Source organism: Diceros bicornis, chromosome 4, assembly GCF_020826845.1.
Source record: "Diceros bicornis minor isolate mBicDic1 chromosome 4, mDicBic1.mat.cur, whole genome shotgun sequence".
Classification (NCBI taxonomy): domain Eukaryota; kingdom Metazoa; phylum Chordata; class Mammalia; order Perissodactyla; family Rhinocerotidae; genus Diceros; species Diceros bicornis.
In genome coordinates this window covers 54,291,812-54,426,043 of record NC_080743.1, presented here as the reverse complement: position 1 = coordinate 54,426,043, position 134,232 = coordinate 54,291,812, and the positions used below count along the sequence as shown (strand labels likewise).

The window sequence follows — 134,232 nt, the reverse complement described above, 5'->3', positions numbered from 1 at the left end:
AATCAACCTAAACAGCAGCAATAACAAACTCCAAATGTCCTTGGGATTTATGGGCTGACCTATAGGTCTGGGACTGGGACTTCACTAGTACATATTTAATAGAACCATTTTTCCTTTTTCTTATTTATTATTCCTTTTTATGTTCATTCTTTACTCCCTTTCAGACTGTCATTCTAATTTTGCTTCTATGTGTTCTTGAAAAAAGTGTATTGCTTTCTATGCATTACAAATAATTATCCTTACATACTGTATATTGAATTTATATGGCATTCTCGAAATAACAAAACTAGAGAGATGAACAGATTAGTGGTTTCCAGGAGAGGGGAGTGAGGTGGGAGGTGGTTGGGAATACACTAGGGAGTTCTGCTGAGGTGATTGAACAGGTCTGTATCTTGATTGTGGTGGTGGTTACACAAATTTATACATGAAATAAAATTGCATAAAATTACATGAACACACATACATGAACACAGGTTAAAAAAACTGTGAAAAGTAATTAAGGTCTGCAGACTAGTTAACAGTAATGTGCCAATGTCAGTTTCCTGGTTTTGATATTGTACTACAGCTATAAAACATGTCACCATGGGGGAAGGGTCCATGGGATTCTTTGTACTATTTTTGCAACTTCCTGTGAGTCTATTATTATTTCAAAATAAAAAATTAAGAAAGCTGCAGAACATGCTTTACTACTAACTAAATAGATGCAAAGGTAAACTAGAATGGCATATGTATTTTTTTCTATTGTTTATATACTCTTCCTTGGTCTCAGATGATGTTTTAAACACTTTATATGTGTTAACTCATTTTATCCTCACAATAACTCTATCAGGTGGGTAGTATCATTATTTTCATTTTATAGATGTGGAGAGGGAATCACAAAGAGGTTAAACACTGTGCCCACAGTCACACAGTCAGTAAGTGGCCAAGGATTAAAATCCAGAGTCTCTTTTCAGTCACTATACTACACTACTAATGTCAAAGAAGCAAGATGTCGATGCAGCATTTATAGCAGTTAACAATATTAGATATAACCAACAATATAGGAATCCTGAAATAAGTTACACCAACTCTAAGAAAAAAAATCATCTTATCTCAATCAGCCTACGACGACCACTTAGTCTAACAAGCTGGGTTTATTGACTTGTTTTCAATAAACACACACCAAAGAAACTGTGAGATGTCTCACCAAACAAAGGAAAAATAGAGTTATCATAGGTTGTGGGGAAGGTAGAGTATAAAGTTTTGATGGGCTCAAAGCAAAGCAGTGTTGTGTGGAAGGAATGGACATCAGAACTAGGCTTTGAAGTGCATCTTGGGTCCTGTTTCCTTGGAAACTACAAAGTTAAGATAAAGGTGGAACGTTGTGTTTAGAAACCTCTTTTTTGAAGTTTTGTATCTGGGCTGAAAGTCGAGGCCGCTTCTCTGTGTCAGAGCGATTTAGGTCCTCTAGGCAGGAGGGGGATGTTTTATTCTTGCTGTGATTTCAAAACAGCAAAGGTTCTGATAGTCTGTGATTTTTAGAGAACAAAGTTTATCAATGAATAAGAAAGCAGTAGTCATTCAAAGAAGGGGATTATGACTCTTTATAGCTGCAGCATGTCCTTGGGAGATAAACTTTCTGTTTCTTCTTTGCTAGTTCATCTCAGCCTGGTGAATGGCAGAACAGATTTTTACTTTCTCAGTCCTAGCTAATTTCTACTTTCTCACAATGCACTTAAGTGGTATCATGTTTTCTATCTTATTCTAGTTTTTACTTTCTCCTCTCTCTAACCTGTATTTAAAAAATTGGCTTTTCCCCTCTCAGCTCCGACAAAACTCAACCTGCACCTCTCTTTGCTATCCACGTTGTTATGTGAACATTGAATCTCTTGATTGAAGGGCTGCATTAAATTTCATGATGTGCAAACACCACATTTTATGTCCCCACTCACCCAGTGACGGACACCCAGGTTTCCTCCAAATCCTCGTCATCACAAAAAATGCTGCGATGAATATCGTTGTACATTCTCCTTATGGATCTATGTAAGAACATCTTTTGGATAAAAACCCAAGAACAGAACTCCGGTTACTAGGGTCCATTTATTCTTAACTGAACCAAGGAGTACCAGGCTCCCCTACAGAATGGTTGCCCTCATCTTCCAACACCAAGGCATCAGGACTCCTCGGAGCCCACATCCAGGCCAACGCTTGGGTCATCCAACTTTCTAAGTTTTTCCAGACTATCTGGTGTAAAGAGATATTTCGTTGTTTTCATTTTCATTTTTTTGATTATTAAGGAGTTCAAGCATCTCTACACGACTTTGATAGATTTTGTGTTTGCTCTCCTGTGTATTGCCTGTTCATATCCTTTGCTCCAACATTGTTTATGGAGTAAAACCAGCCCCTCCCTAGGTTCGCATTTGAAGCTCCTGAAAGTGGTCCCCAATGTCCCCAGTACTAAAAGCTCACTTCTCATTACTGCCCTTTGCCTATGCTACATGTGGTCCAATAACAATTCTTTGTTTTCGCTGTTCCTTCTGCCTGGATTACACCACCTTCCCCTAGAGCCCGATCTAAACATGTGGCAAATCCTAAATATTTAGAATCCATCTCAAATATCATCTCCTACAGGAAGGGTTCCCTGATTTGCTCAGCTGGAATTGATCTTTCCCTCTCAGCTCCCACAGAGCTCAACCTGCTTTTCTCTTTGTCATCTATCACAACATACCTGCCACCCTAGCTACTCATCTGAGTATCATCATCCCATAAAGACAGGCATCAGGTTGTGTGTGCAAGCACAGAGAGATTCAGAAGGCATGTTCAGAGAGATATTAAGACTTTTAAAGTAAGTAAGATGATTTTTACTGTATCCTTTGTAGTTTCCTATAGCCAGTGTTTTTCTAACTATGGGTGGTAACCCATTAGTGGGTTGTGAAATCAATTTACTTGATAGAGATCACTTTTTATTTCTCCTTTATTTAAGAAGCAGAAGAGAAAATATCAGAATATATCACAAATAATAAGTATCATTTTGTGAAACTTGTTGCAATTTATATTCTTGTGTGAATGGGATTGGGAGGCAGCGTAAAATGTATTTTTTACTGTGGATTGAGGTCAGGAGAGGTTCTGTACTGAAGGATTGTAGAACATGCCGCCCCAAAAGACGCTGCTTTGGCATATTGAGTATTTTGAGCTGTAGGCACTTGAACAGCAAATGCAGGAACAGGCTTTCTTTGAACCCCTCTTTTCTGCCGAAGGACAGATCCTCCCAAAGAAACTCAATTGTCATAAATCCCCTCCCTGGGAGTTTCATCAACCGGCGAAGATTGACTCTTGTCACAGGAGAGGAGACTAGAAGTCCACACCGCACTCAAACTTTGTCACAAACTATCATACCTCCCATCTTTTCTAAGGGCCCAGTTCTCTTTCCTAAAAATCATTTACCCTCCCCTAAAAGGCCTACCTGCTCCCTCCCCATTCTATTAAGATGGTATTTAAGTCTGAATTCTAAGCTACCTTGGGGAGTTATTATTTTTCACTGGGTATCTCCCATGTATACATGAAGTACACATGTTACTAAACTTCTGTTTGTTTTTCTCTTGTTAATCTGTCTTCTATTACAGGGTTCTTAGCTAAGAACTCAGAAGGGTAGAGGGAAAAACTGTTTTTCCTCCCCTACAGTACATATATCATATTATTTGTATCTATTGTGTGTATCACTTTCCCCTGAAACACTGAATCCAATACAAAAGAAAAATAAAACACAGAACTTAGGCTCAAATTTCATCTTGGCCACTTTTTAGTGGAGTGACCCAAGTTCCCAGGTGTCTTATCTTCACCAGAAATTTCCCTATCAGTAAACAAGAATAAAAAGCCCTTTTTCCTTCCCAGGGCTGTTGTGGAATCAAATGAAAGGACATAAGTGAAAGGCTTTGGTGAATCATAAGGCACCCAGGAACTCAAGTAGTCTTACTATCTGGGCCACAGTCTAGAAGGATCTCTAGATGCTAGTCATCTAGAGTTCAGATAATGTATCAACTGTTTCCCGTGTATTAGCCTTTCTTTCCACAACATGATTGTAATATTCCCATGGAAAGATCTAGGACTTGTAACAGTTAGTGTTTATCACGATGTTAATGAAATGGCCAATAATTATTCATTTATTGCCATGCTGAGACTCTGCTCTAAGTACTTTCCATGAAGTGTATTTATCTCATTTTATTCCTATGATAATCCTATGAGGTATGTACATTTACTTTACAGATATTGAAACTGAGACACTGAGCCCCTATTCTAGCTCCACATCTTTTCTCTTCCAGCTTTTCCCAGGCAAGTCTACTGGTTGTCCAGACAGGTCAGGCCTTCTCATGGTTACCAGAGGCATCTAGTGAAGGGCCATACATATCTCCCTGTACTGCTTCTGAATCCTGGAGTTCCCCGAGTGGAGACACAGCTTCCCCTCTAGACCCCACACTCGTGGACACAGGGATCATTAGTAAAAATGCAAAGCTGTCACTCTTAGTTTTATACTGAGGTGTAAGTGACTGACAGAAGGGCTTTTTGGAGGTGGAAAGTGCATGGGCATCTAGAGAGGGAAAACCAGGGTAAGTCTGGGCCTGCTTCCAGAGGGCCCTAAGAGGCTCAGAGCTCAGTATCTGTAGTGGGTTGAATAGTGTTCTCCTGAAATTTATGTCCACCCAGAAGCTCAGAATGTGACCTTATTTGGGAAATAGGGTCTTTGTAGATGTAATTAAGGATCTAGAGATGAAATCATCCTGGATTTAGGGTGGGATGAGAAAAGAGTGGGAGATTTGGACACAAAGGCACAGGGAAGAAGGCTGTGTGAAGACAAGGGCAGAGATTAGAGTTATGCTGCCAGAAGCCAAGGAACGCCAGGAGCCACTAGAAGCTGAAAGAGGCAAGGAAGGATTCTTTCCTAGAAGCTTTGAGGAGAACGTGGCCCTGCTGATACTTTGATTTCAGACTACTGCTTTCTGGAACTGTGAGAGAATAAATTTCTGTTGCTTTAAGCCACCAAGTTTGTGGTAATTTGTTATGGCAGCCCTACGAAACTAACACTGCATCCTAGCAGCAGTGTGGGTGTGAGCTTCCCTCAAGAGCAAGAGCCTGCCACTGCTGCAAGGCAACAACGAAGCCAGTCTGGGTTCCTCCTGCCCTGGCATGGCCTCAGGGAGCCCTCCAGAGGTCCATGGCTGGGAGAGGTCAGCCATTGTCTAGGGGCGCTCAGTGCCACGTGCAAAGGTGGAGATGTACTGAGGAACTCTGGGTTAAGCAGGTCCGGGAAGATGGTCAGGTTCATGAAGGAGCCTGTCAGTTCACTGTGGAGCACCAAGTCTCCCAATCCTGATGCCTTTTTTCTCATTTGCTATCTTCCTTCCCTCCCTCCTGCCTTCCCTCCAAGTCCACTTCATACTCTGCTCCTGATCACATTCAAATCTCTCTCCCTCCAGATAAAAATAATTTAGTATCTTTCATGAATGAAAGGATGGTATTAGTTTCCTATTCCTGCTTTAACAAATTACCACAAATTTAGTGGCTTAAAACAATACAAATTTATTCTCTTATAGTTCTGGAGGTCAGAAGCCCAAAATGTCTTTAGGGGCTAAAATCAAGTGTCAGAAGGACTGATTCCCTCTGGAGGCTCCAGAGGGAGAATCCATTCCTTCTCTCTTCCAGTGTCTAGAGGCTGCTGGCATTTCTCGGCTCCTGGCCTCATCACTCTAATCTCTGCTTCTGTCATTTCATGTCTTCTCCCCATTGAGCCTCTTGCCTCCCTCTAGTAAGGTCTGTTGTGATTACATTTAAGGCCCACTCACATAATCCAGGATAATCTCTCCGCCTCAAGGTTCTTAATTTAATCACATCTGCAAAATCCTTTTTGCCATATAAGGTAACATACTCACAGGTTGCAGGGATCAGGATGTGGACATCTTTGGGGGTGGGCTATTTAGTCTACTACGAATATGCACTGCTCCCTAAAGCATCTCCCTTCATGCACTGATCCCATTGAGGGGTTGATAGTGGTGAACTCTGCCCTCGGCTAAGGTCACCAGAAGCAGGCTAATGGCAGGCTTCAGCCATTTGTGGGGAAGGGTTACAGCCTCTCGCAGCTACCTTCCACCCTCTTCTGGGGCCAACATACAGGAAGTTCCTTCCAGCATCCAGGCTAGACCTGCTCCTAGCCTGCAAACTCCTGAGAGTTCTCTGAGACCTGGGATGGGACTGGGTACCGTGTCCTTCTGAGTGAGGCCAGGTTTTTTAGGCCCCTCTTCAGGTATTTCCTGACCATCTAGGCACTGTCAGGATGCTGACTTACAGAGATGAATAGGACAAAGGCCCACCCTGAAGGAACTCAGAATCTAGCGGGGGACTGGAAGGACAAATTAATCCTGGAGGAACTGCTAAAACAGAGGAGAGGGTATGCTTGCTAGAACCTCAGGAGAATGCTGTCTGGCAGCCTGAGAAGGAGCGGCAGGGGAGGTAGAGGTGGTGATGGTGGTGGTGGGGGAACAGGAGGAGAGCTACACTGGGCTGAATTCTACAGACTAAACAGTAGGCCGCTGCAGGAGGGGCACATATTTGGACAGAAGAAAGCGTTTTGTCAAGTCATGGGAGTAATTGGGAATTGCAGACTTTGGGCAGGGCCAGAACAAACTTGTGCAACTAGGAGAATAGTTAGTGAACAACTAATTAAAAGCCAAGGAAGGTTTATAATTTAGGAATTGTAAGGAGGTTTACCTTTGTAATTTTGTTTTAATTTTTCTGAATAGCTAGTAATAGTATTAAATATTTTCTATTATTTAGTTTTTTTTTTAATGAAATGTATCCACCATTACAGTATCTATTTATTTATTTTTTTCCCCCAAAGCCCCAGTAGACAGTTGTGTGTCATAGCTGCACATCCTTCTAGTTGCTGTATGTGGACGTGGCCTCAGCATGGCCAGAGAAGCGGTGCGTTGGTGCACGCCTGGGATCCAAACCCGCGCCGCCAGCAGCGGAGCATGCGCACTTAACCACTAAGCCACAGGGCCTGCCTCTCTGTTATTTAGTTTTGATCAGACAATGTGCTTGTCACTTTATGGGAATTGTTTCTTTAAATGTCTCCAAACACCACCACCAGGCAGGTACCATTATCCCCATTTTACAGATGAGGAACTGAGGCCTGGTGAGATGAAGCATCTTGCCAAAGTTGTGCAGGTAGTGAGAGGCAGAGCCAGGACTCAAGCTCAAGTCTGCGGCCTTGCACTTAGCCTCTGCTTCTCTGTACTGACCATGATGTGTGGGCGCATCACTTTTTTTTTTTTTAAATTAAAAAAAAAAATTTTTTTTCTTAATTTTATTTATTTGTTTTTCCCCCAAAGCCCCAGTAGATAGTTGTATGTCATAGCTGCACATCCTTCTAGTTGCCGTGTGTGGGACTCGGCCTCAGCATGGCCAGAGAAGCGGTGCGTCGGTGCACACCCGGGATCCAAACCTGGGCAGCCAGCAGCGGAGCACGCGCACTTAACCGCTAAGCCATGGGGCTGGCCCCTAGGGCGTGTCATTCTGAAGGTCATGGGGTGGGGGGCATGGAAAGATTGTAAAGCATAGGAGTGACAAGCTCTACTCTGGCACAGGGTGCAGGTCTTTCTCCACTTGTTGACAGTGGAGACAGGCGGGGAGCAGGTGAGCAGGTAGAGTCCCTTGAAGCAATGTGGCCCTCAACCCTGAGCATCAGGAACCTCCTGTCACTTCCCCTCTCAGTTTCCAGTGTGTGCTCTTCCCTCGGTGTTTTCTGCTTAAGAATATGAACTTTGAGGTCCCAGCACTTTGGTCAGAGTCCCTGGCCCTGGCACTCACTAGCTGTGGAAGCTTGGGCAAAATGCTCAAAGCTTCCTAGTCTGTAAAATGAGGATGATAAAACACCTACCTGCCTTGCAGGGTTGTCATGGTGATTACAAGAGATGTGAAATATAAAGCATAGTCAGAAGTGACTGAGCTTAATGAGCATAAGTTGTTATTGTTATTTCTGAACTTTAGTGTACAATATGGCCCTGTTGATACCACCTCTGCCTCCTTGGGACATTCTCTCTCCTGGTGGTCCTTATCTCTCCAGCTATCCTCTGTCTCTTGGTGTTCTCATCATCTGCCAGCCCCATCACTGTTCCTGCTTGCCCAGGGTGCCTGCCTCAGTCCTCTTCTCCCTGAGCCCTGGGTAGATCTCATCTAATCCCTGCCTTCTGTTCTCCTTATCTGTCTGCTGAGTGCTTCCCCTAACATAGCTCCAGCTGAGCCCCTTTGCTGACTAGATTAATATTGCTAACTCATGGTGAATGTGTCCTTCTAGATGGATAACAGGAATCTCAACTTCAAGATTAAGGTTGGAAGGGGCTTTATGCATCTTCTTGGTACCAAAAGCAATTTCTTCTCCCTAAACTCTCCACTTTAGTGAAACCTACCATCATCTCCCAGCTCCTTAAGCCAAGGAGAAGCTCCTCTCTCTCTTGCATTCTCCAAATGCCTAAATCACCAAATCTTATCAAATTTACGTTCTACAATTCCCTCAAATCCATCACTTCATCTCTGTCTACTTTCAGCCACTGCCTTAGCTGAGGCCACTATCAGCTCTGATTAAAGGACCTGAAGTCCAATTCACAATGCAGTTCCACAGCAGACTTTTCCTGGAACACGGCTGAACATGACAAGACTTTTTAAGAGAATGTGAATAGTCTTTTGCTTGATTTTCTTTTGTTTAAGACTAAACTGAAAGTGAGAAATTATGTAAGTACCTGAAACAATTAGCTTTTGATATTGACATAAAAAAATTGGATACCACTTCACCCTAGTTTCTCAAACCAATAAAGATATTCCAAAAGTTTCCTACTAGGCCTAGAAAGTTTGGCCCTCACAGGTTAGTGGCAGGAATGCCAACTTTGTCCTATTACCAAAAAGGTGTCAAAGCTGTCACTAAAATGCCTGTGGCAGTTTGGGAAGCCCTGAAGGCACTGGAGAATTCCTCATAGTCTTCCCAGAACATGCGCACAGTGAGAACCAGATTCTGAGCCCTAGCCCTGTGGGGCAAATCCCCAAGAGGGCTGCTGATAGGTAAGGCAGCAGTGTCCTGCCAAGGCCTGAGCCTGCGCTGGGTGAGAGGGATTGGCTCAGATGGGCCCCACTTCTGCAGAAAGTTAGTGTGCACACATCTATTGGCACTGCGTGTTGTTTCCTGGCCCTATGTGAGGGCAGGGGGCTCAGTCGGGCGAAGTAGAGAAGCCTTCCATGGTTGAGGCCCAGAGCCTCTGTTGTATAGCAGCCCTGGAAGAGAGATCAATGATGCAGACAAGGCCTTGCCCCTAAGGGACTCTTTACCTTTGACAGGAAACCTGGAAAGAGCAACCAGGGAGGGCCTCCACTGTCCCACACCAGCAAGAAACAGTGCTCCTCTCCCTCTGCTTCCTTTCACCATTCTCCTTCCACACTCTGCAATCTTTGAGTTTGGTGGGTGAGCACTCTACTGTTGTGGCAGGAGGAACAGAGGTGGGTAGACAGGTGAGGAGAGGAGTGAATGCAAGATATAGCCATTCCCACTAAGCTAGGGACCCCTGAACTGCCTTAGCCATGAGAGATGCACAGGCTATCCTCAAATCTCAGGGCCACAGGGAAGTCTTAGATATCTTTGGTATATTTTTATTTTTTTTGTGAGCAAGATCAGCCCTGAGCTAACATCCATGCTAATCCTCCTCTTTTTGCTGAGGAAGACCGGCTCTGAGCTAACATCTATTGCCAATCCTCCTCCTTTTTTCTCCCCAAAGCCCCAGTAGATAGTTGTATGTCATAGTTGCACATCCTTCTAGTTGCTGTATGTGGGACGCGGCCTCAACATGGCCGGAGAAGTGGTGCGTCGGTGCGCGCCCGGGATCCGAACCCGGGCCGCCAGTAGCGGAGCGCGCGCACTTAACCGCTAAGCCACGGGGCCGGCCCCTATCTTTGGTATTTTAAGTTGGTTGGTACTTTACTCTTACACCTGTTGTATATCAGTAAAGGGAGTATGATCCTGGGGAGGAAGGGCCCTGACATAGAAATCTGCATGCTCAGGGGTCTGCTCAGCCACCCATGGCTCTGACACCCTGGAAAGTCACTCACCCTCTGAGAACTTCAGCCTGCACCTTTGAAAACAAACTTCAATGGATGAGATGCTGGGTGCAGAGGTGTCATCCCTGCACAGCCTTAAGTCACTCCTGCTTCTGCTTATAACACAGAGTACAGATCCTGACGATCCCATCATGTATTATTGGTCTGAGCAGGGAATGAGGCCCTGGACAGAGACCATAGGGCCTGTATTAGTTTCCTAGGGCTGCCATAACAAAATACCACAGACTGGGTGGTTTAAACAACTATTTTCTCACAGTTCTAGAGGCTAGAACTCCAAGATGAAATTGTCAGGAGGTTTGGTTTCTTCCGAGGTCTCGCTCCTTGGCTTGCAGATGGCTGCATTCTTACTGTGTCCTCATATGGTTTTCCCTCCATGTTGTCTGTGTCCTGATGTCCTCTTCTTGTAAAGACACCACTCATATTGGATTAGGGCCCATCTTAATGACCCCATTTTAACTTAATTGCCTCTTTAAAGGTCCTATCTCCAAATACAGTCACATTCTGAGGTACGAGGATTTAGGGCTTCAACATATGAATTTGGGGGTAGGGGTACACAATTTAACCCATAATAGGGCCTGTTCTGAAAATCTTTGTGAACCTGGGGCTGAAAACTGGGGACCCCCTGTCAGGAGCAGCTACAGTCCACACTGCTCTCTCTTTTTTCCCCACAGTCTTTGCAAAGTGCAAAAATGTTTTCAAAAGTGTTTCTGCTTCAGGCTCTATTCCCCTCAGTGAATTCTCACCAATCTCTGTAACGCTTTTACCTATTAACTGTGCTGAGACAAAACAAAAACATTAACTCTGGCCTCTTCCAGGTGGAAATAAATGATGATCAAGGTTAAGAAGAGGTGTCACCTAAGACCCACACAGTTGCTCCTGTCTGAGTCTTCTGTAATGCTGGCTCTGCAAGATCATGTCCCACTCCCCCAGCTGCATAGGCTCATTCCTAAAAGAGACTAAGAGGCCTTTGACTTCCACTCTCATCTGGTGCAGGAATCGCCCCTCTGAGACAACCTCAAGTCTCTGCCCTCACATAGGCTGGGGCGGGCAGATGAGGGCAAGGGAGGCAAGGAGCAGGTATGTCCTGCCTACCAGTGGTTCAATGCCGGCCAACAGCTTAAACTCCAAGATCCTTGAGCTGGAAGACTCCTCAAATATCTACACAGAGCTCAGGTCTCTGCAATTCGGGATGTCTTCCAGGAAGAATCATGCGTCTGCTCCTATGGACGTGAACAGGTAATGATACTGACAGGACCGAGCTCCTAGGGAATGGCCTGGGTTATGGCAACCATTGAACCCAGGTCCACCATCCTCCCCGCTGCCACTTCTATGGGCTCAGACCCGAGATACTCACTGGACTGTCGGAACTGAACGCCAAGCGAGAGACACCAGATCCCTCCTTGTTGTCTGGTCCATTCCTGCCCGGAGCTGCCTGTACCACTTGCCTGAGTTTTGGCGGCATTTTGAAAGAAAAGGGGGCAAATTAAAATAAATGTTGCAGAAAGACGGTTTGTCTTGAGTCCTTGACTTCAAGTAACCCCAGCGCTTCAAGGACCTCTCAAGACGAGACTGAATCTTTGGTTTGTGGGTTGGTCAGGCCCTGTGCCTGATTCCCTTTCATGTTGAGTGGGCTGCAGCCCTGGGCCGAATTGAGAAGCCATAGGACTTGAGCTTCTGTCCTTATCCCATTCTGAGACAAACTCATTCCTTCGGCATCCTGCTCATTGGATAAAAAACTTCCCCTTTCTAACTGTCCTGAGCACTACTGCTTGTACTGCACAGCGAAGGGTGGTGTAGGGGAGGAAAAAGTTTTCCTCGACCCTCTTAGGGTCCCTGGCTTGGTCTGAAAATTAAGCTGACAAAGACAGATTAACAGGAGAAAAGCACAGAAATTTATTTAATATAAGTTTTACATGACACAGGAAGCTTCACAAGGAAAGGAAGATCCGAAGAAACAGGTAGACCTGAGTATTTTTATGCTAGGTTTGATGAAGGGTGGCAGTTGTGTAGAAATATGATAGGTGAATGAGTATCAGGTGAGTGTAGCAAACTGGGGGAAGCAGCAAGGCCTGCTTGTTTGGATTCTTCTGGGCCTCCCTCTGTCTTTGGAGATAAGGATGCTCCTTTCCTGCAGGGATAGGGAGGGCACCTCTCCCAAGAGGGTTTTATGACCTGTTTCAGGGGAGAAGGTCCGGGGAAGGTCAGAGTGACCTTCCTGCTTCTGTCCTTTTCTCAAGATTTCTTCAGCTTAAAATATTCAATATGCTAAGGTGCCATATTTTGGGGTAGCGTGTCCTGAACCCCATTAGTGGCAGAATATGCCACCCCTAAAATATGCCACTTTGGCATAAGGATTATTTTGAGCTAAAGGCACTTGAAAAATAGCAGGTGCAAGAAGGGCGCTCTGATCTCCCCTTCTCTTCCTAAAATCAGGAGATAAAACCCCCATATGGAAGATGTCTTCCCTATACTAGGAGGAAAATAACACTCTTATCACCAAGGATGGGGAGTCAACACTGAGAGAAATCTGTAGAAACAAACCTTGTTAATCCAACCCTTATCTTCCTAGTTACCTCTCTACCATTAGCTGCCCCAGCCCAGGTCCTTTCGTCGTCTTACATTGGCGTGATTTACTACTCTTTGTCCAGTTCAGTATGTAAGAGTTCAACTCTAACTGCTTCTTTGGGTCTTCATTTCCTTATGAGGGCTCCCATGTCAAGTAAAACCTATAGTAAATAAATGTGTATGCTTTTCTCTTGCTAATCTGTCTGACATCAATTTAATTCTCAGGCCCGGCCAAAAACCCTAAGAGGGTAGAGGTAAAAATTTGCCTTTCCTACAGCAGCTTAGAGTTTGAAGGGGTTCAGAACACGCCACCCCAAAATGCGCCACTTTGGTATATTGATTATTTTGAACTGAAGGTACTTGAGAAACAGCAGATGCAGGAAGGGCTCTCTGATCTCCTCCTTTCTGCCTAAAAGCAGCTCATAAAATTCCCCACGAGAAAGGTGCCCTCCCAGTACCAGGAGGAGAACATTCTTATCACCGGAGACTGGGAGTTGATACTGAACTGGATCTGTACAAACAAATCTACTGAAATAACCCTTATCTTCCATTAGTTTCCCCCTATATTTCCTAGTCATTGTCCCATAATCTACTGTCCCTACCCAAGCCCCTTTGTCTTGTCATATCCCCAGAATTTATTGTTCTTTGTTTTAAAAGGGATAGATAAGCTTTTGGGCCTAATGGCCTCTTCAGGTCTTCATTTTCCTTCTGAAGACTCTCATGTACACATAAAAATATTAAACGCTTTTTTCTTTTTGCTCAGTCTTATGTCAGTTTAATTCTTAGGCCTAGCCACAGAATCTGAAAGGTAGAAGGAAGTTTTCCCTCCCCTACAAGTTCATACGATTTCTGGCTTTCCAATGTAACATATCCCAGTGGAATGTGGTAGGCTCAAGTAACGCGTTACACACAGTACTTTAAAGCTATACAAATGAGAAGTATTTTTATCCCATTAACCATCCTCATGAGATTTAAGCTACATATTGCAGGAATTTTAAGGGCTATATATTTTTATTTATTAAATAGAAACGACTTGGGCCGGCCCGGTGGCTTAGCAGTTAAAGTGCGCGCGCTCCGCTACTGGCGGCCCGGGGTTCAGATCCCGGGCCCGCACCGACGCACCGCTTCTCCCGCCATGCTGAGGCCACGTCCCACATGCAGCGACTAGAAGGATGTGCAACTATGACATACAACTATCTACGGGGGCTTTGGGGGGGGGGGGAAGAGGAGGATTGGCAATAGATGTTAGCTCAGAGCCGGTCTTCCTCAGCAAAAAGAGGAGGATTAGCACGGATGTTAGCTCAGGGCTGATCTTCCTCACCAAAAAAAAAAAAAAAAAAAAAAAATAGAAACGACTTGGACTTTGTGTGTGTGTGTGTGTGTGTGTGTGTGTGTGTTCAGGCCACAGATGTTAGCATGATGCTTAATACTTCTGGTTTCTGGGGAAAATTAGAACAAAATGCTCACAACTCAACTGATGGATAGCCTTTTTTCCAAAAAAAAAAGAAAAGGGCTATTTTTTTTTAGTGTATCGTCTTCCTCAACATTCCTTTCATTTAATTTTTGTAATCAACAGTATACCTATATTCGTTCATTTCATACTCACAGGCTTGAGAGAAAAGTATTATAAGCCCCATTTTACAGATGAGGAAAGTGGTGGAGAAAGATTCCAGCCCACATCTCTCCCACTCCTTCCCCTGGGGAACTCAGAAACCAACAGTCTTCTCACTGGCAAAGTGAAAGGCAAATATTAGATACCTCATAGGGTTGCTCTGAGAATTAAATAAGACAATCCACGAAAAGTGTTTCATAGAGCCTGGAACAAGGAAGGAATTCATTAAAATATAGCAATTAATAGTATTATTGATAAAAAATATACCCAAAGTATGTATGGGAAGTGGAAGAAGGAAAGAATTTGGAAATTGATATTTAAGCCATGCCTTAAAAAGGAATTTTATCAAACAGAATAAAAAGATAAACTAGACTAAGGAAACAGCATATACGGAGGCAGGAAGCAAAGGTGTGACCCAATAGGGCCTATTGTAGGAAACTCAGAAGGACCGTGACACAAGTCTCAAATTCGTGGATGACTTCTAAGTTAGACTTTTGATATAATCTACAGATGAAATTGTACATTGCCTTGTAATTGTGTGTGTAGAGCATTGATTAATTAAACGTAATTCCTGAAAATATGCTAAAATTTTATAAGCCTATTTTAATTTTTCTCCCCCACGTACCAGCAGCCTCCCAAACCGGACGCTTGAAAAACTTCACATGTAAAAGGCTACGTAAACCATAGTATCCATAGAGCTCAGGATCTATAGAGTAGTTGTTGTGGCTAGAGTGGGTGGGAAGGATGTGGCAACTGGACAGTTCCGGAAAGGCAGGCGGGGACAAGGTTGAAGGAGACTCAATGCACTATTATAGAATCTTATTAGGTTGAGAAGCAATGGTTTTTAAGCAAGATAACTCTGTGACCTGGTGGAGAATCAATCAAAAAGAAATTCTGATCGAGTTTTGCAAAGTAGTTCAGATGAGAGATGTTAAGATTTAACAGGCAGTGCATGGCAGATGTCAGTTCTCCATCAAACTGTTCGGCTGACTCCTGCCCACGGCTAAAAGTGGCTGCCTAGCATGACTTAGAGCAAAGCAGCCGCCTGACTGTCAGAAGAAACCCCAAACCTGTGCTAGCTGTGCTGGGCTAGCACCTGCATTGAGCACTAAGCAAGCTGGGAGCTTCTCACAGTCTTCTATACCACTTTCCCCCCAAACTTCTCTTGGAGAGAATTGCCAATCCTTGTTCTTTTAGGAAGAATGTTTTTAGAGGCTATAGGGAAACGCACTCCCACTCAAAAATAACCACTCTATTAATCCCACCAGTTAGATTCAATCTCCCACTACCACCCCCCATCAGAGTCACATCTTGCTATAAATACCCCAGGTAGTCATTCACACCTGCATGTGAATTGCTTCTTCAGTCTGAGTTTACTTGCAACAGGGAAAGGGAGAGTTTATTCTGGAGATAATTTTGTTTAGGTAATGGGTGATTAGGCCCCTCGGAGGAGGATGCAGTATCGAAAGGGAAGTTTTTAGACTATCTCTGATTGTGCCTAGGGTCCTGTCCTCTCTGACACCAAAATCCATCACTTCTGTCAGCCTTGGCCTGTGGCTGTTTTATCATGTTGCAATTCGGTTGTGCCTTTCTTTCCTACTAGTGTTTAAAACTATTCAGTTGACAAAGAAAAATACACAAAAATCAGTGCCAGACAGTCGAGCGGGCGGAATGTGTAAGAGCAAAAGAGATGTAAAATAAAGCGATCGATTCTGCAAGAGTTGCTAAGGGCTCAGAAAAGAGCAAGTGTGCTTCTCTGCCCTGAAGCAGCCAAGGGAGAGGAAGACATTGTAGGGGAGGAAAATAATTTTCCCTCTACTCTTCTGAGTTCTTAGTTGAGACCCCTGTAATGAAGGACAGACTAACAGGAGGAAAACAAACAGAAGTTTAGTTAACACGTATACCACATTTATACATGGGAGATATCCAGGGAAAAATAAATAACTCCCTGAGGTGGCTTAGAGTTCAGACTTCAATAGAAAGGGGAGGGAGCAGGTAGGCCTCCTAAGGGGGAGTAAATGATTTTTACGAAAGATGAACGGGCCCTTAGAACAGACGGGACGTATGATAGTTGGTGACGAAGTTTGTCTGAGAGTGGTGTGGACTTCTAGTCTTCTCTCCTGCGACAAGAGTCAGTCTCCCCTGGTCGATGAAACTCCCGGGAAGGGGGTTTATGTCAACCGAGTTCCTTTTGGAGGACCTATCTTTAGGCAGATAAGAGGAGTTCAAAGGAAGTCTGTCCCTGCATTTGCTGTTTTTCAAGTGCCTACAGCTCGAAATACTCAATATACCAAAGCAACATATTTTGGGGTGGCATGTCCTGAACTCCTACAGTCATATGTTGGGGTGGCATGGTCTACCACCCTTCGACACCTAGCGTGAATTCCAGGGTGCTGGCTTAGGCACGTGGTGCACGGTGGCACCATTCAATGAGCAGGCACAGAACCCGGTTGATGACGGGGAGAAGGAGCAGAATGAATTCCCTCAGCACCCATGAGAGTCACACCTTGGAGATTTTAAGTTTAAATATTTTGATTTGGGGAGATTTGGGGTTTTAAGTTTAAAACGACTAAAGAACAACCAGGAAGATCTACGTGCCTGGAGCCTAGAAGTCTGGATGCAGATACAGATTTGGGATTCATTACCATATAGAAGGTAGAACCAAAGGAGAGATGCAAAAAGGCACACAAGATTTTTTAAAATAATAAACATTTCTCTGAAAAAGCCAATTCTTTCCGATGCAGAAAGCACAACATCTGTGGATTCTCCCACAGAAGGCCCAGAAAGTAATGAACATGCTAACGGTCAGGACCCCAAACAGTTTCCTAGAGCAGTGTCTGGTGATGACTCTCCCTATGGAGCAGCTGTCCTCTTGCAAAACTCAATTCAGCAAACTTCGCCAGCTCCACGTGGGGCCTCAGTGGGGACACAATTTGGGCATTGAGCCCTGGCTGAAAAGGGTGGATTTTAGAGGATCTGTAGAGACGTAGGTACGGAATATCCTTCAGTCTTCCTTCTGTACACGTTGCTTCTTTCAGCGGAGCGGTGGATTCACTGATCCCCACGAGAAGGCGGTATGGTGAGCCGAGTTTTCCTAGGATCCGATTTCTCCTGGGTGAGGTGAAATCCCATGCCTCAGACCAACAAAACCGAGACTAGACTCAGGAATTAGGGCGACCTCCCCCTCCCCCCACACCCCAGGTGCCCTGCTCCTGCGATCCCCTCATCGGTCTGTCAGTCTGATTCTCGGAACTGCTGCCGTTGCGGTTTTATGGAACACGGTTCGGAAGCCCGGGCTCCTCTGGTCGGGCTCAGACCCGGCGCTGGCGCTCTCTCCTCCTTCCCGTCTCTGGACTCCACGTGCGCCTCTTCTGGTCTCCTCCCACCAGCAAGACCTTTCCTCTTAGCCTAAATTCAGTGCCTTCCGGGAGCCTAGAGACGGAGAGAGAGACAGAGGCGAAAACAGCTGCGGAATCCGGAGGCCTCGCGTTTGGATCTGAATTCTCCCGGGGACGATGGCCAATAGATTTTCAAAAAGGTCAGAGTCCGATAGAGCGGGCGGTGGAGGGCGGAGGAGGGATACGGGGAACCGCAGAAAAGAAATGACGAAATGCCGAGCGGGCGGGGACAATTTAGAACGCTTCCCGCCCGCGCGCTTTCGGTTTTCAATCTGGTCCGATCCTCTCGTATATCAGGGCAGAAGCCGCCCTCAGCCGTTCCAGAGCTTGTGTCTTCAACCTGTGCCAGTCATGTCTGGAAGAGGGAAGGGCGGGAAAGGCTTAGGCAAAGGTGGTGCTAAGCGCCACCGCAAAGTCCTGCGAGACAACATCCAAGGCATCACCAAGCCTGCCATCCGGCGTCTTGCTCGGCGTGGAGGAGTCAAGCGGATTTCGGGCCTCATCTACGAGGAGACCCGGGGTGTGTTGAAGGTGTTCCTGGAGAACGTCATTCGGGACGCGGTCACCTACACGGAGCACGCCAAGCGCAAGACGGTCACCGCCATGGATGTGGTCTACGCCCTCAAGCGCCAGGGACGCACCCTCTACGGCTTCGGAGGCTAAGCTGCCGCTCCAGTTTCACGTGTGATGACCCCAAAGGCCCTTTTTAGGGCCAACCAAACACTCGTCAGAGGAGCTGGACACTTGTGTCAAGTGTAGCGGCCACAAAACGGGAAGGGAAGTTTGCATTTGGGAGCCGGCTGCGGTCAGGTCAGGAATTGGCGAGAGGAAGTGATGCCCAAAACGTTTGCCTAAAGCTGCCTCACTTGTCTGCCTCCCTTTTTGTTGACCAACCGGAGAGGTTGATGTGCTCCAGATGAGACATTCTTTCAGTTTGCTTGGTGCGTGCTATCCTGGTTTGTGGTCCTTGGACTGAGCCGTGAAGAGCAGAAGCCAGCAGAAGGAGGCAAAGGCAGATTTAGATATGTAGTCCACGGATGCCACTTCTGCCGCCTGACGGTGGTTAGCCTTGTCAATTAACCTGGGCCACACTTGACATGATGTGTGTAAGCCTTAAAATGGCTTAAGGGCTGTGTTCACATTGGATAATGTTCTGTGACATATGCTCTGCTCACTGGAAAAGGTGTGAGCATCAGCAGAATCAAGTACAATCATAATCATAAACTATTGAAAAATCCAAAGAAATAATAGGTTATGAAATCAGAGATGGAGCTCTTTACTTTCAAGACAAATCTGCCTGGCAAATTATCTGGCCAGTGTATGGAAAGTACTGTTTCCTTTTTTTCAAGGGACAATTTAGTCAGCCTGTGGGATACGGTCTTTCAGTGACAATATTGCAAAGGTACAAAGGCAGAGGCAATTTAGTAGGATCCTTCTATAAAAGCTGAGCAAACTAAATCTTAATGTCCCGAAAGCAAGTCTGCAAGAAACAGATCATTCAGGTGTGTGACTTCGGGTAGGCCCTCTTGTAGCCCAGAATGGGAGACCCGCCATCGATACAGAAAGCACGCTTTAATTGTTGACGGGGCAAAAGCAAATTATTCCCCGGTATCGGCATGGTAAAGAAAACAGTAAGCCATTCTCGATACTACCACTTCTACATCGCCCGGATCCGGATTGAAATGTGGTAGGTCCACACCTCTAGCCTAATTATAGTTTTGCAACTATTCCATTTATAAGTAAAAGATTTTTTCAGCATTCTAGGCTTATGATTTTATGGCTAACTTTGTTTCTGGGAGTAGTTGAGAGAAGAAATTCTACATCAGCTCCCAAAAAAGAAACCAGCTTTATTGGTCTCCACACTTGGCTGCTCTCATTAGCATCACATACTTGAGGGTGAACTAGGTTTAAAACATGGGGCTTTAGCAATGGAGATGCCAGAAAGTCAAAGGATGGGAGGCTTGCCCATCAGAATGGGGAAGAAAAATAATACATAAAATACACACATACATGCTTACATAAACGGCCCAATAGTACACGGTAGCACATATTCAGTATGATGAGAAGTATAGACAGTAATTAATGGGAGTCCTGATACTACAGAAGGCACTGGCTGCTGGGAAACTGGGGAAAGCTTGGCTATGGAGGTGGGGCTTGTGTGAGGCTTTGAAGAAAGAGCAGAATGCCTGGCTTCCTACCGGGATATATAGTATGGCTGAGGGGGAGGACCAGGGAGGGAGTGATGAGAATAACATTTGTGAAGATGTCCAGGTGAGAAATAAACAAGAGGGTTCAATGTTCAAGATCTTTCATTTTCCCTTTAAATTAAAATGTCACCTGCAGCTGGTGGCATTTCTATTTCAAATATCACTGTGACTTTTTTTTTTTTTTTTTTTTTTTTAACTTTAAAGGCAATGCAGATTGAATATATCTGATCCTCACTGAGATACTCTGGAGAAGGAGATATCAAAAATTTGAAGAGAAATCAAAGAATAATGGAAGGCAAGAGGGAAAAACATGTCCATTGCCTAAACTAGTGGTTCTTAAAGTGTGGTCTCTAATCTCAGATGACCTGGGAACTTGTTAGAAACGCAGAACCTTGGACCCACCCCAGCCCTATTAAATGAGACACTCTGGCGGGTGAGACTTAGCAATTTGTGCTTTAACAAACCCTCCAGGTGATTCTGACACACATTAAAGTTTGAGAACCACCGGTCTAGGACACAGTTTTTCTTGAAATGAAACAAAAGTATTTAGAATCTGAGTATATATTGACCTAATTTGTTTACCATAACGTTAAATTTTGCTTTCTTTGATAGAGAAGAAAAACATGAGGTGAATGACCCTAATAAGTTTTCTCTGGTACAAAACATTACAAGAGGAAAAAGGTAAAACAGCTTATTTCCTCAAAACATTTGGGGCAAATGTAAAAGACGTATGACTAAAAAATGCATTGTGTTACTAGCTTGTGTTACTAACTGTTATTTGGCTTGTATTTTGAATAGTACTGAATTTTATAATCAATGAATATGTTCCTTTTTGTCTTCCTAAATTTCTCCAAGACCTTGTCCTTTAACCATTCATGACACAGCTTCTTTACAGCGATTTTTAACAGTGATCCTTGTTCCCACCTTGTCTACTCCACTGAACACTATCATGATAGCGCATGACTGAACCCTCTGTTAGCTATATCCAGCCCCTAATATTGCCAAATTACAGAATGTGCGTTATGCCTCTTTTTGTGTTAATAAATGACTTTTTTAAAAAGTTCTTAACCATCTATAACAGAAAGGAATATAATGTTATGTCATCTCCTCGATTTGCTAACAAAATAACTTCCTTCTCATGTTCGCCCTGAGTGGCTCAGGTGCTCTCCATAAGCCAGCCCTGGCTGCCATCTCTTCCCGCCCCGGGTGAATTCAGCACTTCCACTAGAATATATATAAATGATTATAGAATCCAGCCTGTGGGTTTACTTCCATCACCATGGTCAAAGAGGCACTTAAGTGTCTCACTGGCTAATCAAACTTCACAATGGATCAGTTTGAGGGCTTCCCTTTCCTTTCCAGGCTCCCTACTTCTCTGAATCGCAGCATTATCCTCCTGGGCACCCAGGCTAGATGCTCCTGAGTCATCTTACACTACATTCTTATTTTCTTCTTTTGAAACCTTGCACTCTGTACCTTATATTCTAGCTATTGAGGTACATGTTATTTCTCTAGTTGAGCCACAAGAAGTGAACTACCATTTATGCAGAATGTTACTAATATATATAAATACGTATGGACGTGTAGAGAATTATCAGGAAGAATGCTGGCTGACAAAAATTTAAGAATGATTTGTAGGTGTTGGTTTTTGTTATATTCATTGAACATTTCTGAATTGTTCAGATGTCTTAGAATATGCATGTATAATTTTCCCCACAAACAATCAGAACATGATGGATGGATGGATAGATAGACAGACAGACAGACAGACAGACAGACAGATAGATAGATAGATAGATAATCTGGGCTGCATGAACCGTGGCAAATCTTAGCTTTGCCAAAGTTCACTTTTCTCATCTTTAGTGTTACTGAGAATTCCTGCCTTTCTCACAGGAATGTTTTAAGGATCAAAGGAGAAGATGTATGTGAAAGAGTGAAGCAGTGAAGTGACACAGAGACCAAAGTTGATGTATTTATTGCCTATTTCACCCAATCTAGTTCTTAAATGTTCTGTAATCACTGGGGAAGGGAGGGAGTCAGTACAGCCAGAATTTAGAGAGGAAGGCAGATAGTGGGTACAGATGAGGTATGAACAGATTGGCAGGGCCAGATTTTTCACGCTTAGACCAGAAAAATGTAAAGTTATCTTAAAGAATCAAACAGACTCCCCAGCTAACTTGACTGTTATAATGTGTTAAATGTATTATTTAAGAATATTTAATTCTTCTGTAGAAAATAAGAGAATGAACAAATAAAGAGAAGAAACTAACTGTAGATAATAAGTTAGCAAAGCTTGTGAGACACGTTAGACACAAAGTAGACCACACGTGGTAAACAGAGAGAGGAAGGGGTGGAAGGACCAAGTAAAGCACCATGTCAAATAGTCACGAGGTACATGAGGTACCCAGGATTCATGCCTTAAATCAGCCATCTACTGGTGACACCCACTGTGGCCTGATATGTCCTCTGCATGCCATACCCAGAGAAATTCATAGCTATTCAGCAGGTTATTGGTGAATTACAACTATGGCCAAGCATACTTGCCCGTGTATCTCACTGATCGAGCAGCATAAATCAACTTCAGGCACCTCCCATGTGCTGAGCCCCCTTGCCTACCTCAACTCCCGTCCTCTTAACTGCAGCATCAATGCGGAAGGCTGACGCAGGAGCAAGACGGGACAGAACATTGTATAACCCAGGGTTTGATGCTGTGTTGGACTTCCCCTTTCATTGCACCCTATTCCAAGCGTGCTAACCTCTCCCATCACTTTCCCTTTTCTCCCTGCTTTACGTTGTTAAATGGATTCGATTAACTGTGTGACTTGAACGTCTTCATTTGGCCTAGGAGCCTTTCTGTGCAGTGAACTCTGGGATTTCTTGTCTGGTGATAGAGTAGAAGGCGACAATTGCAACAAAGTAATTGCTTACTGCAGCAACCATGTTATAGAAGGGGGCTGGCAACAAGGTGGGGGGTGGGGAACAACTACGGGGTCGTGACCATCCAGCTACCCTCCAAGGCAGATGGTACCCTGACTCTCTAGTGAGCACAAGCAGTTTCTGCAAGGGTGAACAGTATCCTGACTGAATAATGGCAGCCACGGAGGTCACCTGCCTCCACGCTCTTCCCGACTTTCTAATGGTAGTTTGGCTTCCCATACAGACTTGCCTGCAGGGAGCTAATGGGCTGATCAGTTACACTTCTCACCAGAAATTAAGAGCCCATGAATTCTGGAATCAGACTTTTCAGGTTAGGATCTTAACTTCACCATTTACTAACAGTGAAACCCTGGGGAACTTCCTTAATCTCTGAGCCTCATTTTCATTATTGGTAGCATTAGGATGAAAAGAGTACCTACTTTTATGTGGATAACGTGTATTAATATTTATAAAGCAGTTAGCACTATGATTGGCATCCAGTAAATGCTAATGCCTATGAATGATAATAATTATTACTAGGGTTTATACATCTGTCTCTTGAGTGTCTGGTCAGTGGGATCTAGTCCTTCGGAGCCTACCACCCCTGGCCTACCAACACAATGGAATTTCTGAGCCTACAGAGCCAAGGACCAGAGGCTGGAACGGGGTGCGTGTGGGCCCAGCAGGCCACGCTGATGACCTGAGTCATCTCAGGTCTGAGTGGCCACTAGCCCTCCATTTCCTTTTCTACCGCTTCACAATGCAATAAGACCAGAGGCGATAACCTCCCAACTGTTAAACACAAAACCCAAGCAGCAAAGGAAGAGAGGAGGGGAAAGATCAACCAAAGAAACATAAGGCTAAAGTCAAAACCTGGTTGAGGAAAATTCAATCACAAGCTCAAAGTGTAGCCCTGAGCAGGGACTCTGATGGGCTGGAGACCGCCGCTGCCTTAAGAAAGATAGTTTGCAAGGAGATCAGGAAACACTTAACTTTTTGCTCGTCCTGATGTCTGAGGGGGACTACGAGATTCAGAACCAAATAACAAACTGGCCAAATTTAAAAGTTTGCTAATGTCCAGGGCCAGTTGCACCAAAACTTTTGGAAGCCAATTTAGCAATACCCATCAAAATTACCCTTCAGATATACTGAAGAGTGTACACTAAGTTATATGCACAAGGCTAATAAGTTGCAACAGTGATTTTAGTAGCAAAAATCTGGGAAATACCTAAATATCCATTAATATGAGTGAATAAATAAACTAAGAACTATCCATTAAATGAAAAACTGTGCATCCTTTAAAAAGAATGAGATAGATTGATGCACACGCGTTTTTATACCCGTTAAGTGTCGATGTAGCCAATCCTGGTGGTCTCGTGGGTAAGATTTGACACTTTCTCTTCTGTGGCCTGGTCGTTTCCCAGTCAGGGAACCACACCACCCATCTGTTGTCTGTCGGTTGTCAGACCGTGGCCGCCGCGTGTTGCTGTGACGCTGAAAGCTATGCCACCGGGATTTCAAATACCAGCAGGGTCACCCATGGTGGAAAGGTTTCAGCAGAGCTTCCAGACTAAGACAGACTAGGAAGAGGGAGCTACCTAGCCACCCACTTCTGAAAAAAACTGGCCATGAAAAACCCTATCAATAGCAGCGGAGCATTGTCTGATATAGCACCGGAAGGTGAGAGGATGGCGAAAAAAGACCAGGCATGGTTCCGCTCTGCCGTACACAGGGTGGCTAGGAGCCAGAATCAGCACCATGGCACTAACGACAAACGGTTGATATAGAAGGACTTCTTAGGTAGATAGATTTTACGCATATATATTTCACTTATACGTAAAGTATATTTTTTTAAGTTAAAAAAGCAAAGGGCAGGCAGGACAGTGTGTTTCTGTGTAAACTGTCTTAAATGGATGTATATGACTATGTGGGTAAATAAATAGAACATTTTTCTGGAAGTACACACAAGAAACCTGTAACTGTTGTCACCATCATGAGGAGCAAACAGGATAGGAGACTGAGGAGAGGAGGACTTTCATTTGATTCCTTTCTGTACAGTTCGATTAGCTCTCAAGTAAAATATCATTTTTGTTTGTGTATGTGCATCAACAGAAGTACGTAATCTAGAGAGTGGGATTATGAGCCACTTTGTTTTTCCTTTTTAAATCTTTGTTTACTATAAAAAATACTTAATGTTACAAACATACAGGGGAGGGGATAAACCATCTCAAAACGCCTAGCGTAGTACCTGGCACATAGTAGACAATAAATATTAGTTAAATCTAAAAAACAACAAAAAAAAAAGTTTTATGAACTGAAAGAAATTCACTAAACACGTGTCTATTTTTCACCAGGCATTCATTCCCCTGGGTGATTCCCTCCCCCCCCCCCCCCCCCCCCGCCCCCGCCAGTCAATTTTTTCTAGTTAACGAGGCCTGGTGATAACGTTTGCTTCTCAGCTGGGCTAACCACACCCCAAAGAGCTGAATCTTGGAGAACCCTGAAACCAGGCAGAGGACATTAGATTCCCCAGAATAAGGCCTGGAGATTTTGCTGATTCTTGAGCAAGTTGACAGTGATGTTTTGGGAAGCTTAGCCTGGCTGTGATGTGCAAACTGCACTGAAGGGGGAAGAGAAAGAGAAACTGAAACCAGTGAGGAGGCTGTTGCAGGCCCTAGAGGGCCCTGGACAAGCATGGTGGCGGCAGGACTGAGGAAGACTGGAAAAAGAGACGGTGATGGGCGGAGGCACAGAAACTTCTGGTTCCCCTAAACTGGAAGTGGTCATTTGGGTTGAATTTAGAAACCTCTTTGATTTGAATTAGTTTTTAAATAAAAGAATAATGAGGAATAGTTCCCGTCTATGGAATCCCTACTCTGTACCATTTCAGATCTTCAGAACAACCCCCAAAGGTAAATATTATCCCCATTTTACAAAGCAAGAAACTGATGCTCATGCAGTTTAAATAACTTGGCATTCTCTGATACACTATGACGCTCCTGAATCTTACTACAATATTTGTCTAAAATTTGATCTGAGGATCTTGAATATATTTGCCAGATACACTTAATAGAACCATGACATACAGCATTGGTGCTGGAAAGGACCCAAGAAATCATCTGTTCCAATTTCCTCATTATATTTTTCCTCTGGTTTCAGGACAAAACTACTCTAGCTTCTCTTCCCCACCAGATGCCCCAGGGGTGTAGATGGTCCTCACAAGCCTGTCCTTTGGGCCATCTCTTGATAAGCTCTTCCCAGGGAATCCCAGGGGCTCCTCCAGCTCCTCTGGGCAGATGAGAGAACCCAGCTGGGTCCTTAGATCTGCCTCCAGATCCCCACGCCCAGCTGCCTCTCAAGAAGGACAAGGCCATTTGCCACTGCCCGTTGAGAGCTGTGACCCGGTGTGGCCTGAAGCAAATTCTTCAGCCTCTCCCCTCTCAGGCTGCCCATGCCTGTGAAGGTGGCATCATCCTCCCAGCCACTCAGGCAGGAAGTTCCCGAGACAGCTTTGATTACTTTTTGCCACAACAACCCCCTCCTGCCCCTTCCCCCATCCAGGCTCAGGCAATCTTCTACGCGCAATAACGTCAAAACTCCGCGTGTGCACCTGCCCCCCCGCCCCGCCCATTGTTGTGGCTGGTCCCCTCGTTCTTCTCATCCTCAGCACCTCTCAATCTGCTGTGTCCCTGAGGCCTGTGACTTGGCCTCCTGCGTCGGGTGCTGCTCACTTCTGACTCCTTTGGCACCCTCTCCCCAGATTAACCCTCTTTACACACAGCTCCGATGTCACCCACCTGCTTACGGCACTCCACCCTCAGGGGTTCCCCCCCTTTTCTTGTTCTCTTTTATCCTCATTTCCTGATCTTTCCCCCATCCCCCATAGAAAACCATTCTACTATGGTTAAGGTATCTTTTGTTTCTATGTATGATTGCAAGATATAGTAATTATTTTTAATTTACATAGTTTTGTTTTAAATCTCATTCCACGTATTACCTTATTTCCCCCAGCACTGTGTTTTAGATCTCTCCTTGTTGTTAGGTATCCATTTAATCCACTGTCTCTTACTGCTGCAGAGTACTCCACGGAGTGAATCGACCACATTTTCTCTATCCGCTCTCACAGTGACGAATGCCCACAGTGTTCCTAATGTCCCATCATCCTTGTCATGTTCCCCGGATAGACCCGTGTGAGAGTGTCTTTTGGATAAACATCCAGAAACAGCGTTGCTGGCTCCTATGATGCGTGTCCTTAATTGGTCTAAGAAGTACCAGGCTGCCCTTCAGAATGGCTGTCCCAGTCCACACCCCCCCAGTGGGGCACCAACCATCTAAGCCCTCCACCCTGGCCAACCGGAGTATCCAGTGTAAATGACATCTCATCATTGCCTTAATTTGCCTTTCTCTGATTGCTAATATTTATGAGCATCTCTACATATGTATGTTAACTTTTTTGCTTCCTCTTCTATAATCCTCTCCCCTACACTGTTTACAGGGTAAAATCCACCCTCTCCCCAGTTTGGCATTCAAGACCCCCAAGTCAGCAGGCCTCAAAGTCCCCACCACTGAAAAGCCATTTCCCATTCCTGGCCTTGGCCCGCCCTGTGGACTGGCCAACACTCCTAAGTCTCCTTGTCTTTTTCTGGTTCCTCTGCCTGGATGAAACTCCCTGCCCCGGTCCCAAGTTCTCCCACAGGAAGAGCTCTGTGATTCCCTCAGTCAGAATTGATCTTTCGCTCTGAACTTCTCTCATCTGCGCCTTTCTCTGCCACCTACCACGGCATGCCCTCCATTTTACTGCATGTCTTCTCCTCACAGAGCCTACAGACCTGGTTCCCATTTCTGCAAACACAGGTACGTGCCTCCAGGTATGAAGAGATGCTGGGATTCCTGTTGAACAAAATAGTAACAATTTTTAATTTGAGTGGTGACTTTACTTTGTTCCTTGTAATTTTCTCTTTTGCAGTGGTTTTCAGTTGCAGGTTGTAACCCATTAGCAGGTGGTGAAATCAATTTAGAAAATAGGAGCCAGTATGTTCTATTAATAAATCGGAATAGGATTGAAAATATCAAGGTGCGTCCCCAGTGGAAAAAAAATATCCTTTTGTACACCTTGTTTCACTTTTTAGACGTGTGTGTGTGTGTGTGTGTGTGTGCAGTTGGTAGTAATATAAAATTATCTTACTGTAGTTTGAAGTCAGCAGGAATCAGAGCTACTGTACATATAGAGTGATACTGTATCTCTATATGTAACTACTGCGTGTATTGTTTCCTTCTGAAACAATAAGTCTAATACAAAAAGAAAAGCCAAACACGAGACCCAGGCTCAAGTTCCACCTCTGCCATCTTCCGGCTGTGTGACCCACCTTCCCAGGTGTCTCTCCCTCACCGGGGTTAGTTTCTTCATCTATTTAACAGGAGGAAAAAAGCCCTTCCTCCCTCCCAGGGTTACTGTGAAACTGAATGAGAGGAGGTGAGTGCAAGATGAGCCATAAGCCATCTAGGAACGTGGGTATTCTTACCGCCTGGGCCCCACGGTCTAGAAGCTGGTCATGTGTTTAAAATTGTTCACCAATTGGTGTGTGTTGTTCTTCTTTTCTACGACACGATTGTAACTGGGAGTTACATCAGTTCATATTAACGTCACTAACGTTGACATCATCGATGTTAATGATGTTATTAATATGGATTTATGACCACCTGTCAGGCTCTGTGCTAAGCACTTTGTGTGAACTGTATTATCTCTTGCCATCCTCACAGCAATCCCGAAGCGGGTGCAATTACGATCCTGCTTTACACATGAGGAAACGGAGATCCCGGTCTCTTCTCTTTGGAGCCTTTTTACTGGTTAGGGGTCAGGAGCCCTGGCCCTACCCTCCAAGGGGCCTCAGGCCTCAGCGCCAGTGTGGACCCTAGACTTCTGTTTCCCATCCCCTTTTCTCTCCTCTTCTTCCTGCCTCTCTCGATGCATGCTTCACTCTCTGCCCCTGCTCGTCCCCCAAACCCCTACCGCATCCCCAAACAATCCTGTCAGCAGGGCTGAATCTGATGTCTTTGGGGCTATAAAAACAGACGCTCCCCGCCGGATCGGCTGCATTCAGGGACAGACTGGGGCCGCCGGCGGGGGCGTAGCTCAGTGAACTCTTGGCTCAGTTACTATCACCAGGAGCGGGCTACATCTGGGACGGTGGCAGTTCATGGGCAAGGGGCACCTGGGCTTTCCAGACGCCCTGCCCATGGTCAGTTTTCTGCTCCCGTGTTCCGGGAACCCCAAGAACCCTGGAAGTTCTTCACAGAGGTCCAGTCCAGGCCTGCTCTTGATCTGTAACTTCAAGGACCCCAACACAAGGACACCTTGTGCCCGACTCCCTCATATAAGGCAAAGAGTCGAAGGGCAGATGAATTAGGCCCCTCGTCAAGCATTTCCTGACCACCCACCGCGTGCCAGGCACCGCTTGGGTGCTGGTGCCACAGAGATGAACAGGGACAAATCCTCACCCCGAGGAATGCTGCCGGCCTAATGCTGAGGGTAGGGAAAAGGAAGGGGTGTCAGGATAGGAAGTGGGAGAGGCAAGGAGAAGGACCCAAAGAGACGACGGCGGAGAGGAGAAAGGGAAGGGAAGGCCACACAGGGCTGAATCTCGAAGAACGAGCAGGGGTTCTCAGGGCTACAGAAAAGCGGGGAACAGTCTAGACAGAAGAAATGGAATGTGTGAAGACATCGTACACTTGGGGACTGCAGGTGTTCTGTGAGGCTAGAACCTACTTGTTGCAGCTGGCAGAGCACCTGAACCCTGGGGAGGCTCTGAGAAATACCAGGAACTAGACGTCCATTAAAATCATTGTGATTGGGATCTTTTAAATTGAATGCTTATTCTGGACCAGACACTGTGCTAGGTACTTTATAGGAATCGTCACTTTTAATATTTCCAGCAACGCTATTAGCAAGACGCTATCGTTCCCGTTTGCAGAGTGAGGCCTAGGGAGATTTACTTGCTGAAGTCACATACCTGTTCTCTGGGAAGACTAGGATTCAAATTCAAGTCTGTCTAACTCCAGAGTCCCTACTAGTTGTTGACCTCCACTGCTCTGAACTGTCATGCAAAAGAAGGTTGACTCCATTCTGAAGGGAATGGGAAGGAGGTGGAAAAGTTTTAAGCATGAGAGTGACAGGCTCAAAAAAATGCATTTTAAAAAAGATAGCTCTCACACAGAGTGGCAGCCTCGTGGCAGGGCAGAGAGTCTAGCCTGAATATTTAATCCTCTAGCTCCGAGCTGGTGAGGGCATCAGTTAAGGCCAGGACCAGGGACGGATGGAGAGAGGGTCATAGATTTGAAAGTCAGAAAGTAGATTTGATAACAGTTGGTGACTCATGAGATTTGGACAAAGGACAAGAGGAAGGGACTTCTGATCTGAACAGATGGGGGATGAAGGTGTCTTTCAGTAAGACGGGGAATATGGAAGGGAAGAAATAGCTCTGGGAAGCAAGATGACGCAGTTTTGGAAATAAGCCGAGTCTGAAGTGCCTATTTTCCACCCAGAAAGACCCGGCCACCAGGCAGTTAGAAATATCGGTGTCGAGCTCCGGACAGGGGTCTCAGCAGAAGATCCCAATTTGGGAACACTTGGCAGAGAGGCAGAGACACGGAAAGCAGGGAATCCATGATCTCACTTGAGTTGCGGGGAGAAAAAAAGACAGCCAAGGCCAGCATGGGCGAAACCGGGAATATTGATAAGCCTGGCAGAGAAAGAGGAAGAGAACGTGAGAAGGCTGAGATGGGGACCTGGAGAAGGATACGGATGACGAGGAGAGGGTGTGAACCCAAAGGCCCACTCCTCTTCCAAGGAAGCAAAGGTAGTGTCATCAGGGCCATAATACCTCGTAGCTTCCCTCTACACACGCACACACACCTCTCCCCCACTACCCTAAGGCGGAATGAAATCTGAACAAAGACTGTTTTTCCCAGGTGTAGGGTAGACTTTTCCCGCAACCGAGCTAGCTGTGTAGAAGCTCATTATTAGAGGAAGAGCATTTATTTACTTGGTCCTTCATTAGCCTTTAACTCTCACCTGAGAGTCAAGAATGATGTAAGTACAGAAATGATGACATGTTAAAACTTACATTTTAAATCGTTCTCTTGTGTTGATGAACTCGGTTCGTGCTGGTCTCCCAAACAAATAGAAAGATCTGCAAGACTGCCGTGAGGGTAGGCCTTTACAGTGACAGGAACACACAATTTCATTCTATTCCTGAGTGGATATCAACAATGCCACTCACCTTCCCTTTGAGATTCAGACAGGGAGACTTCCTGGAGGTTAGGGGTGCCCAGACTGGTCAATTAAAGCAGTGTGATCTTGGGGGCAGGCAGAGGATGCAGAGGACTGACACCTGACTCTGACATCGCAGCTCAGCTGCTCCTGGACCTGAGATGCCGGACAAGTCACTCACCTGAGAGCCTCGGACTGTACCTCAGAAAGCCCTATGTCTGTATGTCCCCGAAAGGTTTGCCACGAGGATGGATGAGATGACGGGTGCAAAGGTGGTGCCCCACACACCTCTAGAAGTCACTACTTCCGAACTCAGAGAGTACAGATCCAGGGCCACGGATCCACCCTGCCGCGGGGGCCTAAAGCAGGTACTAAGGGTCTGGGCAGAGACCCGGAGGCACGCTCGGGAAACTGCCGTGACCCTGGAGCACAAACAGGTGGCAACCGGTAGCAGGAGGGGCCTCAGTCCCTACACTGCTCTCCCTTTTTCTGACACATCTCAGGAGAGGCAACGGGAGCTTTAAAAAACTAAGTTTCCTTCCTTCCCCCTTCTGTCCTCTGTGAATTCTCACTGATCTCTGTAACCAATGCCTTTAACCTGTGGCTGTACTGAGACAAAACAGCAAACACAAGTCTTGGCCTCTTCCAGGTGCAAACAAGTGACTGAGAAGGTTCAGAAGAGGTGTCATCTAAGACCTGTACAGCCTTTGTATCTGAGCTCTGTGGAGACGGGCTCTGCAAGACCGCGTCGACTCACTCCCCTGGCCACTAAGAGGCCTTGCACTTCCACCTCCCAAATAGCCCAAGAATCGTCTCTCAGGCCTCCACCCTCACGATTTCCTCCTAGTGGGAAACTTCATCTTTCCAAAGGAGGACCACGTTCTGCCTGTTTGATTTCTCTTCCCGAGAACTTGAACTCAGAGCGCCACGTCTGTCCTCTCGCGGGGGCGGGGTGGGGTGGTAATCCTTCAAATACCTGAAAACTGACTTCCCACACGTCTGAAGAAAACATGTAGACGAACTACCAAGTCTGGGCAGAGAATCCAGACGCAGGTCGAAGGTTTTAGAGACTCCTTCACGGAGCACAGTGACTCTCCCTCTGCGGACCCGGGCAGGAAACGGTCCGTTTAAGGCCCAGATCACGAAAGTGGCCCTCGAGTCTGTACACGCCCCCTGCCCCCCCCGCCCCCCCCCGCCCCGTGGCTTTGATTAAGAGCAGAGGGTGCGAGGTGTTATCCTACCGTCGAGTGAGACCCGAAATTACCGACACTCGAAGCGCAGGAATCGCGAACTTGACCCGCCAGAAACCCGGCGAGGCGAAGGACGAAGGTGGCGATTTCCCTCGCCAGCCGGAGAGCCGCGCCTGGTGGGGCCATTTCCGGCGGGGGTGAGGAGGTCTCGGGCGCCCGGCGATCGGCGCGCGGCTCCAGCTGTCTAAAAGGCCAGGCCGGGCGCGCTCTGGACCGCGAATCCTGAGCGTCCCCTAGTGACTCCTCTGGGTCTCAGCCCATTCTCGACCAAGAAGCCCCTCCCCGCCGGGGCCTGGCCAGTTTCCAACTCTGGGTCACCGTCGAACACCAGAAGACGCCCCTGAAGAGCCCGCCACTGCGGCCGCCCCAGGAAGCGAGACTGGGTGTCCTGGCCGCGCCCAAGAAAGCAGCGGCCACTCCGCCAGTCAGGATAAGCAGACTAGCGGAACTCCTGGAAGGCTCAGAATAACACCCCAGAAGGCGGCCAGCAAACGGGGGACTAGACTTGACGCGTGAGGAGCACAATGCTTTACCCCGCCCTAACGCCCTGCCCTCCTAGCCCCCTACCCCACCCCGGGGTTATGGGCGGCGTCCATCCGGAAGAGCACGGAGGATGAGTGGCACAGCTCCTTCCAAGTGCCGTTGTGGGTGGCTCTGAAAAGAGCCTTTGGATATGATGGAACCTCGAGCCGGGCGCGCACCTCCTAAGCGCGCTCCCCGCGGATGCGGCGAGCCAGCTGGATGTCCTTGGGCATGATGGTCACGCGCTTGGCGTGGATGGCGCACAGGTTGGTGTCTTCAAACAGCCCCACCAGGTAGGCCTCGCTCGCCTCCTGCAGCGCCATCACGGCCGAGCTCTGGAAGCGCAGGTCCGTCTTGAAGTCCTGCGCGATCTCGCGCACCAGCCGCTGGAAGGGCAGCTTACGGATCAGCAGCTCGGTGGACTTCTGGTAGCGCCGGATCTCGCGCAGGGCCACGGTGCCCGGCCGGTAGCGGTGCGGCTTCTTCACGCCGCCCGTGGCCGGCGCGCTCTTGCGGGCCGCCTTGGTGGCCAGCTGCTTCCGCGGCGCCTTGCCGCCGGTCGACTTACGGGCAGTCTGCTTAGTGCGGGCCATAGCGAACCAAAACACGAGCTTACCAGCGCAGCGGCAGGGAGAGTAACCAGGGCCGACCCGCCGCAGCAGTCTTTATAGGCACAGTCTTTTCCCGATTGGGCGGGACGATAATTGAAAGTCCCGCGCTGGCCGTCCATTGGCCGTGACGCCATCCGGCCTAGCGCCACTGATTGGCTTGGGCAGAATCCTCCCCCCCGCCCCCCCGCCTCCCCCCCCTTCTACTTTCCAGTTCGCCAACAGTTTTTCCTTTCTTCCAGGGCGACAGTCATTTTTGATCCAACCGTGTCAGAATGTCCCTCCTCGGCCCCTCACTGCCTTGCAACACGCTACCCGCCACACCCTCTTCCTTTCCACGCTTTGTAGCTCCCGAATTGAACCTCGGTCCTCTCTTTGTCCCCTGCCCCCCGAACGCCTTGTTACCTTTTCAGAGGCCCCTAGTTGGTCCCGACAGATGGCTCTTTTCCGCCTTTCGGTGCTTCTCGGGTTCGAAAGTTGTCCGCCCCCCCGGGCGCAAGATTCCGCCTCACCGAAAGCCTAAGTGGGGACCTGTATCTCCGGGGCCAAGGCATCTCCTCACGTTTTTTTGACTAAGACAGTCAGCTCAGTTAAGCCAAGGCCCAGGTCCACCACACTCCCGAAAACCGCCCGCTCCCCTACCGACTGGGGTGTACGTATGTGTACATGAGAGAGAGAGAGAGAACACATCCCCTTCGTACTAGACCTCAAGCGTCGGGCAAAGGCCCGGGCAACAACTGGGGAGTGGCGCCCTCGGCACCGACTCTGAGATACAGCGTCGCGGGCCGCCTAGCAGAATATTTATAACTGAGTCAACCTTGGTGCCCAACGGCTTTAGGTACCTCCACCTGCGTCAATTAAGTCATGAGACTTACGAGCCACCCCGCAAAGGTGATTAAGGACTGAAGACTCGACAGACGAGGAACGGCTCAGAGTAGTGGGCAAATAGCACCCTCTCCAACCCCCACACCTCTGGCCCCGCTCTTTCCTACTGAGAGAGCTGGAAATGACACTGGTTCTTGTAACAACTCTTTTTATTTGAAACAGTGGGTGGCTCTGAAAAGAGCCTTTGATTTCACAGGTGCCCCTTCGAGATGGGGGCTGGGTGGGCTTCCGGGGGCCGGCCTCACTTGCCCTTCGCCTTGTGGTGACTCTCCGTCTTCTTAGGGAGCAGCACGGCCTGGATATTCGGCAAAACGCCGCCCTGGGCGATGGTGACTTTGCCCAGCAGCTTGTTCAGCTCCTCGTCGTTGCGGATGGCCAGCTGAAGGTGACGAGGAATGATACGCGTCTTCTTGTTGTCTCGGGCCGCGTTCCCCGCCAGCTCCAAGATCTCCGCCGTCAGGTACTCGAGGACCGCCGCCATATAGACCGGCGCGCCCGCCCCCACCCGCTCGGCGTAGTTGCCTTTACGCAACAGGCGGTGCACTCGTCCCACCGGGAACTGAAGGCCAGCGCGGGACGAGCGCGACTTAGCCTTAGCGCGAGCCTTGCCTCCTTGCTTGCCACGACCAGACATGACTGCGAACAACTGCCGCCTCCCGGCCAGAAAAGTCGCCCCAAACACCTCCGCTTCACCCTTTTGTAGGCAGAGCGGCGATTGTCTACGGAGCACTTTGATTGGCTAAAGCATGCCTTTACCCTGGTGACCAATAGGACAGCTCAGCTAGAATCCACTCATTTACATAATCTCGTCTCCCTCGCGGGGGCGCCACTGAAAACTCGCGAATCACGACGCAGCGTAAGCAGAACCTTAATTTGCGTACGGCCTCTATAAGTACAGAGTCGCTTCCGGTAGCCTGGGACCCACTGTTGGGTTTGCTTATCTGGTCGCCTCAGTTGCCGGTGCTGCCCGCTATGCCTGAGCCGGCAAAATCCGCTCCCGCGCCCAAAAAGGGCTCGAAGAAAGCGGTCACCAAAGCCCAGAAGAAAGACGGCAAAAAGCGCAAGCGCAGCCGCAAGGAGAGCTACTCCATCTACGTGTACAAGGTGCTGAAGCAGGTGCACCCGGACACCGGCATTTCGTCCAAGGCCATGGGCATCATGAACTCCTTCGTCAACGACATCTTCGAGCGCATCGCCGGCGAAGCGTCCCGCCTGGCGCATTACAACAAGCGCTCGACCATCACGTCCCGGGAGATCCAGACGGCCGTGCGCCTGCTGCTGCCCGGCGAGCTGGCCAAGCACGCCGTGTCCGAGGGCACCAAGGCGGTCACCAAGTACACCAGCTCTAAGTGAGTCCCTGCCGGGACGCGGTGCTCGCACGTGCCGCCGCCCGCTTGACTCCAAAGGCTCTTTTCAGAGCCACCCACCTCATCAGTGAAAAGAAGCTGTCGCCTTTATCACTAAATTTTTTATTATGGTTTTTTTTTTTTTTTTAACACCTACCGATTTCCATAGTGAAGTGTTTGCTTTTTCTAAGGATGACACTAAGGGAACCCAAGATGCGAACAAATTCTATATAGCAAGTCGAGAGCTGGCTAGATAAGACTACATGTTAGTTAGTGCATAAGTAACGAATAAGGGCCTTCCAAAGTGTTAAGGATGCGTAGCAGTCAGTGGAAATCTCCATTGATCAAGAGAGTGGGGAAAAGCAGTGGTTACCCTAAAGCAATTAAATTTGAGTCAGTACTCTGTACTTGCAATTTTTTTTTTTGATCGCTGGGAATTTCATGTAATGTTATTGTAAAAATGCAAAGCGATACTTTGAGGCCACACCCCAGGACGTATAATAAACTTTTCTCGTGTAACTGGATATCTTGATTCTGTGGTTAAAGTAATTTTTAGTTTTCACACCCCTCTTGTCTCAGTATTCCTTTCAGGTACACTGAATCAATACATAGTTATTGCTCAAATTCAAGACGTTAAACAACCATGGCAGAGTAAGGTAATATAAAGGCCACTGCTATCCACAGTAACTCTTTTTTGCTCACGTGTTTATACCTACACAATTCCCCATAGTTGTAGTTTTGCTATTTTATAATCTTCTGGATAAGGAAGGGAGGAGGAAAGAGGGTTTATAGATGTTCAGGGATTTCAAGAACTTGGGTCTGCTAATCATAAAGTGTCCTCCAGAGACTATCCAGCGGCTTATATTGTTAAAACTACTTAGACTTAAAAATATTTGTCCCTTCCTTAGAACAATTCATTCTCTTTCCAAAAATAGAGACACTAAAAATTAAATAATAAAGACCTTCTCTGTTTTGGGGACTAGGTGGTTCAAAAGCAGTGTTTCTTGAAACAATTTAAAGACCATTAGACCCTAAATCAATCTATCTCTAAAACCCTACATACTTCCACTAAACCCGAATCACTGGGGCACTGGGGGAGAGAGGCAAGGATGAGCAACCTATGGTACACAGCAGGTGATTCACGTTTGATAACCACTGACATTGGTTCTGTGGTTGCCATAGTCCTTGGTAAGAACCTGTTCACAGTTTTCAGTCACCACTCCAGACATTTTCTTCTTTTTTTCCTAATTGTTCTTTCCCAGATTTTTTTGTAATGCTACATACAAAACTAGCTTTATTTATTCCCTCATTAATTCAGGGCTCCAAATATAGTATAGGACTTTACATTTCTACCTTTATTAGGGTTTAAAAATGCATTTGAAAGAGGTCAAATGAGAACAGAAGTACTAAAAGGCATAAAACTGAAAGCTCCTAGAAAAAAATGTTAAGCACACTGCACAGTGTCCTAGCTCATCCCCTTGCTTTTGCTCATTTTTTCCCTTATGTACCAACATAAAATCCCAAATCTTATCTTCCAGCATGATTTTCATTACCTCCTGTCTGCCCCATCTGATCAAAAACAGACAATCTATTTCCTAGCTATTGTACCAAATCCATTCCTTCTTTCCAACACTTAGGCCCCAGGAAACATTTCCCTGCTTTTGCACATGCCTTGCCTGGATCTTCTGAAAGACGAGACAGATTGCTGAAGCTTGAAGAGTTCAGGTAAAGCATGGAGATGGGGAGAGAGGGGGGAAAGAAAATAGGGGAAAGACTGAGTTTACAGGGAAGGAATATAGCAAAAAATATTTTAAGAGGCAAATGAAAGAAATCTATAATAGTATGTTCAGGGTGTGATACATGCTATGAAGTAAAGCAGAATATGGAATGGAGTGCGGAAGAGAGGTCTGATCAGTTAATATTGGAGCAGAGGCTTGAATAAAGCAAGATAGTGAGCCATAGGATATTTTGGAGAAGAGTATTCTAAGGACAGAAAAGAGCAAGTGCAAAGGCCCTGAGGCAGGCACAAGTTTGAGGAGTTCAAAGAATAAACAAGGCCACCGTGGCTGAAGCACAATGAGCAAAGGAAAGATTTTCAGAAAGAGATCAGAGAGGTAGTTGAGGATCAGATCATGTAAGCCATTGATGGGCCTTGTAGGTCACTGCAAAGATTTTATCTTTTATTCTAAATAAGTTGGGGTGCTTTGAGAGAGTTTGATCGGGGTAATGACATTATTTGACTTACGTTTCTTTAAAGCTGACCCAGGATGCTATGTTGAAAAATACACTTTAGGAAAGAAAGAGTAGAGGCAGGGAGAATATTAAACAGACTACAGAATATTAAAGAGACTACAGTTCAGGAGAAACATAGGTGGTAGCAGTGGAGATGGTGAGAAGTAGTCAAGACATATTTTAAATGAAATTGATGAATTGAATGTACGTTATGACAGAAAAAGAGGAATCAAGAGTTAATTGCAGGTTTTTGGACTGAGCACTTGGAAAGAGCTGCAACTTACTGATATGAGTGACAAGTAGCTTTGGAGGGGGAAAACCTCGAGTACTGTCTCAGATTAAATTGAGACTCCTGGTAGTTATCCAAGTGGAAATATCAAATAGGAAATATAAAATTCCCAAGTAGGAATATGAAATATGAGAATATGGAGTTCAAGGAAGAGAAAGGGGTTAGATTTATAAAATTTGATTCTTGCTCTTTTGTAGGTAATCTACTCTTTCTTTCTAGAAGCATTTAGAATCAGTGTAACATGTCTAGATATGACTTTTTCCCTAGGAATGACTTAGTTTTGGTCTCAGTATTTGACTAAAATCCCCTATCCAACTTCAGTTCAGTTTCAACTTCAGACTTTAGAAGGCAGAGCAACCAAATGTCTAAGTCAGTGTTATTTGGGCATCCCTGGACTAGTGCAATCATAGAAGTCACTGTTACCTCGAATGAGTATGGACAGCAAAGTATGAGGAACAAGGGATATCATTCAGAGTTATAGTCAATATATGGATGAGCACTCTCAAATATACGTAAGCCTTTTAAATATAATGGAATGAAAAATCTTATATGTTCACATGTTGAAATTCTATCAGTTAACATTATTTTAGTACAAAAATAAAATGGAACAATGTCTATAAAAGCTGTTTCTGTACTAGGTTTTTTTTTCTGTGTGTGAGGAAGATCAGCCCTGAGCTAACATCCATGCCAATCCTCCTCTATTTTTTTTTTTTTTGCTGAGGAAGACTGGCCCTGGGCTAGCCACAGCATGGCCTGACAAGTGGTGCACCTGCGCCTGCCGGGGATCGAATCTGGGCTGCCAGCAGCGGAGTGCGCGCACTTAACCCCTATGCCACAGGGCCAGCCCCCTCTGTACTAGTTTTTAAAGTCTAATTACAAGCTTTCAAAAATTTCTCAATTTTTGTTTTGGAAAATTCAAGCCTACAGGAAAATTGAAAAAAATAGTACAATGACCAACCATATCTTCATCTAGATTCACCAATTGTTACTATTTGCGGGATCTGCTTTATCTTTCTCTTTTTATGCATACATACACATTTTCTGAACCATTTGAAAATAAGTTGCAAACGTCTTGACACTTCTCCCTAAATACTTTTAGCATGTCTCTCTTAAAAATAAGGATATTCTCCTATATAACTACAATACCGTTGTTACACCCAACAAATTTAATATTGACTCAATAATATTAACTAATATGCAATCCATATTCAAATTTCTCTGATTGTCAGGGCCAGCCCTGTGGCATAGTGGTTAAGTTTGGTGCACTCCACTTCAGCAGCTGGGGTTTGCATCCCAAGCGTGGACCCACACCACTCATCAGCCATGCTGTGGCGGTGACCTGCACACAAAATAGAGGGAGACTGGCACAGATATTAGCTCCGGGCTAATCTTCCTCCAGCAAGAAAAGAGGAAGATTGGCAACGGATGTTAGCTCAGGGCAAATCTTTCTCAGCAAAAAACAAATTTCTCCAATTGTCAAAAATATACCCAAAAAGCTGTTGTATTAGTTTGTTATGGCTGCTGTAACAAATTACTACACACTTGGTGGCTTAAAACACACATTTATTCTCTTACAATTCTGGAGACCAGAAGTACAAAATCAGTTTCACTAAGTGGAAATCAAGACTGGGCTCTCCCCAAAGGCTCTAGGGGAGAATTCATTTCCATGCATTTTCCCGCTTCTAGAGTGGCATTTCTTGGCTCATGGTCCCTTCCTCCATCTTCAAAGTGAGCATCTGTACCATCTTCAAATCTCTCTCCCTGCTTCCATTGCCTTCTTCCTCCCTTGACCTTTTGGCTTCTCTCTTATGAGGACCCTGGTGGTTACATTTGGGCCCACCCAAATAATCCAGGATAATCTCCCTATCTCAAAATCACATCAGTAAAGTCAGCTTTGCCATTTAAGGTAATATTCACAGATTCTAAGGATTTAATGTGGACATATTTTTGGAGGCCATATTCAGCCTACCACAGCTGTTGACTACTATTGTGGGTTGAATTTTGTCCCTCAAAAAGATATGTTGACGTCTAACTCCCCAGTGCCCTAGAATGTGGCCTTATTTGGAAACAGGGTCTTTGCAGATGTAATCAAGTTAAAATGAGGTCACTAGGGTGGGTCCTAATCCAATATGACCTGAGTCCTTATAAAATGTAGAAACACACAAGAGGAAAACTGAGACGGAAGTCCAAGTTATGCTGTCACAAGCCAAAAAAATACCTGGGGCTCCCAGAAGCTGAAAGACAGTTAAGGATCCTCGCCCGAGAGCCTTTAGAGGGACAGGGCCCTGCCAACACCTTAACTTCATACTTCTGGCCTCCAGAACTATGACACAAGAAATTTCTGTTGTTTTAAGCTACTCAATTTGTAGTACTTTGTTATGGCAGTCCTAAGAAACTAATACAATTACTAAAAATTTGAATAGTAGAAGTACATTGTTTACTTTAAAATTTTTAATAACATTTCAGATTTTGTTTAATCCCAGACATTCCTTCCTACTGATAATGTTAATCTGGGGCCCTGGTCAAATATCGATTTTAACATTTGGACATTTAGTCCAAATTTGTAGTTGGAGCACCTCTATTTTTCCTTATCTACCCTATTTGGCCTCTTTGAGAACTTTTAAGATTAAAAGTCTGTCATCATTTATTCTGGGAAATTATTTGTTATTATTTCTTAAATGTTTCAAAATCCAAACTAGTTTAAATAAGAGTATGTCAGACAAACTGGTTTAACTGGATGTTTGAAGATATGGCAGGCCTCGGAGATTGGCTGAACTCCATCAGTGGCTCAGTTCTGATTCTCCCCCTCAGCTGTACCCTCCTCCTGAGAGCTATCTATAATCATTCGTGCCTTCACACCCACAGAACACTCCCTCCGGCTGCTGCCTCTTGAAAGCAAATAAACCTTCTTTCCCAAAAGATAAGAACAATCTACATTCCCCTACTCAGCTATTCAGTTCAATTTCTGAAATGTTTGTGCTAATGAGGCTGGTCTCCATTCCTGAACTAATCAATGTGGGAAGGGGGTTGGGGCTACATTTAAACCAATCAGGCCAACGGTAAGAACTGTGGGAAAGATCTGATTTCTGGGAAACACATGGCAGTGGCTCTCAAACTTGACTGCCCATTAGAGTCACCTGGGGAACTTTTAAGACTCCAAAGTGCAGTCTGTACCCCAAACCACTTAAATCAAAATTTCTGAGGGTGGCACCCAGGCATCAATATTTTTTAAAGTTCCCTGGGTGATTACAATGGGCAGTCCCATTAGAACCACTAATTCCTAAATGAAAATCAGGATACAATTAGAGAAACAAAAGAAAAATAAAAGCTACATATAGTCAATAAGACACATTATAGGACTATCAACTACTAAGTTAGACGTCATGACAAACACATAAGAAGAACTAAAGTCTAGAAGAATACTTTAAGATGATAGTCTTCATTGTTACTGTTCAGAGGTGGTCCTTAAAGGCAGGTTTGTGTTCTCTTCACTGAGCCCTAGATGCATCTCTGAAACTGCCAACTCCATATTTCCATTTGAATGTCAAAAGCTTCTAAATTTTAAATCAGAACTCTGGATCTCCTTTCAATGCCCCAACCCACACCTCCTCCCAGTATTCCATCCTAATTAAGAGTACCACTATGTACTCAGTTGCTCAGCCCAAAAACCTAGGAGTTTCACTCTTACTCAAATCCTATTCCTCAGCAAGACCTGTCAATTCTACCTCCAAAATATAATCCTAATCCCAACATTGCTCACCATTTCCATTATCACTGTACTCCAACATGTCTAGACTTCCCAGTGGTTCTCACACTTGAGCATGCATCATAATCACCCAGAGAGCTTGTTAACACGGATTATTGGGATCCGAAAATTTCATTTTTAATAAATTCTCAGGTAATGCTGATGCTGGTCTGGAGACCAGACTTTAGGAATCACTGCTCTAGCCCACAACACTCTAATAGCCTAATTGGTTTCTTCTACTGTGAACAACCCAGGACCTATGATCCACACAGCAACCAGAGTAAGCTTTTTAAAAAATTAACGACGTCATGTTATTCACATCCCTGCCTAAAACAACCCAAGGATTCCCAAAACACCCCAAGGATTCCCAAAACACTGAGTCTAAACTCTCAGGCCAATCCACATCCTTTGCACTGTCACAGCCATATTGAGGCTTTCTGCTCCTCGAGCACCTCAAACTCTTTCCTGCTTCAGAAATTATGCATATTTTCTTCCCACGTATGGGAATATCCTTTAAATTAGACAAGATTTTCTGGGTGATAATTCTTAGGGGAAAACACTATCACCATGCATTGGACAGGTTTTATTGGACACGACGTAAGAAGAGCCAGATGGAAGACACCTGCGTTAACGGTTAATTCAAAATAATATCAAAATATCAGTATCAAAGCTTCACTTTTCCTAATTAGGGCATCTACACAAAAATGGGGTATGCAGGTGTTTATGAATAGGGAATACACAAGCGACTTATTAGTACCAAATATAAAAATTGAGTTATCCCCTTTTTAAATACAACTCGGAAAACATAATGCAAAAATTTATGTACTGTACCACTTGGGAACACCAGATGGTTTTACCTTTGTTACGTAACTTTCTTATTCTACATAAATAAGTTTATCAAAATGAACACAGCATTTCACTAGGAAACATTTTAGATGTGCATACGTTCACCTGTACGCGGCCAAGACAAAGCCAGTTTCGAGACACGTCTTCTCAGACAAGCCACCGCATATCTAAACTCTAGTAGATCCTTCAACCAATTTACGTAAGCATAACCTATTCCGTCGCCAGAAAATAAAGAGCGGTATTTGCATTTAACGAGTGGAAACTCTTAATCCTTACAAAAAGAAAGGGAAAAGACAACATAGAACATAAAGGAAAACCCGTGTAAGACAAAACACAGCTTCTTTTCACTGATGAGGTAGGTGGCTCTGAAAAGAGCCTTTGGAGTCAAGCGGGCGGCGGCTCGTGCGAGCACCGCGTCCCGGCAGGGACTCACTTAGAGCTGGTGTACTTGGTGACCGCCTTGGTGCCCTCGGACACGGCGTGCTTGGCCAGCTCGCCGGGCAGCAGCAGGCGCACGGCCGTCTGGATCTCCCGGGACGTGATGGTCGAGCGCTTGTTGTAATGCGCCAGGCGGGACGCTTCGCCGGCGATGCGCTCGAAGATGTCGTTGACGAAGGAGTTCATGATGCCCATGGCCTTGGACGAAATGCCGGTGTCCGGGTGCACCTGCTTCAGCACCTTGTACACGTAGATGGAGTAGCTCTCCTTGCGGCTGCGCTTGCGCTTTTTGCCGTCTTTCTTCTGGGCTTTGGTGACCGCTTTCTTCGAGCCCTTTTTGGGCGCGGGAGCGGATTTTGCCGGCTCAGGCATAGCGGGCAGCACCGGCAACTGAGGCGACCAGATAAGCAAACCCAACAGTGGGTCCCAGGCTACCGGAAGCGACTCTGTACTTATAGAGGCCGTACGCAAATTAAGGTTCTGCTTACGCTGCGTCGTGATTCGCGAGTTTTCAGTGGCGCCCCCGCGAGGGAGACGAGATTATGTAAATGAGTGGATTCTAGCTGAGCTGTCCTATTGGTCACCAGGGTAAAGGCATGCTTTAGCCAATCAAAGTGCTCCGTAGACAATCGCCGCTCTGCCTACAAAAGGGTGAAGCGGAGGTGTTTGGGGCGACTTTTCTGGCCGGGAGGCGGCAGTTGTTCGCAGTCATGTCTGGTCGTGGCAAGCAAGGAGGCAAGGCTCGCGCTAAGGCTAAGTCGCGCTCGTCCCGCGCTGGCCTTCAGTTCCCGGTGGGACGAGTGCACCGCCTGTTGCGTAAAGGCAACTACGCCGAGCGGGTGGGGGCGGGCGCGCCGGTCTATATGGCGGCGGTCCTCGAGTACCTGACGGCGGAGATCTTGGAGCTGGCGGGGAACGCGGCCCGAGACAACAAGAAGACGCGTATCATTCCTCGTCACCTTCAGCTGGCCATCCGCAACGACGAGGAGCTGAACAAGCTGCTGGGCAAAGTCACCATCGCCCAGGGCGGCGTTTTGCCGAATATCCAGGCCGTGCTGCTCCCTAAGAAGACGGAGAGTCACCACAAGGCGAAGGGCAAGTGAGGCCGGCCCCCGGAAGCCCACCCAGCCCCCATCTCGAAGGGGCACCTGTGAAATCAAAGGCTCTTTTCAGAGCCACCCACTGTTTCAAATAAAAAGAGTTGTTACAAGAACCAGTGTCATTTCCAGCTCTCTCAGTAGGAAAGAGCGGGGCCAGAGGTGTGGGGGTTGGAGAGGGTGCTATTTGCCCACTACTCTGAGCCGTTCCTCGTCTGTCGAGTCTTCAGTCCTTAATCACCTTTGCGGGGTGGCTCGTAAGTCTCATGACTTAATTGACGCAGGTGGAGGTACCTAAAGCCGTTGGGCACCAAGGTTGACTCAGTTATAAATATTCTGCTAGGCGGCCCGCGACGCTGTATCTCAGAGTCGGTGCCGAGGGCGCCACTCCCCAGTTGTTGCCCGGGCCTTTGCCCGACGCTTGAGGTCTAGTACGAAGGGGATGTGTTCTCTCTCTCTCTCTCATGTACACATACGTACACCCCAGTCGGTAGGGGAGCGGGCGGTTTTCGGGAGTGTGGTGGACCTGGGCCTTGGCTTAACTGAGCTGACTGTCTTAGTCAAAAAAACGTGAGGAGATGCCTTGGCCCCGGAGATACAGGTCCCCACTTAGGCTTTCGGTGAGGCGGAATCTTGCGCCCGGGGGGGCGGACAACTTTCGAACCCGAGAAGCACCGAAAGGCGGAAAAGAGCCATCTGTCGGGACCAACTAGGGGCCTCTGAAAAGGTAACAAGGCGTTCGGGGGGCAGGGGACAAAGAGAGGACCGAGGTTCAATTCGGGAGCTACAAAGCGTGGAAAGGAAGAGGGTGTGGCGGGTAGCGTGTTGCAAGGCAGTGAGGGGCCGAGGAGGGACATTCTGACACGGTTGGATCAAAAATGACTGTCGCCCTGGAAGAAAGGAAAAACTGTTGGCGAACTGGAAAGTAGAAGGGGGGGGAGGCGGGGGGGCGGGGGGGAGGATTCTGCCCAAGCCAATCAGTGGCGCTAGGCCGGATGGCGTCACGGCCAATGGACGGCCAGCGCGGGACTTTCAATTATCGTCCCGCCCAATCGGGAAAAGACTGTGCCTATAAAGACTGCTGCGGCGGGTCGGCCCTGGTTACTCTCCCTGCCGCTGCGCTGGTAAGCTCGTGTTTTGGTTCGCTATGGCCCGCACTAAGCAGACTGCCCGTAAGTCGACCGGCGGCAAGGCGCCGCGGAAGCAGCTGGCCACCAAGGCGGCCCGCAAGAGCGCGCCGGCCACGGGCGGCGTGAAGAAGCCGCACCGCTACCGGCCGGGCACCGTGGCCCTGCGCGAGATCCGGCGCTACCAGAAGTCCACCGAGCTGCTGATCCGTAAGCTGCCCTTCCAGCGGCTGGTGCGCGAGATCGCGCAGGACTTCAAGACGGACCTGCGCTTCCAGAGCTCGGCCGTGATGGCGCTGCAGGAGGCGAGCGAGGCCTACCTGGTGGGGCTGTTTGAAGACACCAACCTGTGCGCCATCCACGCCAAGCGCGTGACCATCATGCCCAAGGACATCCAGCTGGCTCGCCGCATCCGCGGGGAGCGCGCTTAGGAGGTGCGCGCCCGGCTCGAGGTTCCATCATATCCAAAGGCTCTTTTCAGAGCCACCCACAACGGCACTTGGAAGGAGCTGTGCCACTCATCCTCCGTGCTCTTCCGGATGGACGCCGCCCATAACCCCGGGGTGGGGTAGGGGGCTAGGAGGGCAGGGCGTTAGGGCGGGGTAAAGCATTGTGCTCCTCACGCGTCAAGTCTAGTCCCCCGTTTGCTGGCCGCCTTCTGGGGTGTTATTCTGAGCCTTCCAGGAGTTCCGCTAGTCTGCTTATCCTGACTGGCGGAGTGGCCGCTGCTTTCTTGGGCGCGGCCAGGACACCCAGTCTCGCTTCCTGGGGCGGCCGCAGTGGCGGGCTCTTCAGGGGCGTCTTCTGGTGTTCGACGGTGACCCAGAGTTGGAAACTGGCCAGGCCCCGGCGGGGAGGGGCTTCTTGGTCGAGAATGGGCTGAGACCCAGAGGAGTCACTAGGGGACGCTCAGGATTCGCGGTCCAGAGCGCGCCCGGCCTGGCCTTTTAGACAGCTGGAGCCGCGCGCCGATCGCCGGGCGCCCGAGACCTCCTCACCCCCGCCGGAAATGGCCCCACCAGGCGCGGCTCTCCGGCTGGCGAGGGAAATCGCCACCTTCGTCCTTCGCCTCGCCGGGTTTCTGGCGGGTCAAGTTCGCGATTCCTGCGCTTCGAGTGTCGGTAATTTCGGGTCTCACTCGACGGTAGGATAACACCTCGCACCCTCTGCTCTTAATCAAAGCCACGGGGCGGGGGGGGGCGGGGGGGGCAGGGGGCGTGTACAGACTCGAGGGCCACTTTCGTGATCTGGGCCTTAAACGGACCGTTTCCTGCCCGGGTCCGCAGAGGGAGAGTCACTGTGCTCCGTGAAGGAGTCTCTAAAACCTTCGACCTGCGTCTGGATTCTCTGCCCAGACTTGGTAGTTCGTCTACATGTTTTCTTCAGACGTGTGGGAAGTCAGTTTTCAGGTATTTGAAGGATTACCACCCCACCCCGCCCCCGCGAGAGGACAGACGTGGCGCTCTGAGTTCAAGTTCTCGGGAAGAGAAATCAAACAGGCAGAACGTGGTCCTCCTTTGGAAAGATGAAGTTTCCCACTAGGAGGAAATCGTGAGGGTGGAGGCCTGAGAGACGATTCTTGGGCTATTTGGGAGGTGGAAGTGCAAGGCCTCTTAGTGGCCAGGGGAGTGAGTCGACGCGGTCTTGCAGAGCCCGTCTCCACAGAGCTCAGATACAAAGGCTGTACAGGTCTTAGATGACACCTCTTCTGAACCTTCTCAGTCACTTGTTTGCACCTGGAAGAGGCCAAGACTTGTGTTTGCTGTTTTGTCTCAGTACAGCCACAGGTTAAAGGCATTGGTTACAGAGATCAGTGAGAATTCACAGAGGACAGAAGGGGGAAGGAAGGAAACTTAGTTTTTTAAAGCTCCCGTTGCCTCTCCTGAGATGTGTCAGAAAAAGGGAGAGCAGTGTAGGGACTGAGGCCCCTCCTGCTACCGGTTGCCACCTGTTTGTGCTCCAGGGTCACGGCAGTTTCCCGAGCGTGCCTCCGGGTCTCTGCCCAGACCCTTAGTACCTGCTTTAGGCCCCCGCGGCAGGGTGGATCCGTGGCCCTGGATCTGTACTCTCTGAGTTCGGAAGTAGTGACTTCTAGAGGTGTGTGGGGCACCACCTTTGCACCCGTCATCTCATCCATCCTCGTGGCAAACCTTTCGGGGACATACAGACATAGGGCTTTCTGAGGTACAGTCCGAGGCTCTCAGGTGAGTGACTTGTCCGGCATCTCAGGTCCAGGAGCAGCTGAGCTGCGATGTCAGAGTCAGGTGTCAGTCCTCTGCATCCTCTGCCTGCCCCCAAGATCACACTGCTTTAATTGACCAGTCTGGGCACCCCTAACCTCCAGGAAGTCTCCCTGTCTGAATCTCAAAGGGAAGGTGAGTGGCATTGTTGATATCCACTCAGGAATAGAATGAAATTGTGTGTTCCTGTCACTGTAAAGGCCTACCCTCACGGCAGTCTTGCAGATCTTTCTATTTGTTTGGGAGACCAGCACGAACCGAGTTCATCAACACAAGAGAACGATTTAAAATGTAAGTTTTAACATGTCATCATTTCTGTACTTACATCATTCTTGACTCTCAGGTGAGAGTTAAAGGCTAATGAAGGACCAAGTAAATAAATGCTCTTCCTCTAATAATGAGCTTCTACACAGCTAGCTCGGTTGCGGGAAAAGTCTACCCTACACCTGGGAAAAACAGTCTTTGTTCAGATTTCATTCCGCCTTAGGGTAGTGGGGGAGAGGTGTGTGTGCGTGTGTAGAGGGAAGCTACGAGGTATTATGGCCCTGATGACACTACCTTTGCTTCCTTGGAAGAGGAGTGGGCCTTTGGGTTCACACCCTCTCCTCGTCATCCGTATCCTTCTCCAGGTCCCCATCTCAGCCTTCTCACGTTCTCTTCCTCTTTCTCTGCCAGGCTTATCAATATTCCCGGTTTCGCCCATGCTGGCCTTGGCTGTCTTTTTTTCTCCCCGCAACTCAAGTGAGATCATGGATTCCCTGCTTTCCGTGTCTCTGCCTCTCTGCCAAGTGTTCCCAAATTGGGATCTTCTGCTGAGACCCCTGTCCGGAGCTCGACACCGATATTTCTAACTGCCTGGTGGCCGGGTCTTTCTGGGTGGAAAATAGGCACTTCAGACTCGGCTTATTTCCAAAACTGCGTCATCTTGCTTCCCAGAGCTATTTCTTCCCTTCCATATTCCCCGTCTTACTGAAAGACACCTTCATCCCCCATCTGTTCAGATCAGAAGTCCCTTCCTCTTGTCCTTTGTCCAAATCTCATGAGTCACCAACTGTTATCAAATCTACTTTCTGACTTTCAAATCTATGACCCTCTCTCCATCCGTCCCTGGTCCTGGCCTTAACTGATGCCCTCACCAGCTCGGAGCTAGAGGATTAAATATTCAGGCTAGACTCTCTGCCCTGCCACGAGGCTGCCACTCTGTGTGAGAGCTATCTTTTTTAAAATGCATTTTTTTGAGCCTGTCACTCTCATGCTTAAAACTTTTCCACCTCCTTCCCATTCCCTTCAGAATGGAGTCAACCTTCTTTTGCATGACAGTTCAGAGCAGTGGAGGTCAACAACTAGTAGGGACTCTGGAGTTAGACAGACTTGAATTTGAATCCTAGTCTTCCCAGAGAACAGGTATGTGACTTCAGCAAGTAAATCTCCCTAGGCCTCACTCTGCAAACGGGAACGATAGCGTCTTGCTAATAGCGTTGCTGGAAATATTAAAAGTGACGATTCCTATAAAGTACCTAGCACAGTGTCTGGTCCAGAATAAGCATTCAATTTAAAAGATCCCAATCACAATGATTTTAATGGACGTCTAGTTCCTGGTATTTCTCAGAGCCTCCCCAGGGTTCAGGTGCTCTGCCAGCTGCAACAAGTAGGTTCTAGCCTCACAGAACACCTGCAGTCCCCAAGTGTACGATGTCTTCACACATTCCATTTCTTCTGTCTAGACTGTTCCCCGCTTTTCTGTAGCCCTGAGAACCCCTGCTCGTTCTTCGAGATTCAGCCCTGTGTGGCCTTCCCTTCCCTTTCTCCTCTCCGCCGTCGTCTCTTTGGGTCCTTCTCCTTGCCTCTCCCACTTCCTATCCTGACACCCCTTCCTTTTCCCTACCCTCAGCATTAGGCCGGCAGCATTCCTCGGGGTGAGGATTTGTCCCTGTTCATCTCTGTGGCACCAGCACCCAAGCGGTGCCTGGCACGCGGTGGGTGGTCAGGAAATGCTTGACGAGGGGCCTAATTCATCTGCCCTTCGACTCTTTGCCTTATATGAGGGAGTCGGGCACAAGGTGTCCTTGTGTTGGGGTCCTTGAAGTTACAGATCAAGAGCAGGCCTGGACTGGACCTCTGTGAAGAACTTCCAGGGTTCTTGGGGTTCCCGGAACACGGGAGCAGAAAACTGACCATGGGCAGGGCGTCTGGAAAGCCCAGGTGCCCCTTGCCCATGAACTGCCACCGTCCCAGATGTAGCCCGCTCCTGGTGATAGTAACTGAGCCAAGAGTTCACTGAGCTACGCCCCCGCCGGCGGCCCCAGTCTGTCCCTGAATGCAGCCGATCCGGCGGGGAGCGTCTGTTTTTATAGCCCCAAAGACATCAGATTCAGCCCTGCTGACAGGATTGTTTGGGGATGCGGTAGGGGTTTGGGGGACGAGCAGGGGCAGAGAGTGAAGCATGCATCGAGAGAGGCAGGAAGAAGAGGAGAGAAAAGGGGATGGGAAACAGAAGTCTAGGGTCCACACTGGCGCTGAGGCCTGAGGCCCCTTGGAGGGTAGGGCCAGGGCTCCTGACCCCTAACCAGTAAAAAGGCTCCAAAGAGAAGAGACCGGGATCTCCGTTTCCTCATGTGTAAAGCAGGATCGTAATTGCACCCGCTTCGGGATTGCTGTGAGGATGGCAAGAGATAATACAGTTCACACAAAGTGCTTAGCACAGAGCCTGACAGGTGGTCATAAATCCATATTAATAACATCATTAACATCGATGATGTCAACGTTAGTGACGTTAATATGAACTGATGTAACTCCCAGTTACAATCGTGTCGTAGAAAAGAAGAACAACACACACCAATTGGTGAACAATTTTAAACACATGACCAGCTTCTAGACCGTGGGGCCCAGGCGGTAAGAATACCCACGTTCCTAGATGGCTTATGGCTCATCTTGCACTCACCTCCTCTCATTCAGTTTCACAGTAACCCTGGGAGGGAGGAAGGGCTTTTTTCCTCCTGTTAAATAGATGAAGAAACTAACCCCGGTGAGGGAGAGACACCTGGGAAGGTGGGTCACACAGCCGGAAGATGGCAGAGGTGGAACTTGAGCCTGGGTCTCGTGTTTGGCTTTTCTTTTTGTATTAGACTTATTGTTTCAGAAGGAAACAATACACGCAGTAGTTACATATAGAGATACAGTATCACTCTATATGTACAGTAGCTCTGATTCCTGCTGACTTCAAACTACAGTAAGATAATTTTATATTACTACCAACTGCACACACACACACACACACACACACGTCTAAAAAGTGAAACAAGGTGTACAAAAGGATATTTTTTTTCCACTGGGGACGCACCTTGATATTTTCAATCCTATTCCGATTTATTAATAGAACATACTGGCTCCTATTTTCTAAATTGATTTCACCACCTGCTAATGGGTTACAACCTGCAACTGAAAACCACTGCAAAAGAGAAAATTACAAGGAACAAAGTAAAGTCACCACTCAAATTAAAAATTGTTACTATTTTGTTCAACAGGAATCCCAGCATCTCTTCATACCTGGAGGCACGTACCTGTGTTTGCAGAAATGGGAACCAGGTCTGTAGGCTCTGTGAGGAGAAGACATGCAGTAAAATGGAGGGCATGCCGTGGTAGGTGGCAGAGAAAGGCGCAGATGAGAGAAGTTCAGAGCGAAAGATCAATTCTGACTGAGGGAATCACAGAGCTCTTCCTGTGGGAGAACTTGGGACCGGGGCAGGGAGTTTCATCCAGGCAGAGGAACCAGAAAAAGACAAGGAGACTTAGGAGTGTTGGCCAGTCCACAGGGCGGGCCAAGGCCAGGAATGGGAAATGGCTTTTCAGTGGTGGGGACTTTGAGGCCTGCTGACTTGGGGGTCTTGAATGCCAAACTGGGGAGAGGGTGGATTTTACCCTGTAAACAGTGTAGGGGAGAGGATTATAGAAGAGGAAGCAAAAAAGTTAACATACATATGTAGAGATGCTCATAAATATTAGCAATCAGAGAAAGGCAAATTAAGGCAATGATGAGATGTCATTTACACTGGATACTCCGGTTGGCCAGGGTGGAGGGCTTAGATGGTTGGTGCCCCACTGGGGGGGTGTGGACTGGGACAGCCATTCTGAAGGGCAGCCTGGTACTTCTTAGACCAATTAAGGACACGCATCATAGGAGCCAGCAACGCTGTTTCTGGATGTTTATCCAAAAGACACTCTCACACGGGTCTATCCGGGGAACATGACAAGGATGATGGGACATTAGGAACACTGTGGGCATTCGTCACTGTGAGAGCGGATAGAGAAAATGTGGTCGATTCACTCCGTGGAGTACTCTGCAGCAGTAAGAGACAGTGGATTAAATGGATACCTAACAACAAGGAGAGATCTAAAACACAGTGCTGGGGGAAATAAGGTAATACGTGGAATGAGATTTAAAACAAAACTATGTAAATTAAAAATAATTACTATATCTTGCAATCATACATAGAAACAAAAGATACCTTAACCATAGTAGAATGGTTTTCTATGGGGGATGGGGGAAAGATCAGGAAATGAGGATAAAAGAGAACAAGAAAAGGGGGGGAACCCCTGAGGGTGGAGTGCCGTAAGCAGGTGGGTGACATCGGAGCTGTGTGTAAAGAGGGTTAATCTGGGGAGAGGGTGCCAAAGGAGTCAGAAGTGAGCAGCACCCGACGCAGGAGGCCAAGTCACAGGCCTCAGGGACACAGCAGATTGAGAGGTGCTGAGGATGAGAAGAACGAGGGGACCAGCCACAACAATGGGCGGGGCGGGGGGGCAGGTGCACACGCGGAGTTTTGACGTTATTGCGCGTAGAAGATTGCCTGAGCCTGGATGGGGGAAGGGGCAGGAGGGGGTTGTTGTGGCAAAAAGTAATCAAAGCTGTCTCGGGAACTTCCTGCCTGAGTGGCTGGGAGGATGATGCCACCTTCACAGGCATGGGCAGCCTGAGAGGGGAGAGGCTGAAGAATTTGCTTCAGGCCACACCGGGTCACAGCTCTCAACGGGCAGTGGCAAATGGCCTTGTCCTTCTTGAGAGGCAGCTGGGCGTGGGGATCTGGAGGCAGATCTAAGGACCCAGCTGGGTTCTCTCATCTGCCCAGAGGAGCTGGAGGAGCCCCTGGGATTCCCTGGGAAGAGCTTATCAAGAGATGGCCCAAAGGACAGGCTTGTGAGGACCATCTACACCCCTGGGGCATCTGGTGGGGAAGAGAAGCTAGAGTAGTTTTGTCCTGAAACCAGAGGAAAAATATAATGAGGAAATTGGAACAGATGATTTCTTGGGTCCTTTCCAGCACCAATGCTGTATGTCATGGTTCTATTAAGTGTATCTGGCAAATATATTCAAGATCCTCAGATCAAATTTTAGACAAATATTGTAGTAAGATTCAGGAGCGTCATAGTGTATCAGAGAATGCCAAGTTATTTAAACTGCATGAGCATCAGTTTCTTGCTTTGTAAAATGGGGATAATATTTACCTTTGGGGGTTGTTCTGAAGATCTGAAATGGTACAGAGTAGGGATTCCATAGACGGGAACTATTCCTCATTATTCTTTTATTTAAAAACTAATTCAAATCAAAGAGGTTTCTAAATTCAACCCAAATGACCACTTCCAGTTTAGGGGAACCAGAAGTTTCTGTGCCTCCGCCCATCACCGTCTCTTTTTCCAGTCTTCCTCAGTCCTGCCGCCACCATGCTTGTCCAGGGCCCTCTAGGGCCTGCAACAGCCTCCTCACTGGTTTCAGTTTCTCTTTCTCTTCCCCCTTCAGTGCAGTTTGCACATCACAGCCAGGCTAAGCTTCCCAAAACATCACTGTCAACTTGCTCAAGAATCAGCAAAATCTCCAGGCCTTATTCTGGGGAATCTAATGTCCTCTGCCTGGTTTCAGGGTTCTCCAAGATTCAGCTCTTTGGGGTGTGGTTAGCCCAGCTGAGAAGCAAACGTTATCACCAGGCCTCGTTAACTAGAAAAAATTGACTGGCGGGGGCGGGGGGGGGGGGGGGGGGGGAGGGAATCACCCAGGGGAATGAATGCCTGGTGAAAAATAGACACGTGTTTAGTGAATTTCTTTCAGTTCATAAAACTTTTTTTTTTGTTGTTTTTTAGATTTAACTAATATTTATTGTCTACTATGTGCCAGGTACTACGCTAGGCGTTTTGAGATGGTTTATCCCCTCCCCTGTATGTTTGTAACATTAAGTATTTTTTATAGTAAACAAAGATTTAAAAAGGAAAAACAAAGTGGCTCATAATCCCACTCTCTAGATTACGTACTTCTGTTGATGCACATACACAAACAAAAATGATATTTTACTTGAGAGCTAATCGAACTGTACAGAAAGGAATCAAATGAAAGTCCTCCTCTCCTCAGTCTCCTATCCTGTTTGCTCCTCATGATGGTGACAACAGTTACAGGTTTCTTGTGTGTACTTCCAGAAAAATGTTCTATTTATTTACCCACATAGTCATATACATCCATTTAAGACAGTTTACACAGAAACACACTGTCCTGCCTGCCCTTTGCTTTTTTAACTTAAAAAAATATACTTTACGTATAAGTGAAATATATATGCGTAAAATCTATCTACCTAAGAAGTCCTTCTATATCAACCGTTTGTCGTTAGTGCCATGGTGCTGATTCTGGCTCCTAGCCACCCTGTGTACGGCAGAGCGGAACCATGCCTGGTCTTTTTTCGCCATCCTCTCACCTTCCGGTGCTATATCAGACAATGCTCCGCTGCTATTGATAGGGTTTTTCATGGCCAGTTTTTTTCAGAAGTGGGTGGCTAGGTAGCTCCCTCTTCCTAGTCTGTCTTAGTCTGGAAGCTCTGCTGAAACCTTTCCACCATGGGTGACCCTGCTGGTATTTGAAATCCCGGTGGCATAGCTTTCAGCGTCACAGCAACACGCGGCGGCCACGGTCTGACAACCGACAGACAACAGATGGGTGGTGTGGTTCCCTGACTGGGAAACGACCAGGCCACAGAAGAGAAAGTGTCAAATCTTACCCACGAGACCACCAGGATTGGCTACATCGACACTTAACGGGTATAAAAACGCGTGTGCATCAATCTATCTCATTCTTTTTAAAGGATGCACAGTTTTTCATTTAATGGATAGTTCTTAGTTTATTTATTCACTCATATTAATGGATATTTAGGTATTTCCCAGATTTTTGCTACTAAAATCACTGTTGCAACTTATTAGCCTTGTGCATATAACTTAGTGTACACTCTTCAGTATATCTGAAGGGTAATTTTGATGGGTATTGCTAAATTGGCTTCCAAAAGTTTTGGTGCAACTGGCCCTGGACATTAGCAAACTTTTAAATTTGGCCAGTTTGTTATTTGGTTCTGAATCTCGTAGTCCCCCTCAGACATCAGGACGAGCAAAAAGTTAAGTGTTTCCTGATCTCCTTGCAAACTATCTTTCTTAAGGCAGCGGCGGTCTCCAGCCCATCAGAGTCCCTGCTCAGGGCTACACTTTGAGCTTGTGATTGAATTTTCCTCAACCAGGTTTTGACTTTAGCCTTATGTTTCTTTGGTTGATCTTTCCCCTCCTCTCTTCCTTTGCTGCTTGGGTTTTGTGTTTAACAGTTGGGAGGTTATCGCCTCTGGTCTTATTGCATTGTGAAGCGGTAGAAAAGGAAATGGAGGGCTAGTGGCCACTCAGACCTGAGATGACTCAGGTCATCAGCGTGGCCTGCTGGGCCCACACGCACCCCGTTCCAGCCTCTGGTCCTTGGCTCTGTAGGCTCAGAAATTCCATTGTGTTGGTAGGCCAGGGGTGGTAGGCTCCGAAGGACTAGATCCCACTGACCAGACACTCAAGAGACAGATGTATAAACCCTAGTAATAATTATTATCATTCATAGGCATTAGCATTTACTGGATGCCAATCATAGTGCTAACTGCTTTATAAATATTAATACACGTTATCCACATAAAAGTAGGTACTCTTTTCATCCTAATGCTACCAATAATGAAAATGAGGCTCAGAGATTAAGGAAGTTCCCCAGGGTTTCACTGTTAGTAAATGGTGAAGTTAAGATCCTAACCTGAAAAGTCTGATTCCAGAATTCATGGGCTCTTAATTTCTGGTGAGAAGTGTAACTGATCAGCCCATTAGCTCCCTGCAGGCAAGTCTGTATGGGAAGCCAAACTACCATTAGAAAGTCGGGAAGAGCGTGGAGGCAGGTGACCTCCGTGGCTGCCATTATTCAGTCAGGATACTGTTCACCCTTGCAGAAACTGCTTGTGCTCACTAGAGAGTCAGGGTACCATCTGCCTTGGAGGGTAGCTGGATGGTCACGACCCCGTAGTTGTTCCCCACCCCCCACCTTGTTGCCAGCCCCCTTCTATAACATGGTTGCTGCAGTAAGCAATTACTTTGTTGCAATTGTCGCCTTCTACTCTATCACCAGACAAGAAATCCCAGAGTTCACTGCACAGAAAGGCTCCTAGGCCAAATGAAGACGTTCAAGTCACACAGTTAATCGAATCCATTTAACAACGTAAAGCAGGGAGAAAAGGGAAAGTGATGGGAGAGGTTAGCACGCTTGGAATAGGGTGCAATGAAAGGGGAAGTCCAACACAGCATCAAACCCTGGGTTATACAATGTTCTGTCCCGTCTTGCTCCTGCGTCAGCCTTCCGCATTGATGCTGCAGTTAAGAGGACGGGAGTTGAGGTAGGCAAGGGGGCTCAGCACATGGGAGGTGCCTGAAGTTGATTTATGCTGCTCGATCAGTGAGATACACGGGCAAGTATGCTTGGCCATAGTTGTAATTCACCAATAACCTGCTGAATAGCTATGAATTTCTCTGGGTATGGCATGCAGAGGACATATCAGGCCACAGTGGGTGTCACCAGTAGATGGCTGATTTAAGGCATGAATCCTGGGTACCTCATGTACCTCGTGACTATTTGACATGGTGCTTTACTTGGTCCTTCCACCCCTTCCTCTCTCTGTTTACCACGTGTGGTCTACTTTGTGTCTAACGTGTCTCACAAGCTTTGCTAACTTATTATCTACAGTTAGTTTCTTCTCTTTATTTGTTCATTCTCTTATTTTCTACAGAAGAATTAAATATTCTTAAATAATACATTTAACACATTATAACAGTCAAGTTAGCTGGGGAGTCTGTTTGATTCTTTAAGATAACTTTACATTTTTCTGGTCTAAGCGTGAAAAATCTGGCCCTGCCAATCTGTTCATACCTCATCTGTACCCACTATCTGCCTTCCTCTCTAAATTCTGGCTGTACTGACTCCCTCCCTTCCCCAGTGATTACAGAACATTTAAGAACTAGATTGGGTGAAATAGGCAATAAATACATCAACTTTGGTCTCTGTGTCACTTCACTGCTTCACTCTTTCACATACATCTTCTCCTTTGATCCTTAAAACATTCCTGTGAGAAAGGCAGGAATTCTCAGTAACACTAAAGATGAGAAAAGTGAACTTTGGCAAAGCTAAGATTTGCCACGGTTCATGCAGCCCAGATTATCTATCTATCTATCTATCTGTCTGTCTGTCTGTCTGTCTGTCTGTCTATCTATCCATCCATCCATCATGTTCTGATTGTTTGTGGGGAAAATTATACATGCATATTCTAAGACATCTGAACAATTCAGAAATGTTCAATGAATATAACAAAAACCAACACCTACAAATCATTCTTAAATTTTTGTCAGCCAGCATTCTTCCTGATAATTCTCTACACGTCCATACGTATTTATATATATTAGTAACATTCTGCATAAATGGTAGTTCACTTCTTGTGGCTCAACTAGAGAAATAACATGTACCTCAATAGCTAGAATATAAGGTACAGAGTGCAAGGTTTCAAAAGAAGAAAATAAGAATGTAGTGTAAGATGACTCAGGAGCATCTAGCCTGGGTGCCCAGGAGGATAATGCTGCGATTCAGAGAAGTAGGGAGCCTGGAAAGGAAAGGGAAGCCCTCAAACTGATCCATTGTGAAGTTTGATTAGCCAGTGAGACACTTAAGTGCCTCTTTGACCATGGTGATGGAAGTAAACCCACAGGCTGGATTCTATAATCATTTATATATATTCTAGTGGAAGTGCTGAATTCACCCGGGGCGGGAAGAGATGGCAGCCAGGGCTGGCTTATGGAGAGCACCTGAGCCACTCAGGGCGAACATGAGAAGGAAGTTATTTTGTTAGCAAATCGAGGAGATGACATAACATTATATTCCTTTCTGTTATAGATGGTTAAGAACTTTTTAAAAAAGTCATTTATTAACACAAAAAGAGGCATAACGCACATTCTGTAATTTGGCAATATTAGGGGCTGGATATAGCTAACAGAGGGTTCAGTCATGCGCTATCATGATAGTGTTCAGTGGAGTAGACAAGGTGGGAACAAGGATCACTGTTAAAAATCGCTGTAAAGAAGCTGTGTCATGAATGGTTAAAGGACAAGGTCTTGGAGAAATTTAGGAAGACAAAAAGGAACATATTCATTGATTATAAAATTCAGTACTATTCAAAATACAAGCCAAATAACAGTTAGTAACACAAGCTAGTAACACAATGCATTTTTTAGTCATACGTCTTTTACATTTGCCCCAAATGTTTTGAGGAAATAAGCTGTTTTACCTTTTTCCTCTTGTAATGTTTTGTACCAGAGAAAACTTATTAGGGTCATTCACCTCATGTTTTTCTTCTCTATCAAAGAAAGCAAAATTTAACGTTATGGTAAACAAATTAGGTCAATATATACTCAGATTCTAAATACTTTTGTTTCATTTCAAGAAAAACTGTGTCCTAGACCGGTGGTTCTCAAACTTTAATGTGTGTCAGAATCACCTGGAGGGTTTGTTAAAGCACAAATTGCTAAGTCTCACCCGCCAGAGTGTCTCATTTAATAGGGCTGGGGTGGGTCCAAGGTTCTGCGTTTCTAACAAGTTCCCAGGTCATCTGAGATTAGAGACCACACTTTAAGAACCACTAGTTTAGGCAATGGACATGTTTTTCCCTCTTGCCTTCCATTATTCTTTGATTTCTCTTCAAATTTTTGATATCTCCTTCTCCAGAGTATCTCAGTGAGGATCAGATATATTCAATCTGCATTGCCTTTAAAGTTAAAAAAAAAAAAAAAAAAAAAAAAGTCACAGTGATATTTGAAATAGAAATGCCACCAGCTGCAGGTGACATTTTAATTTAAAGGGAAAATGAAAGATCTTGAACATTGAACCCTCTTGTTTATTTCTCACCTGGACATCTTCACAAATGTTATTCTCATCACTCCCTCCCTGGTCCTCCCCCTCAGCCATACTATATATCCCGGTAGGAAGCCAGGCATTCTGCTCTTTCTTCAAAGCCTCACACAAGCCCCACCTCCATAGCCAAGCTTTCCCCAGTTTCCCAGCAGCCAGTGCCTTCTGTAGTATCAGGACTCCCATTAATTACTGTCTATACTTCTCATCATACTGAATATGTGCTACCGTGTACTATTGGGCCGTTTATGTAAGCATGTATGTGTGTATTTTATGTATTATTTTTCTTCCCCATTCTGATGGGCAAGCCTCCCATCCTTTGACTTTCTGGCATCTCCATTGCTAAAGCCCCATGTTTTAAACCTAGTTCACCCTCAAGTATGTGATGCTAATGAGAGCAGCCAAGTGTGGAGACCAATAAAGCTGGTTTCTTTTTTGGGAGCTGATGTAGAATTTCTTCTCTCAACTACTCCCAGAAACAAAGTTAGCCATAAAATCATAAGCCTAGAATGCTGAAAAAATCTTTTACTTATAAATGGAATAGTTGCAAAACTATAATTAGGCTAGAGGTGTGGACCTACCACATTTCAATCCGGATCCGGGCGATGTAGAAGTGGTAGTATCGAGAATGGCTTACTGTTTTCTTTACCATGCCGATACCGGGGAATAATTTGCTTTTGCCCCGTCAACAATTAAAGCGTGCTTTCTGTATCGATGGCGGGTCTCCCATTCTGGGCTACAAGAGGGCCTACCCGAAGTCACACACCTGAATGATCTGTTTCTTGCAGACTTGCTTTCGGGACATTAAGATTTAGTTTGCTCAGCTTTTATAGAAGGATCCTACTAAATTGCCTCTGCCTTTGTACCTTTGCAATATTGTCACTGAAAGACCGTATCCCACAGGCTGACTAAATTGTCCCTTGAAAAAAAGGAAACAGTACTTTCCATACACTGGCCAGATAATTTGCCAGGCAGATTTGTCTTGAAAGTAAAGAGCTCCATCTCTGATTTCATAACCTATTATTTCTTTGGATTTTTCAATAGTTTATGATTATGATTGTACTTGATTCTGCTGATGCTCACACCTTTTCCAGTGAGCAGAGCATATGTCACAGAACATTATCCAATGTGAACACAGCCCTTAAGCCATTTTAAGGCTTACACACATCATGTCAAGTGTGGCCCAGGTTAATTGACAAGGCTAACCACCGTCAGGCGGCAGAAGTGGCATCCGTGGACTACATATCTAAATCTGCCTTTGCCTCCTTCTGCTGGCTTCTGCTCTTCACGGCTCAGTCCAAGGACCACAAACCAGGATAGCACGCACCAAGCAAACTGAAAGAATGTCTCATCTGGAGCACATCAACCTCTCCGGTTGGTCAACAAAAAGGGAGGCAGACAAGTGAGGCAGCTTTAGGCAAACGTTTTGGGCATCACTTCCTCTCGCCAATTCCTGACCTGACCGCAGCCGGCTCCCAAATGCAAACTTCCCTTCCCGTTTTGTGGCCGCTACACTTGACACAAGTGTCCAGCTCCTCTGACGAGTGTTTGGTTGGCCCTAAAAAGGGCCTTTGGGGTCATCACACGTGAAACTGGAGCGGCAGCTTAGCCTCCGAAGCCGTAGAGGGTGCGTCCCTGGCGCTTGAGGGCGTAGACCACATCCATGGCGGTGACCGTCTTGCGCTTGGCGTGCTCCGTGTAGGTGACCGCGTCCCGAATGACGTTCTCCAGGAACACCTTCAACACACCCCGGGTCTCCTCGTAGATGAGGCCCGAAATCCGCTTGACTCCTCCACGCCGAGCAAGACGCCGGATGGCAGGCTTGGTGATGCCTTGGATGTTGTCTCGCAGGACTTTGCGGTGGCGCTTAGCACCACCTTTGCCTAAGCCTTTCCCGCCCTTCCCTCTTCCAGACATGACTGGCACAGGTTGAAGACACAAGCTCTGGAACGGCTGAGGGCGGCTTCTGCCCTGATATACGAGAGGATCGGACCAGATTGAAAACCGAAAGCGCGCGGGCGGGAAGCGTTCTAAATTGTCCCCGCCCGCTCGGCATTTCGTCATTTCTTTTCTGCGGTTCCCCGTATCCCTCCTCCGCCCTCCACCGCCCGCTCTATCGGACTCTGACCTTTTTGAAAATCTATTGGCCATCGTCCCCGGGAGAATTCAGATCCAAACGCGAGGCCTCCGGATTCCGCAGCTGTTTTCGCCTCTGTCTCTCTCTCCGTCTCTAGGCTCCCGGAAGGCACTGAATTTAGGCTAAGAGGAAAGGTCTTGCTGGTGGGAGGAGACCAGAAGAGGCGCACGTGGAGTCCAGAGACGGGAAGGAGGAGAGAGCGCCAGCGCCGGGTCTGAGCCCGACCAGAGGAGCCCGGGCTTCCGAACCGTGTTCCATAAAACCGCAACGGCAGCAGTTCCGAGAATCAGACTGACAGACCGATGAGGGGATCGCAGGAGCAGGGCACCTGGGGTGTGGGGGGAGGGGGAGGTCGCCCTAATTCCTGAGTCTAGTCTCGGTTTTGTTGGTCTGAGGCATGGGATTTCACCTCACCCAGGAGAAATCGGATCCTAGGAAAACTCGGCTCACCATACCGCCTTCTCGTGGGGATCAGTGAATCCACCGCTCCGCTGAAAGAAGCAACGTGTACAGAAGGAAGACTGAAGGATATTCCGTACCTACGTCTCTACAGATCCTCTAAAATCCACCCTTTTCAGCCAGGGCTCAATGCCCAAATTGTGTCCCCACTGAGGCCCCACGTGGAGCTGGCGAAGTTTGCTGAATTGAGTTTTGCAAGAGGACAGCTGCTCCATAGGGAGAGTCATCACCAGACACTGCTCTAGGAAACTGTTTGGGGTCCTGACCGTTAGCATGTTCATTACTTTCTGGGCCTTCTGTGGGAGAATCCACAGATGTTGTGCTTTCTGCATCGGAAAGAATTGGCTTTTTCAGAGAAATGTTTATTATTTTAAAAAATCTTGTGTGCCTTTTTGCATCTCTCCTTTGGTTCTACCTTCTATATGGTAATGAATCCCAAATCTGTATCTGCATCCAGACTTCTAGGCTCCAGGCACGTAGATCTTCCTGGTTGTTCTTTAGTCGTTTTAAACTTAAAACCCCAAATCTCCCCAAATCAAAATATTTAAACTTAAAATCTCCAAGGTGTGACTCTCATGGGTGCTGAGGGAATTCATTCTGCTCCTTCTCCCCGTCATCAACCGGGTTCTGTGCCTGCTCATTGAATGGTGCCACCGTGCACCACGTGCCTAAGCCAGCACCCTGGAATTCACGCTAGGTGTCGAAGGGTGGTAGACCATGCCACCCCAACATATGACTGTAGGAGTTCAGGACATGCCACCCCAAAATATGTTGCTTTGGTATATTGAGTATTTCGAGCTGTAGGCACTTGAAAAACAGCAAATGCAGGGACAGACTTCCTTTGAACTCCTCTTATCTGCCTAAAGATAGGTCCTCCAAAAGGAACTCGGTTGACATAAACCCCCTTCCCGGGAGTTTCATCGACCAGGGGAGACTGACTCTTGTCGCAGGAGAGAAGACTAGAAGTCCACACCACTCTCAGACAAACTTCGTCACCAACTATCATACGTCCCGTCTGTTCTAAGGGCCCGTTCATCTTTCGTAAAAATCATTTACTCCCCCTTAGGAGGCCTACCTGCTCCCTCCCCTTTCTATTGAAGTCTGAACTCTAAGCCACCTCAGGGAGTTATTTATTTTTCCCTGGATATCTCCCATGTATAAATGTGGTATACGTGTTAACTAAACTTCTGTTTGTTTTCCTCCTGTTAGTCTGTCCTTCATTACAGGGGTCTCAACTAAGAACTCAGAAGAGTAGAGGGAAAATTATTTTCCTCCCCTACAATGTCTTCCTCTCCCTTGGCTGCTTCAGGGCAGAGAAGCACACTTGCTCTTTTCTGAGCCCTTAGCAACTCTTGCAGAATCGATCGCTTTATTTTACATCTCTTTTGCTCTTACACATTCCGCCCGCTCGACTGTCTGGCACTGATTTTTGTGTATTTTTCTTTGTCAACTGAATAGTTTTAAACACTAGTAGGAAAGAAAGGCACAACCGAATTGCAACATGATAAAACAGCCACAGGCCAAGGCTGACAGAAGTGATGGATTTTGGTGTCAGAGAGGACAGGACCCTAGGCACAATCAGAGATAGTCTAAAAACTTCCCTTTCGATACTGCATCCTCCTCCGAGGGGCCTAATCACCCATTACCTAAACAAAATTATCTCCAGAATAAACTCTCCCTTTCCCTGTTGCAAGTAAACTCAGACTGAAGAAGCAATTCACATGCAGGTGTGAATGACTACCTGGGGTATTTATAGCAAGATGTGACTCTGATGGGGGGTGGTAGTGGGAGATTGAATCTAACTGGTGGGATTAATAGAGTGGTTATTTTTGAGTGGGAGTGCGTTTCCCTATAGCCTCTAAAAACATTCTTCCTAAAAGAACAAGGATTGGCAATTCTCTCCAAGAGAAGTTTGGGGGGAAAGTGGTATAGAAGACTGTGAGAAGCTCCCAGCTTGCTTAGTGCTCAATGCAGGTGCTAGCCCAGCACAGCTAGCACAGGTTTGGGGTTTCTTCTGACAGTCAGGCGGCTGCTTTGCTCTAAGTCATGCTAGGCAGCCACTTTTAGCCGTGGGCAGGAGTCAGCCGAACAGTTTGATGGAGAACTGACATCTGCCATGCACTGCCTGTTAAATCTTAACATCTCTCATCTGAACTACTTTGCAAAACTCGATCAGAATTTCTTTTTGATTGATTCTCCACCAGGTCACAGAGTTATCTTGCTTAAAAACCATTGCTTCTCAACCTAATAAGATTCTATAATAGTGCATTGAGTCTCCTTCAACCTTGTCCCCGCCTGCCTTTCCGGAACTGTCCAGTTGCCACATCCTTCCCACCCACTCTAGCCACAACAACTACTCTATAGATCCTGAGCTCTATGGATACTATGGTTTACGTAGCCTTTTACATGTGAAGTTTTTCAAGCGTCCGGTTTGGGAGGCTGCTGGTACGTGGGGGAGAAAAATTAAAATAGGCTTATAAAATTTTAGCATATTTTCAGGAATTACGTTTAATTAATCAATGCTCTACACACACAATTACAAGGCAATGTACAATTTCATCTGTAGATTATATCAAAAGTCTAACTTAGAAGTCATCCACGAATTTGAGACTTGTGTCACGGTCCTTCTGAGTTTCCTACAATAGGCCCTATTGGGTCACACCTTTGCTTCCTGCCTCCGTATATGCTGTTTCCTTAGTCTAGTTTATCTTTTTATTCTGTTTGATAAAATTCCTTTTTAAGGCATGGCTTAAATATCAATTTCCAAATTCTTTCCTTCTTCCACTTCCCATACATACTTTGGGTATATTTTTTATCAATAATACTATTAATTGCTATATTTTAATGAATTCCTTCCTTGTTCCAGGCTCTATGAAACACTTTTCGTGGATTGTCTTATTTAATTCTCAGAGCAACCCTATGAGGTATCTAATATTTGCCTTTCACTTTGCCAGTGAGAAGACTGTTGGTTTCTGAGTTCCCCAGGGGAAGGAGTGGGAGAGATGTGGGCTGGAATCTTTCTCCACCACTTTCCTCATCTGTAAAATGGGGCTTATAATACTTTTCTCTCAAGCCTGTGAGTATGAAATGAACGAATATAGGTATACTGTTGATTACAAAAATTAAATGAAAGGAATGTTGAGGAAGACGATACACTAAAAAAAAATAGCCCTTTTCTTTTTTTTTCGGAAAAAAGGCTATCCATCAGTTGAGTTGTGAGCATTTTGTTCTAATTTTCCCCAGAAACCAGAAGTATTAAGCATCATGCTAACATCTGTGGCCTGAACACACACACACACACACACACACACACACACAAAGTCCAAGTCGTTTCTATTTTTTTTTTTTTTTTTTTTTTTGGTGAGGAAGATCAGCCCTGAGCTAACATCCGTGCTAATCCTCCTCTTTTTGCTGAGGAAGACCGGCTCTGAGCTAACATCTATTGCCAATCCTCCTCTTCCCCCCCCCCCCAAAGCCCCCGTAGATAGTTGTATGTCATAGTTGCACATCCTTCTAGTCGCTGCATGTGGGACGTGGCCTCAGCATGGCGGGAGAAGCGGTGCGTCGGTGCGGGCCCGGGATCTGAACCCCGGGCCGCCAGTAGCGGAGCGCGCGCACTTTAACTGCTAAGCCACCGGGCCGGCCCAAGTCGTTTCTATTTAATAAATAAAAATATATAGCCCTTAAAATTCCTGCAATATGTAGCTTAAATCTCATGAGGATGGTTAATGGGATAAAAATACTTCTCATTTGTATAGCTTTAAAGTACTGTGTGTAACGCGTTACTTGAGCCTACCACATTCCACTGGGATATGTTACATTGGAAAGCCAGAAATCGTATGAACTTGTAGGGGAGGGAAAACTTCCTTCTACCTTTCAGATTCTGTGGCTAGGCCTAAGAATTAAACTGACATAAGACTGAGCAAAAAGAAAAAAGCGTTTAATATTTTTATGTGTACATGAGAGTCTTCAGAAGGAAAATGAAGACCTGAAGAGGCCATTAGGCCCAAAAGCTTATCTATCCCTTTTAAAACAAAGAACAATAAATTCTGGGGATATGACAAGACAAAGGGGCTTGGGTAGGGACAGTAGATTATGGGACAATGACTAGGAAATATAGGGGGAAACTAATGGAAGATAAGGGTTATTTCAGTAGATTTGTTTGTACAGATCCAGTTCAGTATCAACTCCCAGTCTCCGGTGATAAGAATGTTCTCCTCCTGGTACTGGGAGGGCACCTTTCTCGTGGGGAATTTTATGAGCTGCTTTTAGGCAGAAAGGAGGAGATCAGAGAGCCCTTCCTGCATCTGCTGTTTCTCAAGTACCTTCAGTTCAAAATAATCAATATACCAAAGTGGCGCATTTTGGGGTGGCGTGTTCTGAACCCCTTCAAACTCTAAGCTGCTGTAGGAAAGGCAAATTTTTACCTCTACCCTCTTAGGGTTTTTGGCCGGGCCTGAGAATTAAATTGATGTCAGACAGATTAGCAAGAGAAAAGCATACACATTTATTTACTATAGGTTTTACTTGACATGGGAGCCCTCATAAGGAAATGAAGACCCAAAGAAGCAGTTAGAGTTGAACTCTTACATACTGAACTGGACAAAGAGTAGTAAATCACGCCAATGTAAGACGACGAAAGGACCTGGGCTGGGGCAGCTAATGGTAGAGAGGTAACTAGGAAGATAAGGGTTGGATTAACAAGGTTTGTTTCTACAGATTTCTCTCAGTGTTGACTCCCCATCCTTGGTGATAAGAGTGTTATTTTCCTCCTAGTATAGGGAAGACATCTTCCATATGGGGGTTTTATCTCCTGATTTTAGGAAGAGAAGGGGAGATCAGAGCGCCCTTCTTGCACCTGCTATTTTTCAAGTGCCTTTAGCTCAAAATAATCCTTATGCCAAAGTGGCATATTTTAGGGGTGGCATATTCTGCCACTAATGGGGTTCAGGACACGCTACCCCAAAATATGGCACCTTAGCATATTGAATATTTTAAGCTGAAGAAATCTTGAGAAAAGGACAGAAGCAGGAAGGTCACTCTGACCTTCCCCGGACCTTCTCCCCTGAAACAGGTCATAAAACCCTCTTGGGAGAGGTGCCCTCCCTATCCCTGCAGGAAAGGAGCATCCTTATCTCCAAAGACAGAGGGAGGCCCAGAAGAATCCAAACAAGCAGGCCTTGCTGCTTCCCCCAGTTTGCTACACTCACCTGATACTCATTCACCTATCATATTTCTACACAACTGCCACCCTTCATCAAACCTAGCATAAAAATACTCAGGTCTACCTGTTTCTTCGGATCTTCCTTTCCTTGTGAAGCTTCCTGTGTCATGTAAAACTTATATTAAATAAATTTCTGTGCTTTTCTCCTGTTAATCTGTCTTTGTCAGCTTAATTTTCAGACCAAGCCAGGGACCCTAAGAGGGTCGAGGAAAACTTTTTCCTCCCCTACACCACCCTTCGCTGTGCAGTACAAGCAGTAGTGCTCAGGACAGTTAGAAAGGGGAAGTTTTTTATCCAATGAGCAGGATGCCGAAGGAATGAGTTTGTCTCAGAATGGGATAAGGACAGAAGCTCAAGTCCTATGGCTTCTCAATTCGGCCCAGGGCTGCAGCCCACTCAACATGAAAGGGAATCAGGCACAGGGCCTGACCAACCCACAAACCAAAGATTCAGTCTCGTCTTGAGAGGTCCTTGAAGCGCTGGGGTTACTTGAAGTCAAGGACTCAAGACAAACCGTCTTTCTGCAACATTTATTTTAATTTAGTCCATTACTTTTGTGTTAAAAACAAATACATGCACATACTAATCATGCCTAATAATTCACTGAACTTTTTCTTTTGCCTGCTTATTTCCTATGGGAAATTAAGCTTCTCATGTTTGTTTTTCCCGCATCTCAGTACTAAATAATGAAATTTCAATGCTCAACTTTGAAACTGCAGATTCTTATTATTTCTGGTGAAAGAAACTTTAGAAAGGTTAGAAGGAGAAAAATATTCCCTCTTCCTCACAGCTGCAGCAAAGCAGAGGTTCTTCTGCATTATAAATTTGCTTCTGATAAAGTAGTGTATTGAGAATGTTCACAGGATTGTCACTCTATTGTTCAGTGTGGAGACCAGGTGGAATTGAACTAATATGGATCTGAATTCTGTTATTAAAGATGACTTCTAAGGTCACCGTACATCACAGGTTGTTTTATTCTGAGAAATGTTACCTATAACCCTTAAAAGTTTACTATTCTGATTGATTCTCTTACTTGATTTGTTGTCCTGGAATTAATATTTAAATTGGCATCTATGTTTTCTGAGAGATAGAACTTATACAATTTTTTTACTAAGCCAGAAGAAGACTCTTGGAATTTTCTTATTCTCTATGTTGTAAAGGTAAACTAAATCCCATGACTGTTGGATTCTATATGAATATAGAGCTTGAGAATATTTTTCTTATTTAAATGAACAGATCCACACATCATGGACAAGGGTGCATATATTAAAAAAAGAAAGAAAGAAAGAGAGAAAGAAAGAAAAAGAAAATTGCAAAGGAATGTGACGCTTGGGTGGGCTGCTTTGGGCTGTCATCCAGACCCCATAGGGTAGTTTCCTCTTACGATGGGAATAGTTTAGTGGTGAAGTTTGAGAAACATTGAGTGATCTGATTGCACGATAGGAAGAATCTTCCGTGCTTTAAAATGTACCCTAAGCCTGATGAAACTGGAAATCCATTATAATTTCATTCTTTTGCTTTAGAATATTATGCAGGCCTTGGACAAGCCATAATTTCTCTGAAACCCAGTTTATCTGTAAAATGAGGAAAATAACATCTATTTCACAGAGTTGGGATTAAATGAGATAGTGTATGTAGAAGAATTTTTAAATACATTTAAATACAGGCATTATTACAAAACCATACGGGAAGGGGTAACAGTTGTTCACATCAATTACACTTTTGAATGACATCTTAGATAATTTCCCTAGAGCAGGAGATTGCTGCTGCCCAAGGGGCCTCTTGAAGACATAAAGGTAAGTTTCCACATTGTGTTTAGTGTTCAGGAAATCCCCTCAAAATCAGTTTTATTTTATTTTGATTTCAGCAGGAAGATGATCATTCATATTGACACCATCAAGGTAAGTTTCAAGCTTCTTGGGCCTGCTTTTGTTCTCAGGTTTGAGTTTTTATAAGGTTTGGATGCAATGCTTTTTCAATAAAATAAGCACGATTAAGTTTTATATTAACTATTACAATTTTAAGTATTGGTAACCTTACATAACTGTTTTATGACATACAATTTTCTGAGCAATACTTCAAAGCATATGATATAACTGAAAGGCAAAGGATCTTCAATTTTCTTGTAGACAGAGAATAGAAAACATGAAACTTTTAAGCATTAGAAAACACTATTGAAGAAAACATGTTAGCAACTCAGTAATAAATGAATAATTTATTTGCTTTGAAACTTTAACTTTTAATTTGATAAGCAACTTGACTATTTAGAAACTATTCACCGTTGTAAAGGAGAAATCAGTTATTTCCGGTCTTATCTTCCATGACTTAGGAGCATTTCGACTATAGGACCTAAATGGCCGTTGATGGACTGAGGACACTACCGCATTCCAGGCGGAAAAGGCTAAAGAAAGGCGGAAGGCTCTACTCTCCAAGTTGGTACAGGCCAGCACTGGGCTTTGGCGGAGTTCTGAAATCAGGTAAATGTAAGTTCAATTTTTGGTTTCTTCAACTACATAGTTTGTTGAACCTCAGTCATAATATAATGCATCTAACGCGCTCAGCACGATGCCAGGCGCTAAATAAATGTTAGCTATGCGAGAGGAGTTACAGTTACTGGTGACTTGAAACATAGGCTGAAACCTAGTTCACGGGAGGGCATGCTTGTATTTGGAAAGTACCTATTAAAATGTAAATCTCAAGCATGCAAAACACTTTATAAATTGCTCTTACAAAAGTCATGCCAATTTAAAGGAAAGGTCTAAAAAAAAGAAAAACATGTGAACCATAAGATGATAGAAAAAGTATGGGATAAAGGAATAAGGGAAGAGAAGATTGGCATAACAATCTTCTTCCAGTAAATAGGATTGAATTTCAGCCAATGAGATCACAACTCCGGAAATTCCTAATTTTTCTGGCCCAATCAAGGCGAGGCGATGTCTATAAATAAGACTGCCTAGATTTCTTTGAAGAAAACCGGCGAGGTAGTATGGCCCGCACTAAGCAGACTGCCCGTAAGTCGACCGGTGGCAAGGCGCCGCGGAAGCAGCTGGCCACCAAGGCGGCCCGCAAGAGCGCGCCGGCCACGGGCGGCGTGAAGAAGCCGCACCGCTACCGGCCGGGCACCGTGGCCCTGCGCGAGATCCGGCGCTACCAGAAGTCCACCGAGCTGCTGATCCGTAAGCTGCCCTTCCAGCGGCTGGTGCGCGAGATCGCGCAGGACTTCAAGACGGACCTGCGCTTCCAGAGCTCGGCCGTGATGGCGCTGCAGGAGGCGAGCGAGGCCTACCTGGTGGGGCTGTTTGAAGACACCAACCTGTGCGCCATCCACGCCAAGCGCGTGACCATCATGCCCAAGGACATCCAGCTGGCTCGCCGCATCCGCGGGGAGCGCGCTTAAGGCATACGTTTTTAAGCAGGCTATCTAAAGGCTCTTTTCAGAGCTACCCACGGTTTCATGAAGAGATGCTGTACTAGCTTTTCAGTTGGCGTCGGTCTATTCGAATCACGCACTGGCGTCCTGGGTGGAGGGGCCAGGGGAAAGCCGCCCGTCGTGGGTGATGAGATAACAGAATGAGGGCCTGACCTTTGGTTGCTTGACAGGAGCTAGTGGGAACGGCAGAGGCAAGGTGTAGATCGTTTCGGCAAGCTTGTTTTCTAGATGCTGGTTTGATTTGTTAGGGTAAACAGTGCCAACCTTACTATATCTATGAAAAAAGACTTGCAAGAAGGTGTACTCTTGTTCTACCTGTTGCTTGTAAGGTGTTGCAAGCTGCTAGCACAAAAATGTTAGCACAAATCTCAATATAGAAATTGACACTTTAAAATATTATATGATAACTTTGGATGGGAATCTGGGTTTTCAACTCGATTCTAAAGTTACTAGAACTAAGCCGGATGGTAGATACAATCTTTGGTCCCTAACTAGTTCGCCAGGATTTGGACTGATAGAATGGGGGCAAGAGACATTGTGCTGAATCCCGAGATGTGTAAGATCCCAAAGACAGGGGGCCGGGGTGGAGGCAAGTTCCGTTCCCAAAATTATGAAGCATTTTCCTGGGTTAAGAATTGTATAAATCTAATTTCTAGTTTAATATCTTACTTATTGCATAATACAGGCGGCGTAAACTGGAATGGGAACTTAGGGGAAACAAATACCTGGCGATTTTTAAAAAATGTGGGCTAAGGTATCATTGTTCCAAAAACCAAAACCAAGACAAAACAAGCTTCCACAAAGTATAGAGGAGTAAAACGATGCAAAAATAAGAGATAAAGTTAACTTGTCTTTATCTGGCGCTTCAGTACTCTTCCATATACAGTTCTACAATTGAAACTGAAAACCAACTAACAACAAAAAAGACCCCAAACAGGTGAAACTGTCACTTTACATAATTTACTGGTTGGTGTGAAATGGAATATTTTGATTGGCTAACAAGACTTTTGTTCTAATAACCACTTAGGAAGCGGGAGCAGAACCTTATTTACCGGGGCTCCACGCCTCTATGACGACACTATTGGAAATTAACCAATAAAAATGCAGTACTGTGTGAGTCCTCATTTGCATAGAGGCTCTATAAGTAGCGTAACCAGGCCGTTTTGGTGTAGTCGCGATCGCTTTTCGTGTGTTGCTTTACTTCGTGCAAAAATGCCGGATCCAGCAAAATCGGCTCCTGCTCCCAAGAAGGGCTCCAAAAAAGCTGTTACCAAAGTGCAGAAGAAGGACGGCAAAAAGCGCAAGCGCAGCCGCAAGGAGAGTTATTCAGTCTACGTGTATAAAGTGCTGAAGCAGGTGCACCCGGACACCGGCATTTCGTCCAAGGCCATGGGCATCATGAACTCCTTCGTCAACGACATCTTCGAGCGCATCGCCGGCGAAGCGTCCCGCCTGGCGCATTACAACAAGCGCTCGACCATCACGTCCCGGGAGATCCAGACGGCCGTGCGCCTGCTGCTTCCTGGCGAGCTGGCCAAGCACGCCGTGTCCGAGGGCACCAAGGCGGTCACCAAGTACACCAGTTCGAAGTAAGGGTGCGTAAGAAACGCAACAGAACGGCTACTTTACCCCAAAGGCTCTTTTCAGAGCCACTTAAGTTATCGGAGAAAGCAGCTGTAAACACTTGTTAGAAGGTTGGTTAGCTTTTGGTTAGATGGGGTGGGCCCGTCATCACGAGTATATTTGGGGTTAGGACTAGGTTGGGGCCATGATAAAAATTGCTCTGGCTATTAAAAATCTGGAATTTCCCATAGTCCAGTGGTATCACCTAGCGATATGACTCTTGCTGGTAACAAATGATTAGTTCTCAAAATGGTCCCTATCTTAGTCCTACATAGTCTTCAGTGGGAACTTAGGTACAGATAATGGAGAAAACAGGTTTGACACCGTTAGGTGTTTTTTTTTGGGGTGAGGGGGGGTGTCTTGCCACTTTATCCCTCTGCTTGTAAAAGGAAAGTTTTTTTTCTTTCAAGTAGTATACGAGCTAGGATTTGTTTTTTCTACTGTACACATGGGAAGCCCTCAGTTCCCTCATTTCCCACTGTTTAATGTTTCCATTTAAACATACACTTATGGGCGTCCGTTACAAACTTTCTCCAATAGAGCCATGTGCTTTAGTCTGTTGGCCTACCTATAAATCCTGACCTAGCCATCCTCCTGTAGCTTATTCTAGTCCAGTGACTCAACTAGGTAGAGATTTTGCCTCCCACTCCTTGGGACATCCGGCAGCATCTGGAGACACTTGATTGTCATCACTTGGGAGGGAGAGGTGCTACTGGCATCTAGTGGGTAGAGGCCAGGGATGTTGCTAAACGTCCTGTAATGCATACGACACCCCCACAAGCAAGAATTATCTGGTCCATAATGTCAACCTTTGTGCTGAGGTTGAGAGACTCAATGCCCAAAGACTTCCCTTCCTTCAGGATGTAATTCTCATTTCGGTCAAAACATCCCTCAGTCTTACCCAGCCAGTGTTACTGCTCTTGGTGAAAGCTGAGCAGTACATAAACTTACTGATTGTTTACACTCCTCCAGGGCAAGGACCTTGTCTTGGTTCTGTAACACATTTTCCTAATAATAAGGACCACCTCCGTGCTTGCTAAACACATTTCCAGGTACCTCTCCTGAAGTTTCCAGGTTAGGTTAGGTTGGAGGTGGGCACTGGGGAAGTGGTTTTTAGTGTTCTCAGGTGTATCTTTTTGAAATAGATTTCAGGGGCATGATGTACAGAAGGCCACAGTTAACATGTAGGATGAATTTCTAAGGACCTCTCGGTTCAAAACTTGGGTAACTCAAGACTAATCCTGACAAAGGCTGGTGGATGTTTTACCAAGTAAAATACACCCTTGAGGCAAAAGCAAAATCTTAGTTTCCAATTCGCTTGACAGTCAAGCTTTGAAATTAAGCTGTTCTCCATAAATTTTGGGGAATTTACATGACTACTTTGTGCTTAAAATGAATTTTATTAATTTGTAATGTAGGAGTTCAAACTTACATCCAATTAAAAGTTGCATAAAATGAGCTGTATATGATTTCTTTCTTTCACTGGGAAGTTAAGATTCTCAGTGAGTCATCATCTTTCCCTGGTGACTACCAGACACCAGCCAGGGAAAGATGACTCAACTGAGAATCTAAAATTTCTGGTGAAAGGAAAGAAATCATTACACAGCACATTTTATGGTAAGAAAAATTACTCAATAAGTGAGAAGGCCAGGTGGTCTGTCTACCCAGTCGAGCCATCAGAGAGTGTATCTGGTCTCCTCCTTGCCTAGGATCCTGAAGTCCAGGGGCTCTCTTCTCCCTGAGGACTAGGGACTAGGTTTCTCACGGTCTTTTGAAGTTATTAAAGCATTGTTAATTGACTCACCTAATCAAAAGCTATCGTTAATTACCTCCTGACTAAAGTATTAAGCCCCAACTCCTTATCTTGAAACTAAAGGCCTTCTACCATCTGGCCAAAACTTACCTTCTTCAGTTACTCGTTTTCCCCTGTCCTCCAGCTTAGCTAAAATGTTCTCACTTTCTTATAACGCATCTTAAATTTCTCTTCCTTTGTGTTTTTGTTTATCATTCTTCTAAGCTGTAGTACCCTCAATTGTTCTCTAGACTACTCAAAGCCTATCAACCTGCCAGTTCTTGAACCTCTTGCTCAGTCTCACTCTGTGAAGCCTTCCCAACCCATTCTAGTTCACAGGGAAGTCTTGCTTCTTTTAACTCCTAAGGCTTTGTTCCAATCTCAGTTAACTGTGTAGCTTGGTGAACTGTGTAGCGTTGTTCCTTAATCGCTTTTTCATTGTTTTCACATTTTCTTGTGTCTGTCTTCTAATAGAGTGCAGGGTCCATTTTTTTGATACTTCATGAGATCTTCCACAAAGGCTATCCTGATGCCTATTACAAAACAGCTTCTCAATGAAAGTTGTTGACTGATTGCCCAGTCCATAGAACACTAGAAAATTGATCTGAGGATGGTAGGTTCAAGTAATCCAAAAGGCTTTTTTCTCCACTTTTTCCTAATTTTTTCTCCTTTAACCTGGAATGCTCTTTTAATTGCCCTTAATAATTATTGACCCAGTTAAAACAACTGTTAGAGATTCAAGAATCCTGAGGGGGCAGATAAAGTGCTACACTTGATAGCTTCTCTTCATCCAATGTATCTTTGTGGCCAAAACGATGAGATTAGAGTGAAGCTTTTTCAGCCCAGTTTGAGATGCTGGTTTTCCAGTGATGCGAACAAGGATGAGGGGGGAGGTGCATTCCAGAAGATGAAAAAAGTGTGTGGTATTAAGATAAGAAGCTTTAAATATCAAATCTAGAGAGTGTTGCAAATGCAGAAATGGGCTTGGCCTGGGTCAGGTCAAATGTCATCTAGAATGGGTAAATCATCTTTTCAAGGATTGGTGAATGGATTGTAGTATGTATAGAAACCTACAAAGATGACAGTTCAATCTTCTGTGATGATTTTTAGACAAATATCTCATTTTTAAGCTGGGTGTGTGCCCTAGAAGTGATCCAAAAGTCAAACTTAAAATATTTGAATTTGGAGACTTATAATTCAAGCACAGGACAACAGATGGGAAATAAGTATGTGATCTCTTTGTGGGATAAAGTAGGAGTTATTAAAGAATGTCAGTCTTGAACAAAGAAGGAACAAGACTGTTTTGGAGAATTACTAGATATCATTGAAGATTATTTCCAAATTTTGTAACTATAGCTGAAAAATCGTATGACTTGGCAAAAATAGAAAACTTGATAAAATCTTCTAGATCTCATAATGTTGACATCAACAAACATTTGAAAAATAAAAGCAGGCTGTGTTTTCTTTTTGTGTATTATCAAATATATGTCAAACATATAAGCAAAGCAATGAGATATGGGATAAGAAGATGTAAATACATCTAAAAGAGGAGATTACAAGATAATTACAATTCAAGGCAAAATATATTATTCCCAAAAGAGGGGTAAGAAGGAAATGTTGTGTGACTTAAGGAGAGTGATAGTTTGCATCCGGCTAGAGGGTTCAGGAAAGCTCCATGAGGTCCTGTCCTAGGTGAAGAGGATGTATAAGTGCCCTTCTCCCCAAGTCCATGAGGTTCAGCTGGAATTTTGTTTGTGACCAATATATCAAGTATGCTCTGGGAATTTTAAGTTTTTGTTTTACCCAATTTTCATTGTAATCTCTTTCAACTTTTTAATCATCTGATTTTGGTTGATGGAATTCTCCATCATTCCATTTTATAAGTGACTAGAGATCATTAATTCTGTACCCCTCATCCAGGTTGTAACACTTTCCTTTCATTTTAATATATCTCTTTTTAAAAATTTTCTTTTCACATAGTCTATTATTTTATGTCATTATATTGAAAAGCTCTGGCCATCCCACCCTCCTGCCTGCAAAGCATTAAGTCACATTGTCCTTGGCTCACAGCATCTCAAACCTGCTGAAGTTTGTTTGCCATGGTCCTAGCTTGAGAGAAATTTGATTTTCTTGTTCGCTATGAGATTAATTTTCTTCTTTAGGGGTGTGTGACTATAATAGGGTGAGTGAATAAGCCTTTTCTCAGTCACCCCAAATACAATTTATCAGAAAATATTGTTGGCTTAAAATATGTCCAGTATCCAGCCACACCCCAACACCTCCACTGTCTCCCCACTCCAAGCCACCACCACATCTCCCAGATGTTTGCAGTGGCCTTATGACTGGTATCCTTGCTTCTGCCCTCTTCCTTCTTACTCTGTTTTCCACAAACCAGCTATATTTACTTTTCAAAACCTAAGTCAGATCATGTCACTCCCACACCATCCTGCCTAACTGACCATCTCCCTATGGCTTCAGAGTGAAGGCCCACATCCTTACAATGGCCAACATCCACCTCATCTCTTCCTGTTTTCCTGTTTGTTTTCTCCATTTCATCACACTTGTCTTCCTGCTCTTCCTTGAATACACCAAGGCCCTCCTGTCTCAGGGTCTTTGTACTTGCCATTTCCTCTTCGGGAAATGCTCTTCCCTCAGATATTTACATGACTAGCTTCCTCATTTCTTTTAGGTTTCTTCTCAAAGTTACCTTACCCACCTATCATTGACGCCTTCCTTGACCAGCTTATGTAAGATAGCAAGCCCACTTCTTTCTCCTCCCCCCACTTCTTGGTACTCCTTATTCCTATACCTTGCTTAATTTTCCTCCATGTTCCATCTGAATACAAATGTGTTTGTTTGTTTGTTTATTATTGAATCAGAGACTGCTACCCATAAAAACCACTCTTTCCTGCTTACTTTAACTCCCTGCTTTCTGCATACTTGGCTTCAGAATTAAAGGCTAATTTATCAGCTTCTCTTGCATCTGGGTTTGTCCATAAGACAAAGTTCTGGGCCAATGAGGTGTGAATGGAAGTGATATGTATTATTTCTAGTTTCTGCCCTAAAAATGAATAGATAGGTGCTGTCCTTGCCCTTTTCCCCTCTCCTCTGGCTGGGCTGCAGATGTGATGGCAGGGACTGTGGCAATCACCTTGAACCCAAAACCAGAAGCCATGTGATAAGGATGGTAGAACTGCTCTATTAGCTCTGGGCTATTACATGAAAGATAAATAAACTTGTATCTTGTTTAAGCTACTACTGTCTTTTAAAGATTTGTTACAATACTTTAGACTGTACTTTGACCAATACATTGTCTGACTCTCCTACCTTCTCAGAACAAGTCCTATGAAGGCAGGTACTTTGTTTTGTTCACTGCTCTATTCCCATCATCTAGAACTGCATCTGGACTATTGGGGGCACTCAGTAAATATTTATGGGATGAATAGATTGATGAGGGAGGGAGGGAAATAGGATTGTATTTATGAGATGCATAGTTCTAAGAGTTGGATTTAACAAAAAATAAACGTTTGAAATTTTTTGCCCCCTGAATGGGGAACAGCACAATACAGAGAGAAGCTCTGGGTGAAGTTGCAACCACCATGGTCCACAAATCAGTTTAGAAGCTTCATAGTGTAAGTTGTTGTGTATTTAAGGATACTCACCTACACTAACTCAGAAGCAGTAAGAGGGTAAAGGAAAACTTTTCTTTTCTCTACTACTCTCAATACTTCTGGCCAATGAATGTGTGAGTTTTCCACACCAAGCAATTCTGGCACTACCTGGAGTTAGCGCAGATCCCACAGGTTAAGGGCTCAGCTCCGGAAGACTTCCCTCACTTCAGACACCAATCATGAGTGTTGTGTCCCCTGGTTTCCCATACTTCTGTCAGTCTGGGCTACAAATCAGGGTTTCCCATGACCCCCTCCTCAGGTTCGATAATTTGCTATCTCAGCTTACAGAACTCAGGTAGACACTTAAACTTTTACCAATTTATTATAAAGGATACAGTAAAGGATACAGGAGGTCAGCCAAACGAAGATGGCCATAGGATAAGGTCTGGAAGGGTCCTGAGTGCAGGAGTTTCTGTCCCTGTGGAGTTGAAGTGTTCACCCTCCTGGCACATGTATGTGTTCACCAACCCGGAAGCTCTCTAAGCCCTGTAGGTTAGGGATTTTTATGGAGGCTTCATCAAGTAGGCATGATGGATTATTGACTCAATCTCCAGCCCCTCTCTCCTCCCTGGAGGATGGGGAGTGGGGCTAAAAGTTCCAAGCTTCTAATCGTAGCTTGGCTTTTCTGGTGACCAGCCCCTATCCTGAAGCTACCCAGGAGCCCACCAAGGGTCTAGGACAAAAGATGCTCCCATTACCTAGGAAATTCCAAGGGATTTAGGAGCTCTGTGTCAGGAACCAGGGTCAAAGACCAAATATTAGAACAAAAGATGTTCTTAGCTCCACTATCACTCAGGAAATTTCAAGAGTTTTAGGAACTCTGTGTCAGCAACCAGGGGCAGAGACCAAATATGTATTTCTTATTATGTCACAGTACACTCCCTGGTCTCTGGCCCTGAACCTCTTACAGCAAACCGATTGTAAAATTAAATCAGCTGAAAAGGCAATGTACTGTAGTGGTGATGAGCATTAGCTTTGAGTCCCAGCTTCCCCATCTAAAAGCTGTATGATCTTGGGAAAGTTTCTTTACTCCCCTGAACCTCAATTTCTTGCTCTGTGAAATGAGAAAAATAACAGGACCTACCTTCTAGGCTTGTTATGAAGATTAAGTGACATAATGTACTTAATGTACTTAGTACAGCAGCTGGAATAAGGTAAATATTTGATCAGTGTTTCTCCCATTGTTATCATAGTTAGGAAGGCACTTGCTTGAACACCATTGTATCTCCAGAGCACATTTCCCTCCCCAAAAGTAGTGCTTTAAGAGATTTCTAGTGATTTGAGAGTCACTTCCCTAAGCATCTTGCATTAGAGCAATAAGACCTTCTTTATTCTAAAAACAGCATCCCAGAAGGCAATTCAACAATTGTTGGGCCTCTGATTCTGTAGAACCTTCAATTATCTGCTATGTGTCCCAGCAGGAAAAAAATGAATTAGAAAACAAAAGATCTTATTTATAGTGTCTGTTACTAGTGTTCTATAAAAACCTATATAATTTTTGGCAAATACCTTCTTTTTTTAAATCAGATGATGTTTGTAAAACTTCTCTATCAATGCTTTCAGAAATATGAAATACTGGAATATTTCAAATACTGAAATATGAAAAATGAAATACTTTCATTAAATACTTCTTTCCTGTTTCTGATTTTTGAGTTGAAACCTTTGAATTTTGAGGATTTAACATAAGAGCAAGCCAAGTGAATAGAAATAATCTAGGGCACACTATTAGGTAACATGGAGAAGGACACAGTTTATAACCAAAAGGAGAATGTGCAAATATTTGAGAAATGTTTAAATTAGAAATTAAAATATGGGCATGCTGGAGTCAGGTTGATGAGTTATGTATGGGTTGATCATTTCTGCTTGTTCAAGTATTTCATGTTTTTCCTCTCAGTATTTTCAAGATGAAGCTCCTGTTCCTGTCATCTATTCAGGGACCAAGGTTTTCCCAAGAATAAAAGGAAGACTTTCTTATTCAAACTACAGTCCAAGAAGTGGCAAACAAGTAAGATGACAGTCCTAAGACCTCAAGATTTCTTTTCTTTGGCCAAGAACTCATTACACAATAGATGATATATTTCAGATGGGTCTACTAAAAAGAAGCATAAAAATCTAGAGAATCACTATCAACCAATCCAAGAGATTTTGCTTTAGATGGCCAAAGCCCGAAACAGAGAGTAAACAGAGCTTGAGAACTAAGAGCTTGAGCAGGTCTTTAGTATTTTACATTTGAGAATCCAAACTTGGATGCTGTCTCACTGTCCCAAGGATGATAAAGAGGTAGTGGCTTGGGACTGGTTGAGTATTTTGACAGAGAGAGAGAGGGAGACAGAGAGAGAGAGGGAGACAGAGAGAGAGAGGGAGAGTTCAAGATTTCAGTTGATTTTGGGACTGGAACAGCACCAGGCACCCAGAAGAAGGAATTCTTGTGGCAAAAAATGAAGGACGCAGATTAGTGAAAGGAAATAAGGAGCAAATTATCTCTGTTGCTTTACATGATCAAAGGCAAAAATTATAAATTACCAGAAGGTAGGGGAAAATCCATATCATTCTTTTGATATCAGTGTTTTTAACATTCAGGGGAATAGAACATACATAAAGACTTCCCCTTTATTTTTTGTTGTTATTATTGGCAATGATGTTTGAGCTTCGTGTAGGTCTTAGTTTCTAGTTGGTGGAGTTATCATTTTCAAATGCATTGAAAGAAAACTCTTTGGGCCAGGAAGGAGTATGAAACAGAGTTCAGACACACCACAGATACAACCCTGGGCAAAGGTTTTTCAATATTCTTAATAAAATTCCCAATCCTAGGGTTGGGCCTTAAACTACTTGAATTTCTCTCTGGAGATGTATGTTTAATCTAATTTGGCATGTCTATTTACTCAAGATCCGTAATATAACATGTAGAATAATGAGCAGGAGAAAGGCATACTGATTAACTTGTATATGTATCAACCATAGGCTTAGTTCCAGCAAGGGAACACATCCTTGTTTTCTTAGGCTTCTTCCCTCTTCTCCCTGCTGTGCTCTGAGAATTGGATAAGAATGATTTTGCTTATCTAAGTGTCTTTGTAGGGGACTTTTCCTGTGAGATGTCTTTTTGAGTGTCTGAATTCTGATTTTCATAATTTTTTTCCCATTAATATCAAGGGGCTGGGTAGTAGAAATTATTCTTAAAAGAATATTTTTGGGCCAGCCCTGGTGGCCTAGTGGTTACGTTCGGCATGCTCTGTGTCGGTGGCCTGGGTTTGGTTTCTGGGTGCGGACCTACACCACTCATCTGTCAGTGCCCATGCTGTGGCAGCGGCTCACATACAAAATAGAGGAAGATTGGCAACAGATGTTAGGTCAGGGCGAATCATCCTCAGCAAAAAAAGAGTATTTTTTTCCAGAAACAGTAAGTATGCATAGAGAATACAATTTTATGATTAGCAGGAGAGTTAACCAAGGTAAAACTTGAATTTCAATCCTTAGCCCAGAGAAAAAAATGTAAGAAATCTTTTTATTTTCTAAGGGAAATGTATTTCATGATGTTTATGATTGTGGGTTGTGTTTAGATGAGAAAGGGGCATAATAGATAAATCTTTCTGAATTAGTATATGCACATCATTTATAGTGGGAAAAAGTACAGTCCCAAAGATCATAAGAGTAAAACAAAACAACTGTGACTATTCTTTCTGGCAGGAGGAAATAATACATGGCTTAGAATTGTGACTGAGTCCTTTAGATTGAGTTGATGGATGGAAATATGACAATGTACAAGTACCCCGCAGCAGCACAGAGATGTCAAAGTAAATACATTTGACCCTTCCTAGCAGTGTAGAAGGATGTGTTCCTAAAATCTTCTGAGTATCCCATTGTATAGGGTATTAGTAAAGAGTACAGGCTATTAAGACAGATCACCTGGTTGTAGTGTGACTAGAGCAAGGTTTTGAACCTTCCATGCTTCAGTTTCCTCATCTTTAAATTGGAGATAATAGTAAGGCTTGCTTTATAATGTTTTTGTGAAGGGTAAGTGAGTGAATATATATAAAAATGCTTAGACTAATACTTGACACTTAATAAACAATAAAAAAACCCTATTTCAATAAATCTTAGTTGACTTTGATGGTAGGGAAGTCCTGTTGAGTGCTGTGCAAGTTTTTCATCTCTAATGTACCAGAAAATATCTATTAATTCAAGATAGTATACTGAAAGTATGTTGCATTCTTTCCATCTTCTACCCGAAATTCGTAGAAATGATAGAAAATCAACAAAAAAGATGGCAAATGGGATAAGAGTGAAGAATGCAAGAACAATTAAAGATCTTAGAAACTTAAAATATAGTTATTGACATAAAAATTAAACAATAGGACTGAATCTAGAATAGAATAGAATAGATATAGTTGGGAGAAAATAAGGGAGCTGAAAGATGAAGCCCAGAAATTCCTCCCACAATGTCATATAAAAAGATACAAAGACAGGAAATATGAATAAAAGTTAAATGACATGGATAATAGATTCAGATGTTCCAAAATTCATCCAATAGGAGTTTGAGAAGGAGAGAATAGAAATAACGTAAGAGGGGCCGGCCTGGTGGTGCAAGCGGGTAAGTGCACGCGCTCTGCTGCCGTGGCCCGGGGTTCGCCGGTTCGGATCCCAGGCGCGCACCAACGCACCGCTTGTCAGGACATGCTGTGGCGGCGTCCCATATAAAGTGGAGGAAGATGGGCAAGGATGTTAGCCCAGGGCCAGTCATCCTCAGCAAAAAGAGGAGGATTGGCAGATGTTAGCTCAGGGCCGATCTTCCTCACAAAAAAAAAAAAAAGAAATAATGTAAGAAATAAAATACAGGTTTACTGAATAAGGTTTGCTGATTGTGTACTGGACTTCAGAAAGCACCATTTAAACTGTAATCTTTGTGAACGGGGTCCCCTGCAGTTGTGCACTGCGTAACTTAAGTGGCCATACATGGTGGTCCTGAGGAAATAAAGAAAAGTAAACTCACAGAATCTACATACATACATACATCCTCAGACTGCAAGGTCTCATTAAATGCTGAGTATATAAGGATAAATTAAAAGGACCTTTACCTAGAGACATGGTGATAAAATTTCAGAACACCTGAGTTAAGGAGAAAATTCTAAAAACACCCAGAGAAAATTCTTACAAGGAATAGGACTCAAATTTACATCAGATTTCTCATTTGGGTAACACTGGATATAAGACAATGAAGCAATATTTTTTAAAATCTAGGGAAATAATTTTGAAACTAAATTTCTATATCCGATCAAACTATCATCTAAGTGAGAGTGACTTTTCAGACCCTCACTGAAAGAATTACTGGAGTTATATTCCAGCAGGAATAGGAAAAGATTCTAAGAGGAAGATGTGGGATACCAGAAGCAAAGGTGGTCATGAATCCAGTAAAGTATATTGCTAAGTCTAAGTAAGTTTAGATTCCAGAAAAAAAAAAAAATTAAGGCTTAGAATACTTGGTCTTTATTCACCTAGCTAATTTAAGAATTGAATAACTTCATTGAGAAATTATAAATCAGGTGGTAGGAGAGAGATGAAATAAATGGGTCAGAAAAGGTTCAACTAACAAAGAGATACAACTCATATACCAAACTACCTGTAATACAGTTTTACAAAGAAATGTGCTCTAAACAATAGATAGAAAGTGCTGTGAGGTTAAACATACAGGTGACATTGTTTGTGATGTCCTGGGCCATACAAGAAGCATCAACTTACTGTATCCACCACGTTTGTATTGAATTCTCCCCTCTGTTTTGATTAGTGATTCAAGTTTGGATTTTAAGATTTTGTTGAGGTAACTCTGATTACAGAATTTTTTACATTTATGGTCTCTGCTCCACATTTTGCCTACTGTTTTGTAGAAACAAGAGCTCAAAACTGTTAGAGTGACTTCAAATGTAGACATCTTTTGGTGCATACTGCGAAAAATAAAAAGAAAACTGGGAATTCAAATTTCAGATGATATTGACATGGGGGGCAAGACAAGAGAAATTAAACAAGCTAAGTAAGATTCATGTTATATCAGGAGGAGAATATCAATAGTACTCCAGAAGTTGTTAGAAAAGTGTAGGTTAAATATATATATATTCATATATAATGAATATATATATATTTATTACAGATGTTTATTATATATACATATATTTTATGTATAATATATTATATATATTATATACATATGTGTATACGTATAAAAGCTGAGTATAAAGCACCAGAAGAGGGAGATTTCATATTCACTAAAGCAGCAATCCATTAAGGAGTGATCATGAATTCTTTGCACTTAACACAGGTGCATGCACATGCATATACTCACATGAGTGTACATATAATGATTTTTAATAAGTCAACAATCATAATGGTGATTATGTTAACAGAGATACACCTTTCTCAGAAACTGACAGAACAAGTCGACTAAAACTTATTGAGAACATAAAGGATTTGACATATGGAGGCTATACAAGATTAATCATAACTATACTTATACCTACACCATCTTGTATCCAAAATAGGAAAAGTACATTATTTTGAAATTCACGTTGAATATTGACAAAAACTGAACATGTGTGATAGCAAATGAAAGCTCAACAAATATTGAAAACTGAAACCATACAGGACATATTTACTAAGCATAATGCAGTGAAATAACTAATAATACTCTCCTTGATCTATACTGTTAGCAAAAAGCACATGGGTCAAAGAGGATATCAAAATAAAAATTACATACTCTATAGAAACAATAAAAGCACTATATATTAAAACCTATGTGAAGGTGTCAGAGGAAAATTCATAGCTTAAAAATGCATTCATGGGAAAATAAGAACTGTTAAAAATAATGAGTTAAGCTTTTAACTCAAAAGCTAATAAAGGAACAACAAAACCTGAGGAAAGCAGAAGGAATAAATTAGGGTAAAAGCAGAAATCAATGGAATAGATCATACTTCTCCACACCCCCAAAATAGAATTCATCAATAAAACCAAAATCTGGTTCTTTGAAAGAAAATTAAAGGGTTAATCCTTTGGTAAATTTAATATTGAAAAAGAAAAAGTATACAATATCAACAACATTAGACACAGAAGATATTGAAAAGGGTATGTATATTTTGACACAGATATATTTGTAAATGTAGACAACATATTTAATTTTCAGTACGAATTATCAAATTTGCCCTAAGAAAAGTAGAATACCTGAAAACAAAATAGCTATAGGGGAAACTAAGAAGATAGGTCAGGATCTACCCTTAAAAACAGCACCGTGCCCAGACAGTTTTACCAGACATTGGGGGAAGAGACAATATTTACATTATATAAGTTGATCAAGATAATGGAAAAAGATTAAAAGCCACCCTACTCATATTATGAGGCAATGACAGCAACAAATATTAAGATTAAGTGAAACAACCCCCACAAGGCAAATAAAAGTGCTTGGTACGTAAAAAAAGTCCATAAAGGTTAGTTATGTGCCACAATATAGATTTCAACGTGGAATAAGAGATAATTGGAACAAGAAATTGCAATTCAAGGAGCAATTAAGCGTAGGGTTAAGATGTGAATTCTAGTTTATTGTGCCCAAAACCTGTGAAATTTCAAGATATGATTGAATTAAAGTTAGAAAATGATTATTTTTTAAAATAAATATGGTACTTACAAACCTATCGTAAATGCCTATTTCTTCTCTTCAAGGCCTTTATCTGCCCTTCCAGAAGTGGGCCTCAAAGTCATGGCCGGATTCCAGATGGTTGCAGTTTCACTGGCAATCATGCCAGCGCTTCCTCAAAATTAAATTATTTTCTCAGAGAGCACCACATTTGGGGCATTTATTTCTCCAGAATGTGTAAACTAATTATTTCTAGTCTTCCTTAGAGATTTTCTTTCTTCCTTAATTCACATATCATGTTTGAGAATCTTTCCTTTCTCCACAATTATTCTCCACATGCTCCCTCTCCACAATTTATTCTTTTCTATCCTAAGTCTAAGGGTTAAGGAATAATATGTACTTAGTATGATATGGAGATGAAAGGGGAAGGCAGGAAGATTAGCTTCTTACCCTTTGGGGGGTTGACTCCATAGTTAGAAACAAACCGAGAAGTGAGGAGTAAAGGCAGGATAGCAAATAATTTTATTGGCTCTCATTTTACTGCCAGTGTGCATTAACAAAGAAGTCTATACCTAAAGACCTTTTGGAGGCCCAGATTTTCAACTTACTAGCATTTTTTTTTTGACATACTGCTCTCCATTGCCAAGCTTAATATAGAGTTCCCTTAGGGTCTTTCAGTTTTTATACTATTATAGCTATGAGATTGGTAATAATCACTTCTTAAGATGCTAACAATACCATTTACAATAACTCACAAAAATGAAGGCCCTAGGAATAAATCTAACAAAAAGAGGAACAAGACTTCTGGAGAGAAAATTATGACATTGTTGAGAGATATTAACAATGACATTTAAAAAATGGAGAGTTATACCATGTTCACGATTGGAAAAGTCAATATTGTGACGTCAGAATTTCCCCCACCCCCCACCCCCAATAAAGATCTACAGACAATGCAATCCCAATCCCAATCCAATAGTCTTCTCAGGAGAATTTGACAGAGTTGATCACTCTTTCTTTCTTGAGACCCTTTCTTCTCTGTTTTTCTCTTTCCTCTCTGGCTGTTCCTTGTCAGCATCCTTTGCTGCCAACTCTTCTACACAACCTTTAAGATTTAGTATGTCCCAGGGTTTAGCCTTAGACCCTTTTCTGTTTTCTCTCTGTAGTTTTTGCTTACATTGTCTCTTCTAATAGCATGGTTCTAAATAGCACATACATATGACGATTCTCAAATTTTTATCTCTAGTCCAGGATTCTTCCCTGAGCTCCACTCATATATCCATTGCTTTTCCAACAGTTACACTTAAATGTCAAATAGGAATTTTAATATGTCTAATACAAAACTTTTGCTTCTTGCTACTCCTCTCTCTCTTGCTGCACCAACTTGCTCTTTCTCAGCTCAGTCAATGAAATGAGTTTATTGCTCAGGCCCCAAATATAGGAGTTGTTCCTGATTCCTCTCTTTCCCACATTCCCTACATCTAATCAATCAGCAAGCTTTTTTGGCACTTTCTGCAAAATATATTCCAAAGGTGACCACTTCTCAACACCTCCTCTGCTACCATGTTTGTCCAAACTACCATTATGTCTCACCTGGATTCCTAACTGGAATCCTTGCTTCCATTGTTGTCCCCTGACTGTCCCTGCGGTCTGTCTCCAAATAAGCCTGGTGGCAGTGAGGACCGTCAACTCCTTCCAGCCAGTTGCAAGCTATGCCTCCATTCTATCTGGTTCTAAGGCTTGGAATCTCTGATCAGGTCTGGCTATCTTGGGCTCCTCAGTGGAAAATTCCTAAATCCAGAAGGCCCTGGGGTTTCTTCCAACTGAGTGTGAGAGCCAGAATGGGGCCCAACTCTTCCTGTTTTACCCCAAACCAGTAGATCCACTTTGGGGATTCCTTCTCTGAGTGTTCTGAAATAGGTCTGGACTATTGTAGAAGCTCCCGTGGTCCTCGAATGAGTTTAAGGCTCTTTCTACGGAACCTGGAAGATGAGAAACGACTCCCCTCCTCACAACCAGTCGCCTGTTCTGCTCCATAACTGTCTACTCTGGGGTGTTGTGCCTTAGGTCTGGAAGCCCTGGGGATTACAGGATGGGCCCAAGAGCCTCTCACATCAAGCGTCAGTAGGTCCAAGAGGCTCTGGGTATTGTCCCTGCTGAGTCGGAGGGCGAAGAAAGAACTCCCCCTCTCGCTCTTCCCCACCAGCGCATCAATCCCCTCGGGAGCCTTGTTCTCAGTCCTGGAAACGCTTGTCATCCGGGATAGAATAGGTCTTGGACCCTTGACAGCGAAGCCCCGTGGTTCCCGAATGCATTTCAGAGCAGCCCTTCAAGAGCCTGGATGCTCCCCGCCCACTGCCTGCTGGTTCTGCCGGCCGGGGGTCCCTTCCTGGCTCTGATGGTGGTGGAACCAGCAGGAAAGTCATCTGTGCTTGACCGGAGGGCCTGCTCTCCCTTTCCTCCTGCTCCCCCTCTACTGCCGCCTCCTCCGGCCGCCTCTTCCTTGGGTCTCTACCGCAAGGCTAGCGCCCCTCCCCTTGCTGTGGCCTCCAGTCCCCGTCTCCGCTCGGGCCGCGGCCGAGCGCCAGTGCCGCCGCCTCCGCGCCTCCCAGCAGCCCCTGCGCTAGGCGGCGGCCGCGGGGTGGCGCCGCCGCCGGGTCCGCGAGCAGGCGGGTACCCCCGGCCCTGGCCTAGGTAGCGGTTTTTGGGCTACGCGGTTCGGGGAGGCCGCCGGCCAACCTGCACACTTTGGCTTCCCGCGATGCTTCCTTCCTGCGGCTGCCGACCCTGCCCACTCGGGAGCCGGGTTCTCACACCTGCCAGCCTCTAGTAAACAATCACGTCGGGATTTTGGGGGGCTGCCCACGAGCTGAGTGCTCTTCTTGGTACCAGGGCGAATCGGACACGCACGACCCCTTGCTCTTCTCTACCCGCCCCCTGCCGCTGCCTCCGACCCACTCTAGAGCTCATTTCTTGCCCCTGCCGGCTCTAGGGAAGCAAAAATTTCTCAGGGTTTTGGGGATAGGTTGCAGAAACTGTGTGCCCGTCAGCTTCTGCGCAGCTGGGTCCCCGCGCACTGGCGGCCGCGGCCTCCGTGGCGAGCTAAGGTCGCAATGTGCACAGGGGGCCACAGGGTGGCGCCAGCGGCCACCCGCGAGACACGTTCGGAGCACAACGCCTTGGGTCTGTCGGAGAGGTACCGCAGTGATCTGTTCTTTCCGGAGCCCGGTTCTAGTCAATAGTTAAGTGTGGAGCTAAAAAAGTGTATTAATGACCGTTGTAAAGTAACTGATTTATAATAGAATCTACGGACACAGCCACGTTAGGAACAGAAATGATTGATGGGTGACAGCAAGCAGATTTGCAATCAAGTAAAAATATGAATATGGATTTACAGTGTCCAGTACTTTTTTTTCGGTAAAAATTAGTGCAACAGTTTCTTCTAAGTTGCTCAAGAAAATATAAAACACCAACTTACCTTCAATACACTCCTTTTACTTGAAGATGTAATGTTGATAGAAGTAAAAGAACTTTTATCACCCTTTTGAAATCATGCAGAATATGCAACTGAGACGCTGAGTCACTGATGAATAAAATATCAGATTTACTGAGAGTGGTGAAAATGCAGGGAGACTGCTCTTTGAAGCCAGCTGATATTTCCCAGCATACTTTTTTACATATCTTAAGTACTCTTTTTGATAGCATTTACGCTGTTCTCACCATATTTCCAGCTTCTTGCCTTATGCTTACCGTAGGCTTTTACATCCTCTTTGTAGTTGGGCGGAACTAGGCAACTAGGTCTGACCAATGAGTTGGAAGTGGAAGCGTTGTGTGTCACTTCTGGGCTGGAGCATTTAATTCCTCGTTTGAGAAGCTCCAGAACTCTCTTTCACTCTGGCACAACAACTGGCAGTGTCCCAGATGGTGGCACCTTCATCAGCCCTGTCTGTTGACCCTGGTGTAACATGAATGAATAATAAACCTTTGTTGGTTTAAAGTGTTGAGATTTTGGAGTTGTTTCTTACCTTAACATACCCTAGCCTATTCTGATACAGTTGAATTCACAGATGAATAGATCAGGTATAGAGCTGTGTATAAATTTGTTGCCTAAATGAAGTAAGGTGTAGTTATCAATATCTCTCACTTCCATTCTCTTTGCCTTGTTCTCATAGGACTCTCCCTCAGGAGTCAAGCATTTTTTGATAATAAAGAGGCAGGAAAGTCTTTAAATGAAAATTGTCAAAAATTCTGCCCTACCTCTCTACAATATACTAGCATTCAGAACATCTCAACATGGGCCAGCGTATCCATTTCTAATATCTAGCTTTGCCCCTAATACCTGTAAGTATAAGACAGAAAGACACAAAAACTTACGTCTGGTTTATAGTGCCTTTGTTTCTGGTACATTCAGAGTTTCTTTTTTTCCATCCCCAGGGCAATGTATCATGATTTGGGATGGGTGAGAGATATGCCTTTCTTCTGTAAACTGGGAGAAGGGTGAATAGGAAAGTGTAGGCGAAAAAGGAGATGGAGCTTCAGATATTTACAGCAGGCATGTCCTTAGGCAGCACAGTATTATGCAAGGGTGCGAATGGAAGCTGATGATTGGGAGCTTGGTTCATTGCCAATGTACCCATTAGAACATCTTCATACATCCGTGCGGGCTCATAGTCCAGGAGGACACCTATTTCAGTGAGGGAAGCAATCCATATGTATGACAATGGGAGTGGTGGTGACTCTGTAGAATAAAATGCCATATGGTCCTTGATTGACCTTTATTGAGTAAAATCCTATTGATCCATTTCTTGAATTCTGCAAGTAAAATTAGCAGGCTTGTATTTTGCTTCTGGTATTAACTAGTGAAATTCCAAATCCTGACCTTAAAATGCAAGTCTTCACAATTCATAAAAGTACAATCAGAAGTCAATGAAGAAGTTTCCTCTCTCTTACAGCTAGAGGGAGAAAGAAAATTTTGTATCATAAACCAGCTCAAAAAAATCTGATTTGATAAGTGTTAAATAAGGAACATTCACAGGAATATAAAGCTTACTTTTCTGTGCAAAACGGAGCCTTGTGTGAATATTTTTTGCTGTTACCAACTTGTTTGGTTCTTTGTTAAAATAAATATGTCCCTGAAAGTGCTGTTTGAAAAAACGGGTCTTATAAGACTCCAAAGACTTTATAAATTGTTACAGTGGCATGCAAAATGCTCAAGTTGGACTCTGGAAGCAGATGCTGAGACACAGTTTGGGGTGTAAGATGTTTATTAGGGATGAACCCCTGCAAAAGAAAGAGTAAGAAAGCAGGATTGGGCAGAGGAAGAAATCAGGCGGCAATGAAGGCCTGACAAGGCCTTGACCAAAATATTGCTCACAAGCATGTCCTGCTTTGGGCTGTGATGGCCAGCTTTGTTCAGGCACGGGACGCAGGAGGCTCCAGAAGATTGTGAGGGAGGCAGCTGAGGCAGACCCTGAAGGAGTTAACTAACAGCTGGAGGGGGTCTGCTGAATGCACTCCTTGCAGCTGGTGGTCAAGTCCTTACTTGAAGGGGGATTTGGGCAGCACACCTCCATATCTACCACTGTCCACCCCTCTGCCATCTGGATCCACTGCTCCATATATATTTGGGAAGCACCTCTTCCAGAATTCTAGTGGGATTTTTTTCCTGAGGGAAAATATAGAAAAGTGAAGTTAGTGGGACAAACTACAGCTCTCATTGCTGTACTTGGACTCAGGGTCATAATTGCTACTGCCTTAGAGGCTGACCTGATGGCATGATCCAGACCCTCATCCCTGAGGAGACTGGGTACCTGGTGACTAAGCTCTTCTAAGCCTGAAGTTGCTGTAACTGTCTATTTAAAGTCATAATTGGGCAAAGGAGTAACAAGAGTTATCCAAGTGGATTGCCTGGGTTCCATACATATCTACTCTCATTGTTTAATAGCAGCTTTTTCTCCTCCTGCTGATTAGGATCAATTATACCTGTTAAGAGAATGACCCTTCTTCTTGCCTACTGCTCCCTAAATATAAAGAGCCCAAGTACCTAGGCATCAGCTGTGGGTTATAACTCAGTGGGACTCATGCTCTGTTTCCCAGGTGCAAGTTTGCTCCCTTTGGGGACTAGGACTAGGGCCTCTAACCCTGCAGAACCTGGAGCTGTATCTTTGGGAAGCACAAAGCCTCCCAGTGGGTCATTAGGAGCAATAGTAGGTGAGATTACTCTTCCACTCCTTGGTTCCTGGACCCATATATTCTTCCTACTGGGGACACTGTGCATATATGGCATCCTAGAGAATGGCACCTCGATTGTGCCTTCCAATTGTTCCTTCAGCAGGCTGTCCACCTCTTTACTACACCGGCAGCTTTTGAGTAGTGTGAAATGTGATCTGACCAGTGGGTCCTGAGGTCATGGCCCACTCTTGCTCTTTCTTCAATGTGAAGTTGGTGGCCTAGTTAGATACAATGTGGTGTAGGATTCCACGCCTGAGGATTAGACACTCCATATGCCCCTGGATAGTGGCGCTGTGTGAGGCCCTGTGAGCAGGAAAGGCAAACCCATACCTGAAATACATGTTGATTCCTGTGGGAGAAAACTTATGGCCCTTCTAGGATGGAAGGGGCCCATTGTAGTCAACTTGACACCAAGTGGCCAGTTGGTATCCTCAGGTTATAGTATCACATCAGAGGCTAACTGTTGGTCTCTGTTGCTAGCAGGTTGAACATTTAGTGGAGCCAGTAGCTAGATTAGCCTTGGTCCATGGGAGTTCATATTGTTAGGCCTGTGTGTAGTCTCTCTCTCTACCACTGTAGCTACTCCATTTATGTTTCCATTATATTTAGGGCCTCTTCCTTGGGGGATGTTCTCTGGTTAACATGTGATACAAAGATCTTCCCACTTTATGCCCACTCCCATATGTCCACCTACATACTTCTACTACAGACTTCCTTGTCCTTAATGTTCCAATCTTTCTTCCTTCTAGGCTCCTAGATCAGCCAGTCAGAGCATTTGCTGCCGCCCATGAGTATGTATGTGTTCTAACCTTGGGTTGTTTCTCTTCACACACAAAGTGGGTAACTAAGTTTGCCACTTGAAACCCTGCCCGTGGGGATGATTTTCCTCACCTCTATCTTTAAAGGCCTCTCTTGAATTGCTGTCACTGTTCAATTTGCAACCTCATATTTTTTCCATCTCAAGGTTTATTCTCGCCCTTCAGCTGGTCATAAGGAATCACCATGTAGCCAAAGGTGCTGTTAGGTGCTATGGGTGTCTGGGCTACCTGCTCTTACAGCTTGCTTGTGCCTTCTTTTGCTTGATTTCCAAAGTACTGCTTAAGATAAATTGTTGCTGGGCCACACTGATCTTGTGACTTGTTAGACCTGACTGTACCCAGCTCATGATGGGCAGTTCTGTCCTCATTGTCACTTAGTGATTTAAAAAAATGTACTCGATCTCTACCAGGGCCCATTAGTACTAAGAATTGTTATTCCAAAGGCATCTATTCTCTGTTGCAGATGGCATAGCCTTGCTCCAGAATCACAGGAGCTTGCATTGTGATTCCCCAGATGGGGTTTGCCACAAATTCTACACAGTATCTCTTTTCACCACTGGTATTTCTAATGCCACAGGGTTTGCTGGATTATATGGTGCAAGTTGTAGGGCTTTCGCATGCCAGTTTTGACCCACTGCAAAGCCTTTTCTTGCTCCAGGTCCTATTCAAAGCTGACAGCCTTTCAATGTTTTCTGGTATATGGGGCAAAGAAGGATCCTTAGACGTAAAATATTCTGCTTCTAGAACCTGAAAAGGGCCACCAGGTGTTGTGATTTCTTTGCAGTAAGAGGTACAGGGTGCAATAATATTGTTTTTACTTTGAAGTTAGATCCTGGCATGTCCCTAACTACTTGACCCATAAATAATTTATATATATGGCAAGCCCCTGAATTTTTACAGAGTTTATCTCTCACCCTCTGGTGCACCAAGTTCTCCAGTATGCCGGCCACTTCTTGCTCATCTGGCCTGATTAACATAATGCCATCAATGTAATGGACTAGTATGAAGTTCTGCTGGATACCCAGATGGTCTAAGTCTCTTTGGACTATATTTTGACAAAGGCTAGGAAGAGTTAGCTTAGCTCTGGGGCAAAACTGTACATTGTATGTTGTTTGTTCTGTGTGAATGTAAACTGTGATTCAGATAGAAAAATCCACCAAATCGTTGGTCACATACCATGTACCTGAGGCCATATTAATTTTCTCTAGTAAAGCTACCATGTCTAGCATGGCAGCTTATGATTGTGGCTGCTACTTAGTTGAGCTTGCGGTCATCTCCTAGCTTCTCCATCTAGCTTCTGCAGGGACCAGGCTATTTAATTAAATAAAGGCATTATGGGGACCACTTCTATCCTTTACCTTGGCACTGTCTAGTATGGTAGCCACTAGTCCCATGAGGCTATTTAAATTCAAATTACTTAAATAAAATTAAAAATTCAGTTATTCAGTCATACTAGCCATATGTCAAGTGCCCAATAGTCACATGTGACTTGTGGCTACTGTATTGGACAGCTCAGATATAGAATATTTCTATGATTGCAGAAAGTTCTATTGGACAATGCTACTTTATATCTTTATGGATATCATTAATCTCTGCCATCAACCCCAGTACACAATATTGGTTTTGATTTGCTCTCTTGGTTGGGGTTGAGGGATAGTTTCAGAGGCTTCCACTTGGCCCCCCCTACTATGATAGCTCTTATCCCACAGATCAAGGACCCAATGTGGTAATTGTATCAACTACCAAGTATGTCAATCCCAATTATACATTCAGGGACCAGGGAAATGACCACTGGGCAAACCCAGTGTAAGCTAGACCTTGGCCAGGACTCTGTCTATTACCTGGACTCCATATGCTTCTACTCTAACAAGAAGAAGTCCATGACAATACATTGGTTCTCCAGGTATCAGTGTCAATTCAAACTCTGTGTTCAATAGTCCGCAAAATGCTTGGGTAATCCCCTTTCTCCAATGCAGAGTTATATGAGTAAATGACTTTGTATACTTTCCATGCTGTTGCAGGGTCATTTAACCTGGGGACCTGGACACCTTTTCAATTAATGGGTTCTGGATCTGAAAACTGACCTTAACCTCCCTGTCATTCAGTCTTGATTTCTTCTGCTGGTATAAACTCAGTAGTCTCCTTGTTGAGTGCCAATCCATTTGAGCTTATAGGGATACCATGTTCTATTAATCATTTATTTATTTATTTTTATTAATCATTTCTATAACCCTCTGTAGCTCAGGCTTTCTTGGATGCCACTCTGACCTTGTTGGTTATTATAATAACTGTGATTCCCTGGTTTCTGGTGGTTAAGCACTACCACCTGGTCGTTATTGTTTTGGAGTCCTATCATCCCCATGGCTATTGGGGAGCCAAATTCTATGACTGTCTCTCCTACCATCATCCCTGGCCATCAGAGTTCATAGGAGAGCCTCTACTGAACTTTTAAGAGATTTCTGGTATCCTTTTCACCAGATGTTCCATATTGCCCCAGTAAATGGTGTTTCCTTTGGGCTCTTCCACGGAACATAATCATCAGGTAGATCTTCTGACCGTGAAAAGTATATCCATTTCAGCATGCCCACTTCCTTAAGCCTTTTAATCTCTTTCTTCACTATCTTCCCTGACATTTCAACTTCTCTCAGCATGAGCCATAACTTTTTCCATCCCTCTAGGTGCCATCCTAGTAATGAGTTGACCTCGACTTCTAGGGTCTTTGTGATGGTGTTAAACACTGTAACTCAGGAGAGAACTCCCAAGTCAATAAACTTTTTTCTATCCAATTTTATGTTCTGGTCTCCTTGGTCAAGCACCCTTAGAATCCAGTCTCCTGCATTTCTCCAGGCTTCTATGGGTAAGGAGAGGCTGGGCTTTGTAGCTCTTTTGGGATATAGTTCCTTTCCTTTTTTATTGGGCTCCGGGTTATGCTGTGACTTAACCCTTTATGTAGACTTAGTGGCTAGGAGGAGAGATGGGCACAGATCCTGAGGGCTGCATCTGTTGCCTTGTTGGGGAGAAGTCTCTGCAATTTCTTCCGGCATGGGGGAGTGCTAGCTTTTACTAGAAAAGTGTGGGCTACTTTTGCAGACTCAAAATGTTGAGAAGCATTGGGGGGTCAAAAGTTTTGGAGGCATCTGCTAAGATGTCTCATGCATCAGGGTCCTAGGTTCTCCCAACGGGGGCCACAGACCTTTTTTGAAGTGTACCCCTTGGACTTATGCCTGGCCTCAGTCCTTGGCTTTCTTTGGCATTCTACTTTCCAGGAGATGAGAGCTTCTTCATAGGAAACTAAAGAGGTCCTCTGGTTTTCAATTGCTTGTTACCCTCAGCTGTTCATTATCTTTCTATAGCGCATCAATGGTGCTTTACTATAGTCATCCAATTCCATTATCTTCATGTCTACTACTTTCTCCAGAGGCCTCCAACACCTGATACATTGCAACTACTAGTGCATTCCCTCCACCAGTACAATTTTCAATTCATCACTGGTGACAGTTTTAGCAACTGAACTGCTACTTTGTGCCAAGAGTTGTCTGTCCTCCATCTACTACCTGTGCTGGGATCCTCACTGCCAGCAGGTGGGGTGAATTTTTCATCTCTAAAACCCTGTCTTATCACCTGCTTTCTCAGACCACTCATAGTATAAAGAATTGCATATTGGGCTCTTAGGAAATGGACAATGAGATGGAGTTTAGGGTGCAAGATTTTTATTCGGGATCAACAGCTATGAAGGGAAAGGATTGGGAAGGGATTGGGAAAGGAAGGAAGCAGGATTGAGCAAAAGAAGTTGAATTTCGTTGCAGGTCCAACAAAACCTTAGCCAACCCTGTGGGGTTCTCTGGAATGAGGTTGTATGTCAGAGCAGCACACATCTGGTTGAAATGCCTCGTACCCCTGCTTTGTTCAGGCACTACATGTGGGCTGCCTTGGGAGGGGGCACTTGGGTGAGGCTGCTCTCTGCAGCTGAGGCAGGCCCTGAAAGACGTGATAGCTGGAGACTGCCAACCACACTCCCTGCAGCCAGCAGCAGATCTCTGTGTTTATCACAGAAAATAACCTTTAAAGAGAAACATGAACTTCCAATTTATTGTCTTAATAGACAACTTGTTGCCTTGGAAACAATGCCAAAATATTTGAATTCTCAATATAAATTTTTGTAAATTTTGTGAGTCAAATCACAGTTAGATCACTTGTATTCTCTCTTTCAGGCATGATAGAAAAAGAAAAGCCAATGACTGCTAGATTATTTAACAAATAATTTAAGAGAATATTGTTTCATTTAAATTAACAGAAAGGCTCTGGGCCCTTGATCTGTCAAGCCAACCCTATGTCTGTTGTAGAAGAAACTTCCCCTCCTTGTTTTTTTACTTTTTAAAAATGATGCTCCTTTTATCTATAGGAAAATTAATATTATTGTTCTTTAATTAGGCTTTGCTTAAGTAAATTGTGGTACATGCAGCGACATTTATTTTTTTTAGCTAAAAAAAGTAGAAGCTCTTTACTTTTATCTCCTGACATATTATTTGAAAAAGACAAGGTGCAGTGGTGTGTATATTATGCTACTATTGTGTACAAAGGGACAGGGAGGGAAGAATGACCCTCTTTATTTGCCTATAAAAGCATAAAAATCTCTGGGGTGACAGAAAACAGCCAATATTAATTATCTTTTGGAAAGGACATTAGAAGGTGCTATAGACTGAATGTTTGCGCTCCCCCCCACCCCAATTCATATGTTGAAATCTAATCCCTAAAGTGATGGTTATTAGGAGGTGGGGGCCTTTGCAAGGTGATTAGATCATGAGGGCTCCACCCTCATGAGTGGAGTTAGTGCCCTTATAAAAGAGACCTCAGACAGCTCCTTCACCCCTTCTGCATGTGAGGACACAGGAAGAAGACAGCTGTCTACGAACCACGAAGCGGGCTCTCACCAGACATCAAATCTGTCAGTGCCTTGATCTTGGACTTCCCAGCCTCCAGAACCATAAGAAATAAATTTCTGTTGTTTATAAGCCACCCAGTCTATGGTATTCTGTTATAGTGGCCCAAACAGACGAAGACAGAGGGCTAGGAGTCTGGGAGGGAAGGAGATTTTTAACTGTATATCCTTTTGAGCATTTTGGATTTAACCATATATTCAAAAACAAAAGCAAAACATTTATTAAAAATAGATCATTTGATGTTAAATGTTCAATAAATGTTCTCAGCTATTCTAAAAACAGCATTGTGTTAAAAACATATAAGAGCTTGATTTCTCCTGAGGATGTTAAGATTATGGGTATTTTCGTTTAAATATTAAGTTTTGAAAGATTTAAGTAATATTATTAGAATTTTTGTTCTTATGAATGATAAAATACCAGTTGGGTTTGTTTAACAAGATACATCTGATTATAAATCTTGAACATGTAACCATGCATTAAGTTATTATTAATGGACAAAGTGGTTGTCAAATGAATCTGTTGTACATGATCTGGAGCTTAAATTTGGTTTTCAACTCATTTTCTAAAGGGGATTGGTAAGAGAGACTTCCTGTATCCTCCAGTCAGTAAAAGCTCCTACCAGGTAAGTGTTCCAACAGCTACCCTATGTAGTTTCCTGGGGAAAGAGCAGGAACAGGTGGTTGATGCTTATGACACCCTTGGGGCAGCTAGCACCTTAGGGAATGACTAAGTGAGGTACTGAAAACACTGGGCACCATGAGCAGCACCCTAGGCGGATTGTGGTATCAAGAACATGGAGTCATCTTTGTAGTCTCTTGATTTCACAGAACTGTGCTATCCAGTGACAGAATCTGGGTGAATGAGACGTCAGTGCATGGACCACAAGGAAGCAATAGCAGAAATCGTGGCTGTCAGATTAGATACTAGGACTCCTCCTGCTTGAGTGTGGAAACGAATTTAAAATTCTTTCCAACGCATGATTACCAAAGATTCTTTGATGAACCAAGGGGAGGGAAGAAGCTCCAAGAGGGTAATTCTCTACTTCCTGCTAATCTTGTATTAAGAGCTTAAGCTGATTATTTTAATTTGGAAAAATAAGAGTCACCATGTTTGTACACCAAACATTGAAGAGCAGTTTGTACGAGTCATGTGTAAAAGTCACTCACTCCTAGCTATTTTATGTGTGAATTTGAAGTCATCCACATTTAATCAAGATGGCCAAACACAATCATAGGAAGGCAGGTCATGAAAATGCTAGTAATTATGAAAACTGAAACATACTTCATTATATTCCCTTCAGTTTCTGGTCAAAATTTTAAAGCCTTTTTTTTTTAGCTACTGTTAATGCACCTCCAGTCAAAGACCACCAAGAACACATCTGTAGTTGAATAAGTTGGGTTTATTACGCCTTGTAGTGAGGGAGGACACGCACCGTGGAGCGCCATGGGGGAGTCTCAGCATGAGTTGGTTTGCTTTCTGCTGGGTCTTGCGTTTCTCTCCCATCTGGTAAGATTCCCACTGCCCCTAAGGAGGCTTAGCCTCCCCCATACTTCCAGCTGCTTGGAGAGCCAGGAGAGGTTCCAGTAACTTGTCCTTTCTGTTTTGTTTCTTTGGTCCTTGTTCCTGAGGAAATGTTTTGGAGAAATATTTGTGGAAGCATATAGATGAAGACTTATTCATTTATTTTTCTCTCCAGGTCAGAACACTTTTGGGGGCAGTAGTTCTAGATTTAGGTAAAGAACTGATAGGAGGTAGCTTAAGTTGAAGAGATATTGGAAGTAAATGCAGAATAAGAAGAAAATGTAATTATATATTAAAGTGTCTAGTATAGTAGGCTACAAAATCTGATTGAAAGGTTGTTATACTAGTATGCAGAGGAAAGGGATACTGGGACAAAGAGAAGGGAGGGATAAGTCCTTCCTGGAAGGTTCAGAAAAGCTTGAAAGAAGATATAAGTAAAAAATGAACGGGAATTCACCAGCTGAAGATGACCACCCATTTGTCTCATTTTACCAATCAAGACTGATACTTAGGGCATAAAAGCCGAAGTTACACGAGAGCAACAGACAAAAGATGACTTAAAAACCAGTCATTGATATCCCTGAGTTGGCCCAGTCAAAACAAGCAAGGTGTCTTAGTTTAGGTTCCCCCAAAAGAGGACCCTGAGACCAACATTTGGGTGCAGATAGCTTATTTGGGAGGTAATCTCAGGAAGCACAATGATGGGAATGGAGAAATGAGGCAAAGAAGAGAGGAAAGTCAGTAAAGGAGGCACTGATGAGTGGGTTGCCACTGAGGGAATTGGGGCTCAATCCTCCAGGGGGGCCCTCTGAGACACCACAATCCCATTGAGGGATGACAAAGTGGGGGATGTTTATCTGCTAACTTTCATCCCTCATTGGTAGAGGATCCGTTCTGGGTCTTTAACTCTTTGGTGCTTCTGACTTTCCCTGAATGCCAGTTTGCATAGCAGAGCAGCCTTCAAGAATCAGAGGCATTTTGGAGAAGTGCCTGCAGGTGACCTCTGGAGTATGCAGAGGGGGTGTGGGACTGGCCAATGGTGGCGCACAAACCACAAGAAACAGAATGGCTCTTTCCCAGTGATAATGCCAAAAGGCCTGATCCAAAGGCTCAGGTGAGCAACCATCTCTCTGACTTTTTTCAGCCATGCCTCTCCCTGCAAACTGAAAAACTGGCATGAAGAATCAAATAAATCAGTGCACTTGTCTTTATGTATGAAACAAAGTAGATTTAGTGATTCAAAAAATGAGACTATGGGGTCAAGTTTCTCTGTGGGTGCCTGTTATTTTGTCTCTAGACAGACCTAGAGAACCTTTCACTTTCCTTCTCATGGTTTCTGGGTTCCCAAGTGGAGTTATTAACCACACCCACCCCCTGCCCACGTATACAGGCTTTCCCCAAAGGTGGAGGATGGTGAGCAAAGAAGGGATCCCAGGTCCTTTGGGCCTCTGTCCCCAACAGGATCCGGTGATTTCTGTTTTTGTTTCCATTACTGGATGGAATAAAAATAAAGAGGAGTGAGCCCTTAGATAGATTGGGGCAAATGCTAAGGAGAGGCATCCGACCCCTATAGGGAAATTGGAGGGCTGAGCACCCACCTGGAGAAAGTATGAGGTGGTACCAGGCCTTGACCAGACCCAGCACCAAGGCTTGGGGATTAGGCAGATAGGCCTTAATTTGGGAGATCCCAAGAACCTATTCCTGGCACAGCTATAAGCCAGAAATAAGGGTAGACTGACGTGCCACTTAATCAATCATGAAACTGATTTAGTCAAATCAATTATTTAAGCACTGAAGTACTTATGAGAAAAAATTGTGACAAAGATACATGCATGGAAAAGTCTGGAAAGGAAGCACACAAGAAGAGAGTGGGGAAGGAGGAAGCACTTCATGATGCTTTAGAAATGACTGGTTCCATTCCAGCTTCACCCCAGTGCTCTGTCTACATCCATGTCTGCCCCCACCTTCTGCCCCCAGGGATCGCTTTCCCTGAAATTCTGTCTACCCTGTGAGGGTAGGCAGAGCTCTCTCCTCTGAGTGTGAATGTCACTTCCTGCTTCAGTTCAATTCCTCAGGCTAGAGTCTTCTACAGGCGGTCCCTCTACAGAGGGTCTTTGGGCCTCTTTCCTATGGGATTCATTCCCTGCAATTCTTATTTCCCTGTTTCCCCAGTCCATAAGATCAAACGTTATGTGCAATCAATGAAACTCTTGTTATTATATATGAACATTTCTTTTAACACAAATGTTAGAGTTGTTGCACTTCTGTTAAGATGATAATTATTGTACTTTTTTCTGAAGGTGAAGGGGAGAAGAGCATTTTCATTGTCTACAGACTAGAAAGCAGTGGGCGAAGGTGCTCTTCCATCTACTTCAAGTTTCAGGTTGCTTGAGGGTGCTTCTAGGTGGTGGGTGTTAAAGGTGAGCCCTGCCATGTGGAGCCAGGACAGATGCTAGGCAGGGATGTATCCTTGTTTCACAGATAAGCTACATTTTTTTTAAACCAAATAATCTAGAATTATGTTGCTAGATTTGATTATACCCCTTTTGGTTTTTTCTAAGCTTTAGTAAAGTCTTATTCATTTATTTCAGTTTTATCTCAGCTGGCTTATAGAGTAGCAGGAAAATATTTTGTTTCCAAACTAGAGCCCACGTGGGAGAGCAGCATCTCTTGAAGCTAGATGGTAGTCATCCAGAAAATCAGAAGGGTAAAGTAAATCTGTGGAGGTAAGAGCTGGGGCCTTATGATATCACTGCTCCTCCCCACTTGAAATCTCTCCTTGCAGTGCCATGCCTGGAGATCTGGGTTTAAGTTATCAAGGACAGCAGCAGTTACATTCTGCCTTCCTATAGGGCAAGGGACTGGGACAGACAAGCAGGACCCCTAATGTCTCTGGACACAGAGAGGTTATGAGAAAGCCTCAAATGAAAGGGTAAAAATAATGCACCCATTTCTCATCGTGCGTTACTCCCTCGTATCTCTGTAAGATGTATGGATGCAGTCCCTGCTAGTGTGCTAAAGGAGAAAAGCTGTGGAGTAACCCTCCTGAGCACCACAGAGGGGTGAGTTCTCTCATTCTTATGGTCCCTCAGAAATCATTATAAGTGATATTTCCTTCTTTTGTGTCTATACTATTCCCTCTTGTCTCCCTCATATCCTCTCTCTCTCTTTCTCTGTCTCCCCGGCCCCCCTCATTCTGTCTCTCTTTCTCTGTCTTAATTTCTTACACATATGCATACCTTTACCTTTTAACCCTGTGCCCCCAAATATATTATTGCTCAAACTACCTAATAGGATAATCAGGTTAGACTTGACTTCTAAGTTTTTAAAGATTTCTTTAGAGTAGGTCTCACTTCAAATCATCCCTGATTACCAAATTTCCAAGTTGATCTCCATTGCAGTCAGCTCATTTATTTGCTTTATTTAAGAGTTAAATGCCATGGGACTCATAGTTCTAGTGTCTTTCAAGTTGTGGATGTTTGTGCCCCAACGCTTACCCAGAGAGGAAGGGGTAGGGACTGTTTAGATCTATGGGCACCCACTGAGCTGCTGCTTCTGCCCTCCCTCCTGGGGCTTCTTCTGGTGTGTCTTTCTTGCAGCTGTTCTTACTTCTGATATTTCAGCTCTTCTTCAAACTGTCTTTCTTTTTAAATTTTTTTTTAAAATTTTTATTTATTTGTTTTTCCCCCAAAGCCCCAGTAGATAGTTGTGTGTCATAGCTGCACATCCTTCTAGTTGCTGTATGTGGGACACGGCCTCAGCACGGCCGGAGAAGCAGTGCGTTGGTGTGCGCCCGGGGTTCCAAACCCGGGCCGCTGGCAGCGGAGCGTGAGCACTTAACCGCTAAGCCATGGGGCCGGCCCATGTCTTTCTTTTTAAAGGTAGGAAGATACCGCCTTCTCATGACCAGAGTCCAAAGAGATTTCTAAATTCCACTTTTTCTTTCTTTGAAGTTCCTTATGTATTATCACATAGAAAACAGTGTCCACCAAAAATATTACTCCCATTGCCAGATGGAAAAGGACATGAAACCAGACAGAAGTTGGTGACTGGAGCCCTGAAACAGAAAATGACAAAGAGAAGAAATGCTTTTTAGAAACCAGAGGGATCTGGCTGAGTTATGTTTGGAACAGGAAGTTGGCTGGGACCTGATATGCCAGTTCCCAGTGGAGACACTGGTAATTTCAGGGGGGAGGAAGTAGCTGGAGGTAGCTCCAGCTGGGCTATAAGGTGTACGGACTCAGGGCAGGATCCTCATAAGAGCCTAATCGCTGGGGCCCTGTCGGTGGACTTACTCCCTAGTTTCAGAGACAACTGCTATTTCTATGCCATTTAATGCTTGAAATAAATTTGGGTTGAAGATAAACTTTTTTCCTAAACAGTTTTTGTTCTGGAGCTCACAATCTCTCCACCTCAGCCAGATATAGACACTTGGGCAAGTATTTATGCGCAACCCACAAAATCTCTGTCTCACCAATCTACCAAGGGAGCTCCTTGAAGTAAGAACTGCACCCCAGTATCTTACCTGGGGTGAAAATAAATAGGAGGAACTCAATATATTATTGATTATATTGTTGGTGAGAGAGAGGGGGAAAGAAGAGGAGAAAAGAGGAGAAGAGAGAAGAGGAGAGGAGAGGGAGGTGAGAGAGAGGAAAAATAGAAAATAAAGAAGAGAAGAAAAGAAAAGAAGGAAGGAAGGAAGGACAAAAAGAAGGAAATAAATGGAGGAAGGAAAGGAAATAAATGAAAGAAATAGAAAGGAAGAGAAATTTAATGAAGTTTGTGAGGAGAATAGTGAAGTTCTGAGTTAAGAGTGGAAAGGCCTGTTCATGGGTTTTTCATGGATGGGCCATGAAATCCCCTTGAACAGATCTCAGTCCCATAGGAGAAAAGGGAGCATCCTCTCTTGTGCCAGTCAATTCCCATCATTCTCACCCACCAAGAACTTGAAGCTCCAACTCAGGGCTGTGCTTGATGACATTTCCATCTTCTGTGGTAGCCTCACACTGGTATAGCCCAGAATCTTCTCTTTTAGCAGTTAGTATCTGGTATTCAGAGGATGTGTTCCTGCTCATCAGGATCTTTCTGTCCACATAGAAGGAGAAGTAAAGCTGCAAACCAGGCCTCTGTAGGAGCAACTTGGTTTCACAACTCAGGTTGACCAGATTCCCCTCCAGGATCGGTAATGATGAGGATACTTTCAGCACTGGGGCTGGAAATAGCTCTAAAGAAAAAGTTGACAGGGACAGGGTTGCCTGCTTCAGTGTCAAGGTTCTTTTACAGAAGATATACCCCCACCCTCTTTGGGAAGCCTGCCGCTAGAGAATGCATCCATAAGACATAATTTTTCCCACTTCCAGCAGAGAGGCATTCTTGGGGTTTCCTCATAGATATACTTACAGTTGCCAGCTTGCTCACATCCTACAGGGGAGAATACCTCTACACAGTCCATGCTCCCCTGACTAGCCATGTTATTTATTATATGACCATGCACTTTTAGTAATGGTTGACCAGGAGTGGACATTGGCTCACACTATCCAGGTCAGTGACTCATTACTTGTGTTCCTGCCTCAAAAGATAATCTGGGACAATAATTTCTTTCCCATAGGAGGGAACTATTTTTCAGACAGAAAAAAGTTGCTAGTGGTTGTGACTACTAAGATGAAAGGCCATGAAAGAGTCACAACAAGGGTGGTGTGCAAACTGGAACAAAGGAAGCTGCTTAGTTAGCAGATGCTCAGAAAGAAGGGGAACCAGAGAGTCCACGTTTTCTCTGAAAGACAGACAGAAAGTACATACAACAAAGTCCTAATGTCTTCCTGGCTTCTGTTTCTATGGAGCTTTTATGAGGTTCCATTGGGTTATTTTCTAATATCTCTCCTACCTACCTTAAGTGAGTCTCTATTCCTTGCAGCTAAAATAAAATTGATGAAATGGATCCTCACTATGTCCTGGCCTTGACATTAGCTCCAGTGATTATTGATGGACCACTGTGGAAAGGGCAATGGACTGGGACTTAGATGACCTCAGTTCTGGTCCCAGCCCAGCCACTGGTCATTGTGTGGCCTTCAGTAAGGCAGTTTACCTGTTTGGAGCTCAGTTTCTTCACTTACAATTTGAAGAGATGATTTATGATGGTTCCTCTGGTCCTTACAACTATAGCTCTATGACTATTCAGATGCAATACCTTTTACAGTGATAGGTACTCCTGCTGATGTGTAGCGATGCAATCCCAGGCCTGAGCAGTGATAGATGCCATTGTGACTCACGTTGGTTTTCCGAATGGTGAATTCAGAATTCCAAGGAGAAAATTTAAAGGCTTTGCCATCTTGATAGAAAAGTATATTGTACACCCGCTTATTCTTCCATCCATGACACCTCAAGGCCAGAGGTTCCCCTTCAATGAAGACTCTGTTAGAGACCTGGAGTAGTAGCCAATCTGAAAAACGTGGACACAAAATATATGTATACAGTGGTAGAGGCACAAGGAGGCCAAAGCTGAGCCTTCTTATCTTCTTATTGGCTTTCTCCTCTTTTTCTCCTTGCAACATTCTAACCTCAGAGCTCCGCTGAATTTGAGGCCTGTCTCCCATTCCTCAAATGTCTTTAGCCTTGCTGGGAAGAAAAGTGATCTTTACTGGTAGCTGTGTACACAGCCCCTTCTTATGTTCCCTTTCCAGATGCCAGAAGTTGCTAGGGACAAAAACAGTTTACTCAATATAGTAGGCAGAATTCTAAGATGACCTCAATGAGTCACAGTCTTGTATAATCCCCTTGAGTGTGGGTGGAACCTATGACTTGCTTCCAGCCAACAGAATATGACAAAGGTGATGGGGTGTCACTCCCATGATTATGTTACATTATATAAGACTCTGTCTTAGCAGACTAGACTGAGAGAGTCTCCTGCTGGCCTTCAGGAAGTGAGCTGCCATGTTGTGAGAGAGCCTGTGATGGCCATTTGGCAAAGGGCCTCTAGAAGCTGAGATTGGCTCCCAGCTGACAGCCAGCAAGAAGGTGGGGAACTCAGTCCTACAACCACAAGGAACTGAATTTTTCCAATGACTGTGTGAGCTTGGAAGAGCTGTAGAAAGGTACACAGCCCAGTCCAACACCCTGATTACAGCTTTGTGGGACCCGGACAGAGCACCCAACTAAGCTGGGCTGGGACTCCTAACTCCTGGAAAGATAATATCTTTCCAGGATATGTCTGCTGTTTTAAGCTCTTAAGTTTGTGGCAATTTGTTACACAGCAATGGAAAAGTAATACATTCGAACTCCTGACAAATTTGTTAATGGGATCACACGTACCAAGACAAGCACACGGAATGGAAACCATATCCAGATGCATATATGCTACTAAATTGATAGGAACACTCACATATGTGCAGATCAGTGATATAGCTGGTAAAAACAAGCTCCAAGTCAAACGGACCCTCTCTTTTAATGTACATCTCTACACATAACCAAAAATGCCTTCTTTACTCTTTCTTCTCTGGAGCAATTGGTTTGGCTAAATAAGGATGAAGTTCTTAAAGGACAAAAGAAGAAGAGACAGTAGCGCTTTTTTCCCCTCGGAAAGAACGGAAGGCAGGTATTCCAGTGCTATATTATCTTTACAGTCTTGGATGCTGCCATTGAGCTTCTAAATATAATGAATACTCTTTCCTCCCTTATTCCTGTTCCCAACCAAGAGGTGCTCAAAGCCTGGACTGCCCAAACACACAGATACCTTTGCTTTAGACATCCACAAACATAGTGGGAAGTTTTAATATACCTCCATCAGAAACTGTCCAAAATACTAGTAATGATATAAAATATTTGAATGACACAATTAATAGACTTGATATGTGGATTTATATAGAATGCTGTACCTTAGAAAGAGAAAATTCATATACTTTCCAAACACACGTGCAACAGTTATAAAAATTAAGCACGTACTAGGCCACAAAGCGATTTTCAACAAATACCAAGGAACTGATATCATAATTAACACAAATTCTGACCAAAATGCCATAAAATTAGACATCAATAATAAAAAGCCACCCTCCAAAAACACTTCTAAACAATTCATGAGTAAAAAAAAAAAAGAAATTATAATGGAAATTAAAAATAGTTAGCTTTAAGAGATAATGGGAATATTACATATTAAAACTTGTGGGATGTGGCTTTTAGCAGACGTCACTAATTTCCTACTCAAAAACCATTCTCCCCATCTTCCTCACTTTGGAGTAGAAAGGGGGCACTCCTTCTAAGTCATATGATTAGGACTTGGGTTCACAAACCAGCTGTATTTTCTTGGTCTCAGCACACACAGATTTAAAGTGACTGAGAATTAGTGTAACTGAAATTAAATCCTCCACTGCTGACTAACTATGGCAAAACATTTTTAAAATAGGGTATAGACAGCACCAACCAAAAAACTTCATGTATTGTACTGAAGTAAAATTAAGAACTTTTGTTCACTGAAAAAATTAAAAAACATAATGAGATAGCAAAAAGGCAAGCCACAAAGTGGAAGATATTTGCAATACTTGACACAGGACTCATATCCAGAATATATAAAGAACTCCTACAAGTCTATAAGGAAAAGGCAGACAACAATAAAAAAAAATTGGCAAAAAACCTGGACAGGTATTTTACGAAAGAGAGTATCCAAAAGGTAATAAACGTGAAAAATGAAATGCTCAATATCATTAGTCATCAGGGAAGTGTAAATTAAAACCATAATGTGATCTTACTGCACATGCACCAGAATGGCTACAATGAAAAAAACTGGAAACACCTAGTGTTGACGAGGATGAGGAGGAATCAGAACTCTCACACTCTGCTGGTGGAAGTGTAATGTGGTATAAGCACTTTGGAAATCTAAAGCTGAATGTATGCATATTTTGTGATCTAGCAATTCTACTCCTAGGCATATTCCAACGGAAATGTGTCCATAAGTGCACTAAATGACATGGTCAAAAATGTCCGCAGCAGTACTCTTTGTAAGAGGCTAAAACTGGATAAAACCCAAGAGTCCATCAACAGAATGGATAAATATGCAATATTATACAGTAAGAAGAACAAATGAACTGCAACTTCACAACATGTATGAATCTCACAATCAGCGTGAGAAAAAGAAGGTAGACACAAAAGAGTACAAACTGTACCATACTGCATCCATTTATATGAAGTTAAAAAATAGGCAAAATGCTATGGTGTTAGAAGTCTGTGTTGGGGGATTGTGGCTAGAAACGGGCAAGAAGGAGTTTCTGTGGTTCTGGAAGTGTTCTATTTCTTGATCTGGCTGCTGTTTACTTTGTGAAAATTCACTGAGGTGTACATTTAAGGTTTTTGTATGTTATACTTTAATAAAAATTCACATTAAAATATAATGTAAACAGATATATAATGTAATAATGTAATATACAACAATGTATGTAAAAGATATTATTTTCAATAAGTCACCAATGCTGGGAGTTCGAGAGTCTGGGCAGAGGCAAAGAAAATGGCTTCTTTCCAGTCCTAGTTCATTTTTTTTCACTTGAACCGTGAAACAATTCTGCTTCTGCTCAAACTACACAAAGTCTCTTGTTAAAACAGTTCTGTCAGCTCCCCTAACCTCTCTAGCCTAGGAACTGATTCCTAGAGTCCTAAGAGACACACTTAGCGTTTTCTCTGACATTCTCAACGTTTCCTTAGCTGAAGCCCATTTCTTCCAAAAGCAACGTAATCCGCATAAATCTAATTCTGCTTCCAGCATGGATTATCAATGCATTATCAATTCTCAATTGTTAAAGAAGTTTTAGCTTGTTGCTTTTGAATAACTAAATAATCCATTTGAATGGTTTGTCCTGAGCAATGAAACATTTTGCCCTGAAAAGTATTGCAGTCTCCATCTCTTGACAAATAGAAACTACTTACAGATTTAAGTGGATGGTGGCTTTTTTTTTCTGCTTCTATTTATCATAGTTTAAAACACTTAAAGTCTCATAGTAATTCTATGCCCAGAGCATTATCTTATAGATATACCATAAAATGTACCCCATACTATATGTATGAAGATGTTTATTATGGCATTGTTTGTAAAAGCAAAAGAATGGAAATACACTAGGAGTTTACTAATAGGGAGAATAGTCAAATCAATGATAGCACAGCCATACAGCAGACATTTGAAAGTATGAGGTACATCTCTATTGATATAAACAGATCTCCAAGGTGGTAAAAGTAAGGTGTGGGACAGTATACGGAGTATTCTACAACCACTTTTTAAAAAAGTTTATATATATTAACAGTTTTGTTTCTGTGAAAGTTGACTGTGGGACTAGGGGTTTGGGTAGGAGGGAGATTTCATTGTTAATCATTGTACATTTCTCTGAATTATTACTTACTATATGCAGGCGTACCTTTTTTCAACAAAACTAGACAATTTTGAATCATAAAATCTTAGGGTCTGAATTTTACTCTAGGTACCCTACTCACAGCTGCCCCAGTTGGGGTGCTGTTGGGGCACAGTTTAAAGACCCTAATGTGATGTTTTTTGTATCTTGACTTAATTTCACCTCGTAGGCACATAGAGCTGAGACTCATACTCAGATAAATCAGCACGCACACATCTGGCATCCAGAAAGGAGAAAACACAAAGGAAGACCTTGTGATTTCCAGCCCTCCTGCTCCACGCCGTACTTACCTCTGTGGATTTCCAGCTGTATAGGGTCACTTGGCACTGAGAGACCTGTCTGGCATCTGTATTCACCACCATCATTGACGCTAGTAGCAGCGATTCTGTATCTGGGGGTCAAGATCTGAATGGTTGTGCCATTGAGAAACCACTGTGTAGAGCTGTTCTCAGGCAGACGGGGTCCCTCACACCATAAGGTTACATTTTCATCTTGGAATACACTGACCCATGGAGGCTGCAAGGTGATCACTGCCTTTGTGGGGTCTGCTTAGGGATTGAAAAAAAAAAAAAAGACCAAGTGGAATAAAAGGGAAGTCTGAGCAATTGGTAAAGTTTTGTGGATAGCACAAGGAAAAAATGTACATTTAGATTAGATGGAAAAATAGGCAAGTGGGAACCTACAAGAGCCAATCATTAAGAGTGTCCAGACTCTGCTGCAGAGAGCTCTGTTACTAAATCTGCGTCTAGGTGTTGGAGATTTTGGGTTCCGGAGAAATAAATGACTAATTTGGGTCTCATTGTTGGTAAACAATGAAGCAGGGTTTTAAACTAAGGCAAACTGATTGGAGCCGATTTTCTGATCGTCTGTACTATACTGTCTCCGAGGGTTAATATCAGGCCTTAATTAGCATCTGCATTGGAAATCGAGGTTCAAATTCCTCACTTTGAATCCTTCAGTACCTGCTTGATTCTCTCTGAGGAAAAAAAAAGTACTCAGCTTTCTTCTAAAGGGGACTTTTTTGGGACATGTTGGAAAACGCAGCAGAGCTGCTTCTGTATTTTTGCAATTCTGGCCCTTTCCTGCTATTATATATACATTTAAGCATTTAGTTCAGAGGTTAGGGCTCATTCAGAAAATATTAGAGACAAACCTTAAAAACCAGGATTTTATAAAAATCATACTCTGAATATACGATATTTTACATAATTTATAAATCTTTCTCCTTTCTATTCTCTCCCTATACTCTCTTCTTCAGGATAATGGGATCATCGTTTGGAAGCAGGAATGTAGCAGAGGAAGAGAAGTTGAGTTGGACATTACTCACCCACTTGCCCACCAACTGGAACTGTAAGAGAGCAAAGAATAGAGACATCAGTTGGTCGGGGGGAAATGACAAAGAAGGGAGAATTGGGGAGACAATTAATGTAGACTATGAGGGGCCAGCTCAGGTCTCCTGAGTTTCTCTCTATCCCTTTCCCTAAACCAGTACAGAGGTACTGAACAGCCTACAGCTGGTTTTTGATGAGGCTCTATTTTGACATGATGCTTCCAGACTTAGTGTTACTCTGAGTCTCCCTTCCCATCCTCTTGATATAATAAACACCAATAAACCATGAAACACAGATACAGTTGTCTCCATACTCATGAGTTCTAGCCTAGGATACTAAAGGAAGACAAAAAAATCCTGAGTTCCCATAACCAGAGCCTGTACCCTTCTAACTACCCCCTCTAAGCCCAACTTACCCCAAAGGAGCAGAGCTGTGAAGAGCCACATGTTGTCTCCAAGCTGATGGGAGCAGTGAAATACGTAACATGCAAGATGTTGAAGACTTTCTGCTGTGGGCTCTGGAGCCAAGATTAGAAAAGAGGAAGGAAATTGTCACTTCTGACTGCTTTAATTATGTTCCTTTTCTGGGGAAATATATTCCTAATTCTTGAAGCATGCTCTCCCCATTCTCATACTTCTTGGCCCATCTCTCCCAGTTTGAAACTCTGGGTTTTGGGTTTATGAAACTCTAAGAATCCAAGGAAAGAGCTCAAGTTTTACTGACATTCTATTCTGATTATATTCTCCCTCTACCAATTCTGTTTCTTGGGGCTACAATATGGCAAATCTCTATTTTTAAAATTGGTTCAAAACCTGGCTAATGCCTCCAAAACTTGATCATTTAAATCCAGATTATTCTATAGCAGCCTCTATGAGGTGTGTGAGGAATTACTAATCTGCAAGAGCCCCCCTAATACAAACCAGCCTCTCTTCCTCTGGGAACACATGCAGGATCAATTTCTCATTTTGGTTTTAAAAAAAACGCCATCTCTTTGAAAGACATTATGAATTTGGGGTGTTTATCTTGGCTAAATCCAAGGAAATCAAATGTTTAATGTAAATGCTGTAGAAAAGAAAAAATAACATATATATATATATATATATATATATATGAGCGGAAATATCCCTAAGAAGGGAGTTGCAGAGTACAGGTGGGAAGCACTATGCCTGAGTTGGTTCCTGAGGCAGAGTGTAAGGATAGAAAGAGATTTTTAGGTGTTCTGTTAAGAGAGAAAGAAGACTAAACAGAAACTAGGATGAGTCCAATGAGTGCCAAAGGGACTTAGGTAGCAATCTCACACTGATAGAGAATTAAAAATGATGACAAATAATGTTGTAGATTGAATTAGTGGCCCTAATTTCTCATCCCTCCCTGAAACTACGCTATCTTCACAGCCTCATGAGAGGCTGAGAGTACTTCCCTGACCCTTGGCTTTAACTTTTCCATGTGACTTTCATGAAATGAAATGTGGATGGGAACAGCATTATGATAATTCTGAGCCTAGACCTTAGGAATCTTCACATATTACCTCTTACCCTCTGGTGCATCTGTGATTGTCGTGACAAGAACATGCTCTGGCTAGTCAGCTATATTGTGAGGCAGAGCTGTCCTAGCCATTGTAGCCTGAAGTAGAGCTGCTCCAGCTGCCCTGCAAACTTCGAGTGAGAAATAAATGCTTACTGTTGTATGCCACTAACATTTTGAAATGATTATAGAGCAATAGCTGACTGATACAAATGAAAAGCAAGGAAGCAAGATCTAGGAAGAACTCAGGATGTTCTGAGAGAGACGGGAGAACCCTCAGCTCATTGAAATTTATATTCAAAGTCTATATTCATAACTATTACACTGTTTTGTCTTCAAAATTTTCATTGTATGGATGTACCATAATTTATTTCACCAAAATTTCTTTATAGACATGCAGGTTATTTCTAATGTTTTACTGTTATGGCCAGCAATGAACAGTCTTGTACCTATCTTTAAATACTCGACTTATTTTTTCCGTAGAACACATTCCTAGAATCAGCATTCTCAATCAAAGGAAATGTACATTTTTTCTTTGGATAGATGCTGTCGGATTGTCTGTTATCTTTATCAATGCATATATTTGTACAGTGTTTATTATGTGCCAGGCAAATATGCTTGATATGTATTTTCTCATTTAATCCTCAGAATAAACTATGGGTAGACACTATTGTTATGCCCATTTTACAAATGAGGGAACTAGTCAAAGAGGAATTTGGTACTTTGTCCAAGGTTATAAAAAGTAGAAGCAGGATTCAAAATCAGGCAGTTTGATCTCCTTTACACTCTCAACAGTAGAGCATAACAGTACCCACCACATCCCTCACAATTCCTGATTTGTAGTAAAATAGCTGCTTCTTTGAAAAATGAGCAAATGTGTTTCCTTGACCAGGAAAACATGGGGGAATGAGTAGTGTTGTGGAAGGGGAATGAAAGACATCCATGACCTGGAAGGATGAAATACTTTGTTTCTAATAAGCATCTGTAGTTTCCAGATGTTGAGTCAATAGCCACTGATGTAGGTCTGAATCTAGTAAAAAGAACTAGGAGATAATGGAGCAAACATTGTAACTAAGGCAGAGTAGTCTCCAGTATTTATTGGCCAATGAAAATCACGAGGCTCACAAGAACCATTAGGAGAATTTACATCTATATGTGACATTTATATTTCCATATATTGGTGATATTTTATAATACCATCTTACTCATAGGCTTCATCTTTCAAAATCACTTCACAAATACGTTTTTATGAAAGGTAGATGCAAAGTCTCAGTTGCCTATTTTAACTAAAATCGTTCTCTTCTCTACAATAAAAAATGATTTGTGAACAATTATTTGATATATTTTTTATAAGGTAAGATAATTTAAATCTCATAAAGAATTGACCCCAAATTTATTTTATTTTTGCACTCTTTATGAGTAAAATGCAGTCAGTAATCCTTTTTTCCCTACTGAATCTTACCAACTGTATATTTTAGGAACTATTGAAATATATCAACTAAATTTTAGGTAAATAATTGTGTATAATTGTCTACAGCACCATTTTGCTGAACATGTTTTGTATGATGTTGTAACATCTCTTTAATAGCTGAAATATATTACCTTTATATACTTGCTAATGCTGGAAGTGTTTTTCAGGAGATTCAGATAAACTTTACCTGATGTTTTTCTTCAACTACCATTTATTATAAAAAGTTCCCCATTCGTTCAATTTCTAGTTTCCATTAGAAATTCAACTGATTTTTCATTCTTATTCTTACTGCTTGATCTATCAAATCTTTCCCTGGTTCCTGCATCCTCAAAGTGATTTCATCAACTTAAAAAAAATTTAATCCTCATCTATGACTTTATATTTATATCATCTAGTCTTTTCAGTTAATTTCTGGTGGTGTTATAATTTGTCTTCTATGTTTGTTTCAATTTGGAATGACCTTGTCCATTTCCTCTTCCCCTAATCCCACTTTTTTTGGTCATCATGAATATATTCATTAAACCCGTTGTCTAATTTTCCTGTGTGCACTTGAGATTCCTTCCTAAGCTTTTTAGGAATCAAACCATTATAAATCTCAGTCTGTCTGCTTTTGCATACATTTTCCATCATTCTCAAGATAGCAAATCAGTGCATTTTGATTTTGTTCCTTCGTCACAGCAGCAAGGGATTCTGGCCAAATTGAAAAGGCCAGAGGGGGAGGGGAGAAGGCTTAAAACATTTATGTAAAACATTTACGTAAATGTTTTATGCAAAACATTTATGTAAAACATCTCTTGTGTTCTGAAACAGAGAAACTCTTCACATGAACTCCTCCCCCAACTTTTAGCTGTCTGATAGTGTGAGTCAGCACTATTTTGAAAGGCCCTCACCTAGTACTATAAGTGGGGGAGACCACAGTCATTTGTTGGATCATAGTGTGTGAAAGCTCCTGATCTTCTGTGTTCCCCAAGCTAGCACTATCTTCCCTCCACCACTTTGGTGTGTCAGGAAAACACCTTAAGAGTCATGGTGACATGGGCAGGAGGGAATTGATCAAGATGGGAGTTTGTGAATAGAAGGGGTAGATGGGTTAGGAAGGTAGGGAGGTAGGTGGTTGGCCACAAACTCTTCCTCCTTCTTTTGCCCTTGTTCCACCCCAGGAGAGAAAAAATCCTTATTTCTTTTCAGAATTTAAAAAAATTTATGCAATATTTTATAAAAATGAAACAATGTGTAATATATATGTGTATATGGTTATGATACACAATGAGCAAATGAATACTTATGAACCCACCACTAAAATTAAGAACTAAAATATTATTAATAACATACCAGATTTCCAGCCAAGATGGAGTAGTAGAGATTGGATTTATCCTCTCAGCTGAAATAAAAATAAAAATGAACAAAATATATTAAACAACGGTTTTCAAAACAGTGGACATCAGGCAACAAAGCACAGTCATCCCTGAGGGATGGGAAAGAGATGATCCTGTGATTGCCCCAGCTCACTGCATTGAGGGGGTCTCCAGGCTGTGGTGCTGGGAGGGGAAATTCAGGCAGAGCCCGGTGGAATCCCTGAGTTGAGAAGATGGAGCTGAGAATCTGGAGAGGCCAAGCTGGCTAGAGTTCACAGACCAAAGAACTAGAAAGGAGAAAACTGCACAGAGAGGGAATTCCCCAGATCTGCAGGGGATCCCCTTCAAGTATTCAGCAGAGTAGTGACCAGTTATTTGTGTGAGAAAACTACCTCAGGCCTGGGAAAGAACTACTTGAAAGGATTAGATGGAATAGCACTCAGTGCTCACACAGGGCTGGAAATAGTGCCAGTTCCCAACAGCCAGAAAGGAAAATATCATAATTCATGAGGTATGTGATAGAATACTCAGAAGGGTCTTACCTCAGTAAAGTTGAGATATGGAAGATATCAAAAGACCAAAATCCAACTTTTAGAAATGAAAACATACATTGGATGGGATTAAGAGCAGATTAGACATTGCATAAGAAAAGGTTAGCGAATATGAAGACATTATAGCAATAGAACCTATCCAAAATGAAACACAGATTGAAAAAGAAAATGAAGAGGATCAGTGAGGTATGGGACAACTTCTAGTGGCCTAAAATGTGTAATTGGAGTCCCTAAAAAGGGGAAGGGGGGACAGAAAATATATTTGAAGAAATAATGGCCCCAAATTTTCCAAACTTGATGAAAACTGTAAATTCATAGATACAAGAATCTCAACAAACCCCAAGCACACACACACACACACACACAAGCCATGAAGAAAACAACATAAGGACATCATAATCAAATTACTGAAAATTAATGGCAAAGAGAAAAAAAATCTCAAAAGCAGCCAGAGAAAAAAGATATGTTACATACAGACAGAGGAATGAAGATAAGGATGACATCTGATTTTTCATTGGAAATAATGCAAGTGAGAAGACAACGTAGCAATATCTTTAAAGAACTGAAGGAAAACAATCTGTCAACCTAGAATTCTGTGCCCAGTGAAAATATCAGTCAAAAACAAAGGTATTATAGGTATGTGAATTTTTAATTTTATAAGATGATGCCAAGTTAATTTCTAAGTGGCTATACCAGTTTACACTACCATCAGCAGGATATAAGCATTTCTATTTTGCTAATTTCCTTGCCCATACTTGATATTGTAGTAAGACTTCTTAGTCTTCCTCCCCAATTTCATGGTTATAAACTAGCACTCTGTTGTAGTCTTAATTTGCATTGCCCTGATTGCTAATAAAGTTGAACACTTTTTCATATGTTTATCCACCATTTGTGTAGTTTCCTCAATAAAATATCTGTTTGTGGCTTTTATTTTGCTTATTTTGTGCATTTTTATCTTTTTCTTAATGATTTGTAGACGTTTTAAGATTTAGTCTGGATATCAACCCTTGGGGGTTATACGCGTTGCAGTTATTTTGTGATTTGTGACTCGTCTTTTCACTTTCTTTATGTTGTCTTTTCACATACAAAAGCTCTTAATTTTAGTGTAAATTTATTGATATTTCATTTTATGGTTAGTATTGTCTTGTTTATGAAGTCCTTACCTATTCCAAAGTATTTTCTTCTAAAAGTTTTAAACTTTTGCCTTTTACATTTAAGTCTTAAGTCTATCTGTAAACAATGTCTGTATGTGATGTGAAGCAGGTATCCAATATCTTTTTTTCCACATGTATAACCAATTGTCCCAGCACCATTAAAAAACTTAAATCATTCCCTCTCTGATATGAACTGCCAATTCTATCATAAAATGTTTTCATATATATGTGGTTCTCTTCCTAGAGTCTATGCTGTTTCATTTGCAGTTTTCTTATCCTTGTGCCAATACCATTTTGTCTTAATACTATGGCTTTATAATACATCTTGACATATGGTGGTGCATGTCTCCCTAACTTATCCATTTTTAAGAGTGTCATAGTTATTCTTGTGTTGTTGCTCATTCATGTACATATTGAATCAGCTTGTCAGATTTCTTAATATTTTTTGGATTTAGATCAGAATTACATTGATTATGTAAATTAATTTGGGGAGGATTTGTATCTTTAAGACATTGAGTCTTTTAAACCATGAATTTAGTATATCTGCTCAATTTTTTAGTGTTACTCAATAATTTTCCTTAAGTTGCATAGTTTTCTCCATATATATCTTGCACAGATCTTGTGGGATTTCTTCCTAGGGGTGCGTGTGTGAGTATCTTTGCTAATTCAACTGGTAATTTAAAATTTAAATTTTCTAAATGTTTGTTTCTGGTATAATGGAAATGCAGTTGATTTAGGGAGCAATAATTTTATATTCATATACTTTACTAAAGTCTTTAAAATTTTTTTCAGATTATTTATTTTCAGATTCTTTTGTGTTTTTTCATAGAAATTTATATTATCTGCAAATGTTATAGAGCTTTATTTCTTTCTTTCCAATCCATATACAGTTATTTTCCGTAGGATTTTGGTAGATATATTTTTTTCAGGAAAATGATGCTTTATTTCTTAGTTTGCTAACTTGTAAATGCTTGTTAAATTTTATTGAATGCTTTTTCTTTGTGAATTGAGATGATAATATAATTTTCCTCCCTAAATTTGTTAATGTGCCTAATTATATATATAGATTTTCTGCTGTTAAAAAACTCTTAAACTCCCGAGTAAATCTAATTTCATCATGATTTATCGTGTATTTTTAGATATTGATGGATTTGGCTTGTCAATGTTTTGTACTTAAAATTTCTGCATTTACATTCGTCGTAAATTTCACCAGAAGTTTGTCAATGTTGTCAATTTTTTCGAAGAACGAACTTTAGACTTTGTAGATTCTATTTATTGTGTATCTTTGTTTCTCTCTCTTTTTTTTTCCTGAGGAACATTTGCCCTGAGCTAACCTCTGTGCCAATCTTCTTCTATTTTGTACGTGGGTTGCCACCACAGCATGGCCACTGACGAGTGGTGTACGTTTACACCCGGGAACTGAACCCCAGGCTGCTGAAGTGGAGCACGCCCAACTTAGCCACTAGGCCGTGGGACCGGCCCCTTTGTTTTTGTATTTTAATGATTTTTGCTCTTATTTTTATTATCTTCCTTCTCTTCCTTTCTTTGGATTTATTCTGTCATTTTCTAACTTTAAGTCTCATGCTTAGGTTATTAATTTAAACTTTTTTCACTTCTAATATAAGAATATCAGAGTTCCTTTTTTATTCTAATTACTATTTTAGCCACATCTCATTAGTTTGGATTCATGACATTTCAATTATTGGTTATTGATAAGTATTTTAAATTTCCTTGACTTTTAAAAAGTTTTTTCTTTTATTTGCTATTTTTCTTTTTCTATTTCCCTCTTCTCATGGTTTGGAATTTTTACATACTATTTCTATTCTTTAGTGATTCTCCTAAAAGTGTATGTCGCATATTTTATATAAGAAATTATGAAGGTAATCACCAGAATGAAATCACTGGAGGAAAATCCTTCCACCAATTTCATGCTCTAGGCGGTGGCAACAGAATATTACCAAACGTTCATAGTTGTGGAATCCTAATGCATAGAATGTTTTCTGTAAAAGTTCTATTTTATCACCTTTTCCCTCAAACTAGTCATCTTATGGCATATCTATCTATGAAGATGCTGACTATCTACATGCTATCAATCCTTTCAACATTGGACATATATGCAAAAGAAATGACCTCCTTTATGACTACATAGCCCAGAATTTCTAAGAACTTTACTATTGGTGATACACTTCTGTCCCTCAATATTCTGAGGGATTAATGACGAATAATGGTGGTGATATTTCCCTTGTAATAACCTATGAGAGGAGGCAGATTGGAGTAGTGGTAAGGAAATGTTGCCAGAAGTCAAACTGACAGTTCGAGGAGCATTTTACAATGCAATACCACTTCCGCTAGAAGCTTCTACTCTAATGACTCTGCTAATGCTCCTTCCTACAGTTCCTCCAGCACACAGTCCAGACAATAAGTAACGTTCATTCTGTGCTCAAGGTTTGTGGGAGTCAGACCAGTTTTTCTGGACTTTGAAAAGCACTCAGCTCACAGAACTACTAGGGGTGGGTAGATGTGGATTGATGGACTCAGCAATATTTTGTCATGGAAGAAAGTTATTTGAACGAAAATCTTGTACTTTTGGGGATCAGAAGAAGCACATACAGTGGTCTTAATCCTTGAAAATGTCTGCACAATGACTTTGTTTCTTAGGGTTTTATCTAGTCTATATGGGTAAGATTGACTTTTACTCATAGTCTAACCTGTTCCTTGTCACTACAACTTAGTTTCTCTTCCTCCGATAGCCTCTAGATTGATTCTTAGCAGGAAGTGAAAACAAAACTTATTGGAAAGGCAAAGTAACAGAAATTTAAGTAGATTCATCCATCTAAACAAGGCTGGAACACTCCAACATTTTACTTGGATGATCTTACTATTGTCTCAATTTTGTGCATGACAAAGCTAAAAGAGGTCGAGTAACTTGCTCATGGGAAAAAAGTTAATAAATGGTGTAGTGAGACACAAACTAGCTCCAAGTCTGATTTTGTGCAGTAGTGATATAATAATTATAAGATTTAACAGAAACAGAATTATTGTTAATTGACCCTGAGTATGCTTCCCTCTACACTGTAACTCAGAAATCTTTTCTCAGGTAATTAGCAGCTTTATCATGTGGAAGAGGAGGAGGCTAGAATTTAGTCAAAGCCAGATCCTCTCTGGGGAAAATTAGTCCTTTGCAGTAGAGGTATGGTGAGAATCAAGAAATAAAGCATTTACATCTTCAAGGTGGCTTATTAGCACTTGGTTGGGGTAGTAGATGTTGTATTACCTTCTGACTTTTCAGAGGATAAGCATAGTCTTCTTGTGGTCAAAATGGACAAAGGGAGACATTTGTCTTTACAACTATAATTTAAGATATTAGGGTAGAACTCAATAAAGACCATGTTCAAGACACAGTTAGCATTCCAGACTGGATCCTCTGTCCTGCCTTCTTATCACCTGACTCCATGAAGATGCTATAATATAGGTGTAATGCATGGTTTATGTCAAAATTTTCTGTTGAACACTATCTTGGAAGGAAGGAAGATAGTTATGTTTGTGCCCACTGCTGAGTCACAAAGGCTTGAATAGAATCCCTTAGTAGCAGCCTAAGAGGCAAATGCTAACCCAGGGAGGATTGAGGTGGTTCCTAAGTCACAACCATGTTCTTTCCCATTCCACTACTCACTTCTAGATCCAAGTCTTGGGTCTCTTTCCCTTAGAGACGTTGCTGTCCCTAGCATGGCCTGGTCTTCAGTCCTGTCTCTACAGTTTCAACAACTATGGTCTATGAGGCCAAATGAAACAGACGAGATTAGAGTTCTAGGAGTGCAAGGACTTCCTGCGATCATATCATTCTTCTCCCTGTTTTGATTAGGAATATTGTTATCCTAGCTCAAATAAATGGCAGTTGGTTCAGTTCGGAAGATTCACATGGGGAAAGGCCATTTCCTGTATCAGATTTGTTGTACCCTCACTTCCCCAAGCTAAGTGAGTTTAAGAGCGGTTTCTCTTTTATATACATTAAAAGAAAAAACTTGTTTTCTCTACTCATAGCACTTCTGGCATCGAATGTTTGGGGAGTTTTCCCCTGACGTTAAGCAATTTTGATACTAACTATCCAGAGTTAGCACAGACCCCACAGGTTAAGGGCTCAGTCCCACAAGACTGCCCCCCACTTCCGATGCCAGTTGCAAGTCCAGTTGGTTGTCATCTGTGTTTCTGAATGACCAGCTATTAATCAGGAGTTCTAATAACCCCCTTCTCAGGTTTGTAAAAATTATAGATAATATCCAGTTGGAAAGAATGAAAGAAAATGAATACTTTCATACATTGCCAAAAGGAGTAAATTGGCAAAGTCTTTAAAAAAAAAAAAGATACTTAGTGGCATATAAGCAAATTTGAATTTTGCCCAGTAGGTTAATATATTACATTGAACCATATGAAATTGTCAATATTTAACAAATTTTACCTAAATACATGAACTTGAAGGTAGATCAAAAGAAATTATCCACACTGAAACAAAAAAAAGAAAAAAAGAGTGAAATACTTTCAAAATTTCAAGAGCGTATGGGCCAGAAGGGAACTGAGCCAGACCAAAATTTATTTTACATTTTGGTAGCTCCATTGCTGGAGGATCTGTTTATCTACTGGTTGGGTAAGGCAAGAATTTCCTTCCTACATAGGCCATGAGGGGTGGATGGCATAATTTCAATTACTCTATCAATTTCTTACTTCCTAAAAGAACACTCTTCCTTTCCTGATTCCCAATCCATATACTTCATTGTCATCCGAGAGAGTATTTTATTGTGTCTGATGTCTCTGGAGACTATTTTCCACCTAAAAATTGAGAATGTGGCCCAAGCCATAATTTCTGGATATCCTTTTGAAGCAAGAAATGAGATGACCATTCAAATAGGAAACAATGGTAATGACCATTCCTGGATTCAACATTAGATAATGCATAGGCCTGTTGTATAGGCTTTGCGATGGCCAGGAGTGCCAGAAATTAGGTTTCTTGGGTCCTTCCAGTCAAGGATATCCTTACAGTTAGAAAGGATCCCAGGGTAATCTCTCTATAGGGTCACAACCACCAAAAGCATCTCTAGGATAAAAACTGGTGGAGAATTTCTTTATCACTTTCTTGAAATCGTAAGTAAACCCTGTACTTTTGTGCTCTAGAGTACTTTAACAGCAGAGCCACTTTCCTGTGCTGACCCAGCTTCTGTTTATTTAAATCTCTACTCCTGTCACTTGAAGGCATTTGATGGAACCTGGAGCCCTTTGTTCATTAATTCCATGTAACCTGTCCTCTGGTGAGTAGTTAAAAATTTCAAGCACAGTGGAAAATGCCAAACAATGTGCTCTCAGTTGTGGGTAAAACTAGGCTATGCCATCTTATTCAAATAGGTAAAGTTGAGGCTGATAGACTTTTTGGCATTGATGGTTCTATGGTAGCATTCTTGATTCCCACTTGTGAAAACTTAGCTCAATTTCTGGCCAATATACACATGTGCATTTGTCTACCAGACTTCTAACTACACAATAAAATAATAAATGTTTAATTTTAAATAATGTGACTTGATTATCTTTTCCAAGTAAAGTCTGAGCATGTATAGGATTGCCATTTGGGGGATACAAAAGAAAAAATGTTAGATTTTGAGATTGGAGCCTTTGATTTCATGGCCCAGAATAGATTGGTAGCTGGAATGAGTTAGGAAAAAGAGGGGAAAGATAATTCTGTAGTAATTTTCTGTAATAAAATCTGTATTTGTAGTGGTCTGACAGTTTTTACAGTGGTGGGACTGTAATTTGTACTCCATCTTGTGGTGTCAGCAACTTAGGTTTAAGTCAGAGCCATAGCATTAAAACATGCCCTTATTTTTTGAGGCATTTAGTATATTTTAAAAGTTGACGATAATCGTGGCTAGGATATTTAAATTAACCTTCCTTCTGAAAACAAATATGTTGGATAAAATATAGAAAACATATTCTTAAATGCATCAAGGTGATGACTAGACAATAAAGAATTACTAGGACTAAAGTAGAGGAAAAACTGGAACCCAGAGATGTAAGCAAGCATAGAAAGTACTTTTTTGCTAAAGCATTTCTCAGTCCTGCAAATTAGGTATGACAGCCTCCTGTGGCTAATGGGGAAGAAATAAAAGACCAGGCTCAGCACAAGTTGGGAAATCTACCGGAAGAGCATTCCTACAAAAAGCTAGGACGCCAAATGGCTATAATCTTAGGATGAAGATGAACTAGAAATGAAACAACTCCTATGTAATACAGTTAAGTTTTAGAGCATCTTTCACACCTTTTACTGTGTTGAAGGCACTTATAGGCTGGGAGTGCTTCCAGGTGCCTGGCAGGAAAGCCTTCACTGTAGGTCTCAAATTATTCCCAAACTGTTTTTTTTTCAAATCAATGTGTAGCATATACTCAAAGATAATGAACACAAAGAAACTAGACTCCATGGATGAGAACCAGCAGAAACATCAGGCAACAGAAACTGAGCCTAAAAATATTAGAGATATCAGAGTTATCAGAAACACTGTAAAACAATGATGTCTCCATTGTTCATGAAACAAATGAAAATTTTGAAAACACTAACTTGAAAAGATATATGCATCCCCATGTTCATTGCAGCATTATTTACAATAGCCAAGATATGGAAACAACCTGTGTCCATCAGTGGGTGAACGGGTAAAGAAAATGTGATATGTTTATGTACATATATATATATATATGTATATATATATACACACACACATTTATACACAATGGAATATTATTCAGCTATAACAAAGAATGAAATCTTGCCATTTGCAACAACATGGATAGACCTCGAGAGCATTATGCTAAGTGAAATGTCAGAAAGAGAAAGACAAATACCATATGACCTCACTTATATGTGGAATCTAAATAAAAAGAGCTTATAGATATAGAGAACAGATTGGTGGTTGCCAGAGGTGGGGGGGGGGTGCAAAATGGGTAAAAAGAGTGAAAAGGTACAAACTTCCAGTTATGAAATAAATAAGTAATGGGGATGTAATGTACAGCATGGTGACTATAGTTAATATCGTATTGTGCATCTGAAGCTAAGACAGTAAATCTTAAAAGTTCTCATCACAAGAGAAAAAAATTCTGTAACTATGTATGGTGACTGATGTTAACTAGACCTATTGTGGTGATCATTTTGCAACATATACAAATATCAAATCGTTATATTGTACACCTGAAACTAATATAAAGTTGTATGTCAATTATACCTTAATAAAAATAATTGGAAGAATTTTGCTCACGAGGGACTTTTCTTAGCTTCAACTAAACATCCAGGATCACAAGACTCTCATAGGCCACACACGGCACCAGTCTGCTCAGAAAGATGTAGGATAAGAACTACAGCTTGCTAGGAGGGCAGCCTCAGGCATTATTCTTCTCTGGGAGTAGTCCTTGCAGTAGTCTATGCAGCAATCTGCACTGTCACCTGGGAGATATCCTCTCAGTTCTCTGCCTCTCACTCTCCACTCCAGGACAGCTGAAGTGTGAGGTGTGAGGGAAGAAGACACATCGGAGCCACCCTGGCTTAGAAAGTACAAGTCCCGCAGGAGCCAATATCTCTTGCAAAAACTTCACAGCACAGTTTCTAATGTCCATGCAAGGTTTATGCAAGTTACAAGAGTCGCTGCGTTCAGGGAAGTTCAAAGTATGGCTTCTCACCAGATACTTATTACTTTTCCAAGTCCAGGTGCAGTCTATCAATCAGGAGTCATTTTTTATTGTACCATGTTGCCTGGTAGTATAGTGATATTTCACCCTTATAAGGTTTCAGGAAAATAGAGCTAGAAAGTTAATTAAAGGTCAAATTATCATGCAGAAGGGGAAATTTTTGTTGTTTCTTTTTTTTTTTTAACATTTTACCCACAAATGGAAACTATAAAAAGTGACAGAACAGGTTTAGAGATGAGTCAAGAAAAAATTCTAAAATGATAAACCCATCCAAATGAGAACAAGCAAAGGCTATTTATTCAGAACTTGCTATAGTAAAGGAGACAGCCACCATAACTTGGATTTAGTAGAAATTGAAAGGCAGGTAGAGGAGTGGTAAAGCTTTATGGAAAAAAGGGAAGGTTTCAGGTGTGCCATGATTGGAGGCTGTTGGCATGGGGAAGCTATAGGTGAATTAACTAGAAGCAGAGTGTCCTATATAATTGGTTAGGAGTGTGCAGATTTTGCTTTCTCTAGTTGATCCTAAGTTGGAAGCAAGGACAAAAATTAGGGAAACTGTTAGTTATTAATCAAGTCCTGGTCATTTTGGGTTGATTGTTACAGGAGTTATTGTTGGCTTCCTGTTTGCTGGAGATAATGGTTTTGACTTTCTACAACTCTGACTTATAGAGAGTAAGTTGACTTTCTAGGCTGGTTAGCGTAGATAATGGGTTGGTTTCCCAGGCTTGTTGCTGCAAATTGTGAGTCAGAATTCTATTTTTATATACGGTCTGGCCATTGTCCATTTGCACATTCAATCTCTCATCTAGAACCCATTACAATCATGCCTTTATCTCAACAGTCACCTGAAACTGCCATTGTCAAGGTCACCAATGGCTAATTTTGCTAAACCCGATGGTCAATTCTTACCCTCATTTAATCTAATCTATCAATAACATTTGACAGTTGATCCTTTCCTCTTCCTGGAAACATTTTCTTTATTTGGTGGGGAAAAAAAGAAATTCTGAAATGAAATAAAAATGACTAAAACTAAGAACTCAGTGGAAGAGTTAACAGGAGAGCAGTCACAATTGAAGAGAGAATTAGTATAGTGGAAGATGAGGAAGAAGAAAAATTCAAAATGTAGAACAAGGAGAAAAAATGTAATATTAAACACACAAACAATTAAAAAATAGCAAATAGAGTGAGACAATCTACCTTATTTTTAGTTAGAGTCTCAGAGGTAGAAGAGAGAGGAAACAGGGTAAAGGCAATATTTGAAGAGGTAATGTTTGACAGTTTTCCAGACAACATGAAAGACACAAATCAACAGATTCTAGAGGGCGAAGCAATCCCATACAAAGTAAATAAAGGCACATCAGTACTAGAGACATCATAGAAAAACTGCAGAAAATAAAAAACAAAGAGGGCCGGCCCAGTTGCACAAGCGGTTAAGTGCGTGCGCTCCGCTGCGCAGCCCGGGGTTCGCTGGTTTGGATTCAGGGTGCACAGTAACCCACTGTTTGGCAAGCCATGCTGTGGTGGCGTCCCATATAAAGTGGAGGAAGATGGGCGTGGATGTTAGCCCAGGGCCAGTCTTCCTCAGCAAAAAAAGAGGAGGATTGGCAGATGTTAACACACAGCTGATCTCCTCACAAAAATAAAAAATAAAAAAAAAACAACAACAAAGACAAAAATTGTAAAAAGCATCCAGAGGAAAAAAAGAGATTACATTCAAAAAGCAGCAGACTTCTATATTTCTATACTTAATGAAAATAGTCTTCAATAATTAAGGAAAAATAAGGAAACTTTCAGAGAAAAAAAGCTGAAACAGTTCTTCCCCAGCAGACCAACACAAAAGACACTTCTAAACCATGCTTCTCAGGCAGAAGGAAAATGATTCCACATGGAAAGACAGACACAGAAAGAAAAAGAAAAGAAAGATAGTAGTAAATACATGGATAAATCTAAATTAATATTGACAGTATAAAAATGTATAAACAGTCTTCTGGAGTTTAAAAATACTTAGAACTATAATAAAAGAAAACAGCATATATGTAGAGTGAGACTAAATGGAACAAAAGTATCCCAAGATCTTTATACTGTCCAGGATGTGGATAAGGGTAATCACTGTTACTATGCTTGATAAATTAAAGATTAAGATGTAATTTTAGCGCCGGCCCAGTGGCTTAGCGGCTAAGTGCGATTGCTCCGCTACTGGTGGCCCAGGTTCGGATCCCGGGTGCGCACGGACGCACCGCTTCTCAGGCCATGCTGAGGCCACGTCCCACATACAGCAACTAGAAGGATGTGCAGCTATGACATACAACTATCTACTGGGGCTTTGGGAGAAAAAAATAAAATAAAAAAAAATGTAATTTTAAAACTAACCACTAAAAGAATAGAAGCAAAGTGAAATACAATTAAAAATATAGAAGAAAAATTGAAGCAAAGTATATAAAACAATAAAAAATATTATAATAGTTTAAAGATAACCAATCCTCCCCCCCAAAAAAACAAAAGTGAGAGAAATAGAAACATAGAACAAGGAGGACAAATAGGAAAAAAAAAAGATGATAGATTAAAAATTAATTATGTAAGCAATTGCATTAAATGTAAGTAGAACAAATTATTCAGTAAAAAACAAATATTGCTAGACTAGATTTAAAAATTAACTACCGGGGTCGGCCTCGTGGCTTAGAGGTTAAGAGCGCGCGCTCTGCTACTGGCTGCCGGTTGGGATCCGGGCGCGCACCGACACACCACTTCTCCGGCCATGCTGAGGCCACGTCCCACATACAGCAACTAGAAGGATGTGCAGCTATGACATACAACTATCTACTGGGGCTTTGGGGAAAAAAAAGGAGGAAGATTGGCAAGAAATGTTAGCTCAGAGCCGGTCTTCCTCAGCAAAAAGGAGGTGGATTATCATGGATGATAGCTCAGGGCTGATCTTCCTCACAAAAAAAAAAAAAAAAATTAACTACATGCTGTATTCAAAAGACATACCAAAACCATAAAGTGAGGAAAAGATTGAAAACAAAAGGAGAGAAAAGGAATTTTATTGAAAACATTAACCAAAAGGTAGCTACATTAATAGACTTTAAGGCAAAAAGCATGACTTCAGAATATGCCTCTTGTGAAATATAACGATTCATTTCTAAATGACTTTTTTGCTAATTGGTTATCATGGGTAATGATATATAAATTAATCTCCATGAGCCATTTTATTAGACAAAGAACTTCGATATTTTCTTCACTCTCCAACTATAAAGGTATAATAAACTTTAAAGATATCTTAGGGGCCAGCCTGGTGGCCAAGCAGTTAAGTGCACGAGCTCTGCTGCGGCGGCCCAGGGTTCGCCGGTGCGGATCCTGGGCGCGCACCAAGGCACCGCTTGTCAAGCCATGCTGTGGCGGCATCCCATATAAAGTGGAGGAAGATGGGCATGGATGTTAGCCCAGGGCCAGTCTTCCTCAGCAAAAAAAAGAGGAGGGTTGGCAGATGTTAGCTCAGGGCCGATCTTCCTCACACACACAAAAAACAAAGCTATCTTACCCTTAAAACCTGTGTATAAGTGGTTATTGTCCTGCTAAAATTTAGGACGATTCCCACACCACAGCCTACCCTGAGGCCAGAACTTCCTCTTCCCTAGGGAAATCCTAGGTTATTAACTGCCTGGTGTCAGGGGAGACTGTAGGAAAGAACCCAGGATGACACTGCCTCTGGCATGAGGGTGGAGGAATGTTGGTGCCAAATTCCTTGCCTGCTCTTGCCCAGCTTTCTGATACTCTTTTTTCTCTGCCTCCTACAGAGTATGGAATGCTCATTTATGTGGCTCCTCTGATGCCAACTGCTTCCCTTATCACTGGGCCAGCAGCAGGAGGTATTCGGATCAGAACAGTCTTCTACCACCCCACCAAACTTCAAACATTGTGGTCCCCTCTCCCTTCATTTTGTCTCTTCAGAACACCAAGACTGGTGGTGACCATTTCCCTGCCCTTCTTGTATGAGTATCCCCTAAATTACTGTGTTTCCTGTGCGTGTGCCAAAGAAGCAGAGGTCTTACACTCTCAGCCTTCTGGAGCTGGCAGATTTGGACAGAGTAGAGTTAAGGTGGACATGCTCTCTGCTTCAGCATGTGGACTGTTGACATAACCACTTGATGTAGTCTCATTTGTGAAGAGTGGCCATGTGGTCAGTCACTTAGGTAGTTCAGCTGTTAATTGAGTGGTCAACAATTAAAGCTGGTTGGCTTTAGCACTTCCTAGCACTTCTCCCACACATTTCTCTCTCATCCTGAACAACTTTTATTCTGCATTTGCTATGCCCAACTAAGCCAGAAGTTCTAAATACCCCTCTATTTGTAAAGTTACCTATAGTTGTCTCATAGGCTGTTAGAAGAGGTAAATAACTAGTATTCAAAATGAACAATTGACTTCTGAGATACCAGTTTCCTAAAGTTCACTTAATGCATGATTTTGACCATTTGTGATGTTGTAATGATCTGTACAGTGACCTGTAGAGAGAAATTTCTTTATTGGCCAAATTCCTCATCTTTCTCGTCCGATGTAATATATAGGAAGTTCAAGAAAAGTTTATGGAATGACAACCGAAAAGAGAGGATGAGACTTTCTCTATGTTCCTCAGATCTCCTCATAGGGGTGCATTTATATGCATCTTGACAATAGCAAATCAGTTGAATATAGGCATGACAAGGGAGGGAAATCTTCTGACCTTTTCCCAAAACTAATTTCCAAAGAGAGAAACACACTAAATAACTAATAACTAAATAATTAAAATTATCCTTCATATCTAAGACACTCATTTGCTAGTAGGTGATGTCATGGTGTCAGAGGTTATGCACATGAGTTTGGCAAGAATATTAGTTCCAAATGTTACATGTCCCAGCAACACACCAGAACTTACTACCTGCCTTGGGAGATGTACCCCAGAGGAGCAGTTGTGCACCGCATGCCAAGCACTAATCCTGCCATGATCATAGCCCTGTCCCAGTCCCAAGTCTGCCAAGTCACTGTGTAGACACATTCTTTAATAACTTTTGTTCCCAAAACATTGCCCATTTTATTCTTTTCCTCCCTTTCCTTAAATGACTGCAGCGTTGTCCCTGCCTGTTGGATCTTTGCATAGACCAGACTTGCCTTTGGAATAAAGACTCAAGTAAAGTTAGTAAACAAAGTTACTGTGGTGGAGAAAAAAGAAGAAAAATGGCTGTATATACTGGCCTGCAATCAAACCTGGGTTGCTCAGGTGGGAGATAATGTGCTTGAAATTGAAGTACCGGTATTCTTAGTTTAAAGTGTCCTCCATCATTCATAACACATCCAATACTTCATGAAGTTGTTTCTCCCACAACCCGCAGCAGGCCCTCGGACTTCATCTAGTGGCTTCTTCACAGAAATGGAGCCACCTGTCCATACCTGGACTCAATGACCACACAGATCTCAGCTACACTAAGCAGCCTACTGTTTCTGGAGCTTGGTCTAGGGTGGAAGATAACCACAGGTGGGACCCAGCTCCTTCTAAAGGATACAAATTCTCAGCTAAGGAATCCAAAATTGTCCCTGTGTGGAGACCTCTGTGCTCCTAGGATACCTCTGAAACTCGACAACTAAGAATTCTTATAAGATCAAGTTTCAAAATGTTTCCTCTAGGGAACTCCCTAAGGTGCCTTTTGGTGGCCTTTACCCCAGGTGCTAGAGATCTGACTTGGTGAAACTGAAAAGTCAGAAGGCCAGGTATGCCAACACAGTGACTTATTTTCGTCCTTGCTTCATAATTTCCAAGCCCTGCCAGAGACTTGTGCTTCTCTGATATGTACATGTGTTTCATAGCCAACACATATCCAGAACCCACTAGCTCCAAGGGTTGATCCACTGCAATTCTTTTCCCAACACCTCCCATAACTCCTCCAGGGCTCCAATGCCAAGGGGAGGAAGAGTGCTGTTGTTTAGCTACTGTGTTGGTTGATGTGCATTTAGGCTACAGGTATGTCCAGATTTACACCATATAATGGTCAGTGAGAGTGCAGTGTGGCAAATGGATTGGAGTAGACTAGACTACCTGTAGAGAGGCTGGTTTTTGATCTGCTTATATTAATGGAGGTAAGAGGTGATAGATGGAAGAATGTAGTGATGAAGTGTCAATGAGTTTGTAGAGAGTCCAATAAATTTAAGCACTATTTATTAATTATACTGGATATAAATTTCTGTGCTGGGAGGATGAGAGAGTTTATCCAAAACGGATAGCAAGATTTGGTTTGGGCAACAGGATGGACAGTGGTGAGGGTAAATGTATTAGGCAGGGGTAGAAACAGACTTGGGTGTTGTTTTGGTGATTGACTGAACACAGGACAATGCACTACTGCTTGGGAGATGCTGTGCCTGGGTCTGATCGTGGAGTGTTGAGGTAGAGGGTGGTGTATGATGCTGACAGGGAACTCACCGGTGCGTTGAGTTTTAGCATTCGTGACTCTGAGACGCATATGAGGCACTGACTTGTGAATTAGGAGTTGTGAGTTGGAAGTGCAGGTTTGTAGTTTAGAAAGAGATGTGGAAATCAATGTAGACCTGGTTGATGTAGGTGGTGATTGTAAGCATGTTGACCAGAGCTGGTGTGTGTCTTGGATGTTGGGCAGTGCAGATAGAGCCAAAGCTCTTCAAGGCTAAGGTGATGGTCATTTGTGGAGCTCAAGTTTATGACTCAGCCTGGAACTAGCTTGCCTTCTCAGCAGGAGAAACATGATTGCACACCTGCAGCTCCTGTCTTTTCAAAAAGTCATAATGATTTCTAGTCCCAACATGTAGGGGAGCTCTCCAGGTTCCTTTCTTCAGTTTAATTTCTCCAGAGAAAACTGAGGAAAGAACTCTCCCCACTATTTGAACTTCACCAAAAGACCACTCAGTTAATATTTCAATGATCAATACTTCTTTAAAATAGTCTACTCCTCATACAGCTAATAAATCAAAGCTTATTAACTTAGGAAATTGGATTATCCCCAAAAATTAAACATTGATTGGAAACTTAATATTAATCTTTTTGTACCATATATCCATTCAAGTGTTTTATACACCTTAAAAAGCAGGCACATAATATTGTTATAATGATTACAAGACTGATCATTACTCTTTTACCAAAAAGAGCTACAAAAGAGTAACTCCATAGACCAAAATTTATTTCTTCATTATCTCTATCTTGAGTCTGTCCTTTTTCCCCCTCTTTCTTCTAATAACTAATTCCCGTTCTGATTCTTATTTCTTCCTTGGATGAGAATTTTATTTACCTAACCTACAAATTTGATTAACTTCTCAGAACCACTAAAACAACAGTTTGAGGTTGACAATTGAAGACTTAAGAACAGAAACAAGGAACCTGGATGAATTTCTGATGTTTTTCCTTCGGAGTGTGTAATGCAGTTGGAAAGTCTTTTTCAGAGGTAAGAGTTTGATCAGACAAATCAGATATTTCGATATTTATAGTTTTGTCAGCATAACTTTCCTGTAAAAACCTTCTGTTTGGGTGTCTTTGTTAGCTATTAGTCAACACTATAAAAAGCCTCTTTCGGAGCCATTGGTAAGTCTTTCTGAATACTCTAATTGTTCCGCCTGCGTTACAAAACAGGGAAACATTGGCGGTTCAGTGGTAGAATTCTCGCCTCCCACGCGGGAGACCCGGGTTCGATTCCCGGCCAATGCAGGAATTTTGGCCCGCTGTCACTGCTTTACGGTTTTTATATTTCTACCCAGCAAAATTATACTGCACAGGCAACTGCGGTCCTATAGGGTTTTGCTTGCTGCGGCTGTAAAACGAGGACAATGTCAACCGAACTGGTGGGGCTAGAGCTGGAGCTTAAAACTTTCAGAAATCCATCTAATAATCAGAGACCGGGCAGTGCTTGGGCTCAGCAACCACTTAACCAGTCTGTCTCTGAAAGTGGGAGTGTTTCCGGTGGCTCTGGGCTTTAGAATATTTGGACCTAAGACCATTGTTACTTTCAGCCTTTTTCATGGAAGATCTCAGGAACCCAAAGAGCCATCAGGTCACTGATTCGTGGGCTGGACCTTGGGCTGACGGCTGGACCGCGTCTCACTGTGGAGCGAGGATGAAGAGATAAACGTCCTTGCAGGAGAACAGCCACAGGACACCCCAGCAGCGAGAGAGGCATCAGCGGCCCAAGGAAAGGGGAGGCGTGTGGGGAGGAACCCGCGTGGACAGGAGGGGACCCGCGGAGAGGGGACCTCGCGCAGAGGTGGCGAGAGGCCCCGGGGTCTGTACACCAGACACGGTGAACCCAATTAGTTAACATCGTCAGCCACGGCGCCTCTGCGCGTCCCGTGGGCCCATCGATGTTCAGGGAAGGATTCTGTGTAGCTGGCAATGTGCGTCAACAGGTGTGAGCCTGAATATTGTACTTTTTAAAAGGGAAAACAAACTACAGAATCTGGGAACGGTTTATCCGGTTTTGCACCGCTTGACACATTAGGAAGCTTCTGCGAAAGATTCCAACTTAAGAGTAAGGAGTGTTAATCCGTTACCGAGACAATGGGTAATTAATTTTCTTCCAAAATTTTGTTCATCTAAGAATAGCTTAAAATTTGTTTTTTTTAAACCTATTTTCACACTAGCAATATTTATTTTTCTAATAATAAATTTATTCACATTCAAAGATTTCCTTATTCTTACATATTATGTCTTTTACGTTTTGTTTATAAACTGATGGTAATTTTTTAAAGTCTTTTCCTCGCAATCCTGTGTTGAAATCATCAGGGTTGTTTTACTATTTTGTTTTAACTTGTTTGGGAATCTCTGCATTTGTTGAATAAAAATTGTAATGTAATGCATAATTTCTTGTTTTTAAGATTTTTCTCTAAACGGGAATCAGGCTTTAGAGAGAACAATCTAGAAGACTTGATTTGTAAAAAGGAAAATGATAGATTACTTAAATGATGAGGCACATTGAAAGGGCTCATCACGTATCAGGGAGAATTGATCCAGGATGATCAACTTCAAGAAAATATCATAGTAAAACCATTAGACTTTAAAGATAAAGAAAATATTCTCAGGTTCTCCAGGCAAAACTGTGAAATAAGTTACAAAAGTGACAAAATTAGAAGAGGACCAACATACAAAGCAAGGCAACGTGGAGCAGCAGTTTCAAGAAATTTATATAAAGAAAGTGCAAATTGAAGATATTATATCTAGCCAAGCTCCTTTTCAAGGTTCAAGGTATAGGAGATTGTTCTGCTATGGCACTCTGATGACCTTATACTTCTCCATATAGGCCACGAAGGCCAGGCTCAACTGTAGTCTGACCCGAGTCTTGGCCAAATGCCCTCCTGGAACGTGGAAAGATAGACAGTCTTGTGAGGTGCTATCATAAGGCTATTTCTCACTGATCTCATGTGGGAGGTTCTCTGTCTTGGGGCAGGCTACCAGTAGACAGTTTCTCACCTGCCTCCCTGATTCTGGGGAGACATGGAAATTTCCACTTTGCCTCCACCTCCACCCCCAGGGTGCAACTACAAGCTATAAAACTGCTTAGGTGCAATATGAAATTGGCTCCTTTGCAACAGAGCAAGCTACCACTTGTATCTTCTTGTCATCTAATCCATCCAGTGTGGTGTCATGCTGTGGGATTGTGGATGTAGGAAGCTGACAACATGCTACACTTGCTTATGTTGTGTGTATCAGTAATAAACCATCTCAATTCATTTGAGATTGTCTCCTTATCGGTCAATTCTACAGAAATGTGACAAGCACATCTAGCAGCTGCCACTATACAATTGCCAAGGGACTGTTAGACTGCTTGACAAATTTGGTGCCTGATGTGGGGCCAGTAAGGTCACAATACTGTAACCAGACTGAAAAGTCCGATTGCCCAGGTTCTTGGTCAGCGTAAGAGAGGAATTCAGACACTGACACAACGGCAATAGCAGGCAAGCAAAGATTTATTAGAGGAAAGGTCAGATACACTCCAAGTGAGAAGCGGGCAGTGCCAGAGAACGCATCCACCCCATGTCTTGAGTCAGTTTTATTTTTATTTGGGTTGTTTAGAAGGGAATTAGCATTATCTGGTTATCGGCCAATAATAATTTTTCCTCCACCCACACGTTGGCAGGGGGAGTTCTTGACCTTCTAGGGGAATATCTGGAACTGTCAGGGCAGTCTTCCCCCATGGAAGGGGGTGCTAAGGCATATGGAATTCGTATGTAAATTAAAGAAAGATCAACGTCCTCTAGAGGTGTATAGCAGAAGGCTTTGTATGTGTTATTTGTGCATTCGTTACTTTTCTCATCATAGT

The 134,232-nt window shown here is 43.3% G+C and overlaps 8 protein-coding genes, 1 non-coding gene and 1 pseudogene across 10 annotated transcripts; 7 read left to right on the top strand and 3 right to left on the bottom strand.

The window, feature by feature from the left end:
* Window positions 1-18,033: 18,033 nt before the first annotated feature.
* Window positions 18,034-20,067, top strand: LOC131404403 (histone H4). Its single transcript, XM_058539009.1, has one exon. It carries the CDS (start codon window positions 18,058-18,060, stop codon window positions 18,367-18,369), a length of 312 nt encoding a protein of 103 aa, XP_058394992.1. The 5' UTR covers window positions 18,034-18,057; the 3' UTR covers window positions 18,370-20,067.
* A 14,410-nt stretch (window positions 20,068-34,477) lies between these two features.
* On the bottom strand, window positions 34,478-35,035 carry LOC131404398 (histone H2A type 2-A). The gene has a single exon (XM_058539005.1). It carries the CDS (start codon window positions 34,995-34,997, stop codon window positions 34,605-34,607), a length of 393 nt encoding a protein of 130 aa, XP_058394988.1. The 5' UTR covers window positions 34,998-35,035; the 3' UTR covers window positions 34,478-34,604.
* A 263-nt stretch (window positions 35,036-35,298) lies between these two features.
* Window positions 35,299-35,742, top strand: LOC131404402 (histone H2B type 2-E). The gene has a single exon (XM_058539008.1). The coding sequence runs from the start codon at window positions 35,336-35,338 to the stop codon at window positions 35,714-35,716; it is 381 nt and encodes a 126-aa protein (XP_058394991.1). The 5' UTR covers window positions 35,299-35,335; the 3' UTR covers window positions 35,717-35,742.
* A 7,490-nt stretch (window positions 35,743-43,232) lies between these two features.
* On the bottom strand, window positions 43,233-43,665 carry LOC131404401 (histone H2B type 2-E). The gene has a single exon (XM_058539007.1). It carries the CDS (start codon window positions 43,629-43,631, stop codon window positions 43,251-43,253), a length of 381 nt encoding a protein of 126 aa, XP_058394990.1. The 5' UTR covers window positions 43,632-43,665; the 3' UTR covers window positions 43,233-43,250.
* A 265-nt stretch (window positions 43,666-43,930) lies between these two features.
* LOC131404399 (histone H2A type 2-A) lies at window positions 43,931-44,499 on the top strand. The gene has a single exon (XM_058539006.1). The coding sequence runs from the start codon at window positions 43,970-43,972 to the stop codon at window positions 44,360-44,362; it is 393 nt and encodes a 130-aa protein (XP_058394989.1). The 5' UTR covers window positions 43,931-43,969; the 3' UTR covers window positions 44,363-44,499.
* An 853-nt stretch (window positions 44,500-45,352) lies between these two features.
* Window positions 45,353-46,042, top strand: LOC131404397 (histone H3-like; annotated as a pseudogene).
* Window positions 46,043-69,783: 23,741 nt separating this feature from the next.
* On the top strand, window positions 69,784-70,283 carry LOC131404395 (histone H3). Its single transcript, XM_058539004.1, has one exon. It carries the CDS (start codon window positions 69,799-69,801, stop codon window positions 70,207-70,209), a length of 411 nt encoding a protein of 136 aa, XP_058394987.1. The 5' UTR covers window positions 69,784-69,798; the 3' UTR covers window positions 70,210-70,283.
* Window positions 70,284-71,412: 1,129 nt separating this feature from the next.
* On the top strand, window positions 71,413-71,890 carry LOC131404394 (histone H2B type 2-F). Its single transcript, XM_058539003.1, has one exon. The coding sequence runs from the start codon at window positions 71,455-71,457 to the stop codon at window positions 71,833-71,835; it is 381 nt and encodes a 126-aa protein (XP_058394986.1). The 5' UTR covers window positions 71,413-71,454; the 3' UTR covers window positions 71,836-71,890.
* A 29,986-nt stretch (window positions 71,891-101,876) lies between these two features.
* On the bottom strand, window positions 101,877-110,672 carry FCGR1A (Fc gamma receptor Ia). Of its 2 annotated transcripts, none has more exons than XM_058539000.1 (6): window positions 110,576-110,672; window positions 110,157-110,177; window positions 109,120-109,377; window positions 104,635-104,886; window positions 103,387-103,671; window positions 101,877-102,504 (listed from the first exon to the last, which is right to left on the bottom strand). In XM_058539000.1, the coding sequence occupies exons 1-6, from the start codon at window positions 110,604-110,606 to the stop codon at window positions 102,323-102,325; spliced, it is 1,029 nt and encodes a 342-aa protein (XP_058394983.1). In that variant the 5' UTR covers window positions 110,607-110,672; the 3' UTR covers window positions 101,877-102,322. The 2 variants fall into 2 exon arrangements, with proteins under 2 accessions (XP_058394983.1, XP_058394984.1); XM_058539001.1 differs by having other exon boundaries at window positions 101,878-102,504; window positions 109,120-109,374.
* A 20,884-nt stretch (window positions 110,673-131,556) lies between these two features.
* On the top strand, window positions 131,557-131,627 carry TRNAG-CCC (transfer RNA glycine (anticodon CCC)). The gene has a single exon. It is a non-coding gene; the product is annotated as a tRNA-Gly (tRNA).
* Window positions 131,628-134,232: the final 2,605 nt, after the last annotated feature.

Coding starts and splice junctions, on each gene's coding strand:
- LOC131404394 (XM_058539003.1), top strand. CDS start 71,455: ATGCCGGATCCAGCAAAATCGGCTCCTGCTCCCAAGAAGGGCTCCAAA.
- FCGR1A (XM_058539000.1), bottom strand. CDS start 110,606: ATGTGGCTCTTCACAGCTCTGCTCCTTTGGG. Junction 110,178..110,575: donor CACAGCTCTGCTCCTTTGGG/GTAAGTTGGGCT, acceptor GCTCTCTTACAG/TTCCAGTTGGTGGGCAAGTG. Junction 109,378..110,156: donor TCCAGTTGGTGGGCAAGTGG/GTGAGTAATGTC, acceptor TCAATCCCTAAG/CAGACCCCACAAAGGCAGTG.
- LOC131404401 (XM_058539007.1), bottom strand. CDS start 43,631: ATGCCTGAGCCGGCAAAATCCGCTCCCGCGCCCAAAAAGGGCTCGAAG.
- LOC131404395 (XM_058539004.1), top strand. CDS start 69,799: ATGGCCCGCACTAAGCAGACTGCCCGTAAGTCGACCGGTGGCAAGGCG.
- LOC131404398 (XM_058539005.1), bottom strand. CDS start 34,997: ATGTCTGGTCGTGGCAAGCAAGGAGGCAAGGCTCGCGCTAAGGCTAAG.
- LOC131404402 (XM_058539008.1), top strand. CDS start 35,336: ATGCCTGAGCCGGCAAAATCCGCTCCCGCGCCCAAAAAGGGCTCGAAG.
- LOC131404399 (XM_058539006.1), top strand. CDS start 43,970: ATGTCTGGTCGTGGCAAGCAAGGAGGCAAGGCTCGCGCTAAGGCTAAG.
- LOC131404403 (XM_058539009.1), top strand. CDS start 18,058: ATGTCTGGAAGAGGGAAGGGCGGGAAAGGCTTAGGCAAAGGTGGTGCT.